The 144,179-nt window shown below is 44.6% G+C and overlaps 1 long non-coding RNA gene and 1 pseudogene across 2 annotated transcripts; one reads left to right on the top strand and one right to left on the bottom strand.

The window, feature by feature from the left end:
- Positions 1 to 40,096: 40,096 nt before the first annotated feature.
- LOC309518564 lies at positions 40,097 to 129,720 on the top strand. The gene is made up of 3 exons (XR_014213498.1): positions 40,097 to 41,512; positions 85,531 to 85,794; positions 128,212 to 129,720. It is a non-coding gene; the product is annotated as an uncharacterized lncRNA (long non-coding RNA).
- On the bottom strand, positions 99,652 to 105,714 carry LOC309519212 (mitochondrial import inner membrane translocase subunit Tim9 pseudogene; annotated as a pseudogene). The gene is made up of 3 exons: positions 105,596 to 105,714; positions 105,197 to 105,246; positions 99,652 to 99,719 (listed from the first exon to the last, which is right to left on the bottom strand). The product of its transcript is annotated as a mitochondrial import inner membrane translocase subunit Tim9 pseudogene (transcript).
- Positions 129,721 to 144,179: the final 14,459 nt, after the last annotated feature.

The following is a 144,179-nucleotide window of genomic DNA, read 5'->3' as shown; positions in this document are numbered from 1 at the left end:
TTAATGAATCCGCTAGCTTCACAGGACTCAATGCAGCGTCTGTCAAATGAAGTCTGAAGGCAGGTGTGCAGTTAATTAATTTATTTAGAATTTCGTTTCACATTCAAAAAAGAAATGTAATGATGCAAAACAATGAAACAAGGTTTGATAAGCATATATGCTTTTGCCCGCATTTATATAACTAAATACCAAATAATACACTCAGGCTGCAATCGTAGATGCACTTACCTTGGTAGTACGTCTCACAGAGCTCAGTTGGACTTACTTCTGAATAGGCATGCATAGGATGGCACTGTAATATAAATATGTAACATCCATAGAGGTATGTACCTTGTTTTGCCAAAGCTCAATAAAAGGTTTTCATCCCAACAACAACAACGACAAATCTGTCATTTTGTATGAGTTCCTTTTCTTGTTCTGATATAATTACTTACCTTAAACATAACTGTGTAATTATACCTTTTATTTCACCATTCCTCAAAAGTAGGAAGTGATGTTGTTTCCCATTTAATAGCAGAGTAAATTCTTGGTGTTGCTAACGTATACATAATCATTTCATGATATGTATATTTTTTTAATAACAATACAAATAATAAGAGATCCTTCTTAAGTTTTACATGTGTTATCAGGGCTATCCTCTTTCTTTCTTTCTTTCTTTCTTTCTTTCTTTCTTTCTTTCTTTCTTTCTTTCTTGAAAAATATGCCCTTACCTGTTCACAATCCCACCACACAGACAAGCATTTATTTACATATTCTTTCAGAGATTTCAGGAGAGGTAGAAATCTGTCACAGAAAAACAACAACATAGAATCTTGTGGCATCTTAACAACTAACTGATTTATCATGGCATAAGCTTTTGGATACTAGACCACAAAGGCTTATGGCACGATTAATTTGTTAGTCTTTAAAGTGCCACAAGGGTATCACAATTAAAGAGAAAGAGAGCATGCAATGCTTTCAGCACTTGAGTGGAGGACAGCTCCATTGAAAACAGAAACTTTAAACCTGATATTAAGCCAAGGTTAATTAGCAGTGATAAATAGGCTCGCACTTGCAGCTCTAGTCTCTGTTTTACAGAATTTTATTTATTTAAGGGATTTGCTTATCCCACTCTTCAGTCAAAAAAGGCTCCCAGAGAAGCTTATCAACCATTAAAAAGAAAAAGGGTGAAGAGAAGGGAAAAAATAATAGACTTACACTCTAAAAAGGCATGACATGAAAGGAAAATGGGTTGGGAGGGAGGAGGAAATAAGCAAACATGTCTAGTTCTCACAGACAACCAAGTCCCCTTCCCATGCTACTCCTCTGAAGGGGAAGCCATACGGTTACTGAGAAATGGTTTTGCTTATGGGTTTCACAACCAGCTTCAGGTCAGGCATATTCCACCCATGTGTTAGTGCAGGGGTCAGCAAACTTTTTCAGCAGGGGGACGGTCCACTATCCCTCAGACCTTGTGGGGGGCCAGACTATATTTTGAAAGGGGGGGGAATGAACGAATTCCTATGCCCCACAAATAACCCAGAGATGCATTTTAAATGAAAGGACACATTCTACTCATGTAAAAACACGCTGATTCCCAGACCATCCATGGGCCGGATTTAGAAGGTGATTGGGCCAGATCCTGCCCCTGGGTCTTAGTTTGCCTACCCATGGGTTAGTGTGATTGCTTTCAACAAAGGAGCCAATGCAGCTGGGAAAACGGGTACCCTGATCCTGGAAGTCAGTGTGTGAGTTGCTGTAAAGGCTTTCCCCCTGCAGATTTATTTTTTTAAAAAAGCTGTAAACAGCTTAGAAGCCATTTTGGCATATAAGAAATATATAAATTAATAAATAATATCAAAGGATTTCTTAAACGATATCAAAGTACAGGGCAATTCACAGAGTAAGATAAATGGGGAGAAATGGGTGGCAGTGGTAAAGTCCCTTTCCCCTCAAGAACTGTAAGGGAGGAGGAGGGATGTGGAGAAGAGGAAGTGAGAAAGCCAAATACAGTGGTACCTCGGGTTACATAAGCTTCGGATTACTTATGCTTCAGGTTACAGACTCCACTAACCCAGAAATATTACCTCGGGTTAAGAACTTTGCTTCAGGATGAGAACAGAAATTGTGCTCCGGCAGCGTGGCAGCAGCAGGAGGCCCCATTAGCTAAAGTGGTGCTTCAGGTTAAGAACAGTTTCAGGTTAAGAACAGACCTCCGGAATGAATTAAGTACTCAACACGAGGTACCACTGTATAACAAAGGATGGATCCAACCTTGGAATTAGTGACCTTTGGCTTCTGTTTAGCCCAGGGCAGGGATGAAAGCATTGAGCCAAGGGCTTTGCGTAAGACGTGGGCTTTGAGGGGGCATTTGAAGCAATCACACTATACAAGTGTTCTAGAATGGAGTCCCAGCTGCTAGGAGGAGGACAGGGCAAGAATGGAGCTAGTTAAGGCCTTGTTCTTCAAACAGTCAGTCATGCCCTGACCAGTGGAGGTTGGTGCATTAAGACAAATGGGGGCACTGCTCTACCAAACCTAGGTTGCCCTTAAGCCGTTCCCACCTACCTTCTTCCTTACATCCAGTCTAGGTGAAGGCAGCACTGTTTGTCAGCTTCCAGCTCCTGCCCCCCCTTTTTTTGCCCCCTATAGAACTCAGCAGGGAGGAAGGTGGGGTCAAAACTAAACTTAGTTGGCTCCAGCTCCACCTGTCATTGGCTTTGGTTTTGACTAGCCTTCCACCCTGCCAGTCCCAACGGTCCTGACATTAAATGAGTTTTGCCAGTAGCCAGAAGTTCACATAGGCATTTTTAGACTCTGGGTTAATGGTGCTAAACACACACACACCTCTGTCAAGCCCCGACAACACCCTCAGATGACCATGCATGCTGCTTAACTTCCTACAAAAAGTGACAAGTCAGCCCTATTGTGTTTGGGCTCCCTCCTGCTCATTCTGCTCAGTGGAGTTCTAGATGGCGACCCCAAAGTCCTACTCTGATAACACTACTTTGTTTTTCTTTATCCTGCGTGAGCCTGCATGTTCCTTAAGATCACCAAGGTTTACTTCTGAGCAGACATGAAGAGAATTGTGCTCTTAGTCTAGAAAATTCCTTTCGAAACCATAAATTCCTCCCCCCCACCCCTTGTTCCTTAACAGAAGCCTCCCCGTAAAAAAAGGTAGCTGCATATGTCTAACACTATATATTCAACCAATTTACTATCTCTCTTTTAATATTATCTACCCAATATCTAACTTATCCCATCTAAATTTATATTTTAATATCTGAGACCGGTGATAAAATCTAATCTAATATCTAACTTTTAATCAGGTCGACCTTCCTAATATCTTTCTCTCATATCTAATCTAGTCTCCATCTAGCACATTGATTTTCTTTTCCTTGGTACCATCTAAGAGCGCAAGTAAGTAGAGCTCTGCTGGGTCAGGCAAGAGGCCTATCGAGTCCATCATCCTGTTGTCACAGTAGCCAGCCAGTTGCCTCTTTTGGGAAACCCTCAAACAGGATTTGAGTGCCCCTTCCCCATTATTTTCACACTTGTGATTTATTTAGTTACAGTGGTACATCGGGTTAAGTACTTAATTCATTTCAGAGGTCCATTCTTAACATGAAACTGTTCTTAACCTGAAGCACCACTTCAGCTAATGGGGCCTCCTGCTGCCGCCGCACCGCCGAAGCACAATTTCTGTTCTCACCCTGAAGCAAAGTTCTTAACCTGAAGCACTATTTCTGGGTTAGCGGAGTCTGTAACCTGAAGCATATGTAACCTGAAGTGTATGTAACCTGAGGTACCACTGTATTGTTTATATATCACTCTTCATCATAAGATTGTAGGGCAATTCACAGAATGAAATACAGGATAAAAACAAGTAAATAAGTAAAACAAAACAGCAAAACAATAACCTCCACCCTTTTCCTCAGACACATTTTAAAGTCTGTAGAATATTAATTAGCCAAAGGCCTGGCTGAAGAGGAATGTTTTTGCCTGGCACCTGAAAATATGTAATGAAGGCACCAGGTGAACCTCCCTAGGGAGAGCATTCCAGAAACAGGGAGCCACCACAGGAAAGGCCATTTCTTGTGTTGCCACCCTCTGGACCGTATGTAGAGGAGGCACATAAAGAAAGGCCTCAGAGGATGAACACAGAGTCTGGTTTAAATGGGGAAAGGCAGTCCTTCAGATATTGGCAGTCCTGAGCCGTTTAAGGCTTTATAGGTCAAAACCAGCACTTTGAATGGGGCATGGAAACTCCTTGGCAGCCAGTGGCAATCAGGCCAGGTTCGGTGTAATATGCTAAAATATACATATGCTTGTGATTCAAAGCAACTGGCATTCAGAAGCATACTGCCTCTGTATAATTTTATACACTTCCATCAAGTCACCTTTTACCTGCTCTTTCTCTAAACCATTGGTTCTCAACGGTATGGCATGTCACACTGGTGTGGCAGGAGAGGGTAGCAAGTGTGGCGGAAAGATTCAAGGACAATCAAAGAAACATTTAAACATTTCAGTGTAGTATAGTATGGCATCAAAATAGTTTCTTTTGTATATACAACCAGAAACAGCATCCACGCCTCTTTTCAAGACCATTGGCCATTCTTCCAGAGCAGGGGTCAGCAAACTTTTTCAGCAGGGGGCCAGTCCACTGTCCCTGAGACCTTGTGGGGGGCCAGACTATATTTTGAAGAAAAAATGAACCAATTCCTATGCCCCACAAATAACCCAGGGATGCATTTTAAATAAAAGGACACATTCTACTCATGTAAAACCACACTGATTCCCGGACTGTCCGTGGGCTGGATTTAGAAGGCTATTGGGCTAGATCCAGCCCCCGGGCCTTTGTTTGCCTACCCATGTTCTAGAGTTCTCCACAACATATTTCAACTCTGACAAATATGAAAGATCAGAAAAGGCAAAGGCTTCTTTGTGTTGATGTTTGCTTGTCTCAAATTAGACCTAGTATAAATGAGATCACCCAGCAAAAGCAAACTCATACCTCCCATTGAGTTTGTATACGTACTTAAGGTACATATGTAAGAGGCTTGTTTATCATTAAATTTTGGGAGTGATTCATGTTCTTCTGTAGTTTATACTTTCTGGATGTCCCATGACTGTATTATAAAGCAGTTGTGTTCTATGTTATAAAACAAGCACTGCTTTTTGCTTTCCAATGTACAGTGTACGCTTCAGGTTACACACTCCGCTAACCTAGAAATAGTGCTTCAGGTCAAGAACTTTGCTTCAGGATAAGAACAGAAATCGGGCTCCGGCCGCGCGGCAGCAGTGGGCCATTAGCTAAAGTGGTGCTTCAGGTTAAGAACAGTTTCAGGTTAAGAACGGACCTCCAGAACGAATTAAGTACTTAACCCAAGGTACCACTGTATTTATTATCAATAAGAAATTCAGTGTGGCGCTCTCAAGTTTTTATTCTGAAAGTGTAGCCCAGAGAAAAAAGTTTGAGAACCACTGCTCTAAACTATAAAGCCCCTTTCCACATAGAAGAGTTCTTCCAATCCCTTGATGATATTGGTTGCTCCTTTCTGAATCTTTTCCAGCTCTACAATATCCATCCTGAGGTGACGGTGACCAGAGCTGTGCACAATATTCCAAATGGAGTTGCACCATAGACTTGTATAGTGGCGTTATTACATCAGCTACTTTTTATTTTCCATTCCTTTCCTAATGATCTGCAAAGTAGCATGGAATTCAGCTTTTTCCACAGCCACCCCACACTGGTTTGACATCTTCATTGAGCTGCTATCCACAATGACTCCAAGCTCTCACTCCTGGTCAGCCACTGACAGTTCAGATCCCATGAGTGTATGGCTGTAGCCAGGATTTATGTTAAGGGAAGCAGGACACCCACCTGTCATCATCCTCTGTCTGGCTCTGTCTAGCAGATTCGGAATGAAATGTCTCGACAATAACTGTTTTAAATTTCTTTTGACCCCAAGTGCTCAGAAAAACCTGTCAAAATCTTTCTATGGTTTCTACTTTTAGTTAAGTATTTTTATGTATTTACTTGATATAGGGGGTAGCTGCCCCTCTCCCCGGCTATGCCCATGCATAAACATATATGTGAAAATAAGATTGTTATCATTTTGATCCTACATGCATCTTTATAAAGAATTGCATTTGCCATTTTACCACCACCACCCATTCACTCAGTTTAGAGAGATTCTTTGGGAGCTCCTCACATCCCCATTTTGTCTTAAGAACTCCAAAAAGTTTGGCATCATCAGCATACCTGGCCACCTCACTGCTCACTCTTAACTCTAGATAATTTACAAAAAAGTTAAAAAGCAAATGTCCCAATACTGATCCTTAATAATAATAATAATTTATTATTTATTCCCTTATTAAAGGTCAGTATAGTAAAAGCTATGGTTTTCCCAGTAGTGATGTATGGAAGTGAGAGCTGGACCATAGAAGTGAGAGCTAGACCATAAAGAAGGCTGATCGCCAAAGAATTGATGCTTTTGAATTGTGGTGCTGGAGGAGACTCTTGAGAGTCCCATGGACTGCAAGAAGATCAAACCTATCCATTCTTAGGGAAATCAATCCTGAGTGCTCACTGGAAGGACAGATCCTGAAGCTGAGGCTCCAATACTTTGGCCACCTCATGAGAAGAGAAGACTCCCTGGAAAAGACCCCGATGTTGGGAAAGATGGAAGGCACAAGGAGTAGGGGACAACAGAGGATGAGATGGTTGGATAGTGTTCTTGAAGCTACAACAACAACAACATTTATCCCCTGCCCATGTGGCTGGGTTTCCTCAGCCACTCTGGACAGCTCCCAACAGAACATTAAAAACACAATCAAACATTTAAAAAAACCAACCCTAAACAGGGCTGCTTTCAGATGTCTTCTAAAAGTCAGATAGTTGTTTATTTCCTTGACATCTGATGGGAGGGCATTCCACAGGGCTGGTGCCACTATTGAGAAGGCCTCCTCTGCCTGGTTCCCTGTAACCTCACTTCACCCAGTTAGGGAACCACCAGAAGGCCCTCAGAGCTGGACCTCAATATCTGACCTGAAGGATGGGGGTAGAGATGCTCCTCGGGAGAATATACTTTCTAAATCCCTCCATCAGAAGAACTATCGCCTTATTCCTGCTCTCTGGTTCCTGTTACTTAACCTCACCTTGCCACAGTATGCCTGCTTATACCACCTAGTGTGGCCAAGGTGTCAAAAGAAAAGACGCTCAACACCTTGAATAGTTGCGCAGAAAGGGGATGTTCTATAGGTATTACCTGTAAAACTGAAGAAAGTTTGTGATCCCATGACTGCAAACAAAAAGAGAGAAATGACAGATTATAAAATACGTAAGTTCATTAAAAAACAGCAGGCTGTGAATAATAATAAAAAAGCAACCCTAAATTGTCTTAAGCGAAATTGCTGTAATTTTGCAACTTGCTCTGTGATTATTATTATTTCTAATAGAAAATGGAGCTCTCCAGTAAAATGATCAACAGAAGCTCTGATGGTTGACCTGGGAAGGACTCTGTGAGGGTTTATGTCATAGTTTCCTTAGCCCCCCGGTAAAAACTGTGATTAAGTGGTGCACGTAAAACTGACTCCACCTGTTCATTATTACAAGGACAGTATCTATTATTTAAAGGAGCTTTATTACATCTGTGCTCTAAAAGCTTTGAGGGCACACCAAGAAAGAAAGCTCGCCTGTACTTAGGAGCAGGTAGCCTGTTTAAATAGAATTAAGACTTGGAAAACCCAGATTTGCGATGTTGGGAGAGGGCATAACAACGCTCCTGTGCTGTGCAGCTCAGTGGTACAGCATTGGCTTTGCATGCACCTGGCACCTTCAGGTAGGTCTGGGAATGTCCCCTGTCCCTGAAGAGACTGCTACCAGTCAGAGCAGAGAACACTGAGCTATGAAGGAAATGTGTCTGACTTGGTCTGCTTCCTGCATCCCAATACAGCTTTTGTAGGTTGGCCTCTGTTAGCCTCTGTTCAGCAATATGCTTGGCTTGCTCACATTTCATAAGTTCATAGATTCATAGAATTTATAGATTCATAGAGCTGGAATGCAATGCAGGATTATGCTGCTGTCCCATACAGGGATCGAACCTGCAACCTTGGTGTTATCACCACCACACTCTAACCAGCTGAGCTATCCAGTATGACTTCTAATGGGCAGTGAATAGGCACCATGGCTGTGTTCTCACTCCACTCTCAGAGGCATTAGGCCTCTGAATGCTAATTGCTGGGAATCGCAGGTGGGCTGTTGAGCTTATGCCCAACTTGTGGACTTTGCATGGGCATCTGGCTGGCCACTATGGAAACAGGATACTGGACTAGATAAGCCATTGGCTTGATCCAGTGCCGGGTTCCTATTAGGTTCTTACATTCTTAGTCTTCTGTCTGATTTTCATGCTTCAGAACTGGTGGTAGTTTGTTTTTTGTCTTGAATGAAGTTTATTAAGTGATCCAGTGAGACTCCCTGGCCATTTTCAAGTGGTGCTGGGACTTTGAAACCCTCTGAGTTCAGGCTCAGGAACTCTCTCCCTTTTCCTTTTTTAATTTATCTTCACTAATTTTACAATCATTTTGGCATTTTAAAACTTGACTTCCTTCCCACTCTTACTGAGGTTCCTTAACTTTATTTTTAATATCTTCTGCATATCCAAATTAACTTAACTTACTCATTTATTTATCTTCTTTATATATATATATATATATACTCTTATGTAGCTGCAGGTTATTACAATAATCCTGCCAGTGTTTGTATCTGTTTACAATTTATCTGTAAATATTCAATAAACCATCCCATTCTTTTATTAAAAGTTTGTTATCTTGATTTCTTATTCTTCTGGTAAGTTTTGCCAGTTCTGCATATTCCATAAGCTTTTGTATCCATTCTTCCTTTGCTGGGACTTTCCTCTCTCTCTTTTCCAGTGCCAGATTAAACCCTGTGTAGGGCCCCTAGGTTAAACCACAGAGCCTAGGACTTGCCGATCAGAAGGTCGCTGGTTCGAATCCCATGACGGGGTGAGCTCCCATTGCTTAGTCCATTACTCCTGCCAACTGAGCAGTTCGAAATAAGTAGGTACTGCTCCGGCAGGAAGGTCCGTGCGCTGCTCTGGTTCGCCAGAAGCAGCTTAGTCATGCTGGCCACATGACCTGGAAGCTGTACGCCGGCTCCCTCGGCCAATAAAGTGAGATGAGTGCCGCAAGCCCAGAGTTGGCCACGACTGGACCTAATGGTCAGGGGTCCATTTACCTTTACTCGGGCCCCTAGGCAGTCATTTCTCAAGGGGGCCTCCTAACAAGGTTTTTATTTTACCAACCAACAATTCAAATAAACCAATTCTATTAAACAAAACAAAACAAAACAATATTATTTTGATTTGTTGTTGAGGGGCCCCCCAAAAAGGTGTGGGGCCCTTAGGCCAATGCCTACTCTGCCTGTTTGGTAACCTGGCCCTGCTCTCTTCGCATATTGGCTCCCTGCACCAAACAAATCCCATTCCTGGAGCCTCAGGGAGTCCTGGCCACCTTTTCCATCACCCCCCTCGAGGTCCATCACACCAACTATTTAGGTCTTTCCCACTATTTATAGCAAAAAAAACCCTCCCCACCTCTTCTTTCAATGGAGCTTCAGACTTGCCCCAGACTGGCCTTCCTCTCTCTCTCTCCCAACCCCAATAATTTCTTCTTCTTTTTCGGGGGGGGGGAGAGAAAAGCAACCTGCCAAGCTCAGGCGTTTGGCTGTGTCTTCCCTGCCTCCCCCCCCCCCTTTCCTCCTTGGTGCAGCTTTCTGGTGAGAGAGAGAGAGACCCATGGAACTTTATTTAAAAGGAAGAAGAAGAAGCAAGCCCATAGAGGGCCGACACAATGGGGGTTTTATTCAAATTTGTTTAGAGTTGAACGGATTTGCATGGAAAATGTGTGAGAAAAGACGGCGCCAATGACCTCATCCCCAGCTGCTATTAACGTTCAATTATACGCTGAATAGAAGGCACTGGGAGAACAGACTTGGACGTGCAGAGAATCCAGGTTGGGACGGGAAAGTGTGAGAAACTGCTCCTGCTAACCCCCCCTACCCACCCCTTTCTCCTCCCTCCCCTTCAGCAGCGCCCCTCTCCCTCCTCTGGAGGAATGCAGAGAGGGGCGCGGAGCCCAGAGCAATCCAGAGCTGGCTGCTCCCCCCACTCAAAAAAAACAACCCCAGTTATGTTGTGCTCAGGGGGTGGGGAGCGGAGGAAGATGCTGTTCTAAGTGCCCTTCTTCTCCCCCCCTCCCATATCTTAAAACCAATCTGAAAAAGTTGGCCAGAAGAGGGTTTCCTGCATCACTGGACTGTCTACTCCCCGCAAGACTTTTAAATAAAGACCCCTTCCCAACATACACACACACACACACACACACACACATATCGATGCCTTGAAAATATGATGATGCCCAAAAAACGCCCCTACTAGGGAGTAAAACTCGCTGACCACAATGAGATCAGCTTCCGAGGAAATGGTTGAGGAGCGCCAACTTGAATAAAATATTTTTTTGGGGGGGCAGTAAGTTCTGCCCTGCATAATCAATCACATGATATGGCGGGCACACACTATTTGAATGACAATGTCTATCAACTTTTTGGGGGGCCCTCAAATATTTTATGTGGGGGGCAAAGGGACTTCGGCCCCTAGGAGTTGGCTCCTAGGAAACGGTTAGTCGTCCATTGTGTAAACACTGTCGTCGGGAGGAAGTCCCAGTGAAATCAGCAGGGTTTACTTCCGTGTAAATGATGCATAATAAGCTTCAGGTTGCACAGGTGCCAAGGCACGCTTACCTGGAAGGAAGACACTCCCCTCCCACTCTTCCACTTGAATGGGCGGGGTCTTCTTTCTTAGTAAGGATGCTTAGGATCCGACTGCAAAACTGGGCTGCTAAGCGCGTCTACTTGGGAGTAAGCTTCACTAGATTGCCTGGCGGGTAAAATGTGCATGGGTCGTAGATTTTGATTCTCTCTCTAGGTCTCTCTCCCCCCCCCCACGCCACCAATCCTCCCCAACTTTGTAACAGGCAGACTTTTAAAAATCTTGCAATCCGGGGAAGAAGAAATATAAGGTGAAGTCAGCTTTCTAAAATAGAATTGTGAAGTAGAGCTGTTGTGGGTGTTAACAGGATGCGACAAGCGCTTGATCCGGACTCTCTGCACCTCTTGTCGATTGCGCCACATTTTATTCGGAGCGGAGTGACGGTTTCTAATGAATCTCCCCACCTTACTCCAAAAATAACATACACGCAGGCACGCATTGATTAAAAAGAAAAAGCCCATTCCTTTTGCAACAGGACATAAATTTAAAATTTCAAAATTTGGGGGACAATCTCTAAGATGAGCATGCAAGTGCGGGGTGTGGGGTGGGGGTCCCCAAGAAAAGTGTGACAAATACGTCGCACTAAGATTTATTTCCCAGGTGCCTTTCCCAACCCACATTTTGTGAGGGGTGGGAAATGTTGTCCTGAGGAGGGCAAGAATAAATTATTAGAGCAACGGCTGGGTGAGAAAAGGCTGGCTTGATTGTATCTGTGAAGTGGGGGGCGAATAAAAGAAGGAGGGGTTTAATTGCATCAAGTCTGGGGTCGCACAATAATTATGCACCCCCTCAATTAACTGTGCTTTAAAGGGGCAGACACGCTCCCTCTCTTTCACACACACAAACCCAAAATGGGTGCAAAGTTTGCGCGCCCCTTCCCTCAATTAACGTTGCTTTGGGAAAACAGACATTGCGCCCCCCCCCCGCAAATCTGATTTTGAATTCCACGCAGGAACTTCGGGGGCTAGCGGGGAAAAACAGCAGCCCCCCTCAAACCCCTCTTCTCAGACCCAGACAGGCCGCCCCGAGGTGCCCCTCTACAAGGTTCTCAGGCTGTCTCAGCCTCAGACAAAGTCCCCGACTCCGAAGTTCAAGTTCAGTCGACGGGACGGGCGCTTGGCCGCGGAGCTCTCCATTCCTTTCCAGGCCCGGGTCTTTTGTTCCTCTTCTGACAATCGCTCTTTATCCAGCCCTAACAACACCCTCCCCCGTTCCCCTCCCCTCCCGTCCCGTCCCCGCTTTCTTTAACTTGGCACCGTTTAGCTGCCTGGTCTGCAAAAAACTTCACAGCTCCGGTTTGTTGGTTCCCTAAGCACTCCAATTACCCCCTTTTCTCTTTCCTCACATATATGTATATCTGTATGTATGCCCCGCGAGCGTCTCTCTCTACACTCGAAGGCTGTTCAGGGTAGAGATAGCCGGGCTTTCTTCTTGCGCAAAATCCTAAGAAGGAAAGGTGGGCCATGTGTGTCTGCGGGGACGGGGGCGGAGTTCCAAAGAGAGTTTCCTTTCCAAGTTTTTTAAAAATATTATTTTTTTAAAGGGCTTTCCGAAGCACGAGTTCAAGTATCTGTCCTTTTAAAAAGCCCCAGAGAGAGAGAGAGACACCAGTTTGGGGGTTCATCAGACAGAGCTCTGGAGAAATTGCATTCAGGTAAGCAGGGGGAAATCCCATTATTCTTCTTATTAATAATAATATTTCACTGTCCATTACCCTTTGAAGGCTTTGCTCTGTTAACAGGCCCTCATCTCCCCAATATGACAGCAGACTGAAGCTGAAATACCAAAGTCACTCTGTTTTGCTGGGTTGAGGCAGTTGTTTTGTTCAAGAGGGTCATGTTTTTTGACCCTGGGCAACATCTCAGGAGAGGCAGGTTGATGCTCTGGTCTGTGAAGGGTGTTTGGGACACAATGAGGACTGCTGCCATTAAAACAACAAACCTACCCCCCATCAGGCTCTCCTGCTTGACGGAGGCCCCCGGTTTCACTGTCCCAGCCCTGGGTGGTGTGGGGAGTGGGTGGGCTCCTGTTGCTTTAAGGGTGAAAGGAAGGTCAAGAGAAGGTCAGGCTGTAATAACTGAAAGCATGCATTTGTGGCATACATTAGGGCACAAGAGGTGTGTGTGTGGAGGGCTCGACTAAATGTACCTGGGTGTACCTGTCTGTATAGGAATGTCTTGTTTCTTTATTTCTTAAAATCTTCTCCTGTTGATAAATACCATTGGGGAAACTTTCAAAACTTTCCCCTCTTTTGGGGATAACTTCACACACACAGCCCTCTTCTCTCACTTAAAAGCAGCAGCCAGTTATAAGATACGATTATCTCTTTTCTATCTCGGAGACAGTAGGCTCCAGAAATATAACGGAACCAGAAAGAGGGGGGGGGGGAACCAACTAGCTATGCCTCCCAAGCATGAAATCAGGAGATATGAATGGCAAGAGGAAGAAGGTTAGAAGTCACCTGGTGGATTTCTCTTACCATCTTCTTCCTTCTGTAGTGATGAGGAAGCTGTGGCTCTCCAGACATTGCTAGACTAGAAATCCCATTATCCTTTATTTTTGGCAAAGCTGGTTGACAGTGACTGGAGTTATAGTCCCAACAAGATCTGCAGGGACACGGCCCAGTCCCCCCCCCCCAGATTTTATTTTTATAATGTGACATAATTGGTTGTGCTGACCAGCTATGGCCGGTGAAATGCAGCTTTCAGGAACTGTAGGAATAAATGCGAGTTATAAGAGGGAGTCTTTCAATAACTATGTTTTCTCCATTCCAAGCAATAAATGTTCTGTATGGGGACAGAACTATATCCAAGCAATATTCTGCTCCCCCTGCAGTGTTCACTGCTTGCTCAATTTATTGGTTCAATTTATGACACAGATATTGTCAGCTGTGTGCATTTAGCTGCAGTTGCACTGCATCTTAGGTTCCATGACCTTAAAACTCTGCATTTTTTAGTCAGAATGAGGCAAAGGTAAATTCAGGTGAATTTATTTAACAAAGGTCCTTTTGGCGCACAGAAATGTAATATTGCAGAATCGGATGATTTGGGGTTGATATGAAAAACTAAAACACTCCCGGGGCCCTATATATTTTAAAAAACAAGCAAAATTTAAAAATGCAATCCTATATTGCACATTTCTCTGGGACAAAGTCCAATTGATTGCAAGAGGACTTTCTTCTGAGTAGACACAAACAGAAGTTACTCTCTGGTAAGTGTCTATAGGATTGCAGTCTAAATGGACTTTGACATCACTCCAAAGATGGTGGATTCAGTGATTCCATATATCTTTTTGTTTTACTTCAAAAATGAAACATAATCCAATGATGTTTTCCTCTATAGCTGAACTGCCCGTTCATCCACCAACCTCCCAGAAGCTGTGGTTGTTACTAGTGTATACCTGGACTCACATGTGCACATGCAGCACTCATGTATGTCCATATGCACACTCCTGAGAGTTTTAGGATCTTTTGCTGGAGTTATAACATGTGCTTGCCTTGTCTATGAGTATGTGTTTTACCTCAACTCTCAGCTCACAGGAAGCTTTCACACATAAAAATAAAGAAAGCTTGGTTTATTACATGAAATAAAAGTAAATTGGCAGCAACTCCTACAACACACACACACACACACACACACACACACACACACACCTAGATCTGAAGAGTGAAAGATTCCCCAGCTATTTAAAAGAACCCTACAGCAGAACTTTCCAAACTGTATGTAGTGTCAGTGTATCAGCTGCAGGGTGTAGGTGTGTGGGACAAACGTTCCTCACACTCCTCCCAGGGCAAGAGAGGGGTTAGTTTAACCTCCAGTTTGCTAGTAAAACTGAATTGCTGTGTTGGGAAATGATGCATGTCTCAAAAGCGGGTCACCAACATGAGAAGTTTGGAAATCTCTGCCCTACAGAAATGTAGGCATGACAATATTGCCATAAACCCACACTAGAAGTGGAGAGGTTGGGGGGGGGGGAGGGGAGAGAAAGGAAAGTATACCTGTTCTTCAAGTGAGGCAGAAAGCTGAGTCCTGGGGAGTGCTGGCTAAGTGTCCTGTTGGAGCTAGACAGGGTAGCTAGGTAGCTAACTACTGGAATGTTTGGGGTTTTAATAATATTCTTAGCAAATGCCTCCTAGTAGGGAAGGAAGGGGCTTTGAAATTAACAATTCCCACCCCCACCCCCAGTTTCTGCCCATTTCTCACCTGGCCATCCTGCTTGCTTCTCACTGTGTGTATGTTTTGCTTAACAAAAGAGTATAAGACTTGTAATAGTGAACCTAGACATCTCTTTGCCTGCTATCTGCCTTCAAATCACCTTACCATTGTGTGGATGGCTGCCATTGAGGAGCTGATTTACCTAGCAATTAAATTTGCATGCGCTAACCTTTAGGGATGTGGGTGCTGCTGTGGGTTAAACCACAGAGCCTAAGACTTGCCAATTAGAAGGTCACCGGTTCGAATCCCCACGACGGGTTGAGCTCCCGTTGCTGGGTCCCTGCTCCTGCCAACCTAGCAGTTCGAAAGCACTTCAAAGTGCAAGTAGATAAATAGGTACCACTCCAGCGGGAAGGTAAACAGCGTTTCCATGCACTGCTCTGGTTCGCCAGAAGCAGCTTAGTCATGCTGGCCACATGACCCGGAAGCTGTACGCTGGCTCCTTCGGCCATAAAGCGAGATGAACGCTGCAACCCCAGAGTCAGTCATGACTGGACCTAATGGTCAGGGGTCCCTTTACCTTTACCCTTTAGGTGAGGTGTGGGTGAACTCAGGATATGCCTTTCAGGAGGCGAGGTTGGAATCAGCATTCTACCAGGGTCACCAAAGTTCACCATGGAGGGTCTCCTGTCATATTAGAGCAGGGTGGTCCTCGAGGGTTATTTTGGTGGCCCCCACAGCCCCCACAGGGCTTTGGAAAGGAGGTCTGAGGGCTCTGACAGGGTCCTAGAGTACTACTGCCTCTTTCTCAAAGCCTAGTTAGCACTTTCTCAACTTTGAGAAGGAAGTAGGAGGACATTGGGATCTTGCCAGAGCCTTGTGTCTCCTTCCCCAAAGCTCAAAGCCTGGGTTTGGGAAGTCAGTGCAAGGGCTGGGGAGCATCAAATTTTGGGCTCACTCCCCCCCCCCCCCGCATGTGACCAGGCATTGCGTGGCCCATGAGTTCCATGCTGAAGTACTCATGCAGCCCACTTGGTATGAAAAGTTGGACCACCCTGTATTAGAGTTATGCCAACCTTATTTTTAATGGTGTGATCTACAGAGATAAAACATGGAGATGAGTTCAGATTCATACACTCCCATTCACAGGGACTCTAATTTACCTTAAAAATATATGTGCCAAGATAAATCTCTTTCTTTTCTTTTTTTAATCATTTTTTTATTAAGACTTTAAACAAAACATATTATCTGAAAACATATCATCCTTAATCCCCCCCCCATTTTCTCCCTCCCATAAAACAACCCCCCACCCCCCCTGACTTCCCTCAGTTCCAATCTCTGGTTTCTCTATGAATGCTATTCTCTGCATGCTACAAATTTGTATAGATCCTCAATTTGTCTAGCTGTTTGTTATCAATAAAAAGTTTGTGATTGTTTATTCAAAACCTGCCATGGAGTCCAGTTCACTTTGTTGTGTCTTTAAGTACTTTGTAAAAGGTTCCAATTCATCTTTAAAGTCACAGTTATCCTTGTCCCATAGTTTATGTGTCAATTTTGCCAATTCTGCATAGTCCATCAGTTTTTCTTGCCATTCTTCTTTTGTCGGAGTTTCCTCAGTCTTCCATCCTTGTGCTATTAAGACTCCCGCCGCCGTTGTCGCATACATGAAGATGTTTTTCATAAAATAAATCTCTTTCAACCCCCAGCACTACCTGACAGCTCTTAGTCAATAGCCAGGGATAATGGTAGTTGCCGTCCAACAGCATCTGGGGACCAAATACTGCTACTAGGCAAAATGGGTGGTTGGGTGCATGTATTGCCAACTTGCCCATCATCTCAGGCAACAAAATGTTTTAGTCCACTGCTTTTTGAAGGTGTTGCATGTAGGGGTGTGTATAGATGATAGATTATATATTTAATAGATATTTTACTTCCTTCCTCCCATTTGTCAGTTCAGCAGAGTGCATCCCTTTGCAGCTTAAAAGGAAGCTTAGGTAGGCTAGTTTTAGCCTTTTTTAAAAAAAGGAATCCAGGATGCTTGAAGGCAGGCTGGATTCTAATGGTACGGTATTCCCCCCTTTTCTGTCCCTTAAAACAATAATCACATGAACACTCTTGTAAAGGGTAAAAGCAAAATTTATTAACTCAGAGTTTCTGTTGCAGAATAACAGATACAGCAGCTTTGTTCAAAATGAGTTAAAAAGGTAATTTAGACATGCTTAAGTCTAGCTCAAGATGGAGCGATGGAGCTCAGACATGCAGGTTGTTCTCACATTTCTGGCTTGGTGATGAGTTGAAGAGTAAGAGTGAAGAGATGCAAAAGAGCATAGGGGAAATGCCTTGCCAGGTGAGATTAAATAAGGCTACACCCTCTCCTTGTCAGGGCAGAGTCTCTCTCAGAGTTGTCTCTAACAAATTTACAGGAAAACTGTAAGCTTCTGCTCCTATCATGTGCCTATCTATCAAACATGCATCCTTGGTATGACTGCATTGTTAATATCCCACATTGTAGACCAAGGTGCAATAGAAGAAACCTGGTTTCTGAATTGTGCAATGTTGGGTAACAATGTGTTTGTTCTGATATCCATTGCAAGTTGACCTACAAACATACAGCAATTGGAATATATATGGCAGCCATTTGGAATTTCGAGGGCAAAATGGTACCATTTAATGGGCACCGGATGACTGATTTACTCATGAAGGATGTCATCATGTGAGGCTGCCCTAGTCAAATAATGTACAGGGTGAGCCTTTCTTTGTGTACCCACCTGAGATGGTAGTGATGGAGGAGGAGGAAATAATCTAGGGGAAATATTAATACCTACAGAAAAATACATCGATTCCCCCCCCCCTCTCTCTCTCTCACACACACACGCACACAATGCAAATTATATTATACTGTCACAGCCCCTGTGTATATGTCTGTAGAAACAAAATGAGACTGCAATCCTAAATCTTTCAAGCAGACACTATACTCTGTGTACCATCTATCTCCTTACCCACTGCCCCAATTAGCTGAGCAAAGGCTTTTGAAGCATCGGGTTGCCAGGAGGCAGAGCTGAAGCTCAGTCAAGCAATGCACCTTGGAAGAATCGAGTTTGCTGATCTACAAACAATAAACTTCTGATCAATGCAAATCCCTTCTCCACTTTCCCAAATCATCTAAATCACTATAATCTATTAAGTCACTAGTTTCAGAGGGTCAACCTGCCCCCTTAAGCAACTTTCTTCCCCCTGCCCCAGTCTTCAAAACTGCTGTGTTAGAATGCAACTCAGCTTGCACTGCAGGCCGATGTGTCTGCATGGGAAAGGAGTAGATAGAGTTAGGAATCTTCCAGGCTTCCTAGACTGTCCTTTACCTGTGCTGACCTTCCTTCAGGCTAAACCAGGGGTCAGCAACCTTTTCCAGCCCTGGGCTGGTCCACCGTCCCTCAGACCATGTGGTGGGCCGGACTATATGGGGGGGGGGAATGAACAAATTCCTATGCCCCACAAATAACCCAGGGATGCATTTTAAATAAAAGGACACATTCTACTCATGTAAAACCACACTGATTCCCGGACTGTCCGTGGGCTGGATTTAGAAGGCTATTGGGCTAGATCCAGCCCCCGGGCCTTAGTTTGCCTACCTCTGGGCTAAACTAATATTATCAAACTACATAGGCCCCATCAATGTTTGTTGCAGTGGCACAAATAACCGGTTTTCCTGAAATAAAGCTTTTTCTTTTCTTTTTAAAAGTGACCTGAAACCAGCAAGAGGAGGTCATCAACCTTGGGTCACCAAATGTTGTTGGACTACATCTCCCATAATCCCTTACCATTGTCTAAACTGGCTAGGCATGATGGAAATTGCAGTCCAACACCATCTGCAGACTCAGTGTGAGGTTCTTGGAATTCCAGTGATACAAGGAGATGGTAGCTGCTGAAACATCTTCAGGATAATGTAGCAATGCCCACATCCAAATCTTTCTCCTGGTTATGGAATAGACATTAGTGTAACTATGATGGAGTGATCAAGGCAGTGGCCCTGGTCATAGCCCAAACAGCCTGAACTTCTGAAATGATGGAAATGGAGAGAGGATTAAATCTGTAAATTAAAATTTAAATCTATCCTATGCGTGTGGAAGAAACATGAAAGTAAACAGGCTTTGAAGGCCTTTTAGCAAAGTAAAAACAGTTAGGCACTTTTGCGGGAATTAGGCAATTCCACCTTTTATCCCCGTTTCCTTGTGGCCTGCTGACCTTTCCCCTCTTTGTCCCCATTGCTAAGAACGAACCACGTGTTTAAGAATGAACCACGTGTTTTAGTTAAAACAAAAAGGTTTACTGACATTTCGATGCAGGCAGCAAATATGTCAAAGTATTCTGCAAGTAAAAATACTTCTTAGCTACAAAATACAAAGTTAGTTTCCAAGACGGAGTATGGGCTCTGAGTAAGCCCAGGCTTACACTGCTGGCTTGAAAGGAAGAGAGAGACTGAGACAAGGAGGAAGAAGAGAAGATCAAGATTCTTTGTCGTATTTCCCGCCACAGGAAGTAGGGAATATGACATCACACAAGCCTGTCTTCTCCAGGAATACAGGAACTCTGTGAGCCCTCATATGCTTATTTAGCAAACATAATTGTCATTTGGACTGCAAATTTTGGCAAGTTCGTCCCCTCCATCTATTTCAATGTTCATACTCTGAGTAGTGGCTACAGCCACAGTCTTCTGTTGCATGGTCTGCTTTTCAAGCTCCTTCTGCTTTGTTTTAACTGCTATTGGGAGTTGCTTGTTCATTTGCCTGTAAGTTGCATCTTGCTTTGTTTGTTTAGGTAGTACTTTTATCTTCCTTTGTCCTGTTTCATTTTTGTGTAGTCTGCCTTCTGTGTTTTTGCTGAAAGGTAGTGTATATTTCAGAAAGGAAATGGTAAGGGTAATATGCTACTTTACTATATGTGAGGTGTTTATTATTATACACTTAATCCATTCCTAGAGTCCGTTCAACTCCTGAAAACATTCGAAAACCAAGGCGTGGCTTCCAATTAGCTGCAGGAGCTTCCTGCACTCAATCAAAAGCCGCGCTGGACATTTGGCTTCCGAAAAACGTTCACAAACTGGTACACTTACTTCTGGGTTTGCGGCGTTCAGGAGCCGATTTGCTCAGGAGCCAAGCCATTTGAATACCAAGGTACCACTGTATATGGGAAGGGCCCTTAATCATCTCATTCTGCTTAAGGCTGATATACATCAGCTTTTAAGGTCTGTTGACATCTATTTGCAACCCAGTAAAAATGCGGCTGGCACTGTGGTCTAAACCACAGAGCCTAGGGCTTGCCAACCGGAAGGTCAGTGGTTCGAATCCCCGCAATGAGGTGAGCTCCCATTGCTCGGTCCCTGCTGCTGCCACCCTAGCAGTTCGAAAGCACGTCAAAGTGCAAGTAGATAAATAGGTACCTGGCAGGAAGGTAAATGGTGTTTCCGTGCGCTGCTCTGGTTCGCCAGAAGTGGCTTAGTCATGCCGGCCACATGACCCGGAAGCTGTCTGCGGACAAGCACCAGCTCCCTTGGCCAGTAAAGCAAGATGAGCGCCGCAACCCCAGAGTTGTTCGTGACTGGACTTAACATTCAGGGGTCCCTTTACCTTTTAAAAACCGTTTGGGGCTGGAATGTAGTTCTGGCTACTTATGGTGCAGTGGCTAGAGTGTTGGAGTCCAGGGTTCAAATCCTCCACACAGTCATGAAGCTCACTGGGTGTCCTTGAGCCAATCATTGCCTCTCAGTTCAACCTACCCTGCAGGACTGTGGAGAGGATAAAATGGGTGGGGGGGGGACTATTTAAGCCACCTTGAGCTCCCTGGAGGAAAGGAGAGATACAAATGTAACAAATAAAATTAAGAAATACCCGTGTCTTTTCAAAGACCACCATTCCTAGAACTTAAGGAAAAGCGAAGTGTTAAATGTTAAATTCCTGCCAACCTAGCAGTTCGAAAGCACGTCAAAGTGCAAGTAGATAAATAGGTTCCACTCCAGTGGGAAGGTAAACGGCGTTTCTGTGCACTGCTCTGGTTCGCCAGAAGCGGCTTAGTCATGCTGGCCACATGACCCAGAAGCTGTACGCCGGCTCCCTTGGCCCGTAAAGCGAGATGAGCACCGCAACCCCAGAGTCGGCCACGACTGGACCTAATGGTCAGGGGTCCCTTTACCTTTACCTTTAAATGTTAAATATTCCCTGCATGCCTCTACTTTCAAAAGTAAAGCAACTCTTTGTGCTGGTACTACTTCCTATAAGGAAGGAATGTGTGCTTATCTACAACCAGTCCCAAAGATTTGAGCATACCGTGATTAGATATGCACACACATATTTAGAGACGTTCTATTATAAACTCATACCGCATGTACACGAATAAATGCGCACCCCCGTTTGCAGTGCAGATGGGAAAGAATGTTCACACCGAATTGATCCAGTAGGGCTGAAATGATAAAGAGAGTATTTCCACCTTCAAGGGTGGGTTCTAATAAACAGCACAGTCATCCTGCACCCGAGAGGTTTGCAGGCAAGGCGGTCTCATGGCATGCAGAAAATGCATATTTTACAATACTTCCGGATCTTCGGGAAGGAGCGAGAGAGGACTTTCTTGTGTAGATTGAGACTTCATTCTAAGACGACCAGTCCCAGTGAGGGAAAAACCAGGATCGTTGCAGCTTCTAGCATGGACGTAGCCAAAGGGCGATGGGCAGCGAGGGGCGCTGTCCCCCTAAATCAATAAAAATACATAGCAAACTGAGGTTCTGCGCCCCACTAACAAAAGGCTGGCCCCGGTAACAAAAATCCTGGCTATTCTCATGGCTTCTAGTCCCTTGTGGTCCTCGCTTCTCTCTGTTATCTTCCTTCGCTTCCTTCTCGTTCCCTTCCCGGCTGTCTTGTGTAACCCAGGGAGAGGTCCGCTCCAAGGGCTTAGCCAAGGGTGAAGACAGCCCCCACCCCAACAAAAATTCTGGCTACGACCATGGTCAGCTCCATTTATTTAAATGGGACCCATGTTAACCGGATCTTTCGCTTTCCCATTGAAATCAGTGGGACGGCTGCTGCGCTAGCTGACGCGTGTTACTTACCAGGAGGTAGGTCTCACGGAATGCAGCGAAAGCACGTGTGTTTAGGATGCACCAAACCTTTTGACGCGTAAACGTGCAGAACTTTGGCTACAGATTGTAAACTCCTAGAGGGCAGGGACCTGCGCAGGTTTGTTTTGCTAATTTAGTGCAATTGAAGTCAAATGGACCTTGTAGCTCTATATCGGTGTAAGTTTACGATTATAATTTAATCATCATCATCTACACCGATATATTTGGAACACCATGATGAAATGCTAAGCGGTGGGATATCCTACTCACAATTTCCCTAGAAAAATGAAACTATTATTTCTCTGTGCGTTACAATCTGGATTTTCTGCGAGCAAGCGGCTAGACTAGAGTGATCATTTAAAGAAGTCCAAATCTCAAAGGGAGATTATATCGTGTAAATGGGTAGCCCAAATCTGCTATCCAGTTAAAACGAAATTCCACGAGATTTTTTAAAAATTTTATTCCGATCCCCATTGACTTTATATGAACCCCTAGAACTCAAATCCCAAATTAATTCCATTTGGGCGCACATTTAATTGATTCCATCCAGAGACTGGAAATACTGAGGCACAGGGAGATCCCCAATTCATTTCAGAAGGAATTATAAATGACTCCCAGTAAATTCGTACCGCTAGATGACCACTTTGCAGGTGGTGGAAGAAAGAGAAAGATTTGTGTGTTGGCAGATCTTCTTGGCGGACTAAAATATTTTTTGCTTTTTAAATTTATAACAGAAAAGCGGGAGGGGATACGGAATGGGGTCTGGAGAGAGCGGAGAGAGGATTTTTCTTCGTCGGTAACCGAGGAGGGGTTGTCAAGCTAATGAAAGGAAGAGTTGGCTCCCTTACCTTTTGTTGCCCGCCCCCCTCTCCAAAGTTACTGTATTTACGATTGCTAAAGGGTAAAAAGTTGGTTTATAGTCAGGAAAGGCTTTTGCATTTCCTTAAGGGGCCCAGCCCCACTATTCCCCGCCCCAATAATTAGGTCACTGCACTCAATGTGCCGACTGCCAACTCACCTATTCCAGGCAGGCCTTTGTGGGAGGCGAATTGGCCTGGCAGGATTTTGATAATTGTTCGTCTTGTTACTGATTTGGCTGTTTTTATTTATTTATTTATTTAAATCGCTTTTATTGCTCTTTGGTTTTAACTGAAATCATTAAAGCCCGCCGTAGTATGTATGTGTGTATGTATGAATAAATGAATGTATAAGCAAGCAAGCAAGTAAGTAAAATGATAGGCAATGGAACTGCCTGCCGCAAGAAGTGGGGATGGTCCCTGACTTGAAGTCCGGCTGTTTATGACGTAGGAGAGGTCTGTCGCCGGTAAGGGATTTCGCGCATGGGCAGAAGGTTGAACTAGAAGACGACCTTTGAGGGAACCCCTTCCAGCTCTGGTTCTGAAAGGACTTCTTGTTTTTGCACCACAGCTAAATGGAGCTTCCATTGTCGGGGGCACTGTATCAGATGCTAGAGACCAACGCGGGGAGCCCTATTGCCTTCATGGCAACGGACTCCTGCTGCGAGCAGGAAGCTAGACTTAGGTGGACTTTGGATCTGATTATTCCGCGGGGCTCTTCTGGCGCGTTTCTTTCCTTAAGAATTTCCCTGACACAGTGATTTTATACTCCTCTTGTAAACGCAGACTGGGACTCCTGTGGGCGCACCATGTTCAAACAACCTAGCCACCACAGTTTGTTTTCTTTTGAAAACAAGTTTTGAAGATGGTAGTGCCTGAAGTCAGAGGATAATAAAGATGGGTAGACATTGATGCGCAGGTGTGCCAACTTTAATAAAATATTGGGGGGGGTGGCAGGTAAGCCCCGCCCCGCACAATCGATCACATGACGTGGTGCACGCACACCATTTGAATGGCAACGCCCTGCCCATCGACTTTTTTTGGGGGGAGGGGACTCAAATATTTTACTGGGGTGCCGGAGCCCCTAGGCGTTGGCTCCTATGCCGATGTGTTTGAAGCCTTTCACTTGATTGGTTACGAAGGTTGGGAAGAAAGGATTTCTTTTAAAATAGATTTTAAAAATTCGAACCCCAACACTGTTCCAATGTTCCACTCTAGCATCTGCGCTGTGATGGACAGTATACCCACGACCGGATCGTTTATCCGCTAGACTCGAGGAGTGAAACTAAAGCACGCACACGTGCGACTCCTAGATCTCCCGCGGTGAAGTTAGATTTAGAACAACCGCGTTGGGTTAGATCAAGACGCGCTTTGCATTCCAAACAGTAGCAAGGACGGACGGAGAATCCTAACGGCGTGTTTCAAGCAAAAGGAACGATGGTTTGTTAAAAGCCAAACTCCGCAGAGCCGCCAATCCGCAGGCTGTCTGTCTGCCACCAGCTGTTCCCCCTAAGTTCACGTTTGTCGTGGGAAAGTTTTGAACTAGGCCTTAGAAGAGACTCGCTTATAGAAGCAAGTGTGTGGCATGATTGCGATTGAATATAAATGTGAAAGTGTGTACGTGCGCCTATGTCTGCGTCGCAGCAGCTGCAGATCTTCAAGGCTGATATCCAGCAAAGTCTTCGTAGACCCTTTGGAATTAATGGACTTGAGCGAGTAGGTGTCTGATCTGAGTGTCTCGTCCCTTTCTGCGTCATTGGTCTGGTGTGGTGACACTCTTCGGCTGCAATCCTATACACGTCTAGGAGTAAGTGTCACTGAAAACAATGACACTTGGGTCTGAGTAGACCTGCAATGGGTTGTTATGGAGAGGAAAATGTGTCTGGGTCAGAGGAAGAGGGATTATCCGACTGGATTCTCAGCAAAGGTACATGGAAGATGGAAATCCACATTGTAACTTGATCGTGTTTTCCATCATCCTAATGATTGGATCCCGTGCAGTTAGAGGTTTTAGAAAAGGTGTAAAAGGTACTGAATATGCCACGTGCTACTGGCAGTTAACGCTTTCATTTAGTTTAATGGCCCACCAAAACCGAATCAAAAAAGGGGAAAAAATATCGGACACTTTGTACGCACAGAGCGAGTTTCTGAAATGTTTTAGAATTTTGCAGCGTTGGCTGCTATGATATGACACCCCCTCCCAATTTGAAAAACAGTTTAGATTCCTTCTTTACACAAAAGTCCACCTCTGGAAATAAAGTTGTGGTGCTTGTCTCAGTGGAGCACAGGGGTCCATATTCTTTCATAGAGGGTTATCACTGATCTAGAGTGACCGTGGACTTGGATAAAAAAAAATACATATGCAGAAGTATTTCTTCATTCAAACCGTGGGTTATGGAAGGGAAAGAGAATGGCTTACCTTGGAAGTTTCTGTTTGATTTTAAGGGATTGGACAAATTCACAAAACATAGAGCTATCCATGGCTATGGGCCATGACTGATTGACTTCATAGAGCCTTGGTATCCAAATGAGATAGAGTATCTGTTTTCATGCTTGTGATTTTCCAAAAGCATTTGACGGGCCAGAATGCTCTTCTCCAGATGGATCGTTAGCCTCTACACCAGGGATCTTTAGTAAACAGAGGAGATTGATCTTTTTGTCTCCCCCTTCCAACCGCTCCAGAGTGAGCATGGCTGAAAAGGCCCACTCCACAGCTGGCATGGGCAGGAATGTAACAGGCAACACCAGGTATGCACATCACATGCACATCACGGAACACACAGATGCATACATACAGAAAGACTGACATGGAGACACTAAACACTCCCAAGGCAGATTCCCTCTGAAGTGTTTGCGGATGTATCTAGTTCAGCAGAGAACAATAGTGATTTGCAATAGGTTGCTCCCAAATAACAGTGAATAGAGCCAGTGTAGGGTAGCAGTTACAGTCTTGAGCTAAGGACCTGGGTTCAAATTCCCATGAAGCCGTGAAGCAGCCTTGGGCCAGTCACTTTTGTTCAGCCTAACCAACCTCACAGGGTTGTTATGAAGATGAAGTATGAGGAGAACTATGTATGCCACCTGGAGTTCTTGTAGGAAAGGCAGAATACTAATACTAATACTAATACTAATACTAATACTAATACTAATACTAATGGTAGACCCTCAGCTGATCACTACCTTAGCCTGACATTCTTCATCTGCAAAATAGGAGTATTAATTGGTTCCCTTTCATCTTTGTTCAGGTTTGTGTTGGAAGATCTGATGCCTTATAACTCAGATGCCAATTTAGAGACACAGTGTATGGCTCTTGGTACAGTATATTATTGAGTATTATGGCTCCCTGCTGTCGCTTTTTGCATCTGGTGGACCTGGGAGTTCCTAGAGGAAAGCAAAAAACAAAGTAGATCCCACAAGACTCGGTCTGCCCAGCCCTGATCTAGTCTGTGACCAGCTGTGTGTGTGTGTCTGCCTACAAAGCAATATGTTTGGTACTCTATGAGTTAGGGTAGCCACAGTGAATCCCTTTGTGCCTGTGTGCGGGTGCGCTATTGATAGAAGGTGTGAGAGGGAGAAAAGGAATTTATTCTGTACACATTGCTCCTTTTACCTTCAAATGGATATGATCTGCCTCATCTAACTTTAAAGGGGGGTAACTGATCAAGACCTACTCTCGCCCCCTGCTGTGCCCAGTAGGGAGATACACCAGGGACCTTCTTCAGGCGGAAGAGATGCTCTGCCGTGGTTTCACCGCCGTGTAGTGAAACAGAAAATCGGTGTTGTCGGGTTTCCAGCAGACTGGGGTGTATATCTTACCTTCTCCTCTCCAGATCTCCCCTCCATTGGTCTGTAACGTATTGTACTGTATTGTAGTGGAGATCAATCTGGCTAGAAGCCCTGGTACTTTGGACGTTTCAGGTTGCGACCTTATCTCTGCTTAAAGGTAAAGGTAAAGGGACCCCTGACCATTAGGTCCAGTCCTGACCGACTCTGGGGTTGTGGCGCTCATCTCGCTTTACTGGCCGAGGGAGCCGGCATACAGCTTCCGGGTCATGTGGCCAGCATGACAAACCTGCTTCTGGTGAACCAGAGCAGTGCATGGAAACGCTGTTTACCTTCCCGCCGGAGCGGTGCATGGAAACGCTGTTTACCTTCCCGCCGGAGCGGTACCTATTTATCTACTTGCACTTTGACATGCTTTCGAACTGCTAGGTTGGCAGGAGCAGGGACCAAGCAACGGGAGCTCACCCCGTCGCGGGGATTCGAACCACCGACCTTCTGATCAGCAAGCCCTAGGCTCTGTGGTTTAACCCACAGCGCCACCCGCGTCCCTATCTCTGCTTACCTGACAATAAACCCCACTGAACTAGAGATGGCTTTTCTTTTGAGGAGGGAAGGCGTCTAGGAACGCGCTGCTGGGTGGGTAAGCGCTGCTTCTGTTTGTTTTGAAACTTTGGGCAACGTTACTCAGAGAAGACCCATTGAAAAGGCGTGTGTGATGTGGCTGTTAGGGTGCCGGACTAGGACCTGGGAGATCAGGGTTCAAATCCCCACTCCGCCATGAAGCTCACGGAGCTAGACATTGCTCCTTAGCCTACCCTACCTCAGAGGGCTGTTGTGGGGATTAAATGAGGAAGGGGAGAACCATGTAGGGCTGCCTTGAGCTCCTTGCAGAAAAAGGTGGGATATAAAAGCAGTGAATAAACGATCAACAAAGAAGCTGTATTATACCGGTCAGACCAAGGTGCATCTCGCTCAATATTGCCCACACTGACTGGCAGCTGCTCTCCATGATTTCAGGCAAGGGTTTCTCCCATCTGGAGATGCCAAGGATGAACCTGGGACCCTTCCGCACACAAAGCAGAGCGAGGCCCTTTCCCCTGCCAGCTCAGGTCCATTCATGCCAGTGGGTTTACTCCGAGTAAAAAGGGACGGCATCTGCGCGCGCGTGTGCGCGTCATGCCAGCTCCCGCACAGTCACCCTAATATTTTCAAAATACGTGGATCTCCCCTCCTTCGCGTCCAGCCTGCACCTTCAGAGATCAGCTCCTGCGATCTACTCTCTAGGGAAGCCACAGGGAGCCCTTCTATTCTCTCAGGTTTGGGGGAGCGAGGAAGCACCTTCGCTAATGGGATCTTACCCATTCCCATCTTCCTCTTGATCACCTGCCAACCAGCAAAGGGGGAGGCTGAGAATAGGGGGGCGGGGGCGGGGAGAAGAAAGCAAGAGCCAGACCAACCCCCCCAAAAAAACGCTCGCGGGCAGCCATTTTGTGGCAGGTGCCTCTTCCAGCAATGCCAGGCGGAGGCTGTGCTGCAGGCCAATTAGACGGCGCGTACGGCAAAGATCTGCCTGCCTTCTCTCCCTGCCCCCCCCCCCATTTCCAAGAAGGAGTTAATTCTTTCCCAGCCGCTTCTAAAGGGGGAGGGGGAAGGGGAGGGAGGCAGGCAGGGAAAGTGGGGGGAGGGGAGCCACCTTCTCCTGACTAGGCGCCCACGTTAGGAAATATATTACCTTCGCCAGCTCCACGCCGTTCTCCGGGCCGGAGAGAAACATGCAAATGAGGCAATTTGCATGCTATTAGCATGAGGCCGATAGGGGAGGGGGGTGGTCGCCGGCGCAGCAGCGGGTGGAAAGGGGAAGGGAGGGAGGAAAGAAAGAAAGAAAGAAAGAAAGAAAGAAAGAAAGAAAGAAAGAAAGAAAGAAAGAAAGGAGGAAGAGGAAGCGAAAACACACAAACACCGGTCATTAGAAACGGAGATGCAAACAGGGAATACAAAGCCCGTGTGAATGTGCGGGTCACGTATCCTCTGTAGATTCTGAATGTTTATTATTATTATTATTATTATTATTATTATTATTATTATTATTAGCAAGGTAGTAGAGGCTTATGCCCAGCAATCAAGGCAGAAAGCGGTGGAAGAAACCGGATAAGAGCTCCCAGTCCCCCCTCCTCTCAAGTAATCCATCTCCAGGAAAAAATAAAACAGGAGCAAATCAAGCTGGCTCTGCAGGTGAAGAAAAAGCCTTGCGAGTCAGCTGAGAGAGAGGAGCCTTGCTGAGGGAGTTGCTTGCTGAGCCAGCCTTCTTTTCCTTACCTCCTTCGACCTTCGCCGCATTTGTAACCCGGGGAGGCGCCCCATGGGATCTTAGAATTGTAGAGTTGGAAGGGACCCCGAGGGTCGTGTAGTCCAGCCCCCTGCAATTCAAGGATCTCAACCCGTTGCTCCAGTCCTCCGAGGTAGATCGGGAGGATAATGGTTTGGCACAAGGAGGGCGGGGAGCCCTGGTGGCTAGGGCTGGTTTCTGCTACTTTCTTCCTGGTAGGAACACGGGAAACGGCCTTACACGGAATCGGAGCCATGGGCCCATCAAGCTCCGTATTGGTTACACTAACTGGTAGCCGCTTCAGGCAGGGGAGCCTCACCCCCAGCCCTAACTGGAGATATCGGGGTTCGAACCTGGGGTCTTCTGCGTGGGAGGCAGATGCTCTACGTCTGACCTACAGCCCTTCCCACATCTCGTTGTTCAGAACCATCGTTGAAGGAGACCAGCTCTCAGGCTTATTTAATAATTATGGAGGAGGGGGAGTTTTTGACATGTTGTTGTTTAGTCGTTTAGTCGTGTCCGACTCTCCGTGACCCCATGGACCAGAGCACGCCAGGCACTCCTGTCTTCCACTGCCTCCCGCAGTTTGGTCAAACTCATGCTGGTAGCTTTGAGAACACTATCCAACCATCTTGTCCTCTGTTGTCCCCTTGTTTCCTCCATCTTTCCCAACATCAGGGTCTTTTCCAGGGAGTCTTCTCTTCTCATGAGGTGGCCAAAGTGTTGGAGTCTCAGCTTTAGGATCTGTCCTTCCAGTGATCACTCAGGGCTGATTTCCTTAAGAATGGAGAGGTTTGATCTTCTTGCAGTCCACGGGACTCTCAAGAGTCTCCTCCAGCACCATAATTCAAAAGCATCAATTCTTCGGTGATCAGCCTTCTTTACGGTCCAGCTCTCACTTCCATACATCACTACTGGGAAAACCATAGCTTTAACTATATGGACCTTTGTTGGCAAGGTGATGTCTCTGCTTTTTAAGATGCTGTCTAGGTTTTTGACATAGGCCCATTTTATTCCGCACCAGGGGTGCCAACGCGAATATAATATTGGAGGGACCCAAGTAAGTAAGACCCACCCCTATAATTAATCACACGACACAGTGCACACACACTATTTGAATGGCAATGCCCATCAAATTTGGGGGAGCGACGACACCCTCAAATATTTTATTGTGGGGGGCGAAGACCCCTCGACTCCTAGGAGTTGGCTCCTATGTTCCACACCCATCTCCAGCGCCTACTAAACACTCCATCTTCAATACAGCTATTAAAGAGGCAGTGCCCCTCGTGCAGTGGTAACTCGAACCCAGCCCCCAATTCAATTTTGAACCTTTGGTGCGGGGTAGAGGTATCCTTCAAATGCCTCTGCACGTACGTATACACAGGCACAAAACGGGATGGGGTGTCGTTCATTTGCGTTCCGGCATCTCCTTTCATAGTTACATAGAAAGAGATTTGTGGGTCTTGCGCGCAGTAAAGTCAGCTTGTCACGAAGGGAAGAGAAAACACTACCTGATACAGGCAGCAAATGTATTGTGGTGGTTAGAGCATCGGCCTAGGAATGGGGTGCCCCGAGTTCAAATTTCTGCTCCGGCGTGAAGCTCACTGGGTGAACTTTGGATAATCCTTACCGCTGAAACTAACCCTACTTTCAAGGTTGCTGTAAGGAGGACGCTGTCTTGAGCCCTTTGGAAGTAAATATAATAATAGGAGGCATTTTCTGACGTCTTCTTTGCGTGTGTGTATGTTTTACTAACCTGGATTGTCCTTTTAGATTTGTTGTTTTGATAAGTTTCCCCCCGTTGTTGCTTTATTGGGTTTGTAAACCTTTTTGATGACCATTATGATCAAAAAGCGAAATAAGTCATGTAAACAGTCCTACTATTTACTGCTAAATAACATTCTCTCTGATTCCCAGAATTTTAAAGATGGAAGGGTCTCTTTCACAATTCCGTCTCTGAGGCTGCAAGCCTAACCTTCCATACCCGAGAGTAAGGCCCACTGAGTTCAACAGGACTTCTGAGTAGGCATGGTTAGGCTCGCGCTGTTCGCCATTGCTTTTCTCGACATTCCTTGGTGGTACATAGCGTGCAAGCTTGCGAATTAACACAGAGTTCTTGGCCTGGAATGTTTTACCGAACTAGCGCTAAAGTAAAAGAAACTCATTTGGAGTTTTGTTAATGGTCAAGGTGCGGGCAGAGATCTTTGGAAGCGCCAAAGGGGTCTCCTAATCTGTCCAAGCATTCCCTCGAAGGAGTTTCGTGCTTGCAGGTGGATTAGAAACGGGTGCCAGCCTCGTCTGGGTCTACTCCTTCAGAGGAGAAAAACACAGACATCAATTCTACATTTGTTCCAATGTGTACCGCTTAGAACTGATAAAAGCGACCGCCCCTTTCACCCAACACACACCACATCATCACCACGATGCCCCGTAATCTCCACAAAAAAATCATGTGCACCTGAATAAGTTTCTAGATCTCATGTTTACGGGACATTAGGTTCCCTTATAGCTAAATAGTGTAGTTTTGAAATATGGAGCATACGGTAGCAAACAACCTTCCGCTCAACCATTTGATAAAGAGCATCTCTGAGCACAAACAGAATGCAGGTCATTTACTACTAAGTAACCACAGCCAATCTCTACACACCTGTTTCCAGATGGAAGTTTTCCGCCAAAGCTTCGGTAAAAAGCTGTTCAAGAGCGAGCTTTTGATGTTCAGGCATCGCTATCTGTCTAATCTAGCCTACCGAATCCCTAACCTAAAACCCAAGTTTGCAGGTGTAAAGTTGCCCACGACCATCTCTAATATAGCCTTCGTCTCGGACTTCCGGTTTGGATCGCCAACAGTACGGGAGCGCGGAGAAGTTGCTGTGCGACTTCCCCGAACTGCGCGGGGGTTTTGAGGGGCAACGCAAAGGCACTGCGACCCCAAAACTTCCCTTAGAATTCAATCTCCCGGGAGGCAGGGATCTGATTGATTTTGCTTTTATCCTTAAAATGCAATGGTGATCTAATAACGGTGATGATGGTAAAAAACAACCCGTTTCCTCCGAGGCGCTCAGGGTTCTTCCCCTCCACATTTTATCCTCGCAAAAAAAAAAAAAAGGTGAAATAATTTGGGCTGAGAGGCAGGGACTGGTCCAAGGCGAACCTCGTGACCGAGTGGGGATTTTTAATCCATGTCTCTCTAATCTGACACTCTAACCTTGTGGTTCCCCAGGCGGTTACCTGTCTAGAACCTAACCTGCTTAGTTTAAGCACTGCCTCCCCGGAACCTTGCTTCTAAAGACACACAGGCATGCTGTAGATCAGCGTTTCCCAAACTTGTGTCTCCAGCTGGTTTTTTTAAGACTACAATTCCCATCATCCCTGACCACAAGTCCTGCTAGCAAGCGATGATGGGAGTTGTAGTCCCAAGTTTGGGAAACTTTGCTGTAGACTTAGATTATACCTGCCTCGCCAGCTCTGCGCCTCCTTCTTATTGCTCTATCTAACATAGCTGAGGTATCTTCTTCCGTCTGACTGTCCATCCATCCTGCCCTGGTCTTTCTATCTGATCGCATCTGTTATCTTATCTGTCACCATCCTGATTACTAATAGGAAGGTCCGCTGCACAGTATACCTGAAAGAGCGTCTCCACCCCCATCGTTCAGCCCGGACACTGAGGTCCAGCTCCGAGGGCTTTCTGGCGGTTCCCTCACTGCGAGAAGTGAGGTTACAGGGAACCAGGCAGAGCTCCTTCTCGGTAGTGGCGCCTGCCCTGTGGAATCACCTCCCATCAGATGTCAAGGAAATAAACAACTATACAACTTTTAGAAGACATTTGAAGGCAGCCCTTTTTAGGGAAGTTTTTAATGTTTGTTGTTTTAATGTGTTTTTAATATTCTGTTGGGAGCTGCCCAGAGTGGTTGGGGAAACCCAGCCAGATGAGTGGGGTATAAATTATTATTATTAGTACTAGTAGTATTAATATTATTAATTAATTTATTTATTATTATTAGCGGCGAAGCGTTTCAGGCAGAAGGTCTCAGGTTCATCCCTGGGGTCTCCACGCAGAATGAAACCATTGCCATGAAAAGCTGGAGAGGTGTTGCCCGTCAGTGTGGAGTGTAGATGAGCGAGGTGGGCCACTGGTCTGATTCAGTATAAGGCAACTTCCTATGTTTCATTCTGTCTATCCGTGATGTGGACCCGGGGAGGGCAAATGCGGACCTCCGAGCTTCTCTCTCCGGCCCTTCTGACTCTATCCAGGCCATGCGCTTTCCCTCCCCCTTTACCAATCCTGAGCGCACCCTCCTTGTTTGTGTGTTTTGACTGGCTGTGCCCTTGAACTCTGATCACTCTTCTTGTTCGCCTGGATGGAGGCGATGTAAGCGTGTGTAGACAGTAACCTATTGCCCAAAGGTCCAATTCACATGCATTGCTCCACTTGCTTTTGGTTCTGGTTCTGCTCACCCCTGCCACGTGGCCCCCAGAAGGCTTCGTAGGAGGGGAATATGGCGCGTGCGGGGGGGGAGGGGGAATGTTCCCTACATCTGATGTAGCTCAATTAAATGCATCGCTTTATAAATTTCCTTGGAAATCTAGCCAGATAGAAGAGTCTCTTTGGCCCACCAGCTCACTTTGTGGTGTTAAAAACCCCCAAAACCAACATTTACTCCTTTCTTGAAAAGTGAGTTCCAGATAAACAATGCGGGGGTGGGGTGGGGTTGGATAGAGCCGGATTAAGGCATTTAGAGACCCTAAGCATTGAAAATATTGTGGTACCTCCACATATGTACTGTAATTCAAAATAAAAATAACACTAAAATAAAATTTTAATTTTCGAAATGAGAACAGAAAAAAGGGGGGAGGGATGTGTAGTCTAATTCCCCCCATGCTGACTACTTCGATGCTTTTTTAAAAAACACCAAAAGTCAAAATCTTTATTTTATTTTTTAAAACTTTTTTAATGCCTTTGCTTTGCTGTTGTCCTGGCTCGTGTTTCGTCTCTCTATTGGGTATTCCAATATTGGGGTTGGAGGGGTTAGGTTCTTCGTGCGTGTATTCATTTCCCCTCCAGAGCCAGAGAGCTTATCTACTAAGAGCCTCCTGTGCTTGTGAAGAGGTCCAAATTTAGGACTCGGGCTACCCTCGCCCCCTTATTCTTCCTAACGAAGAATGATGCTTTCTTCTTCTCCCCCTTCCCCTGGTCTGAAGAACTTCAGCAAAGGGCCCTTGTCTCTGCCCCCAAGAGAACAAAACTCAGAGGTCCCCCTCGCGTTCTTTGCGCTCACCTCTGCAGGCTGAGATTCACGGTTAAGCGCAATTTGCGCCGGATTCCTCCGAGGGGGGGCTCTTAGCTGCACCTGCTCGGCCTTAAAGTGCATTTGGCGAGCAAAATACACACAGACACGTGGTTTGAATGGCGATTGCCCAAGTACCTGCTTTATGAATCAACACCAGCGCTTCCCCCCCCCCAAAGGTACTTAGAAGCTCTTTGTGCGGTGGAAATTGGCCCTTTGGCTTCAAACCTCTCTCCTGGTTCCATCTTCTCCCCAAGAGGAACGTTCCTAATTGGTCTCCAGAATCAGTCCTCTCCAGGTTCTTGGCGCGGTGTGTGTGTGTGCATATTTATTTTTATTTTTAAAGGAGCGGCTCTCGTGTAAACACTCGCTGGAACCTCTTGTTCGTGAAATAAACGAAGCCTTTCTCCCTGGGCTTGACTTCGCTTTCCTGATTGCCAGAAGGTGGTGGCCGGGCCTGTTTGTGGTTCAGTTTTTGGAGAGCACTTCTTTGACCAGCGAGTGAAGAGCACTTCACAGCTTAACCCTAAAGGCTTACTCGGAAGTAAGCCCTGCTCTACTCGATGGGGTTTACTCACACTGAAGTGTGTGCATAAGGCTCCCCCCAATTTATCTATTCGGCTTCTTCAGTCAAAGCATTTGGGGAAAATTCTAATGAAATAGCTTTCTTCTTCCATTATTATTATTATTATTATTGCTTTTGGCTTTACTTTTTAAATTGCAATTATTATATTATTAAATTTATTATCATTGCAAGTTCACGGATCGAGCCAACGTTAAGCACATCTGAATGGCGGAAGTTAAGCACACCTCTCTCGTAAAGCGATGGGACAAACTTTGGCCTGGTAATCCCAAGACCACTAATAAAAATAAAAATAATAAAGCGCTCGAATCCATGCTGCACAGTAATGAAAATACGATAGAACCTGCCTGGAGGTTTAGAAACTACTGTATAAGGGCAAGATCTGTGTGCGGGAGGCACATGGGTTTAAAACAAATTCATGTTATTTTAATAATCGTGATTTCACTTTTATAGCTGAGTAAAAATACGCATCACAGGTGCTTGTATTTTTAAAATTCTTTGGAGATCTAATTTCGCTCCTGATGGGTCCATATGCTTGTTCCTGAATCGTACCTTCTTCTTCCTCCACCCATATTATTCTTCGCAGCGTTTCTGGGGCCGGGGGGGGGCAAGGATTTCTCCAGGATCCTAATCCTTGACCATTTGCGTCACTCACTTTGGAAGCATCGCTGGGGCTGAAAATCTCAGAGACGTGAAGCTAACCAAACGCACCTCGTCCTTTAGTGGAAAGTAAACCAAAGGGCAGTGCTTTTCCGCAGATGACTGGGAAAGGTCTAAAAAGGAGATTTTTGTTAACTGGGGCGGCAAATTTGGTTCGTCCCCTGTAGAAAAGGATGAATGAAACAAATTCAAACTGAAGATTTGGAGGAGGAGGTCGGAAAGGGCTGTTACTTTCATATACTGTATTGCATTGGCGGTTTCCCATAGGCTATTTGGCTGCCTACCATATTCGTTCTTCATCTAGAACCTTTTGCCGGTTTTCTAGGTATAACTTAAGTATGAATACGCAAAGTTAGGACTATTATATTCGCTCTGTGGTAAGGAATGGGGAATCTGTCCCCTTCTGATGACTTAAGCACTGATCAGACGATTTGTCCATCTGGGATAGGATTATGATCCTTATTAGGAATTATGGAGATACAATATTATTTTTCTTCATAAGACTGGACTCTGTGGTTTTGCACATACCGCAATCCTTACTGCGTTTTGGGTGCATTCCGCAGTCCTCTGGAGCTCGGCCAGGCAATTTTCCTCGACGTGAGAGGCGTTGGATCGCGCGCATTGTTTTACACCAGCCGTCCAAAAACGAATGAGAATCCATACTCCCACAAACGCCATCTCCACATATTCCAGATAAAAGATATTTGCAGCTCAAGCCTGAGTGTGTCTACTCAGAAGTAAGTCGCACTGCGTTCAATTCGACTCATTTCTGGGTACAGGAGCGAGTAAAGGACTGCAGCCTCTCAATGCGATCCTAGCCCTTTGATCTCAATAGCTTATATTTCCCAAATCTCTTTGTATAGGTTCTCACTTTTTGTATCCTTGTATTTGCAATATACGAGGCATTGGGTTGTCGTCATTGCTACTCCTACTTAGCGCAGACCCATTAAAGTGACCGAACATGACTAACATAGATCCATTAATTTCACTTGGTCTACTCTGAGCAGGACTGGGTTGACTACAACTCCAGAGCCAGACATATGTCGCAATCCTCTACATATTTACTCAGAAGTAAGCTCCACTTACTTCAGTGGGACTTACTCCTACGTGTCTACGATTGCAGCCTTAAACATTTTTCGATCTCCTTAATTCCAACTGTATAGATTATTTTTTTAGGAAGTACTTAACGTTATAGATTATGTTGCTAACAAACTTTTTTTAAAATGGAAATTGGAGCACCTTTCCTAATAGGAAACTAAATTATATATATTTCTTGAAGTTCAGAAAAAGTCGAATTTACATAATAAAGAAGAATTTGAGACGATATTTCCTACTCCCTTCTAATAATAATAATAATAATAATAATAATAATAATTTATACCCCGCCCTCCCCAGTTTAACATAACACTGTGACTTAAGATCACCCGGTGAAACCGACTGGCGGTGTACTCAGGACAGACAAAGCTAGTAGTTTTTCCACACAACACATTAATTTAGCCTATGGAATTCCCTGCCACCAGAAGTTGGCCAGTGGCTTCGATGTTTTGAAAGTTCACATGGAATAGCTCTATTGGTGGCTGCTGGCGATCTGAGAATGAGATGGAAGAAAGCAGAAAAAATACAGAAGCAGAAAAACTTTTGAGTAACAGACGCAGGAGACAAACAATGGGCGAGGGCAGTGATTTATTTGTTTATTTGCCATACTTATACTTCCACCTTTCCTCCAAAGAGCTCAAGGCTTTCAGCCTTTCACACAAGGCATCCATCGCTCAAGCTAATCAGCCTCTCATCAAAATCTACATCAATCGCAAGGTTGTTGTGAGAATAAAATGGGAACGGTGTGTTTCTGTGTATTTACTGTGACAGCCATGGACGCTGTCTCTAACTCCTTGGAGGAAATACAGGCAGAATTAATCCATATTTTTAAGTGGGTTTCTCTGTTGCTTTCCGTGCCTTTGTGTGCGTGCTTGCCGATTTCTTTGTAAATTATGATCTTTTAAAAATGGTTTTTAGTTGTATATGCTGTGTCTATGCCATCCAGAGACACTGTTGTGTTGGTTTTGTTTTTCCCTCCCTTTTTAAAGGGCGAAATATGAGGATTGGTTTAGTCCCTGGGCGGCTATCCTGTGACTCTCCATATGTCGATGTACTCCAACTCCCATCATCCCTGCTCGCTGGCCCCTGCAAGCTGGGGCTGATGGGAATTGGAGTCCCAGCGCAGCTAGAGGACCGCAGGCTCTCCCCTGATTTCATTGCAAAAGCTGATAAAAACTTAGGGAGAGCGGGATTCGCTTCTGCCTCCTGTCTTGACAGGACATTCAGGAATCTAGGAAGCTGCCGTATTGTACCGAGTCAGACTCTTGAGGGGTTTAGGCAGGCCTACCAGGAGATGCTGAGGATTGAACCTGGAACCTTCTGCATGCCAGGCAGGTGTTTTGTCACAGAGACACGACCATTCCCCAGTTAGGACCTCCGAAACTTAGCAACCAAACAAGCTGCCTTATATTCTAGCTTCATAATGTCTACACTGACTGGCAGCATCTCCCCCAGGGTTCTAGGGCAGAAGTCTCTCCCGGTCCCAGCCCTACCTGGGAACTCCGGGGATTGGACTTGGGACCTTCATTTCACTTTTAGTTTGTATACCGCCTTTCTATGTTACTATACCCAAGGCGGTTTGCAACAACAAAATATATAACCGAGGTCACACACCTTCTGCCTGCCCAGCAGATCTTCTGCCACTGAGCTACGGCCCTTCCCAGGCTGAAAAGGACCTGCCTCCTGCATGGGCCAAGGGGTGGCAGGGAGGGGCAGCTGCCCCCATAAATCAATAAAAATCAATAAAATACATAGCAAACTGAGGTTCTGCTTCCCAGCAAAAGGCCTGCCCCCCCAAAAAAAATCCTGGCTACGCCCATGGCCTCCTGTCGCTGTCGCTAGGTTTCTCAAAGAGAGGGACAGTTCTGATTTGAAGGAGGGACTGTGACCTGACCCCCTTCAAAGACAAATAGCACCCGTGGGCAAAGAGGCTGATTTGCAACGTGTGCGCCAAAACCTCTTTTCCGGGCAAACGCAACTCAACAAGTTGTTCAGACCCAGGGCTGTCATCTAGCTCTCGTTGCCTTTAAAGGCGTCGGACCTAGATCCAGGCTGTAAAACTAAAGCCACTTACCTGGGAGTAAGCCCCGTTGAATTCAACAGGGCTTACGTCGGAGTAGACGTGGTTGGAATTGCCTCGTCGGTCGCGCTTGGAGTAGAGCCATGGGAATCAAGTGACTCGCCAATAACGTGTCCCATCGATTTCCGTGGGTCTGTTTCTAAAAGTATGATCTAGACTGGGGCTCTGACCCCCGATCTTTTAAAACCCGGCACCTTTCTTGAAAAGGGGGGACGGGACAGGAAACACCATCTGACGCCCCCCTTTAATTCAAGCATATAGCCCACCTTTCTATCCTGTAGGGATTTAGGAATGAAAATATCAAAGAAGCACAACGTCGATCCTAGCGTAAGAGGAACGCTGCCCAAAAGCAAATACAGATATGAATACTAGGAAAGCACACATATATAATCCGGACCCAGATTATTCAACCTAAACCTTGGAGAAGCTGGGCCCTTTTGCAGCAGAATCTTCAAATCAAAGTCTCCGAAACTCCCGTCAGATTTGGCTCTCTTTCAGTCTTTGATAGGTTTCTGATCACTAATTGATTGACCCCAGGTCTATAAGCGGTGACACGGCAGGGAAACTGGCCAGGGGACCAGGGTTGAGGAGCCTCACCTTTTCAGACTTTTTTTTAAATAGAAAAAGAGACATTTGAAAATACTAGGTGGGGTCCGAGTGGGCTCTCTCATTATATACTATAATATGTTAATAACACACACACACACATTATTATAAAAGCTAGTTTCACTCAGAAGCCTTTAAACAAAATTTACTTCTAAAAAGAGACAGCGATCTATCGATATGATTCTTCGCTCTTTAAAATCTTATTTGCCTCGCAGACAATTTTTTTTTTTAGTGGAGACTTTTAAAAGCAACCGGACACAGTTCAACCACATTTTGAACCACTATATATCACGTGCGTGTGCATGTATATCTGAGACAGAGGGAGCTAAATACGCGGTTAATTTCCTCAGTGCCAGTGGGATTTAGAGTGGACTTACTTTTTGGCTAGCTCGTTCTCTAAAGTAATGCGTATACTGTACATATTCTAATACAGAAGCGAAACCGAAACGGGCAGAGCGGGGGAATCAAGGGAGGAAAAGAAACCTTTCGCTTTTACAAAGAAAAGGGAATGATTTGTGTGTGAGCGATACAACCCAATCCCATCCTAATTTACCGCTGCCAAACAACCCCTATAGATATGGTTTAGGTAGCCTCGGTTCCTGATTAAAATATGCCCGTAAATTTATTTATTTTTTCAGGGTATGATAGGAATAAAGTAAAACTGAAAGGGGGGGGGGGAATCTCACGAAAAGTGAGTATGGTGTCTGTACGTTTTGCCCCACATCTGAGGTTCTATGTTTTTGGTTTTTTTTTAAAGAAATGAATCTGGGAATTGTGGCTCATTGGAAGCCCCTTTCATTCTCAGTCATTTTCGTCCTGGTTTTACGGAGCAAAGAGTTCATCCGTTTTCTCTGCCCATTCATAAGAAACAAACAAAAAATGTCTTAAAGAACTAGCTGGGAGGGCGGGAGGGAGTCAGGATCCCATCCTGCAGAATTCTGGTGTCCACCCGACGAAACTTCCAGAGGAGTAGAAAGAGAGAGAAAAGAGAGTGAGAAAACGTTTTCTGCCTCGGGCAGGCCGAGCAGAGCTGAAGGAAAACGCACCTCGCTTCTCCTCCTCACGGCATCTAAATTATCTCCATCTCAGAGGATCCTATCCGAGGCATCTACGTTCCAAGGGAGAGGAAGTGAACTCCCTTGGAGTTCGCGCGAGATGCGCCTCGTGAATTTCTTACCTGCAACAGGTAACCTGCCTTCCCAGGTGTCATTGTTTCTAGGACGCTTTCAGCGTGGAGAGCAGAGGGCTGGTTTTGATTTTCATTTTGACTTGCGCTTCGCTGTTCCCTTACTTGGCAAGAGGAGAGAAGTGCGAAAGCTCTATACATTGCCCTCGCTAAGTGGTGTTGCCAACTGCTTCTAGGTTTAAGAATATAGATATTGCCTTGTTGGATCAAAATCCTCTGAGAGCTCACATGAAGGACCAGAAGAATAGACTGGCATTCGTATGTTGTTTGTCCTCAGCACCTGGTATTCACTGGTATACTGCCTCCGAAACTGGATGCTCCATTAGTCATCATGACTCGTTCTGACTTGTGCTTAGAAGGAGAGAGGAGGAAGACACCAAATGGAATTGTTAACTAGCTATTTGGCTTCCCGGAAGCAGGTAGCAGGTTTTCTGAATCATCTCAGGGCCAGCGTGCCCTGTTATGTAGCAGAAGACCTGAGTTCAAATTTTAATTCAGTTCTGCCTGGACTGGGTTGAAGTGATGGTCTAGTCTGATTTATATACTTAGTTTAGTTTTTAGAAACCTTGACACCCACTTTCCTGAAGCTCAAGGCGGTTTGTAAACACAACAACGTCGCAATAAAGCAACTCCTCCTTGGTCTCAGCTTTCGCATCTGTAAAATGGCTATAAGACACTTCCTGTTTAGCGACTGGAATGGGAGATGTCAGTGTTCAAGCTTGCTTTGCTACAGTGTATAACTTTCCTCCAGAAAAGGGGTGTGAGGCAATCTACCTCTCCCACTAAAAATTTTTGACAGAGCATTCTAATAAAACATCTATGAAGACAAACTGCTGCCTCCGGTCTTGTGAGACGCGACGGTCTTGATCCCGCAGGCAATTTTAACCTGGAGATTGATGCAGAGTTAAGCCAACATAAATGGGCGAGAACTTCAGAGCGGGCGCCAGACAGGACTTTCCAAAAGTGAGTGAAAATGAAATCACTAATCTAAATAGGTGGTTGTAATTTTCAGCCACACATTTTCAACGGGTGTGGTTGTAAGATGTACCTGGTACCTTCCTCTTACACTGGATCCACTCTCTGTATACTTCCTGGAGGGGTAGTGTGGTAGAGTGGCTAGAGTGTTAGACTAGCGCCAAAAAGACCTGGCTGACCACGAATACCGTGGCCAGTCACACTCTCTCAGCCTCAACTACCTCAAAGGGTTGTTGTGAGGATATAATGGGGAGTGGGGAATAGGGACGGGACGTGTGCGCCGCCTTGAGCTCCTTAGAGAATAGGTGGGGTGTAGTAATATAAAAATAAAATATTATTTGCCCTACCAAGAGCGGCGGAGGAGTTTAGGCGAACGATCAGCCTTCTAGTATTCTTTGACTGCCTTGATGGTGTGAACAGAAGGGTAGTTAAAGTGATAATTAATGTGCCGATCATTTGAATGTCCCATTATTAATAAGATAATTGGTTCTGTAAAAGGGCTGTTGGGGAACGCACCGGGCTACACCTCGCCTTGCAAAACGCATCGTCTCCTGGCTGGACAGTCTTTCTGCGAACTGCCCACAAAGCCAAAAGCGAATTAAGACCCCTCGGTGCGGACACAAGGTATTGTTTCCGGAAGCAGGGGTGACGGGAATGGAGGATTCCGGTTCCCCTACCACGCCACCCCTACTTCCACATCTCGAATAGCAAATTCCGCTGCAAGCCAAGGGCGGAAGTTGAAGCCGCAGATGGAATGCGTTTTAGGGCTTGTTACCTGTCCAAGGTGCTGAATCGGGATTCCGGTTGATGGACGTGAACAAAGTTTAAATGGTGCATGCTGACAACTTTGAGCCTAGGGAAGCAGCCGCGGGACAGCACTTCGTGCAGCTCTGTCCAAGTGGATTCCCTAGGCAAGGAAAGTGTGTATCACAATCTTTTAACACGTCACATGACTCCTTGTTGTTTGATCCAGTATTTTGTTGTTGTGGGTAAAGATTTTTATTCCTTCAGCTTTACAGTGTTTTAACCCAAGCTGTAACATGGTGAAGCTGGTTAGAATGTAGCCACTGCAATGTTTAATAAATGTTTTCAGCAAAAATAGGAGGATTTGTGTATTAAATGTGAACTTCCTTCAATGTGTTAAAAAGGCAGCTTGGCAATATCCAAAATTTTGTGTGAATTTAGTCATTGATTAGCCAATCAAAGCTCCAATCCTGTACCAAATTACCTGGGAGTAAGCCCCATTGAAATCACATAAAAACTCTGTCTATTTCCCCCTCCTCTCACACGTACTCCATATATCATACACAGAAACAGACAAATAGAAATGGAACATCTTATTTCATATAAACCTGCCTGAAATCTAGGATCTTCTTCAAAGCTTTACTTTCAGAGATTAGATAGCTGATGATTGAGGAGAAAGTTTCTTCAGTGGCAAGGCCTTATTTAGTTAGGTTCAACAGTAGTACCATTCTGGTTAAGTTTTTAATTTGGTTAACTTTTTAATTCTCACAGACTTTTAGTGTTTGATGGTGAAGCTTGCTTTCATTGGTTGATGCTGACAAATTTTTCCTGGTTTTAGATGGTTTCCCTGTTGGTTCTGTTGTTTTAAATTACATCTTCCTGGGGTTTTTTAAAAAAAATGCTTTTATGATTATTTTTTTAAAAAGCAAACTGTTTTGAATATTTTGAACACTGAATTCTGAAACAGAATCCCCACACCAACACACACAACTATAGTTCTTTTATAAGAATATTCTTCCTTTCTCTCAATACCTGCTTTGTTGCCTAGGTTTTGTTCTGGATACTTGATTTGCCAGAGTCTTAACATTTTTATTAATGTTAACAACAGGACATGAGAAGGCAATATAGGATTCTGGGCTCATCTCAGTAAGCAAATATTCCCCAGATTATTTTAAAATAAATGCATGTTTTTAATTGGCTGCTGTTCTACCATTTCATTAATTGCTTTAACTACTGTGGATTTATAATGATTATTATGGCAGTGTATTTGTATTGATTTTACTCTTAGTAGCTACCTAAGGCGTGCTCTCATGAAAAGCACAGTTATAACTTGGGACAGCTAGATTCAAACTCAAGTTTCATTCTGAATGTGCCTCCAGCTTTAGATTTTTCAGTGCCCTGGAAAGGGTATTTGGGGGTCCTATTCTCTGGCTGTTAGTAAGGATCAAAATGGCAGGTACTCGGAAATCACCTTTTCAGAGGTTTTCCTCTGATCTTAAATGGTGTTTGAAGAAATTTCTTTCCTAACTTATCCTGGCTCTTGTCTACATTATTATGCTGGTGTGATTTTCATTGTCTTGAGGGTTTTTATTATGTAGGGCACCTTCTGAAGAACTTTATTTCTAAAAGCGGGGTCCATAAAACTAGCAATAACAATATTTTTTTTTTAAAATATGCTACTGTTTGAAAAGACGGTGTACAAAATTAAAAGCACCAGAGTGAACAATACAATGACAGCCATCTAAACAACAACAACAACCCACAGATGGCAGCAAAAGGATCTAATAACATTTCAGAAATTCAAAGCAGAATCGTATCTCAGTGTTTTGTTTTTTTAGACACTTCCCACAGACTGCCTCAGAGGAGTCTGGGGCATTGTTTCAGGCAGCAAAGCAGTGGCCAGATGGGTTTTTCCGTGCTGTTATCCTTCATCCACTGAGAGGAGCACTGGGGTTCTCACGTTCTGCACCCTCAGGGCCCACTTTAAGAGGCATAAAAATTACTGAGGTGCACCAGTCACAAAATAGCAGTGCAAAGACAGAGTCAGACTCAGCAACAAAATGAAGATGAAGATTGGCACAATCAGCTGGCAATTACTGATACCGTTTTCTGTTGTTATCTAATCCTTCTTTGGAAATTTTGTGATTTCCTTATGACAGTGAGTTCCATAGTTCTTCTTTTCTCAAGCTAAGTACATGCATGTTGGTTCTGGAGGTATTATGATTCAGACTTCTAATTTCAGACAGAATTTGCTTATTCAGGGGCTGTAAGTGGAGGTTTTATTTTTCTCTTCTCCTCCCATGCCTCTCAAATCATTTTTACTCATCTCTTGCATTTCTTCTTCCCCTCCCCTTTCACGCTTAACCTGTACCGTTATCCCCACCCACAAACAACCAGTTTCTTTCATCCCTCCTCCCTGCCATCTCTTTCCCCTCTTAAATAGCATCCCTCTCTTACCCTCTTCCTCCCTGTTCCAAGTCAATTATTACTGCTTTTGGAACTGCTAGTATCTGTCTAATCTAAAGGTTACTGCTTGGCTAGGTGGTTGGGCTACAGGGCTGAGGTGCACCTGAAGGTGAGCTGGAGCTCACTACTCTCCACAATGTGGGGAATGCTGGCCTACAAGTTACCCAACACTCCCTTGCAACTCCATATTGCAAGGGAATACAGCAGTGGAGAGCAAGCTGTCTTGCAGGGAAACCTGCCATTTTTGACCCTTTTCTTGAGGAACTCTTGATAAACTTCCAGAGAAGTCCAGGGCTACCAATTTTAATTTTTGTAACACTGGTTGTTGTTGTTTTTTTACTACAGAAACTATATTTATTACAAGTACTTATGCAAATACCAGACATGAACTTAAAAGAGGCATTCCCTCCTGTGTCTGACACAGATTATGCCTCTTATAAGATTCCTCTTCTAAGAGATTATGTTTCTTATAAGATGATGCCTGTTGTACAACATAGCTGCATCATCAAAAAAACAAGTCCCTTTAGAACTTTTTCCTCACCTGCAAACTCATATTTAATTAATTGATGACTTGATTAACGTTTGCACTTTAGTTGACTAAATTCATTAATTGTGTGACAGCCCTGTTAACTATGTCCTATAGTATATCATGGACTGATTCTCTTAGTGTTGATTCTGATGTGGTTAAAACACACCAGCTGCAGAGGAGGCAGCTATCGGATGGCTTGAGGGAACTCTCAAGATTTTCAGAACTACGTTTTAACAAAACCCCTGAAGGAGTACCCCCTCAAGCAGCTCAATAAGGACTGAGCATGCTCAGTGGGCATAGAATGTTGGCTGACTGGTGGAGGTGGCAGGGAAACTGGACAGGACAACTGGTGGAATGGAATGGAGTATTCTGGTAGGGGACATGACTGGCTAGCTGGAACCCTGGACAGGAGTACTGCTCCACATGTCGATCCACTTCTGTCTTTCTAGTGGGGAGAAACCACAGCTCAATGACAGAGTGTGTTTTTCATGGGCAGGAAACTCCAAATTTAATCCTTGGAATGCCCAGTGGGGGGGGGAATATGGGAGGCAGGAGGTGAGTGGGGGGAAAGTTTGCTTGAGAACCTGGAGAGCTGTTGCCAGTCAGAGTAGAGAAGACTAGGTTCCATGGACAAATAGCTTGACCCAGTATATGGCAACTTCCCATGTTCCTGTGAGTTGAACTGAATCATGGGTCTCTTTGTTTCTCCAGTATTTTGTCCAACTCCTTACTTTGAGAGAAGGGTACCCATGTTGACTTGTCTGCAAGGAACCCTCAACATCATGGAGTGATCGGATGCAGAGGAATGATGGGTGGAACTAGTCAAGGGAAGGAGGCTCAGATCCTGGGAAGTGGTGGTGGGACACCAATGACTGGTCAGAGGGAGAAGAGGGAGATTCCTGGGAAGAGGAGGACTCAGAAGCTGAAGAGGTAACAGGGTTTAGTGAGAAGGGAGAATCTGTGGCAGAGAGAAGTCCAGAATCAGATGCAGAAGTTGAAGCAGGGGAGGAGGGAGGCCAAGAGGCAGAGTTGAGTCAGGCTGGTGAAGAGTCATGCATGCCTCCCTCCCCCTGTTGTGACAAGCTCCCCTCCCACCGGTCTCCTAGAATCAGAAGGGGCATGAAAAGCGTGGAGGAAAGGTTGGCTTTATGCAGGCACAGTCTCCAATTGCTTTGGGGAAAACCCTGGAGAGGAGGGGATTTAGATGGCTGTGGGGAAGAGGGGATTTTCAGTCTTGGCAACTGATCCATGGGGCAAGACCTACCAGGGAAGAGCTGCTGTGTTCATTAGGCCTGACGCTACACCAAGACGGTGCAGATTGTGTTCTTGTTAATAAACAGCTAACTTCAACTTGTATGGTGTGATTTACTGCCAGCTCACTCCTGACACTTGGCCACCGCAGAGTGATTGATGCTATGAGGGTAGGATTTTGAGGCTGAGGTCCAGGGCCCCACTGAGCAGAAGGGCACCTAAGCACAGCAGGTTTGGCTAGCTCTATTTTGAAGGAAGTGAGGTATATGCATTAGCATCTAATGTAGTTCAAGGTCTCCGTCAACAAGACAGGGGAGAAAGGCAATTTGTATTTAAAGATGAATCTATCAAATCCATACTTTCTGAAACTATATGAGAACCGAAACAAAGGCATCATTTGTAATTTGCATTTATCCAGATTTTGCAGTGTAGTTCTCCCAGCAAGCAATGCATTACATTAGGGAAGAGCGCTTGCAAAAATGTGCACATTTGTCAAAAATGCATACAAAAGTGTGTTCATTAGGAGAAATTGGCACTAAAATGCTGATGAATTTCCATGAGGGTAAAAATAAACAAATCACAGAAGTGCAGCTAACTGAATTGGAAGAGTGAGAAATTGAGAGGACTGGAATTGATAGACCCTTTAATCCCTACACTGGAATCACTGCTGGGTCTTAATGTAAACCCATGTAAACTGACAGCATCATCTCAATCAGAAATGAGGAGCTGTGGCCCTCCAGATGTTTTTGGGCTACAGCTCCCATCAGCACCAGCCAGGATGGTGACCCTTCTCTGTCGCTGGCCTAAAACATTCCCAACACCCTATCTTTCAAAGGAAGATTGGCAGAGGAATGAGCAAGCTGTTTTTCAGTGACAGTCGCCCACCATAACTGATCTTTCCATTAAGGAATCACTGCTATGTTTCCAAGGAACCCCATGGGTTTCCTGGGGCACAGTTTGGTGCATCTAGACAGCACCCCAACCTACTGTAAATGGGGGCCTTGTTGTTGCAGCCCGCCTCTGATTGCAGGTGTGGGTTCATGTGGGCCCAGTTGATGACTTGTTTTCCTTCGGGCTTTCTTCCCCGATTTTCTGCTTGTCACCGAGCGATGAATAGGGCTCTGCCTTGTCTACAAAGAGCCAGACAATGTCTTGTTCTAACCTTGCCGACAACCAGCATAAATAAATAATAAAAAGGGGGGGAGGAGGGAAAGAGGGAGAAGAGTGCCATTATGCATGCTTTGTAGCCTTTCACTGAACATTCCTGAAGGAGAAGCTGCCCACCAGTGGTGAAGGTGGAGGATTGTCTTACAACGGTGCCTCTTGTTAACTCTTTCCGTGTCTGCCTGGTGTGGAGGAACTTAAATACACATACAGAAATGAGGTGGTGTCAATACACAGTTTGGAGGATCTGAGTTTTGGACTATTATTCACAACTCTTTCCACAACTGGAAAAGAGGAGACTTGTGGGGTGTGAAACACAGAGCAGTCAAATACAACATTCCTAGAGTGGACATAAAAAGGGGATGTCTGGACCAGCCAGTCGGAACTTCCTGTTTCCTCCTGGGCTGGGACAAACTTCCTCTACATGTGACCAGAGGTGGGCGTGACCTCACCTGTACAGGTAACAAAATAGGACAGGGGAGGCAGCAATCTCTCTCTCTGACTCCATTCCTTGAAGAAGCAACATCTTCTTCCTGAGATGCGCTCTTGGCCCTTATGGGATAGATTCCATGTGTATATATTTTGTAACTTAAGTCTGCCTTCTGGGATCCGTCTGTGAACAGGATGTGTGAGTAAACTATTTTCTACTTTTATACAAGACTGCTGTGTCTAATCTTTTTATGAGGGAGTAAAGGGGAATTACCAGGAAACTTATTTTAGAGGCTTATACAAGCCTGGCAAACATATCCGCTATGAAAGTTTAAAAGGGGAATGTTACTCTGCTAAATTGTAGAGCTCGTTAACACAAGTTGGGAAGGATATAATTAAACAATATATCCTCTCCTGCCTCCCTGAACATTCCCACAAGACTGAGAGGAGATAGGATAGCCATCTCAAGAGCTGTCATGTGGAGGATGGAGCAAAGTTGCTTTTTCCTGCTCTGGAGGGTAGAACTCACACCAATGGCTTCAAGTTACAAGAAAGGAGATTCCAATGAAACACCAGCAAAAGCTTCCTGACAGTAAGAGCTGTTCCAATAGTGGAACGGTCTCCTGGTCTCCCTCGGGAGGTTGGGAACTTGCCTTCCTTTGAGGTCTTTAAGCAGAGGCTGGATGGCCATTTTTCATGAATGCTTTAGCTCAGATTCCTGCACTGCAGAGGGTTGGACTAGATGACAACAACAACAACAACAACAATAACCACAACAATTTATTAGTTATACCCTGCCTATCTGGCTGGGTTTCCCCAGCCACTCTGGGCAACTCCCAATGGAATACTAAAAACATGATAAAAGATCAAACATTAAAAACCTCCCTAAACAGGGCTGCCTTCAGATGTCTTCTAAAAGTCAGATAGTTGTTTATTTCCTTGACATCTGATCGGAGGGCATTCTACAGGGTGGGCACCACTATGGAGAAGGCCCTCTGCATGGTTCCCTGTAACCTCACTTCTCACAGTGAGGGAACCACCAGAAGGCCCTCGGAGCTGGACCTCAGTGTCCGGGCTGAACGATGGGAGTGGAGATGCTCCTTCAGGTATACTGGGCAGATGACCCTTGAGATCCCTTCCAAGTCTACAATTGTATGATTCAGAGGAGTTTGTCTTAATGGGAAGTGCAGTATGCAGCTGTGGTTAGGGTTAAAAATGGGACCTACAACAGAGTATTGCAGCACGGGGACTGGCAGCCATGCCCCTTTTCAGGATATTCCATTCCCTTAAGTTTCCCATTTTCTTCCTTGTAGTAGATATTCCATATTTGCCTGTTGAACTTGGTCAGTCCTCATTGGACTGGCCTGGATAATGTTTTTTCTCCCACCACCACCACCACCAAAAAAACCCCTCTTCTACCTCAAATTTGGTAGTTCTCTCAATCTCTTTTTTTCTCAGTCGCCTCACATTGGCTACAAAGTATCATCACATCAGATGCTGAATTTGATTATTCTTATATTTATTTATTTGAATCCTATTTATTTAAAGATGGAAAAGCTCCCAGAGAAGCTTATATGAAATCAATTACGTACAAGACAGCCCCTCCTAGAGGCTTAAAAGGTAAAATACACCACATAAAAGGAAAAGGGGATTGGGAGGGAAGAGGTGGGAAAGCAAACTCAGGCACCAGTTCTTAAATAGCCCATTAATTCATACTACTAAAGAGCTTGAGGAAATTACCATAAAGTCAAGATACAAGTCCCTGCCCCGAGGAGCTTACTATCTACAGTTTCAACCAGAAGACGTGGGAGCAGAAGAGAGGGAAAGGAAAGAGTTATGGGTGACCAGAATTGAACACCAGCAGATGCAGAAACATAAACTCTGGATTTCCCCCCAGTTGGTGATTGGGATAAAGCAATATTCCAGTGGCTTCAGGGAAGAGGTGAGTTTGGAGGTGGGTTTTCCAGGCATCAAGATTAGCAAGAAAAAGTGGGTGAAAAGCTGGATCTGCAACACTAAAAGCCCAGTCACATCCCATGTAAGTAAGCAGTAGCAACATCAATACTTGTCAGGGACTGGGCAGAGGAGGAATGGTGGAGACCAGCCTGACCCTTCCAGAGAAGAGGAAGACAGTTCAGAATTACAACAGGGGTTTGAGGGAGGTCACAGCTCAGAGGAAGATGAGGGGGATAGTTGGGAAATAATGGGAGAGGAAGAGGAGGCAGAGGCAGAGCAGCTGGCTGACACGTTATCACTAGAAAACGTTCCAGACCCACCATCTCCCAGGAGCCGGCGAGCCTTAAAAGTAGGAGAGCAAAGGGCTTAGAAGCAAAGGGCCCTCAGTGCCACCCATAGAAGGGATGACGAGTGAGGAAGTGGAAGAGAAGGGGAGTGGAGACGACTCAGGCAACGCCATTATTCAAAGAAGCTGCATTCTCAAGCCTCTCTCTGTAAATATTGAATAAAAAGTAGATGGTTAGGACTTTTCCTTGTCTTATCTGTTCCTGGCAACCTGCCGTGGGGGTTGGTTCCTCTGCAGCCTGACAGTACTGGAAGGGAGGCGCTCCATGCTGTACGCCTCCACATGCCCCTCTTTCAGGTTGATGGGCCACATAGCTCAGTGGCAGAGCAACTGCGATGGAAGCAAAAGGCTCCAGCTTCAATCCCTAGCATCTCCAGACAGGGCTGGGAGTGTTCCCTGCCTGAAACCCTGGAGAGTTGCTGCCAGTCAGTGTTAACAATGTGGAGCTAGGTGGACCTATGGTCTGACTTGGTATAAGGCAGCTTCCTGCATCCCTGTGTTTTGCTGCATATGGGTAAAAACATTATTTCTGAAACTAATATATATATATATATATATACAGTACTTCTTTTGCTTTTTAGATGATAAACGCATGTGTCATAGGAAGTGTTGTCATAGAAGAGGCATTCCCTCTTGGAAGAATGCCTCTTTTAAGAAAGTGATTGCCAGCTGCAGTAACTATAAGCATCTAGAATTATAAGCATTTTTTTAAAAAAACATATATATATTTTTAAAAAACCCACACCCTGTTGCCTCATTAATTTATGCTTATTCTGATATTAAATGTACTTTAAAAACAAAACCATTTTGATAATTTATTTGAGTTTGAGTATGCAGTGGTACCTCGGGTTACAGACACTTCAGGTTACAGACTCCGCTAACCCAGAAATAGTACCTTGGGTTAAGAACTTTGCTTCAGGATGAGAACAGAAATTGTGCAATGGTGGCGCGGCAGCAGCGGGAGGCCCCATTAGCTAAAGTGGCGCTTCAGGTTAAGAACAGTTTCAGGTTAAGAACGGACCTCCGGAACAAATTAAGTACTTAATTCGAGGTACCACTGTAATATATATATATATGTATTTGACAGATAGGGTGTCAATAAGGGAAACAAACATTTTAAAGAAAAATGAAAAATGTGTTCAAATGTTCACAGGTCATCCAAAAAATATATTTTTAATGTTAAAGGGCCAGTTTGTATATAGATTTCCAAAGCAAGCAAGCCCTAAATAATGCAACCCTTACCCATTGAACTCTCAGTGGGGCTCACTCCTGAGTGGACATGTAAAAGATTGCACTGGACATGAAGCGGGGGGAGGAATAAAAAAAACCAAGGAAGGTATGAGAGAATCGAGCCAGGAATGAGCTAGCCCATGTATATAGGTAGGGTATAAATCCCTCCCCCTAAAAGAATTGAAAAATGCACCATTCTTAATAGTAGATGTGCTTGCCTCTGATTCCAGACCAGAGAGTCCTGTCCAGTTTGCCTGCCCCTGGGAAAGTCTTGGAACTTGGCTGTCCTGAAAGCTGCCTCTGCCAAACCCCTTCTCTCCAAGTCTCTACCTTTGGGGTCTGATCTCCCAAAGGCTTATTAGAACTGCCCTCCTTGAGGCACTGGGAAGAGGCCGCTTGGCAATTAGCTAGAGTGCTTCTCTCGCCTTGCAAACAGAGAGCCCAAAATGATTGCCAAGGGTTTTTCTCTTCTCTTTCCCTGGGCCCGGACTTGTTCCACTCCCTCTCTTAACATAAGAATGGAGGCAGCTCCTGTGAACTCCTGCGACCTCCTGACCCCCGCTCCCCGGCAATGAATGGCGTCCCCTGGCTTGTCCCCCCCCCTTTGCCTCTCCAGCAGCCTCGAGCCTTGCCTAAATTCCTAATCAGGGTAATTTAATATATCTTAAGCTCCTGGCTGCTTTATTTGCTCTCCTTTTGGAGTTTGTTTTAGGCCTTCCCTGCCTCTCACCCCCATCATTAGAGCACCTTCTTTGAGGGCTGCGAGGCGCTGCTATGAGACCCCAAGCCTCTTTTCATCTTCTAAATAAGCTGTGCTTCCCTGTCATTAGAATGGTATTCCCAGCCATTGAGGCCTTTCAAGGCCGCCTCTCCCCACCACCACACAGAAAAGAAAGAAAGAAATAAAAAAGAAAGAAAGAAAGAAAGCAGGGGAGGAAGCCCGCTCAGGAGGTGAATAATCCACAATGATAAACTCCATGGCCAAAGCAAATAGCTCCTTCTTCTTCCCGAAGAACGGCTGGACTTGGCACGGCCCAGTCCAGGCAGGAAGCGGTACTGGCACAGCGCCTGGGCCAAAGAAGGGAGCATTTACTTCTGCCACTCTGTCCCCCTCCCACCACCTCCATTCTTGTGGGGTTTTTTCATAGTACCAAACCCGACTCCATTCAGTTTCTCATTCCTGTGTACAGAGTTGTTGTTGGTTTTTTGGCCAGGGTTAGCCAGGGCTGACCATGAGTCAGAAGGATGTGAGTAGCTCAGGCTGTAGATTTGGGTCACCATTTAGAAAGGTAGCAAGTTATTATGATTAAATACAGGGCTTTTATTCACCCAGAAGTCGCAGGAACTCAGTTCCGGCACCTCTCAGGTGGACACCGTTCTAAGAGAACAAGGGATGTTCTCATGGTGAGTTCCAGCATCTCTTTTTCTAGAAAAATAACACTGGTGAAATATTATATCTGCTGTTTGGATTTCCAGCAGGGCTGCAATGTTTAACTGGCTGAAAATATTTTAAATCGATTCAGCACTTTACAAGGTGTCCGCTATTAAGCAGGCAACAGACATGTGTGTGTGTGTGTGTGTGTGTGTGTAGAAAAACTTACAAAAACTGCACTTGGTGAGTATTAACTTAAAGGAGGCATTCTCTTCTGTGTGAGAGAAGAGGCAGAATGCCTCTTCTGGAAAGGAAGCTACTGTGATGGGCATCAGAGAAAGTGATGCTTTTCATTGCAGATCTTTGAAATTACACAGTCCTAAGCAAACTCACTTAGGGTGTGAAATCCATTCTGGTCCACGGGTCTTCTTTCTGATGCTTAAGGGACAACCTAACTTAAGCCTTAGGTGCCAAAATATTGTGGGCTAACTCAGTTTTCTGCAAGATACATATTCTGTCTAACCCACATTTGCACCTCCACATTCCCACCTCGCACTGCAACTGAGTACATTAAAATGCCCATAACATTTTTCCCCCATTCAACTACATCACAAACGTTCCCCCGCCCCTTCTGCATACAGTCACACTGTTTAAATCCACAGGATCCATGCTTAATTTTAAAACTGATTTTAATATTGTATTTTTACAATGTAACCCAACCTGGGACCTAATGGTAAAGGGCAGGTAAGGAATCTCAAAAATAGCAACATTATCTGTGGGCTAAAAGCGGCCTGGTTTTTGTGCAGTGTGGCAGATACACACACACCTACACCTGGTGCTTATTGAAAAACAGCTAGTTGCAAACAGTTCTAGAACTGAATCAGGCCCAACAAGCAAAATGCAGCTGAAACACACAAGATCTGCCACATTCCTATACATTCCCACTTCTTTGCACACTGAGATGATGTGAGATCTTATCCCCTCTCTCAGAGACAACTATATAATTCATGAATCAGCACAGACAGGAAACAAATTTCCACACATTCCAAATCTGGCAACATTTCAGAGTTCAAAATCTGAATTTTTAAATTAAAAAATAAATCAATAGGTCAGATTTGGTTTTTGAACACCAGTTGTGAAAGATATTTTTTTCATTCATTCATTCAATAAGTTTATTGTGCTAGCCAAAGGCTATGACATGTCATTCCATTGAAATGTACCTAACTACAAACAAAGTAACAATATAACAAACATCAGTAATATAAAATAAGAAAAATCAGAAGTACCATAAACTAGCTTAACTTCAGATTAAACCTCAGAGTCTCCAAAACAATTTACAGCAATTGTTATCTAGCACTCTCTCTCCCTCCCTCTCTCTCTCTCTCTCTCTCTCTCTCTCTCTCTCTCGCCAGATAATTTTATAAGATACAATTTGTCAATAAGACATACAATTTCAAGGCAGCAATGTTAAAAGTCACAGCTTGGTAACATTCAGTATATTTGCTGTAAGGGTGCACCTGTATCCATCAGTGGTCCCTTGTTTTGTAAACAACCCCCCGCAATCCAACAGCAACGACAAGAGGCATGAAAATGCAAAAAAGCTGGAGGATGATAAAATTCGGATATTATTCCCGTGTATGGAAACCATCGTGTAATTGCTTTACAGGGGAAACATACACACAGAATATTCAGACAATTCTTTTTTAAAAAAATGATTTTCATTGATTTTTTTATAGTCAACAAACAGCATAAATCAACAAAAGAAATGCAAGAGAACTCAGGAGGGACTCAAAGTGGACGAAGAATACAAACAGAAACTATTCGTCAGATTGGAGTCTGCTAATATAATATGATGGAGACTACAGAATGCAATGTAAAGTGACTCAATGGAGGTTGCAGCAAATGCTCATCTTTGAGACTTGAGAAAATTGTGTACCTTGAGGGACATCTAAGAAAGAGAAGTTTGATGTAATAGGATAGCTCTTTCACACCTTGCAAACTATGCAGGGCAGACTCTGGAATTTACCTGCATGCAACACACCGTCCCTCCATGCACACCGCAGCTTACTAATGTGCAGGACTCAGCTTTACTTGAAAATCCACCTTTAATCCACTCAACTAGCGATGTTTCCACGTGATGAGATTAAAAATTAAAACAATATCCTCAAGAAATTATTAATATCTCCTCCCATCGTGCTCCACTGTTTGCAAAACACTGGAGGGAATGAATGGGCTTTGTTCCTTTCTTTTATCATTTTAGTTGCCACACCAAACCATGATCTGGAGGGAATGATGCAGGAGTGTTGCTGAAGCAACAGAGGCTGGTCCATTGGGGCAAATGCCCCACCAACCTCATTCTTGATTCCTCCAAGCTCACCTGCTTGTCTTCCAGCACATAACTGCCCATCAGCTGCCAATGTGGTGTAGTGGTTAAGAGCAGTTGACTCGTAATCTGGTGAACCGGGTTCGCATCTCCGCTCCTCCACATGCAGCTGCTGGGTGACCTTGGGCTAGTCACACTTCTCTGAAGTCTCTCAGCCCCACTCACCTCACAGAGTGTTTGTTGTGGGGGAGGAAGGGAAAGGAGAATGTTAGCCGCTTTGAGACTCCTTAGGGTAGTGATAAAGCGGGATATCAAATCCAAACTCTTCTTCTTCTTCTTCCTTCGTAAGTCTCAGTTTTGCCCTTGTAGTTCTCAGAGGGGAGAAGAATGGGGACACAAGTAGAATTTATTGGCTCCACCTGCCATTGGCTCAGGCTTCACCTACAGTTGACCTCCCTGCCTTCTAACCTAATAAGCACCAGCCACCATTGCCCAGGAACCCAGGAGAGCCCGTGAGGTGTAGTGGTTAAGAGCAGTAGACTCGTAATCTGGTGAACCAGGTTCGCTTCCCTGCTCCTCCACATGCAGCTGCTGGGTGACCTTGGGCTAGTCACACTTCTCTGAAGTCTCTCAGCCTCACTCACCTCACAGAGTGTTTGTTATGGGGAGGAAGGGAAAGGAGAATGTTAGCCGCTTTGAGACTCCTTCGGGTAGTGATAAAGCGGGATATCAAATCCAGACTCCTCCTCCTCCTCCTCCTCCTCCTCCTCCTCTTCTTCTTCTTCTATGGAGAAGCTCACTGGCATTGCCACGTTCCACAGACCCCTGTCTCTATCCCTGGCACCTCTGGTTAGAGCTGGGAGAATGCCCTCTCTGAAATCCCTGTGTTCTGTGGCCATCCTATTGCTAAGCATGTCATTGTATGGCCACCCCATCATATGGAAAGGCCAAGTTCAGTGTTTTGCATGCAGAAGGTTGCAGGTTCAATCCCTCAACATCTTCCAGGTAGGGTTGGGAAAGGTTCTTCTCTGAAATTCTGGAGAGTCGCTGCCATCCAGTGTAGGCAATACTGAGCCAAGCTAAATGGGCCATTGATCTGACTGCGTATAAGGTAGGTTCTGACATTCCTATCTCACCTTCATTGTTTCAGCATGGAGGAAAGGTGGAATATGAATAAAATAATCGTGAAGTCAATAGTAGAATTCCCATTGATTTTAAGGGGTCAGAATTGCAGCCTTTGTCCTTTCCAAAAAAGACTCGTTTTTGACCCGTTGAAATTAATGGGCATTAATGTGGCTACTGTAGGTGGAATTTAGTTGGATACGACTGTCCAGTTCTAGCCCACTTTACAGTGAACATTTTTTTTAATAAAGAAAAACCAACAACGGTGCAGATTCCCCTCCAGCCCACCTCCCAGTCCATGTTTCGAAATGATCTCCCCACACATATCTGTTAATGAGTATTTGTGATGTTAGTCAGGAAGGTGAACTTCTGAGAAGGAGCCAGCAGGGGGAGCAAAACACACTTTCCTACATTTTCCTTGCAAGATGTCTTCGAAATCGAATCAAGTCACTTTGAATTCAAATGTTCAGAGCACTTGAGGTCTTTCATTGATGAGGTTGCAATATTTTTAAGGAAGATGAACTTCAAGAAAAACAACTTGAGGGTGTTAATTTATATCTTAACTATTCTGCCCCCACCCCAGCATCTTATTATTAATGGAAAAGGTTTGTTATTATTTGCAAAGGGTTGTTGTTGGCTAGGAATAAAAGAAGTACAGTAGCTCAGGACCTAGTGGTAGATTACTGGATCCTTAGTAGTAGTAGATCTGCAAAAGTTTCAAGCTCCCTGCTGTAATTAAGTTGTTAGAATCTCTGATCTATCCTAATTCAGGGCCAAACTAGATGCAATGTTAACATTGCAATCCTATACATATCCATTTAGAATTAAGCTCCATTCACTTTAAAGGAACTTAAGCATAAATAAGCATATATAGGATTGCAGCCTAAATGTGTATTTGCACTTAGCATACACATTTAAAAATAATGAAATAGCTCCCATGCGGTCAAGGGGCTGATAATTATTGCGTCAGGCATGGAGAGAGAATTTAATCATTGCAGTCTTGAGGGAAAGCTTTCCTCTGAAGCTGGTATTTGCATTGGGAGGAACCCCCTTCATTGGTGATGCAGATAATTATCAGCCTCTGCCCATAACAAACCTATCTGTATTTTAAAAATCAGAGATGTTAAATGCAAAGACATCCGATGTCCCCTTTTAGTCTGGCCCTCAAATGCAAAGTTGTACTTGTATACCAGGTAAGCCAAGCGTAGGGCTTGTGGGTGCAATAGGTAATTGCAATAATCACCTGAGTCCCTTCTCTGTGTCCCTTCTCTCTGAGAGGTTCAGAAGGTGACAACACGAGAACGGGCCTTTTTGTGGTGGTTCCCCCATCTGTGGAATGCTTTCCCCAGAGAGGCTCACCTAGTGCCATCTTTACAGGTCTTTACCTATGCCTTTGGCCCATAAAACATCTATGGCCTTTTTGTGGGAATGTTGAGGAAGGTCGGAGAGGATATATTGATCAAATAGTATCCCTCCTCACTCATGCTAGTGAACAAGCAGCAGGGCACATTACCTTGCAGATTGCTGGAAGAAAGTTGATGGATTCATTAGAATCATTCAAGTTGAGCAATCCAGTCTGGCTTGTCCTGTCTAGATTGTTCCTGGTAGGTTTCCTCTTTTCTTTCCCTCTTAAAAGTAATAACACGACAATCTTCTTTAAAAGTAAGAGTACAGTTTACTTACATTCAGTTCACAGTTAGTATTCTGAAGGCAGGCTTTTTTTCTTGTGGTTACAGTTACATTTGTAGAGAAAAGAAGTCTGAGCTAGGCCTCAGACTTTCTGCCTTGTGCCTTCCATCTTCTATAAGGGGTGAGCCATGTGCTCCTGGCTAACAGCCAGAAAAGAGGAAGATGGCAAAAGAGTCCAAAAGAGGAAGATGGCTGCTTGGCTAGCCCTTTTGTAGGGTCTGCTAGGGTCACACCCATCTACCTGGTCACACACAGGGGGGAGGATGTTCCAGGGCAGGTATGACAGGAAGTCCTCCGTGTCTGGAGCTACATTCCCCTGTGTGTCCACTCTAGGCAACAGGAAATGTTGTGTTTTACTGCTTCAGTGATGATACACCCACATTTTTAAATGTGTGTGGGCAATTATTAGGATTCTTTTTCTGTGGTTGTTTTATTATGCTATGTAAATTAAGTTTTCAATGTTGTACACCACCCTGGGATCTTTGGATAAAGGCCAGTATATAAACTGAAATAATAATAATAATAATAATAATAATAATAATAATAACAACAACAACAACAACAACAACAACAACAACAACAACAACAACCATTTCAATGGCTTTCACTCAAGCTGTCTCTGAACAGCAGTTACCGCAGAACATCAGTTGATGCCCTTTGGGAGGAATGTAGGGATATAAGTTGAATATTTAAGATAAAGAAACAGTGGTAAAGGGGTTTTGCCCTCGCTTCATGCTTGTTTGTGCTCCAGGGCTGTTCAAGGCTTTTCGGCACCCAAGGCAAACCACAACATGGTGTCTTCCTCTCCATCAGGGAAGAACGGCTGAATGAAGATCTACGTCAAGATCAGGGCATGTGGGAAATAAAGATCTATATGGGGAATCTGCTGCCCCTGTGGATTTGGCTGCCTGAGGCAGTCGTCTCACTTTGTCTCAAGGGTGGGCCAGTCCTGAGATCTGGATGTAACACATTGTGCTGCCTAAGAAATCTCCTTGTCCTCCCTTCTCCTTTTGTTGCCTTCTCACTCCTCCATAACTTGTTGGGGACATCCCTGCCAGCAAAAAAAATTTCAGTTCCGTTGGACTTGCTCCCAGAAAAGCGACATAGAGATACTTTCACTTTTAGAAAAATGAACTGGATTCTATGTATACCAAGTCAAGCGCTGTGAAGACATTTATTGGTGTTTGTGTGCCATTTGCAAATTCTATTCCCACGGACAATTTTACCCAATATCCATTATACTGCTAACCTATCATTATTATTTTTTTAAAAAAACTGCACTGACCATGTAAAACATATTTAGCTAACTGCTGAGCTAAGTGTTTTGCTTAATTCAAGAGGTCTGATTTGTCTAGTGAGTTCAAGCACTCTGTCGGATATTGCCGCTCTTATTCCTACCTCTTTCTATTTGCTTATGCTACTGGAACATAAAGAAGCTGCATTGTACTGACTCACTCCCCTGGTCCATCTGGATCAGTATGGCCTACTCTGACTGGCAGTGACTCTCCAGGATTTCAGGCAGTGTTCTCTCTTGGCCCTACCTAGGGAGGCAGGGGTTCGAATCCAGAGCCTGAGGTGGTTTTAGGGTGGCACGACTGGTGCAATGGCACTGGGTGCTGTGCTGCAGGGGTACACCATCAATGCTGTAGAATGGAGTGCGAGAGGTGGGAAGCACCAAATTTTAGCATCACACAGGTGCTGCTGAAATTTGCGAAGCCAAAATCTACCACTGCTGGAGCTTTCTGCATACATGGTGCTCTACCTCTAAGCTATTTGTGGGAATGTTGTGGATAGTAAAGGTAAAGGGACCCCTGACCATTAGGTCCAGTCATGGCTGACTCTGGGGTTGCAGTGCTCATCTTGCTTTATTGGCCGAGGGAGCCGGCATACAGCTTCTGGGTCATGTGGCCAGCATAACTAAGGCGCTTCTGGTGAACCAGAGCAGCGCACGGAAACACCGTTTACCTTCCTACCAGAGAGGTACCTATTTATCTACTTGCACTTTGATGTGCTTTCAAACTGCTAGGTTGGCAGGAGCAGGGACCGAGCAACGGGAGCTCACCCCGTCACGGGGATTCGAACCGCCGACCTTCTGATCGGCAAGTCCTAGGCTCTGTGGTTTAACCCACAGCGCCATCCGCATCCTGTTGTGGATAGTAGGTGAGGATATATTGTTTAAATATTATCCTTCCTTACTCACGCTAGTGAGCCAATTGCAGAGTACATTCCCCAGTATATTGCGGGAAGCCAGTTGGTAGATTCGTTTGAATCTCTTGACTTAAGAAATCCAATCTGGCTTTGTCCAGATTGGGCTTGTTCCTGGTAAATTCCCCTTTTTTTATCCCTCTTAAAAATAATAAAGACACAACAGTCTTCTTTAAAAGTAATGATAAGAAGTTTACTCACATTCAGTTCACAGTAGGTTCCCTGGAGGCAGGCTTTAGCTTGTAGTTACAAACTAGAGTTTGAGTTCATCCCATATGGGAATGAGCTCATGTGTTGCTGGCTGAGAGCCAGCAGACAGCAAAATACATCAGTATCAGAAGAGAGCAGCAAAAGAGGAGGATGGCTGAGTGACTGGCCCTTTTACAGGGTCTCCCAGGGTCACGCTCATCTACCTGGTCACACACAGGGGGAGGATGCTCCAGACCAGGTGGGACAGGAAGTCCTCCCGGCTAGAGTAACATCCCCCTGTGTGTCCACTCTGGGCAAACAGAAAGTGTTGTACTTGACTGCTTATGTTACATCCCACAGTTTTAGGGTGGCATGACTGGTGCAATGCCACTGGGTGCTGTGCTGCAGGGGCGCTCCATGAATACTGTAGAATGGAACGTGAGAGGCAAGGAGCACCAAATTTTAGCATCCCACAGGAGAATATACCGTATTTTTCCATGTATAAGACTAGAGTGGGTGTTTTTTTACCAAAAAATTAGGTTTAAAATTGAGGCTCGTCTTATACACGGAGAGTGCTGAGGGGTGTTCTCTTAATTTGGAGTTCCCCAAAATAGGGGGCGTCTTATACATGGAAAAAGGGACGCGGGTGGCGCTGTGGGTAAAAACTCAGTGCCTAGGACTTGCCGATCACATGGTCAGCGGTTCGAATCCTCGCGGCGGGGTGAGCTCCCATATTTCGGTCCCAGCTCCTGCCCACCTAGCAGTTCAAAAGCACCCCTAAGTGCAAGTAGATAAATAGGTACCACTTTCTAGTGGGAAGGTAAATGGTGTTTCCGTGTGCTGCCTGGTGCTGGCTCACCAGAGCAGCTTCGTCACGCTGGCCACGTGACCCGGAAGTGTCTCCGGACAGCGCTGGCCCCTGGCCTCCTAAGTGAGATGGGCGCACAACCCTAGAGTCGGACATGACTGGCCCGTACGGGCAGGGGTACCTTTACCTTTACCTTTTATACATGGAAAATTTTATTAGATATTATCCTTCTTTTCTCACGTGTGTCAGTTCAGCAGAGTGCCTTCCTTTGCGTAGCAGTGTGTATGATTTTTTATTAAAATTTCTGTTTTACAATTTAAAATACTGATTTAAACATCCTTAAAATATCAATGACTTCCCTTCTTCTCTTTCCATGGTTCATTTTGCATTTCATAAATCCCTGCATATTTTACAAAAACTATAACATTCGGTATTCCGTTATTACATCCATCAAAACTTATTTACACTGTTGAATTTATCTTAATGCTGCCAGCGTTTTCAAGTGTACACAATTTCCCCCATGTATTCAATAAACGTTTTCCACTCTTTTCTAAACATATGTTCTTCTTGTTCTCTTAGTCTATATGCTAAGTCTGCAAACTGCACACTTTGAAAGGGAAGCTTAGATTAGCTAGTGTTAGGTTTTAGTTTAAGTAATCCAGGATGCTTTAAGGCAGACTAGATCCCCCCCCTGGTATTTCCCCCTTTTCTCCTGCTTAAAACAATAACCACACAAACAGGTTTTAAAAAGATCAAAATAACATACACTCCCTCTGAATACTCATTGAAGAGTAACAGATACAGTAGCTTTGTTGAGGCAGGTTTAAAATGGTAATTGAGTTACTAAAACATAATAAGCCAGGCTTAAAAATGGAGTCTGAGCTTGGGGCATTGTTGTTCTTTTACAGCATTGTTGTGCGGGCCCCTGATGCATGATGCCCAGTGCAGTCGAACTGGTCACACCTACCCTAAAACTGCCTCTGAAGGGAAGATTTGAGTCTGAATTTCTAACATTCATAATGCACATGACTCTTCCAAAGACCCATGCAGATTTGCCTTCTTTGCATGGTAAGTCAAGCAGGGAGGCATCCTTGTGTTAATTATTCACAGATAAAGCTATCACCACCTAAGAACATAAGAAAAAAAGGTAAAGGTAAAGGACCCCTGGACGGTTAAGTCCAGCCAAAGGTGACTACGGGGTTGCAGCGCTCATCTTGCTTTCAGGCCAAGGGAACCAGCATTTGTCCACAGACAGTTTTCCAGGTCATGTGGCCAGCATGACTAAACCACTTCTGGTGCAACAGGACACTGTGACAGAAACCAGAGCACATGGAAATGCCGTTTACCTTCCCGCCCGAGTGGTACCTATTTATCTCTTGCACTGGTGTGCTTTCAAACTGCTAGGTTGGCAGGAGCTGGGACAGAGCAATGGGAGCTCATCCCGTTGCGGGGATTTGAACCGCCAACCTTCTGATTGGGAAGCCCAAGAAGCTCAGTGGTTTAGACCACAGTGCCACCCGCATCCCATAAGAACATAAGAAGAGCCTGTTGGATCAGACTAATGGCCCATTTAGCCCAGCATCTTGTTCTCACAGTGGCCAATCATCATCATCATCAAACCTTTTATTGGCATCACATGCAAACATCCAAAACAAATCAATACAGAATTACCACTTCCCCAGTGGCACAAAACACTTGCTAAAAGAAAGGAGGCAGAGCAGTCTATCATCACATCTCTTGGTCTCCAGGGAGATCAGACGTCTGCAGAGTATTTCGACGACAAAAAACCAAATAGAGATATTTAGCCACTAACCTGGTGAGCTCCTGATCATTCCCCAGTAATAGAAAATGTATGTCCTCCAACTCTGGTTTCCATTTGGGGATACAGAGTTGATCTAGAAATTGCTGATGGAGATCAGCATATAGTTTACAATTAGGAACCATATGTGTAAGGGTTTCCACCAGGTGGTCTTCACATGGGCAAGTTCTTTCCCCTTCCACCCTGGCTGAGAACCTTCCCCAAAGTAGGTCTGATATGTGAATTACCGTATTTTTTGCTCTATAAGACTCACTTTTCCCCTCCTAAAAAGTAAGGGGAAATGTGTGTGCGTCTTATGGAGCGAATGCAGGCTGTGCAGCTATCCCAGAAGCCAGAAAAGAGGGATTGCTGAAAACAGAGGGATTGCTGTTTTCACTGTGCAGCGATCCCTCTTGCTGTTCTGGCTTCTGAGATTCAGAATATTTTTTTCTTGTTTTCCTCTTCCAAAAACTAGGTGCGTGTTATAGTCTGGTGTGTCTTACAGAGCAAAAAATACAGTACCTCTTGTTACGAAAAAATGCATTATGGCCTGCATAGACATCTTACTGGCATTCACCGCCATCGCATGGTGCGTGGACCAGAGAAGCCTATGATGGAATGTAATTCCCAGATAGTTGAATTCGAATACCTGCTGGATGGGTTTTCCACCAAATACCCAGCTATAGTTCTTGCTCAGTGGCCAATCAGATGCCTGTGGGAAGTCCCAAAGCAAGACCTTGGCACAAGAGCTCTTCCTCCCCTTCTGTGGTTTCCAGCAACTAGTATTTCAAAGCATTACTGGCTCCAGCAGTGGAGATAGACCACTGATAGCCTTGGAATGGGATGACTTGGAAGTTGGGACGGGACGATATGGGATTGAGGGGGCAACTCCCATCTCTTGCGGGGGTGCAATTAGTGCCAGCACCGTCCGTCAAGAGTTTGGGTGTAATCTTCGATACCTCCCTCTCTATGGAGGCGCAGATTACAGCTATAACAAAGGCGGCATTTTTTCATCTCCGCCAAGCTAAGCAGTTGGCCCCTTACCTCTCTCGCCCTGACCTAGCCACTGTGATCCATGCGATGGTCACCTCCAGACTGGATTATTGTAACTCGCTCTACGTGGGGCTGCCCTTGAGACTGACCCAGAAACTCCAGCGGGTGCAGAATGCCGCAGCGAGACTCCTTACGGGGTCCTCGCTGCGAGATCACATTCATCCGGTGCTATACCAGCTGCACTGGCTCCCGGTGGAGTACAGGATCAGGTTTAAGGTGCTGGTTTTAACCTTCAAAGCCCTATACGGCCTAGGACCCTCGTATCTACGGGACCGCCTCTCCTGGTATGCCCCACAGAGGAACTTACGGTCCTCAAATAAAAACATCTTGAAGGTCCCAGGCCTCAGAGAGATTAGGCTGGCCTCAACTAGAGCCAGGGCTTTTTCGGCTGCGGCTCCAACCTGGTGGAACGCTCTGTCACAAGAGACAAGGGCCCTGCAGGACTTGACATCTTTCCGCAGGGCCTGCAAGACAGAGCTGTTCCACCAGGCCTTTGGTTAGGGCACAGCCTGACTCCCTCCTTTGGCAATCCTTACAATACTTTAGTTTATGGTTGCCATCAATTCTGATTAATTCTTATGATGTTTTTATAATGTTGCACTATTTTAGTGTTGTTAGCCGCCCTGAGCCCGGCTTCGGCTGGGGAGGGCGGGATATAAATAAAATTTATTATTATTATTATTAATGGCTGTATCCAGCCCTAGTTCTAGACTCATCGAAATTAATGGACACAGCTCTGTTCATTTCAGTGAGTTGACTCTGAGTGTAACTGAGTTGGACGCTGCCCCATAGGATTTCTTGAGATAACACTTACCAGGCGCACTGCTTGCCACCAGCCTGGATCCAAACCTTTTATTTCTGCTTAACCTCTCCTTACAAGTAAGGAGCGCATAATCAGAAACAGATATCTCTTCCTGCCTTCCTAGGAGCCCTGCACAGCACACAGGCCATCACGATTCACTTAGATGAGTTCATTTCCTTTCTTTTGCGTTTGATGAAAGTCAAGTCCCAAGCTCCAGGTAAAGGCAAAATAGTTATACAGCCCCCATAATTGTCTTTGTAGAGACGGCGAGTAAAAGTCTAATTCCCCATTGTTCCCCGCCTATGAATTATGCATAGCCAGCTAGGCCTTTCTGTATTAATCATTTTATTAAGGAAACCTATTCATTTGCTTTGTATGCTTAAAATATTTACCACTAAAAATGGCTGCTTGGGAAAGAATGATTGGTTGTCAGTAATTTGGGGAACTCATTGCTAAGTGGATATATTTCCTACTGTGAGAAATCCTGTGAGGTAGATAAGAAAAGGCAGGTACTCATCTAAAGCTGGTCAGTGTTCAACAGAAGCCTTATGTACCCTTCTAGGGCTATTTTATCCCCATGGAAAAGTCATAGCTCAGTGGGTATAGCACCTAGTTTGCAAGCTGAAGGTTCCAAGTTCAATTCCTGGCATCTTCAGTTAAAAGGATGTCAAAGGCAGCCAGTGTGTTTAGTGATTTAATAATAATAATAATAATAATAATAATAATAATAATAATTTATTATTTGTACCCCACCCACTCTGGGTGGCTTCCAACGAAGACAAAAAATACACTAAAATGTCACGCATTAAAAACTTCCCTGAACAGGGCTGCCTTCAGATGTCTTCTTAATGTCAGGTAGTTGTTTATCTCTTTGACATCTGATGGGAGGGTGTTCCACAGGGCGGGTGCCACTACCAAGAAGGCCCTCTGCCTGATTCCCTGTAGCTTTGCTTCTCGCAGTGAGTGAACTGCCAGAAGGCCCTCAGAGCTGGACCTCATTAGAGCACATTAGAGTGCTGGAATAGGACCTGGGAAGTAAAGGTAAAGGTACGCCTGCCTGTACGGGCCAGTCGTGTCCGACTCTAGGGTTGCGCGCTCATCTCGCTCAAGAGGCCGGGAGCCAGCGCTGTCCGGAGACACTTCCGGGTCATGTGGCCAGCATGACTAAGTGGCAGCTGGCGAGCCAGCACCAGCGCCGCACACAGAAACGTCGTTTACCTTCCCGCTATAAAGCGGTACCTATTTATCTACTTGCACTTAGGGGTGCTTACGAACTGCTAGGTGGGCAGGAGCCGGGACCGAACGACGGAAGCTCACCCCGCCATGGGGATTCGAACCACTGACCTTGCGATCAGCAAGTCCTAGGCACTGAGGCTTTACCCACAGCGCCACCCGCGTCCCGCGACCTGGGAGACCGGAGATCAAACCTCCACTTAGCCATGATGCTTATTAGGTGACCTTGGGCCAGCCCCAGTCTCTCAGGCTAACCTACACTATAGAGTTGTTGTGAGAAAGAGCAGGAGGAGGAGGAGGAAGGGGTAGAGGAGGACTATATATGTCACTTTGAGCACCTTGGAGAAAAGGCGAGGTATAACTTCAATAAATAAATAAAAGTAGCATGCAGGGGATGGAGGAGAAATTCAATTCAGATAATGATGATGATTATTATTTACCTACCCTTCACCTAAGGTCCCATTAAAACTGAAGCTATCAAATTTTGCACTTTCTGAAAAAGTATTTGAACCAAAACACTATCCCTTTGAAGTTCATACTTATCTGAATTATGAAATGCAGGTATTCAACATATGTTTGCAAAAATGCATGTTAGGGGATAGTGTGCATAATAATAAATATATTCATTAAAACAATGTACAAACATGCATTATATTAGGGGAAATTGTCTGCCAACTATGTGCACTGGTTGAAACTTCATATACGAATGTGTTTAATTAGGAGAAATCAGCAAGAAATTGTGGATGCATTTTTGTGGGGATTTTTTTTTAAAAAAACCTGCAAATGGCTGCGGAAATGTGGAGAATTAAATTTAAGATTGGAAAAACAGGGAAAACAATATTGGCAAGTCCTTCCTTCTCTAGCAACAAGATATCTGCCTGAGACCTTGCAAGAGCTGCTGCAAGTCAGAAAAAGCAATACTAGGCCAGGTGGACTGGTGGTCTGACTCTGGCCACATTCACACCATACATTTAAAGTGCAATGATAGCTCTTTAAACACTCATGATTTCCTCCAAAGAATTATGGGTATTGTAGTTTGTTAAATGTGCTGTGAGTTGTTGGGAGTCCCCTATTCCCTTCCCAGAGCTGCTGTACCTAGAGTTGTTTGTGGGAATGTTGTGGGTAGTAGGAAAGGATATACTGATTAAATATTATCCTTCCTCTCTCATGCTAGTGAGTTATATACAGTCATACTTCGGGTTACAGCCGCTTAAGGTTGCGTTTTTTTCATGTTACGGACTGCTGAAACCCGGAAGTAGCGGAACGGGTTACTTCCAGGTTTTAGTGGTCGTGCATGTGCAGAAGCACTAAATTGTGCTTTGCGCATGCGCAGAAGCGCCGAATCGCAACCCGCTTGTGTGCAGATGCGGGTTGTGAAGGTGCATCCCGTATGGATCATGTTCGCAACCCGAGTGTTCACTGTATAGCAGAGCTCATTCCCCTTTACACAGCAAGAAGCTAGTTGCAGATTCATTTGAATATCTTTAATTAAGCAATCCAATCTGGCATGCCCAGATTACAGTATATTCCTGGTAGGACCCCTTTGATTCCCTCCAAAAAGAATAAAGACACAAGAGTCTTCCTTATAAGTAATGCAAAGTTTACTCACATTCAGTTCACAGTATGATCCCTGAAGGCAGGCTTTAGCTTGTAGTTATAGATACAGTGTAGCTTACATTGTTGTAAGGATGGGCCCATGTGCTGCTGGCAGAGAGCCAGCAGACAGCATCAGATGCACCAGGATCAGTGGCCAAAATGGAAGAGAGGAGCATCAAGAGAGAGATGGCTGCATGACTGGCCCCTTTGTAGGGTCTGCAAGGGTCACACCCACCTGCCTGGTCACATGCAGGGGGAGGATGCTCCAGACCAGGTGTAAGAGGAAATTCTACATTGGCTGGAGTAACACCCCCTGTCTGTGTCCACTTTAGGGAAACAAAGAATGTTGTATTTGACTGCTCCAATGGATTACATCCCACATTGTTTAACCATCAATACTTCTTCACAGGAAACTCTGGGAATTGTAGCTCTGGGAGGGGAAATGGGGAGTCTTCAGTCCAAACAACTCTCAGCACCCTTAACAAACTACAGTCCGCTCATAGCATCATGAAATTGTAGTGTTGGAAGGGACCAGAACTGTCTAGTCCAATCCCCTGCAATTCAGGAACCCTTTTGCCCAATGTGGGGCTTAAACCCACAACCCTGAGATCACAAGCTCTACTGAGCTATCCCAGCTGATGATGGACGGGAGGCATTCTTTGTGGGAAGCTGTGTAAGATGCTGCTTTAGCTGTATAGTGCAGATGGAGCCTGAGGGAAACTGAAACGGAGAGATCCACTCATCCCTGTTCTCAACACGCCACCAAACCTGCTTAAAGAGCACCCCTTTCTTAGAGCACTCTCACCAGTAGTTTTCAGTAATCCTGCGTGCAGAGTGTAACGGAGGGGTTTTTGTGCAAGTGTATAAGTGGTGGTTTGTGTTTATTCATGGCTAGCCTTCTACTCCAACCTGCTGCTGTGCAGAAGCTGCCTGTTCAGGACCGATAGCGAGAAGAGCCAGCAGGATGCTCTGCCCCTGCCAAGTGATTGGCATGTTGCACCATGCGGGTGCCTCTTTTGCTCTCTGGCTCCTTCTAAGAGAGATTGCATTTGATCCTCCTTCCTCCTGGGCTTTGTGGGAGGTCCTGCTTGCCTCCCCCAAGAGATGAAGACAAGCCAATCAAGCAAGGAGATATCTGGGCTCTGCTTGGCATCTTGCCTGTCCTTCTGGGGACCCATCAAAGTAATGTCCCCAGAAGAAAACCCAACTTATAGCAGGCCTACCATCCCCATTGATCAAGGAAAGGGCTCAGATTGCTCCTTCCACCCAGGACCAGTCCAAGCATTATTCTGGTAGATGTGCGCACATCAAGTCTGTATCAGCCTTAGATTCATCCTGGGATTCCGTGAGCCCAGGGGTGGCAGCCTCAGGTCTGGGGGCCAAATGTGCCCCTCCAAGCCTCTCTGTCTGGTCTAAAGTCTCTCTTTCTGAATCTGCTACACCTCCTTCTCAACCATTCTGTGGTCCATACCCATTGCAGGCCCTACTTTGCAACTTCCTTGAGTGTTTTGGATGGGCTGGGATGTGTCCTTGAATTCTCACAACCCTGTTTCCTTGCTTAGATGGAGGACAGGTGTGTGTGTGTGTGTGTGTGTGAGAGAGAGAGAGAGAGAGAGAGAGAGAGAGAGAGAGAGAGAGAGAGAGCCAGCAGTATGTCACACAAAGTAAGTGGAGATAACTCTTTATTAGAAAAAAAGACCGGATTTGGCCCAGGGTGTCAGGTCCAATTAGCACGACAACTCTTCTTCCGTAGGTCTTGCCCCATGAAGCAGTTGTGGAAACTGAAGGTCCCCACCTTCCCACAGCTGCCTTAGTCCCCTCCTCTCCCAGGTTTCCCCCAAGCAATCTGAGACTGCGCCTGTGGGATGCCAATTTCTCCTCCACCCTCTTCATGCCTCTCCTGGGGAGACCAAGAGGAGTGTGGAGATTGTCGCAGCAGAGATAAGAGTAAACAAGCCGTGAAGCCCTTTTAGCAGAGTAGAAACACTTACCTTCTTTTGCAGAATAAAAAAATTCCTTCCAGTAGCACCTTAAAGACCAACTAAGTTAGTTCTTGGTATGAGCTTTTTGGTATGAGCTATATAGAAGGATCTGGCAACTTCTGTTTCAGTGTATCTGAAGAAGTGTGCATGCATATGAAAGCTCATACCAAGAACTAACTTAGTTGGTCTTTAAGGTGCTACTGGAAGGATTTTTTTTATTTTGACTATGGCAGACCAACACGGCTACCTACCTGTAACTTCTTTTGCAGCTTACTGAAAGCTAAGAATTAGACAGTTACACTTTTTATCCCTGATTATTTGTGGTCTGCTGACCTTTCCCCGTTCTGTCTCCATTGCTAAGGATGAACCACCCATTTTAGTAAAAATAAAACTGTTTACGTATATTTCAATCCAGGCAGCAAATACATCAACGTAGTATGCAGGGGGAAATACCTCTTGGTCACAGAAATACAGAATGAGTATCCAAAATGGAGTCTGGGCTCTGAGGAGAGTCCAAGCATATATGTCTCCTCACATCACTGGCTTGAAAGAGAGAGAGAAGGAGCGCTCAGACAGGAAGGAAATACATGGGATTATCTCTTTTGTTAGAAATTCCCAGCAAAACAGTAAAGGTACCTTCAGGGTTGATTCAGAAACTCTATGAGTCTGGCAATCATAGAATCATATAGTAAGAAGGGACCCTTGTGGGGTTTGAACCCATGACCTTGTGTTCAAGAGTCTCCTGCTCTAGTAATTGAGCTGTTCCATGCCTTTTTGATTTGGGCTGGAAATCCCACAAGTAGATATGGACAGGACAAACTGGCAATACAGACCTTAAGAAATGAAAGGGAAGAGCAGTTAAGGGGACTTAAGGGGAACCACAAAGGTCTTTGTTCTTCCCTTCCTGTGTTTTCCTTCGTAGACTCTGGTCTCAGGAAGCTTAACATTGCTCTAGCTTCCAAACTCATACAAAGTTGCAGGGGAAGATGCACCTCATACGGTGCTAGCCTTCACTTGCTCCATCTCAAAACAAGGCAGCAAGTCTTCTGCAATTTTCAGAGGAGAAGCCACCATGTTAGCTCAGTCTTTAGGAAAATGCAAGACACAACAGAACCATTCTAGACATATTATAAAATGAACATAATTCAAGCCACTGTCTTCATTGGAAGATGAATTGCACTTAATATTTTATTTATTATTATTATTATTTACTAACAGAGTGGGAGATGGATTGCACCCAATGTGTAGTATTTTAGCTATACTTATATCCATCAGTGAATCTGCATTATCAGCAGGGGTGAAGGCACTGATAGTATACTTGAAATATGGATTTCAAATTACATTTTATTCAGAACAATCCTCACTGACATTATGGTACACCCAAAGGAACTTACTGATGGGTGTTGTGGCACACTGAATGATGACCTATGGCTGGGAGATAATCATTCTTTCCCTTTGAACATGATAGAACTTATTTATGAGTAAACCTGAATAGGACTACATGTTATGGTTGTAGTCTTCCCCACTATAAAGCTGGCCATTGCAAACTTTAAGCTAAAGACTACAAAACAACAAACAGCAACAAGAACAAGAACGACTGGAGAGTAATATGAAGGGGAAGGAGAAGGAGTGATGATTAGAGGTTTCAGGAGAATGAAATCAAGATGTGCACTTGTGGCAAAAATAGCTTTGGGATAATTGGCTGATTTACTGGGATTGGAGAATTGTCTGGTCTGGAAGTGCCTAAAGGCGTAATTACGGAAACACTCTTCCCAAAACCCCAATTCGTGGCAGCAAAAATATCATAACCGTCATCATTTTATTTGTATACCTTTCCTCAAAAAGAATCATTACAAATCTACTCCGCATTTTTCATGGGCTTTTGTGGGTCTCACTTCTAACCAGGCAGAGGGCCTTCTCGGTAGTGGTGCCTGCCCTGTGGGACGCCCTCCCATCAGGTGTCAAGGAGATAAACAACTATCTGACTTTTAGAAGACATCTGAAGGCAGCCCTGTTTAGGGAAGTTTTTAATGTTTGATGTTTTACCGTGTTTTTTAATATTTTGTTGGGACCCACCCAGAGATGGATGGGGTATAAAATAAAATAATAATAATAATAATAATAATAATAATAATAATAATAATAATAATATGATAGGATCTTTCAGGAAGCCCCTTCCCCACCTCCAAGTGGAAGCAAGAAACAACAACAACAAGGACCTCTGTCTCCTAAACCATTGGTCTGGCTAGCAAGCATCTTTCCAATGAAGCGTTGTGCATTATATTTTCAGACAAAGTGGCAAAGAGGTTTGAAGTAGATGTCCTCTGCTGGGTGCTTCTCAGTCTGTGCTTTAAGATTCTCTAGCAGTCGGACTTCCGGTTCGGCGCCAGCGCTAATGGCTGCTCCCTCTCCGAGCTCCGGAGAGAGGACGGCTCTGCGAGTTCGGGTCTGACCCGCTACGGCAAGCGGGGGACCCCTAAAATCACAGGAACGGAGCCTGTGAACAAGGAGATTCGGTGGGCACCTGAAGCGCCCCCCTTTACCGCAGAAAGAGCCTTTTTAAAGGCTCCGGAACGACAACGGGGAGCGCGGTGCTGAGAATCGCTACCCAGCCCGCAGGGTGAAGCCGCGTCGCCATTAGTGGAGAGCGCCGATTCCCTTCCTGAATAATTTGGATAAAAAAGACCCATGAGTAAGATTGAACCTCTATTCGTGTCAAAACTACTTGAAATTAGGCTGAAAACGGGAAAGGCGAAAATTAAGGAAGTCTGCCTTCCCCCGACTGCATGACAATTAAAGCAACGAAAGTTACTAAGCTGCATCCGTATGGGATATTGTTTTTATCTGCTTGAATCCGACATTTGGACTTTGACTATCCCCTCTAGCTTGCAGGGCAGAGGGGAGGAAAAAGTGACTTTATAAGCTGCATGATCAACTTAAAGGAAAAGGAAACTCTCTGCAGCCTTCAACCTGGCACAAACTGCTTATAAAACAAAGGAACACTGAACTGACTTTAGACTCCTGTGAAAAGTAACAAAGTGGAAGTCTTATTGTTTACTTGTTACAAAGTTTTGGGACTCTGTGGACACAATATATCAGGGAAGGCTGGGACTCTATCTATTGGGAAAGTGTTGCAATATACATATAGAAGCCTCCTGATAAATTTGCTTTTTAAATACTCTTTGCCTTTGTTTGCGGACATTTTGATTTGCTCCCTCTAGAGGGTAAATTAAAAGTTGCTACGCTTTGGGACAGTGGAATTTTCCTTTAGGAGAAGGCTCTCGTGGGAAACGACCTTGGGATATGAGTGGCCCAGCAGACGAGATAAGCACGAGAGCCAAGACAAGGCAATATCAACAACAGCTACAGCAACACAAGAAAAGAGGCTCGATCTCAGGTATAACCCCTACAGTGACAACAGGACAAGAAAAAGGTACAGCAGTCTCCATGGATGCAGTGTCGCAAGCCCTTCTTAAGATAAACCAATCTCTGGAGAATCTAACAAAGCAGACGGCAGAAAATACCAAGAAATTGACAGAGAATTCACAGAAATTGACAGATTTAACAACAAGACTTGACCTGAATACAGAATCTATAAATAGGCTTACGCAAGAAAATTCTGCCACACGCCAAATTGCGGAGGAAGCCAGAACTATTGCTGGAGAGACCCAGGAAAAATTAGAACCGATTGCCAGGAAGGTCTATGACCACGACGCAACTCTGGCATTGTGGGAACTACAAAGAAAAGAAAGGAATTTGAAATTACGATCAATTCCAGAGGACGAAGGAGACAATCTTACGGACTTTTTAACGAAAGAGTTTGCTGATGCCTGGGAAGATCTAGAGGAAGACGAATTTAAAATCACAACAGCATTTAGACTGGGCAGAAGACAGAACAGAAAGGCACCGAGAGACTGTCTGATTACCTTGAGATCGAAGGAGGAAAGAGACAAAATTTTAAGACTGCATTTTGAAAAGGCCTTACAAATTGGGAACTCACCGATACAGATCTTTAAAGATATTCCTAAACATATTTTGGACTTGAGAGCTTCTTATAAGGATTTGGTTTACCTGTTGAAGAAGAACACCATTCTCTTCAGGTGGGAATTTCCACAGGGACTGTCCTTTGACTACAGGGGGAAGAAGGTGAAAATAAAGACGATACAGGATAAAGACAGGTTCCTGCAAAGAAATCAAGAAGACTTACAGAAAGGAACTGTAGACCCAATTGCTGAGCAAAAGAGTGTAATAGACATCTTGAACCTTTCGTTTGGACAGAACCTTCCACCACCAACAGAGGAGGAACAACAATTGGGAGCTGTTGGAGGAATACCAGAAAAATAACAAGATGGCCCTGCAATTCCTTAGCTGGAATTGTAATGGGATGAACATGCCTTTGAAGAGACGACAAGTATTCCATATTTTGTACAGAGAACAACTGGACTTAATTTGCTTACAGGAAACTCATATAACTAGAGCCCACAGGAGACTGCTTATGAATAAAAAATTGGGACAAGAATTTATTTCGTCGGACAAAGTGAAAAAAAGAGGAGTTGTGATCTATGTAAAAGAGAAGTGGGCTCCAAAAATGATATTTAAAGATGAACAAGGAAGATATTTAGCGGTGGAGATACAGGTACAAGGAGAAAAGTTTTTGATAATTGGGATCTATGCACCAAATGAAGGCAAAGCAGAATTCTTCAAAAAACTTCATGAAACTTTGACGGACTATTTGGAATATAATATGATAATCATGGGAGATATGAATGGTGTAGTTTCTACAAACATGGACAAGACACAAAGACTGACACTTACTAAAGAAGGGAGACTCCCGAAGACTTTCTTCGAAATGACTGAAAATATGGACTTAATAGACATTTGGAGAACAAGGAACCCTCTTGAAAGAGAGGGAACCTTTTTCTCCCAAGCAAAGATGACCTGGACCAGAATCGACCAAATATGGGTTACTAGTGGAATGGCTCCGAGGATTAAGAAGGTAGAAATCTGCCCAAAAACCTGTTCCGACCATAACGCCGTGAAGATGGAAATGAAATTTACAACAACTGGTCAGTTCAGATGGAGAATGAATGACACCCTGTTTCGAGATAGAGAGATCCACATGAAGGCCCAAAAAGCTCTAAAGGACTATTTTGAAATCAATCTAAAGGGCGATGTGGAAAAAAGAGTGATCTGGGACGCAAGTAAAGCTGTGATGCGAGGGTTTTTGATTCAACAAAATTCAATAAAGAAGAGAAAGCAGAATGAGAAAAAGGAAAAAAATTTTGAAAAGATAAAAGAAGGAGAGAAAAAATTAAGATCAAAACCAAAGTCCCAGGAGATTTTGAGGGAGATTAAGTTGTATCAAACACAATATATGGAATTGATGAACCAAGAGATAGAGTGGAAAATAAAGCAAATGAGACAAAAGACATTTGAGTCGGCAGACAAATGTGGTAAACTTCTGGCATGGCAACTCAAGAAAAGACAGAAATTAAATACAGTTACAAGTTTAGAAGTGGATGGAAAGATTATATCTAAACCAAATGAGATAAGAAATTGTTTTGTGAGCTATTTTAAAAAACTTTATTCCCAAGGATTACAAAACGAAGAGGACATAGATAAATTCCTTAATAAATATGGATTACAAAAAATCTCTCATCAAAGCAAGGTGGATCTAAACCAGAGAATAACAGAACAAGAGATAGAGGGTGCCATTCAGGACATGCAACTGGGCAAATCTCCAGGGCCAGACGGACTGACCTCCAGATACTACAAATCTTTAAAGGAATGGTTGATACAACCGTTAAAGGACATCTGTAATGAGATCTTAGAGGGAAAAAAGGCACCCGAATCGTGGAAAGAAGCATATATTTCACTCATACCAAAGACAGAGACTGAAAAGACTCAACTGAAGAACTACCGCCCAATTTCGTTACTCAATGTGGATTACAAAATTTTTGCAGACATTTTAGCAAAAAGATTTAAAAGAGCACTGATGGAGAAGATTCACAGAGACCAAGCAGGCTTTCTCCCAAAGAGACACCTCTCAGACAATGTTAGGAATATAATAGACATTTTGGAAAAGTTAGAGGTGAACATAAATACTAAAGCAGTTTTGATATTTGTGGATGCGGAGAAAGCCTTTGACAATATTTCGTGGAGTTTTATGAAAAAGAATCTTCATGGGATGGGGGTAGGACAAGGATTTGAGAATGGTGTGGGTGCAATATATTCCGAACAAAAAGCTAAGTTGATTGTAAACAATGTAATAACTGAGGAACTTAAGATAGAAAAAGGAACACGACAGGGGTGCCCAATTTCTCCATTGCTTTTTATTTCGGTCCTGGAGGTGTTGCTGAACATGATTAGAGAGGACCAGCAAGTTAAAGGTGTAAAGGTCGGAACTAAACATTATAAGTTAAGAGCGTTCGCAGATGACCTTGTATTGACCTTGCAAGAGCCAAACACTAGTACAAAAAGAGTGTTGGAAATAATTCAACAATTTGGACAGGTAGCTGGATTTAAATTGAATAAACAAAAAACTAAAGTCTTAGGGAAAAATCTAACAGATATGGAGAAGAATAAGTTTCAAGAAGAGACAGGTCTGATGGTGGTTAAGAAGGTGAAATATCTAGGGGTTAATTTAACATCTAAAAACTTGAATTTGTATAAGGACAACTATGAAAAATGTTGGTCAGAAATTAAAAAAGATTTAGAAATATGGTCAAATTTGAGATTATCAATGTTAGGCCGAATTGCAGTGATTAAGATGAATGTATTGCCTAGAATGTTATTTTTATTTCAAACTTTGCAGATTATTGACAAGATGGACTGTTTCAAGAGGTGGCAGAAAGACATTGCGAAATTTGTCTGGCAGGGCAAAAAGCCCAGAATAAAATATAAAATATTAACAGATGCAAAAGAAAGAGGGGGATTTGCCCTGCCGGACTTAAAATTGTACTATGAAGCAGCAGCGTTCTGCTGGCTGAAAGAGTGGATGCTCCTCGAGAATACAGATATCTTGGATTTAGAAGGTTTCAATAACGCATTTGGCTGGCATGCATATCTATGGTATGACAAAATCAAAGTGCATAGTGCCTTTAAAAATCATATTGTAAGGAAAGCGTTGTTTAATGTTTGGATGAGATATAAAGATCTGTTGGAAAACAAAACCCCTAGATGGTTGTCACCCTTAGAGGCTAAGGCCCACAAGAAAGTCAATATGGAGGTTGGATGGCCAAAGTATTGTGAGATTTTAGAACAGGATGGAGAGAAACTGAAATTAAAGAGCCATGAAAAACTAAAACCCAAAGTACAAGATTGGCTCCACTATTATCAAATAATGGAGGTTTTTAAACAAGACAGGAAAATTGGCTTCCAGGTGGAAAAATCAAAACTTGAGACAGAATTGTTAGAACCCAATACTAAGAATTTGTCAAGAATGTATAACTTGCTGTTGAAATGGAATACACAAGACGAAACAGTTAAATCAGTTATGATTAAGTGGGCACAGGACATTGGTCATAATATTATGTCTGCTGACTGGGAAAGGTTGTGGAACACCGGTATTAAATTTACGGCATGTAGTGCTTTAAAGGAAAATGTGATGAAAATGGTCTATAGGTGGTACATGACCCCAGTTAAGCTAGCAAAAATTTACCATTTGCCTGATAACAAATGTTGGAAATGTAAGGAAACTGAAGGTACTTTTTATCATCTTTGGTGGACATGCCCGAAGATTAAGGTTTTCTGGGAGATGATATATAATGAAATGAAAAAGGTATTTAAATATACCTTCCTTAAGAAACCAGAGGCCTTTCTCTTGGGCATTGTCGGCCAATTGGTGTCAAAAAAGGATAGAACTTTTTTTATGTATGCAACAACAGCAGCAAGAATACTGATCGCAAAGTATTGGAAGACACAAGATTTACCCACCTTGGAGGAATGGCAGATGAAAGTGATTGACTATATGACATTGGCGGAGATGACGAGCAGAATTCGTGACCAGGGAAAGGAGACTGCGGAAGAAGACTGGAAGAAATTTAAGATTTATCTTAAGGACTATTATAAACTCGATGAAGTTTAGAATGTCGAGATTTTATAGAGAGAAAGGGTTGCAGTAATATAAGATTAGATTAAGAAAGGACTATGATGAATTAGGATGGGAAAAAACATTTATAAGTTGCTATAAAATTCGGACATGAGGATGCAGAAAGGGGAGGTATGGGGAAGTCCGAGGAAAGAAGTCTATGAAAGGACATTATGAAATTATACTTGTTTGTTTGTCTGTTTTATTTATGTTTGTTTGTTATAAAAACTTTTGTAAAACCAATAAAAATTTTATAAAAAAAAAAAAAGATTCTCTAGCAGTCCATGCACAAGGGCAGACTTTGCTCATCTGTCATAATATGACAATACCAAAACTTGGTGCCCCCAAATGGATCTTCTCAATGATGGATCTCCTCAGTTTTGTACCCCTTGGCTTGGCACCCTGTGGGGGAGGGCTGCCCGTACTGCCCTAAATCTTGCACTGCCATGCAACAGACAAGTTAAAAGGTGGCACCTGACTTCGGTATGGTGGCAATGAAGGATCTTCTACTCATAACAGACAGGATAATGACAGGAGCACTGCCTCTGTTCCACCTCCTCTTCCACCACCATCAAGGTTTTGCTTAAAGCTTTTTTGCTCTGCTGTCGTCCAGGTCTCCACTGTTTCCAGTGCCAGATTTATGTATAAGCTAAATAAACTATAGCTTAGGGCCCCACTGTCTTGGGGCCCCCAAAAAAATTTAAAGGAAAAAAAATTGGATGTGCATTTCCAAAATATAAGATAAAAAACAAATAAAATAAAATCTACATACACCAAAAGTGTTTTGTGTTGTGTAGGCTCCTATGATGTAAGTAATGGGTTCCGCCTGCTAGCCGGCTCCCTAAAATATCACTCTGCATGGACTGGTTACATGGCAACATGTGCAAATGGCTTTAGATACCCATTAGGTCCATAAATTACCATATAGCATATAGGACCTATTCAACACAAAAAACAGCAACAATTTGTTTTTGACAAAGGAGAGCTGGACATATAAAGGGCCGCATTACCTTCAGTGGCTTAGGGTCTCATCAAACCTAAATCCAGCCCTGACTGTTTCCATTGGCCAGGGAGCCCATGGATGTGCTCAGTGACATGTTTCCAAATACCTCTGCAAACAAATGAACAAACCCAGTCTGGAGGAGACCACAATCTAAACCCCAAGACTGGTGGTAGAATGGGGGTCAAGATGGACCTCTTCACCCAGGCCAAAATTTGCGTGGTTTTTGTGAATCCACCTCTATTGCCTAGTAAACGATCTGTGGTCCATTTTAAATTGCTTAAATATTGCATGCTTTAAATACGTAGTAGTAACCTGCCGTGCTACTTTGTGGTGAATTTGTCTCATTTGTAAATAAATACGTAAGTGGATTGTTGCATCCTTCGCATTAAGGGCTTAACTGGGCGTTTTGCAGTCCAATCTCTATACCTTCTTATTTGGAAGCCTTGCATTGGATTACAGGTCAGTGCTAGCATTTTTTTGAATACGGAATACAGGCGTGGCAGCTGCTCCGGATTAGCTAAAACAGCACAGAAAAATGCAGCTCCATCGTGCGCAATTGGCAATGGGTATATTTGACTTCCTTCTCCCCGCTCCTCGCCTTTGTCTACACCGGCCACAGTGGTTTGTCGGCCGGGAGTGGGGCGCAATCAAGGCCACTCTCACGCACCACCCGCACCCCGCAATGCCCAGAGCCTCGAAATCGCCCTTCCGGTATGCAAGTTACGCTAGGCCTCGCTTCCTCCAGGGCGGTCCATCTACTGTAAAGAAATTGCCTCTCCCCTCGGCAAAAACGAGCCAGTCTATACAAAGTGCAATGACATATATAAACAAAATGTTAATTCCTATAAAGGCATAGCGAGCCAGTCGGGCGGAAAATTAAAGCTGACATTGAGTTTAATTAAACAAAACAACCAGCTTTGGATATCTGGGGAGCAGAGAGACGAGAGCGGTTGGAGAGGGTGGAAGAATCGGCAAAGCTTGCTAGAAACTGCTCAGGAGAAAAGACGAGTGTAATTATATGTTAAAAAGAGACCCTTTCCATCCGCCTTGCGGTCTTCTTCCCTCGCTCCTTGGTGGTAGAGTAGCCACCGCCACAGAAACGAGGCCACAACAAAGATTTCCAGTGAGACCTACCAAAAATGACACCAAACCCTGCCAGAGCAAATCTGCACCGTTTGAAACCTTAGCGAGAGCTGCGGGCCTTTTCTTGCTGTTTTTCAACTTAGGCGATTCCCTTCCTGCTTTAAGGCAAACCGTCTGTTGCGATGTGGTGTGAATTCGACCCCCAGCCCGAGAAAACCCCATGGCTGGCTCTCACCTGGTCAGGTGTGTTCCCGAGCTTTCTTGTGTCTGCCTTCAAGCACCGTCGCAGAGTCCCAGAGGGCTCTGCAGAGAGATTTCAAAAAGAAAATGACATTTCCAGAGTGAAACGGAAGAAATGAAATGGACAAAGGCTCTTTGACATTGGCTTCCTCCCTGAGAGACGCGTGTCTGGCGAGATCCAAGGATCGGCCAGGCTATTAATTCAAGGAGAGCCCAATACACAACATAAAGTGTGCGTGTTTTGTCAATTAAGGGCAGGATTCATACTGTACATGCGCCTCTTAGCTATCCCTGCTTGCTATTCCTGCCGTAAATGAAAGGCATTCCAGCGATCATCCTCTGAGGATCTGAAATTACTACAGTTTATGGGGTGGGGTCGCGGGGAGATCTTGTATAATGCAGGAGGACCATCTAAAGCTGCGCACTGGTCAGTTCCATTGATTTGAGTGGGAAGTAATCAAGCACGTGTCTATTAAAATCAATTGGATTTCCGGGGGTCGGAATGGATCATGTCCCATTGCACCTCGGCTTGCAAGCATAGGACCACAAATCCAAGATTGTGTGTTTCAGGCTGGATACAGACGTGCGTGTATGATTGTAAGAACCTGTGCGTCTGAATGGGACACAGGCGGTCGAACTTGCATATCCCTCCCCTCAAACGCAGTGTCCCCCCCCCAGTGTTAGTACACTGTCAAGGGGATATAACTCAATCGATGTCCACGCACGTGTGAACTAACACTTTGCGTGCAAGAGCTTGGCAAACCCAGGAGCATATACAAGTTCGTTTTTAAGTAGACGGGTCATTCGTGACCAAAACCAATAGAAAAGGCAACAGACCCACACACCGTTTTCTCAATGTTTGTGATGCGGCATTTTTGAAGCCTATTTTGCAAATTAATACCAATGTGCAAATTTGCACATGCTTAGATATTTATAATGATAAAAATGCCCCATGCATAAATTAAAGAGGGGTAAATGGGATGCTGTATATTTAATTATTCGTTTTTCGGATATGATTGTAAAATGCAATGCGTGAAAATGGCCCTAACTGGAATAGAACAAATGGCTATTTAGTCGGCCATCCTTGCTCCTCCAGAAGTCTGAAGGATGGATGTGGAAGTTTATAGGCAGCAACATTCTGCTTTTGTCTTTCCCCAGGATCTGCTACTCAATTTCCCTATAGGTCTGGATCTGCCTTCAGCAATTTGATATATATATATCCACATATGTTGATAGTCATCCTGTGGCAAGCAGTTCCATGGGCAACTTACCTTGTGTTTGCCTTTTAGCGAGGAACCATATCCCGCCCCCCAAAAAATCAGGGCCCTCCCCCTCTCCAAAAGATTCCTGCACTGCAGGGGGTTGGACTAGATGACCCTCGTGGTCTCTCCCACCTCTACAATTCTATGATTTTAGGATACTTCTTACTTCTGTAAAGCTCCTGTGTTGGTCAATGCTCTTTAACTGAACCTCTTAAGGGCGCACGCAGGGACGCCTGCTCTTTCCCTCAATAAGTGCTCCTCTTGGTAGAACAGATGAATTGCTACTTGCTCTTTATCTTGATAGGGCTGATGCCAATGCTGCCTTTATATGGTATATATGTGCTTTTTTGACAGGTCCTTTTGGTGTGTATTATGGTCAGTTGACTAATAAATCCTGATGGATTGATCACATACGGACGTGCCTTCTGCAGTGCTGCAGAGTACTGGAGTGTAGCGTTGAGCTTGCCTTACATAGGAAACTGCCTTGTACTGAATCCATCGAGTCCATCGGTTCACCGAACTCAGTATTGTATACGTTTGTTTACACTGGCTGGCAGTGGCTCTCCAAGTTTCAGACCAGGAACCCAGCCCTACGTGGAGACGCCAGGGATTGAACCCGGGAAATTTTGCATGCAAAGCAGATGCTCTACCACTGAGCTATGGTGCTTCCCCGGATATTATCTGTCGCCCACAAGAAGTCCCCGCCCCCACAGTGAAAAACTTTGCATGGTTTTATATGTATTAGAAAAACGCATATACATACTTCCTACCCAAAGGATTACACTTCAGACATAAACAGCAATGTTCGAAGCAGAACCTTACATTGCAAATTATAAATAACTAGCCCTACACATTTCTATATATTTTGGTTGCAGCCAACGTTAGTCCTACTCGGAGTAGACCCACTGAAATTAATGGACATGGCTGACTGAAATCCATCAATTTCTATGGTTCTACTATGAGCAGGACTCACACTGGATAGAAACCTTCGGGATGTCCTGAAAAATCCTTACTTCCAATCATATGAGCATATTATTCCTCTTTGGGTTCACAAATCATACTTTAAAACAGTGTCAGGAAATCATTTCTAAAAATTTACATGACTAAGGTAAAGCATCTCTTGAAGGCAATGGAACCTTCCCAGAAGAATGAGATTACCTGCAAGACCCATTGAAACGAATAAGTGCCCGTTAACTTGAATGGGTCTGCATTGAATACCACCCATGGATTTTGATGGTCTGTGGCATGGGCGTGGCCAGGATTTTTGTTAGGGGGCAGGCTTTTGGATTTGTATTGATTCTTGTTGATTTTTAATGATTTTGGGGGGCAGCTGCTCCTGCCCCCCTCCATGGCTACGCCCATGGTCTGTGGTTGTATTCGAAAATGAGGTGTCCTGGTCGACACCAGTTACTCAAAACGTGTATTGGGAATGCCTGCCTCACCAATAGATACAGGTAGCATGGCGAATACGTGTGCAAAAACTGTCTATGCGCCAACACGTACATTTGTGCGGAAATGTCTTGAGACCTGCACTGAAGGGGAAAGTGGTGCTCACCATTGACTTGCAGTCCGGTAGAAGTCTTCTTCTTCTTCTTCTTCTTCTTCTTCTTCTTCTTCTTCTTCTTCTTCTTCTTCTTCTTCCCCCCAACTAAAGTTATATTCTTGAGTAAGAAGAGGGGTGCACAGGTTTGTGCTTCGTCATTTCAACAGAGGTAGCCTGGACGAAACGCTCGTACAGCCTCCGAAAGATCCCCTCTGTCCTGGGTGGTGCAATGATCCCTTCCCATCCGCCAGAAAAAAACACAAAAACAAAAAACAGACAAACAGAAGGTACCCCCATTCAGCAGGAATGCCAGGTGACAAGCTGAATGGTGATGACATTAATTCGGTTTGTTATTAAGTACTTGAAAACAGTTACTTCCCTGCAACTGGAGGAAAGTAACACAGAAACTGTTCAGAAGCGTTATTAGTTTAGCAAAGGAGAAGGAAGGAGCGCGGATTTTCGGATGAGCTATTTCCCTTCGACAATTACTTAACTGTAGGGCTTGAAGGTTTAATGGGTAGATTAATCAACTCAGTTTTTTAGTTGATTAATGATGTGGGTCCAATTTTAATTGGAGATGGCAAATTTTCATAGAGGGGGTTGAGATTGAAGGGATCACTTTTAAGTTCGACGTCCTGATATACTGAAGCGTACATGTCTTCTATTGAAATATTACTCTCTTGCAGCAGAGAATTGGCGTGGAGGGGGCACCAAAATATAAATATGGCATTTCCTGGGGGGCGGGGAGAACCCACGTCTCTTTATGCTTCGGCCAATATCTCAAAACTTTGTCTAGATTTGAATATTTGGCTATATGAAAAATGCATTTCACTTCAATCAGTCATTAAATGGTGGAAAGGCAGGTGCTTAATCAAGTATAAATTCGTTAATTGGTGGACAGCCGTGAAGGAATTTATTCTAAATCACATTCCAACCAGTAATGTCCTCCTCCAGTAATGTAAGCTGAGAGCATAATTCTATGCATGTCTACCAGTGTATCCTGTACCCCACTTACCTGGGAGTAAGCCCCATTGAACATAACATAGTGGGACTTACTTCAGGATTGCACTGCTCTAATGTAGAATACTGGCAGGTAAGGGCGCGCGAGAGAAATTGGAATGTGCTAAAAGTAAAACACCACCCCCCCACTAATACTTAGACTGATTGAATTTCATCCGCCTATTTCTAAATTCCCCTTTCCTTCCGTTTCTGCATTATTTATAATTACATAATCAATTTTACGTGGCGCTTTCATAGAGTAACATGCCCCGATGATCTTGCAATTAATTACACACGCTAAATTTAGGTCAGGGTGTGGATTATTACGCAGTTATACCGCCTAGTTATACGTAGTTGATTGAGCGGTGTATAAATCAATTCATACATCTACCAATATATCATATATAAATTTGTATGTAGCAATACATTCCCGAATTCTGGAGAAATAGTATAATTAATATTGCGATTGTTACCAGAACTCTCGCAATTTTCGTTAGCATAGAACTGAGAAATTAGAGAAACAGATCCCCCCCCCCCCATGTTCCCAGAACAATCTGGTTCTAAGGCAGGTTCTGTACTCACATCCTGGACTATTCAGTCTATCGCCTCTTTTTAAAAAAGCAAAGTATGTTTCCTTGGTTACCTCGATATATTACAAAAATCGCTTCTCGGTAGAGTCAGCCGCCTCCCGCTACACACCCACCCCATCCTATGTAATCTCATAGCAGCAAAGGAATAACTCTCACTTCCCTAAAAGTACGGAAACAAAACGAATTCCCATAGTAAAAATAAACACGGCATTCACATTATGAAAAATCTGAACATCGTCTATAGCGAAAGAAAAGATACTTCATTTAACAAGGATGAAAGACACCGACTCTTATGAATAAGAACATAATGGTCTTTTTTATTAATAAACAAAGAATAAGATCTCTTTAGAACGGTTGAATGACTCAATCAGAAGCTTAAAAAACTAGTATAAACTGTAAATAATTTTGACAGAGTTCTCTTTTTAAAAAAATGCAGTGTAGGGTCAAGAAAGCGGATCTGATTTTTAATTATTATAATATATATATATATATATATATATATATATATATATATATATATATATATATATTAAAAAAGAGATAAATCTATCAGAAATGAAAAGGAAATGTGTCTGGATTTTTTGCGAAAACGTGAATCTTGTTTATATACTGTACAAGTTAGCGTAAGGGCAACGGACAGGCACGATCTAGCCAGAACTTTAAGATTCCATGGGTGCATATACTGCAGCTTACTTCCGAGTAGGCAGGTCCGGGAGAAGTAAGCACATGCCAAATATATTCCATAGTGGATATTACTGGACATTTTTTAAGGGCTTAAGATATGCTTAAACTGACATCTTTCTTTCTTTCTTTCTTTCTTTCTTTCTTTCTTTCTTTCTTTCTTTCTTTCTTTCTTTCTTTCTTTCTTTCTTTCTTTCTTTTTTGACATTTTCCTTTCTGTCCCCAAAAGTTTTTATTCTCTGCATATCTTTAAGCAGACACACCTGGTTTTCAAAATATAATCTTTACATAGTCCACCCCCTTCCATCCGTCATATGGCGCTTGAAGAAATGCGCTCCGCTCCCTTCACCACCAATTCAACAGGACAACGGAACTACCTTGGCTTGTTTCCCTTTGAAGGTGAAAAGGTCGCTGTCCAGAACAGATGGTGCTGAATGCCGAAATCGCCCAGGACCAGAGTTAGGAAGACAGAGCCCTCCCTTCGGCTACAAAGGTAGAATAACAAGATGTTGTCCTGATTTGGGGAACAGAGTTTAATTAATGGCACTGTGGACAACTAACCTGCTACATATTTGGGGTGGGGAGGTGGGTGGGTAAAAGAGAGAGGGTCAGTGAAAGCAATGCCTAGCAGGATCCCATGCAAGTTTACTGGGAAACAAATCCCACAGAGTTCAATGATGCTCTCATCCAGTTTAATGCACATGGAATTGCAGCTCAATCCTATTCATGCTTACTTGGAAGTAAGTTCCACTGTGTGGAGGTCCCAGGTCACTGTTCTTAGGGACAGTGGTAGATAGGACTGAAAGGCAGTAAACCGCTGGGAACAACTATTATTAGTATCCCATGATATTATAAGTATCCCACTCTATACTTGGTAACTACTACACTGTATATTTTAAAGCAGTTGCAGTTCTATTCTAGTAATTAAAGATGAGTGTTATTGTGGTTTTACTGTATTTAGTATCCCCTTTTCCAGTATTGGTTGATCTAGATCATTTAAACAACTTTGGGAGTAAAAACCTGCCACACTGCAATAATATTCTGAATCCTTAGAAGTCAATGGTCAGACTAATTTTTTAATCTGACCCCATCAGTTGGGACAGAACCACAGCTCAGTGATTATATCTGCTTTGCATGTAGACGGTACCAGATTCAATCCTAATTTTTTTCCAGGCAAAGTTGGGAAAGACTGAAACGCCAGTCAGTGTCATGACACCCCCGTGTCAACAAGAAGTACCTACACCTATAAGGAAAAGTTAGAGTCTGCTTTTTTATTGCAACGGAAATAACAGGAAACGCGCCACCAAGCCCTAGAATGAGTTAAAAGGACACCTTAAACATTAACATCGCAACCCTCATCAGAAGTAAGGGCTATTGAATTCCATTGATCTTATTGCCAGTTAAACAGAGTTCGGATTGCAGCCTAAATTTAACTGGAAAATAGGAACTGGAATGGCATCTCTGCAGAGAATTTCTTGTGTCCGTGTTGCATTCGAGCTGGAAGCTGATGGATTTTACTGAATTCACTTCTGTTGAGGAAAAAAATGATGAAAAGGGAATGGTGAGGAATGGAAACCACATGCAAACCTTTGTGGAGATTTGGCTGGCAATCCTACACACGGGTTGCTTTGGTTCTATTGAAGTCAATGGGATTTAAGCCGCGTAACCTGCGTGCAGAATTGCACGATTTTTATGGATCAGCCGGAGGTTTTTTTAAAATCTTTAGTAGCTGAATACCCTCTGCAAAGTGACAGCGCGGTCCATCCACACATTTCAGCGAATCTAAAAATGTTTGGGCTCCCCCCCCCCTCCGCTCCTCGTGGGGGGATTCAGTCGCTCTGTTGGTGGGGGTGGCGGGGAATCAGTGGACCCAGTGCAAATATTTTTGCTTAACTTGGAGAGAGCGATGGTCTCTTGGCAGGAATGGGCAAAATCGTTCCGGGTGGAACCGGAGAAAGTTCTCTAGGCTAGGAGAATGCGTTATACTTAAACTGGGGCAACCAGTGAACCCCTTGCAGTCCTAACCGCCCGGTCGGAAGGCCACTCACTTCCTGTTGTATTCAATGCCTTAATATCCTAGGCGTTGTTCGTGGCAACCACCCTAACTAAGCAATTGGAAGGGAAGAAAAAAAAACCCGTCTTTTTCTAAGGAGATCAGAATGGGGAGGGCTGGAGCAAGCAAGACACAAACAGCAGGCGTCTTGATCGTGAGGGAAACCTGCTCAGAGGAACACAGGGATTTGTCTTATGTCAGACCATTGACACATCTACCTCAGTAATGCCCACACTGGCTGGCAGCAGCAGCAGCTCCCCGGGATTTCAGGCAAAGAAGGGTCTCTCTGAGCCCTACCTAAAGATGACAAGGAACAAACCTGTGACCTTCTGTAGACAAAGCAGATGCAAATAAGTGGTATTTATTTCCCACCTTTTTCTCCAAGAAGGTCAAGGTGGTGTACATGGCTCTACCCCTCCCCATTTAATCCCCCAAACAACCCTGTGAGGTAGGCTACCTGAGAGGCAGTGACTGGCCCAAGGTCATGGCTGAGCTTCATGGCTGAGTGGGGATTTGAACCCTGGACTCCCAGATCCCATTCTGACGCTCTAACCATATTGGTTCAGTTAAAAGGAGCAGGTCTAAGAAAGGATACAGTATTAGGCTTTGCCTGAGAACCTGGATTCACATACTTTTGAGGTACATTCTTTCCCTCAAAGAATTCTGGGCACTGTAGTTTATCCCTCACAGAGTTAAAATTCCCAGCAGCCCTTAACAAACTACAGTGCCCAGAATTCTTTGAGGTGGGAAATGTGCTCTGAATGTGCATGTGTGCGCGCAGCTATTGCTGGACAAAAAGCAGGCTCTTTTCTCCTTTCCTTACTCCCGCCTTGCTAACTCCCCGCTATGTTTTTCTCGTTGCTTGTTCTTATGGTGGGTTTATGTAAATGAGCTGCTGGTACATCTTTTCCATTGAGAAAGCTCTACTCAGAGTAAAACAGCAGGCTAAAGTAATCCAGCTCTGGGCTGTTCCACTTCAGGGACTCCAGTTGGGGTGTGTGGGTGCCTTTTGAAGGTTCATTAAATAAAACTCCCTACAAACAAGCATGTTAGAAAGAGGAATGAAGTTAACGCTTTCTCTCCCATCTTCTAGCAGTTTTCTTTTTGCATGCTTGGGATTGTGTGTGTGTGTGTGTGTGTGCACGTGCGCACGCGCACACATTTTAAAAGGTGAAGGAGTGCTGAAGAAATGCAGGATTGTTGCTGTTGTTGTTAAAATGCCCGGAATGGTACAGTCCAGAATTCCATCACTACATTTGGCATAATTCCGGAGCCACTATTTAGAAGGTGTTTCCGTGGCTGCTTTTGGGTTCTCTCGTAGAGAAGTACACTGGATGTTTCATGCAAAATAAAGGCCTGGTCTACTCAGGGCTGGCCCATCCACCCATGAGGCAAGCTGACATAACTGCCTTGGGTGTCAGGGTCCACCGGGGCAGCAGATCTGATCTCTAAGGAATTCATTGCCTGTGGCTGCTGCGGGACCCTCCCTGGAGGCGAGATCTTTTGCCTCCTCTGCAGCCCCGTCTCAGGGACTAAGAGGCACTACCGGTCTCCTTCTATCCTTAGGGAGGAAATGGTGGGGGCTGCCCTGTGGGATCTCCTGGGCTCTGCACCCACCTCACATAAGACGGAGGGTGGGATGCTACCCTCTTCCAGGGTTCTGAAATGCTTCTTTACAGACCTTTGTACAGATCTGAGATGAACATCAGCACCCTACTTCAGCAGTGGCTAAACTTGTCGTTTGCAAAAAAAAAGGGGGGAGCTGAGAAAAGAAAGATTCAGAGCATTTGCAGTCTCGCTCTGTGAGCAGCAAAAACAAAGAGAGAAAGTGGCAGAGGTGGGGGGAGAGAGGGGGAAATTTTGGATGCTGCCCAACACCTATTAAGGAATTTGCAATCCATTGTAAGGGAAGGAGGACTGAATTCACTGTAGGCTTTTGTGAAGGCAGGAAGGAAAGAGGATGTACCAGTATGGAGGATAAGTACTGTGGAGGAATGAAAGTGTGTTTGTGTGTGGTATTGAAGAGTGTGCTCTATGAATGAAGAGAGGAGAGTAAGCGCAGATGTAGGTCCTTTATTGCACTTCAGATTTCACAAATTTCATGAGCTGACGTGTTGGAAGTAAAAAGAAGAAGAAAAACAGTGCCTTTGCTCCTCTAAATCCTCCTCTGTATATTTTGATGATGACTATACATTGATCCACTAATATCCCCATGAATATACACTGGGCTGTTGATGTTGTTGATGATAGGTATACGTCCTACTAATCCTTCCAGAAACTCAGTGTAGCATGCTGAGTTCGTCCTTCATCCCCACCCAATTTTCGCAACAACTCAGTGGGATAAATTGGACTCAACCGTAGTGTCTGGTTTAATGTCACCTGGTGAGTACCAGGACTGAATGTGAATTCAAACCTCGGTTTGAGTCTAGGAATGATAAGCCTGAGCCCCTTCAGATATTGTTGGACCCCATCAACTGCAGCCAGCGGGGCCAAGGATTATGAGATGGGTAGTCGAACTACACCTGGAGGCCCACAGATTCCCCATTCCTGCCTCAGGTCCTCACAAGCATTCAGCCTTCTACATCTCAAAGGGAAAATGGCTGAATAGCCTATGTTGACTTTAGTAAGGCATCACTGCAAAGTACACCACACTTCACAGATGTCTGGTTCTTGATATCTTCCTTCTTCTGTGGAAGGAGAGACCCTCCCTCAGGCCTCGGGGGTCAAATGTGTCCCCCAGACCTCTCTGTATGCCCCTTGGGATTCTCCCAAGGCCACACACCCTCTTTCCAGGCCACACCCCTTTCCTGTCCTACTTCATACCCTCCTTGAGTGTTTTTGCCAGTCTTTGAACTTTGATAATGCCTATTGGCTGCCTGGATGGTGAGTGGAGATGGGTGTGTGGCTATATGTAGAAACTAGCCTATTGAACAAAGGTATGATTTACATTCATAGTTCTGACCACTTTTGCCTCTTGTCCCACCCACCACTGGCATGTGACCCCCCCCCGAAGGTTGCCCAAATGGGAATGTGGCCCTCAATCTGAGAAAGGTTCTTTGTTGTGTAGGATCACCAAAACTGAGTGGGGAGGGGAGATGGAAGTAATAATAGAGGATCAACATCTATTCCCCCAACTGTATCCAGAAAAAAATTATATTCTTATGAATTGGGGGGTGGAATTGGGACCCTTCTAACCCCTGTTTAAAATAAAAGCCAGGCTAGCTTCCTGATGGGGTGATTACTTGGGTGATGGCCCATTAGGAGAACAAAGCAAAAGGGGCTCTGCGTGAGATGACAAATGGGTGGGGAGAGTTAGTAGAGTTCAAACATTTCTCTCTGTTCAGTCCAAAAACTGTGCATGTGTAGCAATATTCTTCAGAGTGTCTGTGCTGGTCCCGGAGGGAAGGTTACCATTGGGGTAGTCAAAGTCCGGTCCTGGGTCACTGGGCTGGAAACAGTTCACAAGGAGCGAGGTGAGGTCCGAAGCAGGAAGCCGGACGGGGACAGGAACACTGGGGGAAACAGGACTGGATGCTGGCCGAAACAGCTCATCAACGACGTTGCTCCCACAACCTGGGACCGGGCTGGCTGGCCTTTATCTTCTCTGAGGCCAGGGGTGGTCCTGGCCCCCAGGAGACCTGTCTCTCCTGGCCTTAAGGCGAGCACTCCTCCTGGGAGAAACCAGTTCCCTTCGCCTCTCTGCCCTGAGCCTCTGCAGTTCAGGAGAGGCTGAAGGGTTATTGGACCCAGGGGGAGACTCACCTGTAGGCACTGAGTCCTCAACCACCTCCTGAGGATCCGGTACAGGTGCAGGCACATCAAAATCAAGGCCCTGCCCCAGTTCAGCCGGCCCTGAAGGCGGGGACTTCTGTGCAGGCTGGGATTCCTCCGGTTCAGCCTCTGAATCAGTTTCCCAGGCCATCACACCATCCCCCCTCCCAGGCCCCCCCTTCAATCGAGGGTCTGGACCTGGCTTGCTGGGGTATGCCGCATGGAAATCTCGGAGGCAGGCAGGCGCATGGATGCTGGCTGCTGGTTTCCAGGAACAGTCCTCCGGTCCATACCCCTTCCAGTCTATGAGATACTGCAGCTTTCCATTGCGGTATCGGGAGTCCAGAATGCATTCCACCTCGTACTCAGGCTCCCCCTGGACCAAAACTGGCTGTGGACGGGGACGGTTCGGGTGGAACTTGTCGGGTGGGGCCACCGGACTCCGAAGGGACCTGTGGAACACCGGGTGAACCTTCAGGGTTGCTGGCAACCGGAGACGGAATGCCACCGGCGAGACCTGGTGCACGATGGGGAACGGGCCGGTGAAACGGGCGTCCAGCTTCCGCGAAGGTCGAGAAGGGTGGAGGTGGTGAGTGGAGAGCCATACCAGGTCACCGACGTGGAGTTCCGGCCCCACCTGGCGGTGGCGGTCGGCCTGGGCCTTGTACGCCTCCTTGGCCTGGCGCAGTTGCTCCATCAAGAGCTGTTGCTGGGACTGGAGCTCCTGAAGCCACTCCGTCACCGCAGGGACCGTGGATGCCGGCAGCACATCCGGAAACAGCCGTGGATGATAACCGTAACTGGCCTGGAATGGGGTCTGCTGGGTGGACGCATTCACCGCGTTGTTGTAGGCGAATTCCGCCAAAGCTAGGTGGTCGACCCAGTCATCCTGCTGGTAGCTGCAGTAACACCGAAGGTACTGGATTCACCTGGTGCCTGCTCCTGAGGATCCGGCACAGGTGCAGGCGCTTCAGAATCAAGGCCCTGCCCCAGTTCAGCCGGCCCTGAGGCGGGGACTCCTGTGCAAGCTGGGATTCCTCCGGTTCAGCCTCTGAATTGGTTTCCCAGGCCATCACAGTGTCTTTGTAAAGAAACCAGCTTCTCACTGCTTCTGGAAACTTCACATAGTTTAATACACACAGAATGTTCTTTCTGGGAATTCCAACAATGTGAACTAGACTAGAGGAAAGGCAGCAAGCTGGAGAGAGAGTCAAGAGCACGATATTTGATTTCAGTTTGAATCCAAGGCTGAGGCCTCTTGCGGGTGTTGATGCTGTGAACCCCTCCATCGTAGCCCCAGGTTGTATATATGTGCAAATAAACCATATATAATAAAGACACCACAGTCTCTGACATTCCTCATTCCCAAAACACAAACTCTGAGTAAGCGCCTGGAACACCCGGAATCTCACACTGCTTAGAGATTGGGTTGGTGTGCAACAATATGTTAGGGAGGGTAGGCTTTGCAGACACTGCTTCGTGCCTGAGAGGTATGGCAAGCAATTTGCCAGAGAAACTCATTTCGGGAGATGTGTTCAAAGTTAATTAAAGATGGCTAGCTCAGGGTCATTGCCTTGGTAACAATTAACAATTGTAAGGATGCCTCATTAGGGACAGTTTTAACAAAAAAATATTATTTTTGCATCAAGAAAGTTTCTTGTGCATGGAGAAAATATATTTCTCCTTACCCCCCCTTTCTTTCTCTCCCTCCCTTCTTAATCATCCCAGAATACTTCATTGTGATAAAGGAATATTAAGAGTGGAAACAGGGGTAAAAAGGGGAGATTGAAATAGTTAATTTTAGTTAACAAAATTTACATACTGCTTGATTGTAAGAAAACCTCTAAACAAGGTACGAAAATATAAAATGAAGCGTTAAAGTTATCAATAAAAACAGTTAAAAATAGCTATTGTTGGAGTGTTAATGCTTTGAGACCTTCCATTTTATGCCTAGGTTGCAGATACAGTGGTACCTTGGTTCTCAAACACCTTGGTTCTCAAACAACTTGGAACCCAAACACTGCAAACCGGAAGTAAGTGTTCTGGTTTGCAAACTTTTTTAGGAAGCTGAACATGCTCCGTTTTGAGTGTTACGCTGATGATTTGAGTGTTACACTGAAGATTTGAGTGCCATACTTCTGTTTTGAGTGTTACACTGAGGTCTGTCTGTTTTTGCTATTTATTTTGTATTTTTGTTTTCGTGGCTCTTTTCGTTTTATTTTTGTGACTGTGTGGAACCCAGTTCAGCTATTGATTGATTGATTGATTGATTGATTGATAGTGTGACTGCAGTACATTGTTTATTGCTTTCGTTTTATGGATCAGTGGTCTTGTTAGATAGTAAAATTCATGTTAAATTGCTGTTTTAGGGGTTGTTTTTAAAAGTCTGGAACGGATTAATCCATCTTGCATTACTTTCCATGGGAAAGTGCGCCTGGGTTTTGGAACGCTTTGGTTTTGGAACGGACTTCCGGAACAGATTAAGTTTGAGGACCAAGGTACCACTGTACATGTAAATAAAACCGTATCTCCTAAAAACACCACCATCTCCACAGATCTTCATTCCAAGGAGACCGAACCCTAGGTAAGCATTGGAACCTTTGGAGTTTCTCACCGCTCAGAGACTGAGGTGCATGTAACAATATTTTCTCATTACATGTGGAACTTTCTCACACTCTAAGACAGCCTCGCTGCTCTCAGAAGAATGAAAGGGAATCTGAAGGGTGGCAGGCAGCCAGAGATTCAGCCTGTGAGCTACCACCGATACCAGGCCTCCCCAGTTGGTATACCTGGCTGTATTGGCCAAGCCACATCATGTGGAGTGTAGGTAAAGTCATGGCTTGGCCAAAAGTAGGGTTTTCTGGCACCACTGATCACCATCTCTGACCACTGGCCATGCTGGCTGGGGCTGTGATAGATGAAATTCCCGGTAGAGCGATAAGTGCTCTGCAAGCTAATAGGAGCTCACATATTACAGGCTGCCTGAGGCGCATCCTAGCTTTGATCTGCCTCCAGGCTGCCTCCCTTTCTCTCTCTCCTGCCAACCCTGCACCCCTCTCTCCTTCAAGTCTCTCAAAGAACAGCTCTGTCAGGCTGTAATTCCTCCTCTGACAGCAAAGGACGTCTTGATGGATGGAATATCCCTTCCTCTGATGAGGCTCAGCCGTTTACAGAGGCAACCAGTGTGAGGGAGTTGGCAGTAATAGCAATGTGCCAGGAAGTGTTTCTTTGCATGCACTCAGAGGAGACAAACGCTAGACCAGGCATTCTAATTTTGTTCTACAAAAGCCTACAGTGAACAGAGTCCAAGCGCCATGATCAAGCCTTCCTGGCTTCCTCTAGAAGGCTCTTTTGCCAAGTCTTTGAGAGTAAGAGCATAGGTAGCAACCAAAGAGCTCAAGGGTGTCCAAGTCATTTAGGACTCCATGGTGGCGACAGTGTCGCCATGCTTTCACGCATGGGTTTCCCACAGGCATCTGGGTGGCCACTGAAAGAAGAGGATGCTGGACTTAATGGGGATTGAAGATCCAGCAGGGCTCTTCCTATGTTATTAATCTGCAATTTTTGAGAGCCAGTGTGGTGTAGTGGTTAAGAGCGGTAGTCTCATAATCTGGGGAACCGGGTTCGCGTCCCCACACCTCCACATGCAGCTGCTGGGTGACCTTGGCCTAGTCACACTTCTCTGAAGTCTCTCAGCCCCACTCACCTCACAGAGTGTTTGTTGTGGGGGAGGAAGGGAAAGGAGAATGTTAGCCGCTTTGAGACTCCTTAAAAAAAGGGAGTGAAAGGCGGGATATCAAATCCAAACTCTTCTTTTTAAAAGAAGAAAATCTGCACGAAAAGGTTGCATTAAAATACACATTTTATCATGAACACATTTGACCTCAGTGTATGCATTTCTGAATATATTTTATCCAGAATAGAATAAATAAAAATGATCAGATGTAAGATCTGCTATAACAGATGCATCCCCCCCATTTTTGATCTATAGAAAAAGAACATAAGAGCCCGTCAGTCTGGATAGCTCAGTTGGTTAGAGCACGGTGCTGCTAACGTCAGCGTTGCAGGTTTGATCCCTGTATGGGGCAGCTGCATATTCCTGCTATTGCAGGGGGTTGGACTAGATCAGGGGTCCCCAAAGTAAGGCCCGTGGGCTGGATAAGGCCCACGGTGACCCCGCTGCCCGCTGCCACCCACTCTTACCAGCGCTGTGCGGCTGCCCACTTCTGGGTCGGAGGAGCAACGGAAATAGCTTGTGCGCATGAGCAAGCATTATTTGCACATGCACAAGCGTTATTTCCGGTACACACCTGGGTCGGAGGAAGCCGGTGCACATGTGCACAAGCTATTTCCGGTGCTCCTCCGGCCCAGAAGCGTGCCAGAGATAGCATGTGCACAGGCGAATGGGCATGCGCTCCTCCGCCCTCTGGCCCGCCACGCGATCGGTGCTGGAGACACAGGCCTGAGGCGCGGTACGTTTGCTGACCCCTGGACTAGATGATCCTCAGGATATGTTCCAACTCTCCCATTCTATGATTCTATGCTGGACCAGGCTAATGTCCTGCTTAGTCCAGCATCCTTTCCCTACAGCAGCCAGCCAGTTGCCTGTGGGAAACCAGGAAGTGGGACTTGAACACAAGAGCGCTCTCCCCTCCTGTGGTTTCCAGCGACTGGTGTTCAGAAGCATTGCTGCCTCTGACCATGGAGGCAGAGCACAGCTATTGTGGCCAGCCATTGAGGGCCTTCTCCTCCATGAAGCATAAGAACTGCAAGATCTAGAAGTGAAGCTTATGAGAATGAGCAGTCTAGGCTTAATGGCTCTGCCTTATCTAGAATAAGGTATGTATTCCGCCGCCCCCCTTCCCTCTCATCACAAAGCGACAGGAGCCCTTTCATGCGCTGACCGTGTGGGCAGGGGAAGGAGGGGCTGAGAACAAGGGATAAAGGGCCGGACAGTTTGTTCATCCCACAATGGAGCCCTTGACCGGCCGCAATGTGGTCTCCTTGTAACCCTCAGGAGAGGTGACCTTGGAGGGGCTGTGCTCATTGTGGACACTCCATAAAGATGTTATGAACTGGGAACATGGAGAGGGGTGGGGTGGGGGGTGAGTGCAATTTAAAACCAATTAGGAAGCTGTAAACTGCCCTGGCCCTTGCAGTTCATTAGGCAACCACAAAGCAACTTTAGTTTAGAGGTTGGAGTTCCTTTCAGAAATCGGTGGGGGGGGGGGAGAGAGAAAACTTTTTAAAATATGCAATTGGCTCAGGGAGCCAGGACCCAAAGGGGAAGGCAGAAGCAGCAAAGGAAACAAGTGCCTTAATCAGTACAAATTCCCTAATTTATTTATGTATTTATTTCGATTTCAAAGCGCTGCCGTTCCTCATATACAGCCCTTTAGAAGCACAGCTATTCTCCTGATGCAAGAACCAGCCCATCCTGTGTTTATTTGCCTTTCAGAAAAGAAGCTCTCCCTGCCCCCGCCCCCCAAAATAAGCCAAGGAATTTATACCTCCCAGTCTTCCAAGTTTCTCTTGCAGGGATTTTAACAGTAAGGCTTGTTTTTTTTTAAAAAAAAAATCTCCCCTCCTTTTTTTCTTTAAAAGCAGAGAGAAATAGCCCCCCCCCTTCTAGCTGCATCTGCGAAATAACAAATGGTAGCATTTAGCACATCTCCAGCACCTTCCTTCTTCAAAGGCTGTGCAAATTGTTAACAAAACAGAATGCTCTGCTCTTTCCTTCTCTATGGAGTTTCGCAGGATCCTTGAGAAAGATACAGTATAGGCATAGAACGGGCAGGCGGCAGCAGTTTAGGTTAGCCAGGAAAGTAGTCTGGGCAATTAAGGGGTGGAGCTCCTTTGTTTCAGGGAGACGTTTGGCAACCACAGTTTCTCCTAACAAGGGAAGCAGTGTGATGTAGTGGTTAGAGCAGGGGGTCAGCAACCTTTTTCAGCCATGGGCTGGTCCACCGTCCCTCAGACCTTGTGGTGGGCCGGACTATATTTTGAGGGGGGGAAATGAACGCATTTCTATGCCCCACAAATAAGCCAGAGATACATTTTAAATAAAAGGACACATTCTACTCATGTAAAAATACACACATTCCCGGACTGTCCGTGGAGAGGATGATTGGGCCGCATCCGGCCCCCAGCCCTTAGGTTGCCTACCCCTAGCTTAGAGTGTTGGAGTAGGATCTGGGAAAGGCTAGGGTTCAAATCCCACACTCAGCCACAAAGCTCACTGGCTGACCTTTCGCCAGTCACTGCCTCTCAGCCAAACCTCCCTGGCAGCAGTGGTGTAGCAGGGGTGGTTGCCCCAGGAGCAAAATGGTTAGGGGTGCAAAATTTCAAAACCCAGTACTGCCTCAATACAGCTGTTCGCTTCCGTCTCTGGACTCTGTTGAAAACGGCTTCTCCATTCTAACCAGGAAGTGACCTCTCCAGACAATGGAACAACTCTTCTTTTCTTATCTCTGCAGCTGCGATCTCCTGGGTGGGACACCGTTAGGCAGTTGAATGTGCATGCGTACTCTGTCTGTTTCCCTCTCCCCCCCCCATGGCCCCGGGCACTGGCAACCCATGCTATGTCACTGCCTGCCAGGGTTGTTGTGAGGATAAAATGAAGAGGGGGAAGAACCGTGTTCCTGGAACCTAGTCCAACACTCTAACCACGACACCGCACTGCCTCGCTTGTTAGAAGAAGCTGCACCTGCCAAACGTCTCCCTGTCCAGAAACACACAAGATGCTGCACCCTAACTATGGAGGATGAACACTGTCAAGCAGAAACAGGGAAAGGAAATTAAAAATCAGACAAGAAAGAGAGCGAGAGATGCTCCCTGCTGGAGTATGCTGTTCTTGCTTGGAGAAACAGCTTTCATTCTGTTTTGAATGGCATCAGACCAATCCTGATTAGTGGAGCTGTTGGTTTGTTTAATAGGGTCTGGACTGAGCATCATCCAGCTTTCCATGCCCTGGATTGCTGCCCATGCTCTGCAAAGGGAATATATCCAAGCTCATATTAAATGTACATCAGTGGTGACTCTAACCGTATGCACTCCAGCGATGATGTCTTGGCAGTGCCTTCCATGCTCAATTCATAAGAAATCATCTGGGAGAAGGTTGTCTCTCTGCTAAATATCTTTCTTCCTGGTGTTTAGGTTTAGAACGCTCAAGCCCAGCCACTAATCACACTGGAAACAACAAATAGCATTAGAAACATTACAACGATAGTTTTGATCAGAGGGCTGGAGATCAAGCTTATTTAAATGAGCAAGTGTTTTCAATTTGCATTTAAAGACTATTGGATCAAGCAGGCCCAGAATGAAGTAACAAGAGGCATCATTAAAATATGAGCTAGAACAAATGTAGGGAGGAGAGAATGGTTTTGAACTAAAAAATGTATCTGCAAATTAGACATTGGGGTGGGGGCTAAATGTAAAATATGCACATAAATTAGCACAGTGAACTATTATTTTTTAAAACCAAAATTTAGTGCAAATTTCAAACGCTATCCATATTTTCATAGCCAGTCATTTATATTTGAATTTGACCATCTCAAATACTGAAAACAAACTGAACAGCATCACCAATGGATAAGGAAAGTGTAAGGGAAAAGGAGAGCTTTGAGGAAGGACGAGAAGTTCAACCATCAACTTGGTGGCCATTTTTAGGTGTTCTATCTCAACCTGGGGCCTTCCCTAGGTTTTGGGTTACAACTCTCCTCAGCTCCATCCAGTGGCCATCTTTGCTGGAGTTGATGGGAACTGCAGCCCTGAAAATCTGGGGGGACGGGGACAGCTGGTTGGTCAATGCTGGTATGGAGGAATCTCACACCACAGGGGCAAGTATGCTATCTCTACCACTACCCATTATTGACCACATCGCCCTCCATGAAGTGGAGGGAGACCTCCAGTTTTCCAGGGTCCCAAAATGTGTGTTGGGAGGCTCCATGAGAACAGGAGAAACAGTCATAGCTTCCCTCCAAGGATTCTGGTAGCTGTAGTTTGTTAAGACACCAGAAAGCCCTTAGGAGACCTCTATTTAGGTTGGTGGAGAAGTAGTAGCAGCAGCAGAAGTTTCCGGTGAGATCTTGTGAGAGCTTGCCAGATCTCACTGTTTGCCCCACAGGCAATGCCACGTGACCCTGGTAAGGGAAGCAATGGGTGGTGGTGGCAGGGCCATGGTGGCGGCACCTTCCTGTTTTACCTCAGGCCATGAAACGAGATGCATCACCCCTGCCTCTATTTCCCACCCCTCAAGGAACTACAATTCCCAGAGTTCCCTGTGAAAAAGGATTGATGGCTAAACCAGTCATGGAAGACGATGAGAATGACGGCAATGGGGGTGGGTGGACCTGGCCTGCTCAGCCTCATGCCTTTCCCTTGCATGATTACTCTGCTGAGCATCTGAATGCCTGAATTGGGCTATTGAGTTTGAGACAATGATGAAGCATCCAAGCAAACAACAAAACCAGGGAGGCGGTTAGAGAGGCCAGATTGGAGCGAGAAGAGCAGTTCAAGGGGAGAAGCCTAGAGCTGGGCATCATCTGTGTCCCGGTGGTACTGAAAACCATGGGATTCAATGTCACCCAGCGATACTGGGTAGAGAGAGAAGAGAAGAGAAGAGAAGAGAAGAGAAGAGAAGAGAAGAGAAGAGAAGAGAAGAGAAGAGAAGAGAAGAGGAGGGCTAAGGACAGATTCTTGAGAGACTCAACAGACAGAGGAAAAGCAGAGAGAGAATATCCAGCTATGAAAACACTGAAAGAATGATTAGATGGTTAGAAGGAAAGCCAGCTAAGTACAGAATCATGGAGGCATAGGCAGGGACAAAACTAGGCTTCATTTCACCTGGGTCAAAGGCCTAGTTTGGCTCCCCTCTGGAGGCAAAAACCTGGCTATCTCCCTATAGCTACAGCTCTGCCATAGGGCATGAAGGGAGTCCAAGTAGCATAGAGTGGTCAGCTATATCTGCATTCTAGGGGGCTGATCTAGATAACCCTTTAGGTCCCATCCAACTTTCTGAATGGAATGGACTGAATGGACTGAATGGAAGCCTTTCCATACATAGGAACACACACACACAAAGGTAAAGGATCCTTGGACGGTAAGTCCAGTCAAAGGCAACTGTGAGGTTGTGGCACTCATCTCTCTTCAGGCTGAAGAAGCTGGCATTTGTCCACAGACAGCTTTCTAGGTCATGTGGCCAGCAGAACTACAATGCTTCTGGCGCAACATGACACCATGACAGAAGCCAGAGTGCACAGAAACACCGTTTAGCTTCCTGCCATAGCGGTACCTATTTATCTACTTGCACTAGTGTGCTTTTGAACTGCTAGGTTGGCAGGAGCTGGGACAGAGCAAGGGGAGCTCACTTTGTTGTGGGGATTCAAACCACTGACCTTCTGATCGGCAAGCCCAAGAGGCTCAGTGGTTTAGACCACAGCGCCACCCATGTCCATAGGAACATATGGAGTTGCCCTGTACCAAGTCAGACCATTGGTCCATCTAACTCAGCAGTTGTCTACACTGACTGGGTTGAAACAATTAGCGGAGCATTAAAGGTGGAGATTTCTAAAGGTGGATGAATCAGAGAGGTGTTTGTAAGGATGGGCGCATTTGTCAGTTTTGGTTTCTCTCTCGGTTTCTCGTGTTCCTAGTCTTAAGTTCAGTTTTGCACATTTTCCCATCAGCTTGCTTTTTAAAAAATTTTTAGGGGTCCTCATGAGAATTCATTAGCATTATAGCACAAATTTCTCACAATATACACATTTTTGTATGCCATTTTGCCTGATGTACACATTTTTGCAAAGCGTATTTCCTCTAATATTTAGATTTCTCCTAGTATAATGCATTTTCATATGCTGGTTTCACTGATATATGGATTATCATGCACACTTTTACCCCAGTATATGCATCGTGTACACATTGTTTGGCATTGCAAAATTTGGAGAAGTGTGAATTTGGAAGGATGGCTGCGTCTCGTTTTTTTTGCTTATGGGTTTAATACGTGTGAATGAGGGAGATTTGCCTTTTAATGCAAACAGAATTGTATTTCTCCCCCAACCTTGATGCTTAAAAATAATCTCTTCTTTCATGTTCAACCATAACCTATCTAGATGCCATGAATTGGCCTTTATGATACCTTCGTGCCTTGTAATACAAACCAGCTTCCTTAAAATTGGTAAACAATGGCCCAAACTGAACATTAATCTCAGGTAATTTTTGCATGTAGAAAGCATAATGTTATTTTTACACTCTGCCAGTGAGCAAAGGGTGGCCAGACTGGTTCTTTGGAAACAAGGAGCTTGCTAAAGACAGAGAGCATTTCTCAGCTGCAAAGCAAACACAATGTACTGAACACCCACAATGTGACAATAAATAATTTTAACGTCAATCAAAGTGGGAGCATTGTCGTTGAAATTAAATGGAAAAGGGAGGGAGGGGGAAGAGCTAGAGATAGGGGGTGTAAACCCAAACAACCTGAAAAGATGCTAGGATATTTTAATGTGCTGATTGATAATGTTTTGCTTGGTTGTTTTTAAACAACTAATTTGCCTTAAATAAAAAATAAATAAATCAGGAATTTGATTGACTCTTCTAAAGATCCCCTTTACAAAGGGAAATACATATTTGGGGGGGGAGAGGAGAATCAGAAAAGCAGAGTTTGCAGGATGGCAAGCGTGGAAGCAGTGAGATGCTTCAAGAATAAAAGAAAGTGCATTAAACATGTTCAAATCAGGAACCTCAGTTTTTTGAACACACATACACACACATACACATATAATTGTCAAAATATACACATGCAATAAATAAATAAATACACCTTCTGTAAAAATAAAATAAATCCACCAACTCTCAAACATAAGAAAGAAAAGCAAAATGATATTCCCACACAGGATTGATAACAAATGAATAATCCAAACTAAAGAGAGAGAAATCATCATAATGATGTTCTAAACTTGGATATTATAGCATTCACTGGTGATGGTCAATGGCTACTCATTATTGGAGTACACAGTTGGCCAATCAGTGTAGATAATATTAAGCTAGATGGACCAATGGCCTGACTCAATGTAAGGTCACTTCCTACATTCTTTTTACGATGCTTGGAGTTGGTGGGTGAACAGGTAGTAACAGCTAGGAAAAGGATGAGCGGGGATGATGCGAGGACCCCTACTGCAATGCAGATCCTGACTGCTGCCTGCCAATGCTGACCCCTGATGCCAGCCCTGCCTGGAAATTCTACTACAGTCATACCTCTGGTTACAGATGCTTCGGGTTGCACGATTTCCGATTGCGCACTGCACCGAACCCAGAAGTACTGGAATGGGTTATTTCCAGGTTTCGGCACTTCCACATGCACAGAAACACTAAATCGTGCTTTGTGCATGTGCAGAAGCACTGAATCGCGACCTGCGCATGCACAGACATGGCGCTGCGGGTTGTGGACGCTGCGGGTTGCGAACGTGCCTCCCGCACAGATCAGGTTCACAACCCGAGCGTCCACTGTAATGCCATTTCAACTTGAGTAGACCCATAATTTTCAAACACAGGGACATAGGAAGCTGTCTTATGCTGAACCAGACCATCGGTCCATCTAGTCCAGTACTGTATTGCCCACACTGACTGTAAGCAGCAGCTCTCCTGATAAGGGTTCTTCCCAGCCCTACCTGGAGGTGATGGGGATTGAACCAGGAACCTTCTGCATGGAAAGCACAAGCTCTGCCACTGAGCTACCACCCTTTGCCATGGCTCCCCTTCCTCTTAGCATTTCCTCTCTCTCTCTTTCCATCCTCCAGCCATCAGACTCTTATTTTTTTGCTCAATTGCACAGCTCACAGATGGAATCTCTCTCTCTCTCGTTAACTGTGTGATGCACAGTCAGAGGAGTGGAAGAATTACATTGGGCTGAAAGTGGTGTTTACTTTTACAGGCTGCAAAAAATAGATTTGGAGAGGGGGAACGGGGGTGGGTGGGGGTGGGTAGGGAAAGTGAAAGCAGGAACTGAAACTATAATTAGAATAAACAGCATATAAATGGCCAGGTAACCATTGATTATACAGTGTCATCTCAGCCAGCATCTGTTAGTCAGGAAACAGCGAATGAACTTGTCTTGTCTCTACAAGGACTACCAGATTAAAATTCCTCATACGGTACACATGGCATTCTAAAGCGGTGGGCATTGGCATAAGGGGTATTTGTTGTGTGCTAAACCACAGAGCCTAGGACTTACTGATCAGAAGGTCAGCGGTTCGAATCCCTCTGACGGGGTGAGCTTCCGTTGCTCGGTCCCTGCTCCTGCCTACCTAGCAGTTTGAAAGCACGTCCAAGTGCAAGTAGATAAATAGGTACCGCTCCAGAGGGAAGGTAAACGGTGTTTCCATGCGCTGCTCTGGTTTGGCAGAAGTGGCTTAGTCATGCTGGCCACTTGACCTGGAAGCTGTACGCCGGCTCCCTTGGCCAATAAAGCAAGATGAGCGCCGCAACCCCAGAGTCGGCCACGACTGGACCTAATGGTCAGGGGTCCCTTTACCTTTACCTTTATGGAGTGACAACGGTCTGGAATGCTGGATGAGGTTTTAAGAGGAATATTGTGGGGTCAGGGCTGTGTTTGTGCCCCATGTGCTCCTGTGTGGCGGCCGGTGCCCATTGGGGCTGGGAGGGCAGGAGGCGGGGAGACCAGCAGTTGGTGGATTCAGAGCCAATGACAGGCAGAGCCATCCCCTGATTGGTTGTAAGAAGGCAGGCAGGTGAGGGCAAATTGAGATTAGTGGGGCAGTGCCAGAATTGCCCTAATCGAGTAATCACCATTGATGCCATGGGAACAGTCAAATGCAATGAATTCAGCATTTGGGTTTGGAACTTAGCCTCTGTTATCTATCTGCTTGCCTGTCTTACCACCCATTCTTTCAGGTTCCTAGTCCTTATGCTTTGAAAATATACTTGCATGTGGACAATGCCAGGTGAATCTCTGGAGCGAATGGGGCTTCATTCTTTCCCTCTAATTAACAGAAACACATGCAAAACAGGTTTGGTTTTTTTTACTTCAAGGAAAACAGAATCAACTCCCAAAGAAAAGAAATGGTACAATTATGGCTTATCACACTACTTAGTATTTATAATGGGCTTTGGAGAGTTGAGCATGCTCCATTTGCACAATCTTATTATGCGCCTTTAAAACAGCCCTGCAAGGCTGCTCCGCTTTGTTGCCATATTGCAGATGGGAAGCTGAGGCTGAAAGAGGTTTGCCCAAGGTTTCCTAGTGAATTCATAACCGAGCCAATATTCAAAATGTCACCTTCTTGGTTTGTGGCTCGGTCTCATTTAGAGCTACAGGAGGCGGAATGTCTACATGGATCACAGATTTCACATTTTGCTGGTGCAGACTGTAGGTTACCATGGCGCAGTATTTGTCCCCTCAGCACGAACTTCATCCTACATAGTTTGTTTTTAGTGAGCACTTTCAGAATAGCCGCCTCCCAATTTCCTTATTTGTTCCATCCCAAAGAATCTTATGGGGAAGGTCCAATTCCTTTGGCAGGCATTTACATAAAAAGAAATGGCATTTCAGGGAGAGAAAAATAGATTGGGTGATTATGAGATGTTTCTAATGTTAGTCATATTCAGAATAGACCAATGCAAATTAATGGACATGACTCACTTAGGTCTATTTGTTTCAATACGTCTGCTCTGAGTTGGGTAGAACCAGTGCTTTTTTTTTGAGGGTATGCAGGTGTATGCATACCCCTAAACATTTAGTGAATCTAAGTTTGGCCTCATTGAGGGGCAGACTTTCAATATGAATAGGAAAATGAGAGTACCCCTAAACCTTTTTAAAGAAAAAAAGCACTAAGTAGAATCTTATATTTCTCTGCCTCCTCTTCCAAATACAGTGGAAGCTTGGGTTGCAAACGTGATATGTGCAGGAGGCACGTTCGCAACCCGCAGCGCCGCATCTGTGCACACGTGGGTTGCAATTTGGCGCTTCTGCGCATGTGCAAAGTGTGATTTAGTGGTTTGCACATGCGTGAGCGCTGAAACCCGGAAGAAACCTGTTCCGGTACTTCCGGCCCACCAAGAAGTCCTGCTTTGGCAGCCAGAGCTTCATTCTGCTGAATGTGGTACAGTCATACCTCATGTTACGTTTGCTTCGTGTTACGTTCTTTCAGGTTACGTCCCACAGCAACCCAGAAGTACCAGAAAGGGTTACTTCTGGGTTTCGCCACTTGTGCATGCGCAGATGTGCAAAATGATGTCATGCGCATGTGCAGAAGCAGCGAATTGCAACCCACACGTGCGCAGGCATGCCACTGCGGGTTGCGCTCTTTTCATGTTGTGAACAGGCCTCCAGAATGGATCCCGTTTGCAACCAGAGGTACCACTGTACTCCTGAAACCTCATAGATATCCTCTGGGTCATTTTCAAATACTTCTGTAAGCAGTGCTCTGAGCAAGTCAGTTTATTCTGGATTGACTTCTCGGCGGTGAAATCTTTCACACAATCCAGGAAGCAGGTTTCTGTCCGTTTGTTATATGTCCCAAGAAATTCCTTGAACTGCTTGATCTGATCAGATTCTGATATTTGTCCAGCCATAGTTCTGGGCACCACAGTTCAAGAAGGACACTGACAAACTGGAACGTGTCCAGAGGAGGGCAACCAAAATGGTCAAAGGCCTGGAAATGATGCCTTATGAGGAACGGCTAAGGGAGCTGGGCATGTTTAGCCTGGAGAAGAGGAGGTTAAGGGGTGATATGATAGCCATGTTCAAATATATAAAAGGATGTCACATAGAGAAGAGAGAAAGGTTGTTTTCTGCTGCTCCAGAGAAGCGGACATGGAGCAATGGATCCAAACTACAAGAAAGAAGATTCCACCTAAACATTAGGAAGAACTTCCTGACAGTAAGAGCTGTTCGACAGTGGAATTTGCTGCCAAGGAGTGTGGTGGAGTCTCCTACTTTGGAGGTCTTTAAGCAGAGGCTTGACAACCATATGTCAGGAGTGCTCTGATGGTGCTTCCTGCTTGGCAGGGGGTTGGAATCGATGGCCCTTGTGGTCTCTTCCAACTCTATGATTCTATGATATTTTAGCACTCAGATAACTGCCACATTACCCTCGTGCTGGAGACAAATCAGCGCCGGAGGACTTTAGGATAGCTTTACCTTCCGTCTCCTCACAAAACTTTTTAGGAGTGACGTGGTGGCTTAGACGCCTGCAGGTTCTGTGCTGCCTGAAACGGCAGTGTGGGACTTGCGTCTGCCTACTGCCTCTCCCTCAGCCACCCTACAACTGAGGGGAAGGCAGTGGGAAAGCTCCAAGCATCGCAGAGGTTTGCCCCGTCCCCATGGGCATGGATTACCCTGCCCCCATGGGCAGCACACCCCGCCCCTAGCTGCAGGACACGCCCCCGCACCAGGCACCCAAGCGCCTAGCTACGCCACTGCCTCCATGAATTTGTTCCTGCCATCCAAGTGCAGGCCCCCCAAGTGTCCTTATTTTCCAGGGACAGTCCTGGATTTACAGAAGTTGTCCCAGTTTCTGATTTGTACCCACAACGTCCTGCTTTCCCCTATTTTCATTGGAGAAATGTTGGAGGGTAAGGAGTTATGCAACCCCCGAGCCAAGGAGATAAGTAACTATACAACCTTTAGAAGACATCTGAAGGCAGCCCCGTATAGGGGAGTTTTAAAAAATGTTTAATGTCCCACCCGTAGCATAGGAATGGTGTCTGAGTCTCCACCCTTCTCCCAAAACAGGCCCAAGCAAGTTGGTATGCGTCTAGATTTCTCTCTCTCTTTTTTTAAGGGAGTGCTTTGCCAGACTGCCATCTAGCGGTAGATTGCTGAGGTCAGTTTTTCAAAAGGAAGAAAATGGAGGCCTTAGAAAGGCAGTGCAGCTTGCTCTTAGACTTCACCATCTTTCCTCACCTTGGTGCCTTCCAGATGTTGCTGTGCTGACTGGAGGTGATGGGAGTTTTAGTCCCAAACATCTGGAGTGTACCAAGTTGGGGGAAGGTTGGACTGGACAGTATGTACGTACATTCAAAACAGTGTGTTATTCCTGATGGGCAGAGGAATAACAGAGTCAAATCCAAAAGGAGATGTTGTTGCTGTTGTTGTTGATGATGATAATGGTATCTATTCAATGAAACATGCTAAAAACATATCCTTTGTTTGCTTGCTTTTCTTTAAATTCCCAAACCGCTACAGCTTCCACTTCCTCTTTAAAAACAAATAAACTCTAGTTAATCATCATTAGGGTTGTTGCCAACTGACCCGGGATACAAGTCTTGGAATGCCCTTTCCCCTTTTTAATAGCCCCTCGATCCATAGAAATTAGCCGGCAAACATTTTTACAACATGGAGAGAAGCATTATATAACCTGCTGGTGTTTGCAGATCAAACTGCTGTTAAAGCCACAGAAGCAGATTTGTGGGGTGCAGTGGGGGGTAGGAGAAGTTGGTAGCTTTATCCACCTCACATTCTTATTTAGCAAGAATAGGGTCGACTTTCTGATTCCTGACCCTGGCAAAATGCTGCTCCCATTTTGCACTGTGGGGGGTTCACTACACACCATGACAGTTCCTCCCCTCAGTGCATGCATGGAGAGCTCAGTCCTTCTGTATATTATCTTTTCGGTGCCTGCTAAATACATTCCTCTTTCAACAAGCTTTCTGAATGGAGATCTTCATTACAACTGGTCCCTGTATTGGATTTAAATTGATTTTATGTATGTGCCAATAAATATGTGTGCGTGTGTTTAGCAAGTGTTTTAATTCTTTTTATCAATGTATGCTTTTATTGTGCTGTAAATTGCTTCAAGATCCCTCATGGAAAATAAATAACAACAACAACAACAACAACAACAACAACAACATGGACCTGGTGTGCAGTGGAGCACTGCACTCCCCCACTCCTCACTCTAGGGTCTCAATCCAGATCTCTCTCTCCTGCCCTCCTATCTCCCTTGCAAAACACACACATACACAGTAGCAAACCATGTGCCAGATATAATGTGCAGCTTGGTCCACAAAGACTTTTAAAAATGGTCTTCAGAGACTGGCATATGAGAGCCAGTGTGGTGTAGTGGTTAAGAGCGGTAGTCTCGTAATCTGGGGAACTGGGTTTGCGTCTCCGCTTCTCCACATACAGCTGCTGGGTGACCTTTAGCCAGTCACACTTCTTTGAAGTCTCTCAGCCCCACTCACCTCACAGAGTGTTTGTTGTGGGGGAGGAAGGGAAAGGAGAATGTTAGCCGCTTTGAGACTCCTGAAGGGGAGTGAAAGGCGGGATATCAAATCCAAACTCTTCTTCTTCTTCTTAACCAATTTGCTCCTGACACCAGGTTTCGTGAGGAGTGTTTGTGAGCATAGCATCATTTCAGAGAACGGGGGTAAGGAAAGATTTTCAGCGATGTTTCCAGACCTATTTCGCGATATGTTAAATATTAGATTGCAAAGAAAGGACATCTATTTTAGGAACATAGAAAGCTGCCTCATGTGGAGCCAGATTCATTGGTCTGTCTAGCTCAGTATTGTCTACTCTACACTGGCTGGCAGCAGATCTCCAGGTTTCCAGGCAGAGGACATTCTCTATCCTGCCCGGAGATGCCGAGGGTTTGAACCCAGAACCTTCTGTATGCAAAGCTGGTGATCTGCCACTGAACTATAGTCCTTCCATTGGCTTAAGAGCATTTGCTGCGTTTATACATTAATGCCTCTTAATAGTGATAGGAATGTTATCAACACAGGTCGAACGGCAGTTGTCCTTGCTTTTCAGTACTCGTAGCTCTGGAGGCTAGGCCTGGTTAGGAGGGATGCTAAGTCTTTTGCAGCTCAGATCATGAGGTGTGAGGTGGTGGGGTAGCTGGCGAGTCTTCACGTCAGTTCACTAGTTTGCATTTTAACGCATGTTCCTCTCAACATACACTTTGTTACAAGCAATCTCCCCTAGCCCAATGCGTCGCTGAATTATTTATCTATTCATTTATATACCGCTTTCTGGCAAAAAATTTTTAAAAAATGTTTACAATTCTAAAAACGAGTCGCACAAGCCTTAAAACATACACATCCATCATTACAACGCATAATAAAGCAATCTCATTAAAACATTAAAACAGAAGCATTAATCATTAAAATACGCCGTAAAAACTACCCCATTAAATGAACGCAGTGATAAAAAGGAGGAGGCTTGTATGTTATTTTCCACTAACAAGCATTTTTATGCTCACTCTCTCCCCTCCAATATATGAAAATGTTGGATGTGTTTTCCGGCTGCAGAATCTCATTGCAAAATTCAGAGAGGTGCAAATTTTGAAGGCTAGGTGCATTTCATTTCCCGCATTGTTTTGGGACGTGTGAATGCTCGGAGGCAATATGAGTTGGAGGATGTGACAGTGCTCTTGTGGTCGGGTCCTGTTTGTGGTCGGCCCCTGTGAGAACAGGATACTGGATTAGATGGGCCTTTGGCCTGACCCAACAGGGCTTGTCTTACCTTCTTAAGGTTTGCATCAACATGCGAACCAAACTGAATTCCTTCTCCCATCCGTAGGCAGAGCCTGGGTACTAAGGCGTGGCATTTTGAGGATCACAGAGTGGAACCTGGCGTTTTTCCTTGTTTATTTTTCATTATAGTTATCCCCCAGCCCCCAATCCTTTGTGATTTGAAGGGTGCCTTATTATATTGTACGCTTCCTCGGGCATTTTGTAAATGGAAAGGTGTGTGCGCATGAGAGAGAGAGAGAGACAGAGAATAAAACTGATTTGCATAAATAATCAGGTGGACCAGATGGAGGGTTGTGGCTGTTGATTCCTTCCTTTCTTTCCTCCTTGGTTGGCTAAACACAAAATGCCAGCCTTGCCACTTGCCTTCCACCCCGCCCCTCTCTAATCGCTGATCCAGAAAGTCAATGTTGTTAGAGGTATTCATGGAGGAGGCAGAGAGGAGCCTTCTGCAGCATCTCAGACAGGGTGGGCGCACCCCAGAGAGTAGGAAGCAACCCTTTGGTGTGAGAATAGGAGTGGGTTCCACCGGGGACACATAGAGTGTCCCTGTCTTCAGCCACGATGTGACGGAGGGCACATATCACGGCAGCCGTTGGCTTGTATGCGTTGACTCCCTTTGATACGCACAATTCCATGCCGTATTAGCAACCCGTTTTCTCATGCCGTGACAGGGCAGTGTGTGTGCCCAGACACACACACACATACACCGCCCTAGTATATGCTTGCATTGTTGTGGTTGGTGGTTTTGAAGATTTCCCCTCACCAGAGGAGAGGACAAGGAGGCTGGCTGACACAGTGAGCTCTTTGTCTGGCGGTGTTGCCTGCCTGTCATACAGCTCCAGTCATCCTCGTTTCCTAGCCATCTTTCACAGAACACAGAGACTTTGTGGGGAGCCGCCTCGGAATTTTAATGTGCCTGATTTTTCAAGCCGGAGACTCAAATAATAATATGCACAGCTTGTGTCCCTTTGCTGAGCCGTTCCCTTAATGCAACGGATAAACAAATAAACAGAACAATCTCCTCAACACAGAATGGGGAAAGAATGAAAGGAATGGTATGGAGCGCTATCAACAAACAGAGGGGTTCCATATTCCCAAACTCTGGAACGCTCATTTCTCTTAGGACACATACCCTTCCCCCCTCCACCTCCATGCCAGAAGCTTTCCTTAGTAGGAAATTGGTGTCTGGATCTATCGATTTCTGGTTCTCCCATTTTCCCAATCTTAAATTCAATTCTCCACATTTCTGCAGCAATTTGTGATTTTTGTTTGTTTATTTAATTCCTTATGAAAATTCTTCAGGGTTTGAGTTTAAATTTCTCTTAATGTACACATTTTTCAAAAGCAAGTTTTGACTAGTATTTATAATTTCCCCAACACAATGGATTTTTGTATGTTGTTTTCATTAATATTTATGTATATACACACATTACCCTTCTATATGCATTTTTGTACACACTGATGAGCTGGAGAACTACAATGGAAAAACTGGGGAATGTGTAGATTCGAAGGATGGCTGTGTTTCAGTCTGTGCATTGTTTCAGAAAGGGAGAATTTGGTAAGTTTGCTTTTAAATGAGAACTGAGTTGAATTTCTCCCCTGCCCCTTGGGGTTCCTTTCACAGAGGCAGAGGCAGCAATAAAACTGAGTGCCATGTTTCCTTGGGAGATCCAGGACTTGCTCAGTCTTTTGGTAGAAGGAAATTGAATCAAGGAGCTTCTAGATGGTTGCGATTTTCCAGTGGGATTAAATCTCATATTGGCAAATTCAGGCTGCACAATTAAAGTCAACTTGGCAATCTTGCTCAACAAACACACTCCCCCAAAACAACAGCAACAACAACACCAGATCAGGCCTTTTTGTGATAAGGAAAGGGATGGGAAGTTGCACTAGAAAGTGTGGGATAACAATTGCTTGATGCATCATGTATCCTCCCCGGAAGCAAATCAGCATTAATGTTCAATAAATCATCAGCATCTTCCAACCTTCCCACAAACTTTGTGCAAACCAATCAGGATGAATGCTCAATAACCAGGTCATCTGGAAGCAATCCGAGAGTGGGATATCTGGGATAATTTGTTCACCATGGACCATCCAACTACATCTCCCCTTCTTCTGACTTATGTTCACGTTCTGCACTGTCCATTCTCTGAAAATAGGCTGCAATCCTATTCATGCTTACATGGGAGTAAGCCTGGTTGAGCACAGTGAGGCTGACTTCTGAGTGAAGATTTGTTTATTAACTTGGTAGCCTGACTTTCCACCAAATGGTGCTGAAGCAAGTAGTAGTTGCTTTAAATGTATGGTGTAGATGTGACATCTCTTTACCCTTTGGTTGTCTCTGAGATGGTGTGCAACCTTAGGTGTTTGTAAACACAAGGAAATAGGAATCTGTCTTATACTGAATCAGACCACTGGTCCATCTACTCTATTCCGAACTTAAAAATGGAAAGCGTAATGCTGGTGGTCAATAAAAGAGGTTCAAAGACTCAAGGCAAATCTACAAAAATGTAGTATAAACACCGACAATTGGGAAACACTGGCCTGCGAGCACTCGAACTGGAGAACAACCTTTACCAAAGGTGTCATGGGTTTTGAAGACACTCAAACTCAGGACAAAAGGGAGAAATGTGCTAAGAGCAGCCTTTCTCAACCTGTGGGTCCCCAGATGGGAGTTGTAGTCCAACAACATCTGGGGATCCACAGGTTGAGAACCGCTGGCTAAAAGGAAGGCACATTTGACAAATCCTCACCGTGATCAGCTCCCACCCAGAAACCTATGTCCCCACTGTGAAAGGACGTATGGATCAAGAATTGGCCTCCACAGCTACTTATGGACTCACTGTTAAAACCGTGTTTATGGAAGACAATCTTACCCAGCTACGAGTGATCGCTGACAGTGGCTCTCCAAGATTTCAGTCCCAGTATTACCTAGTGATGCCTGAGAATGAACCTGGGACCTTCTGGCTGCAAAGTAGATGCTCTTCTACCGAACTTCAGCTCTTCCCCATATCATCAATGCATGTGGAACTTTACAGCAGAAGGAGAGACAGACACAAAGACAAAGACAGACAGACAGACAGACAGACAGAGAGTGAGTCCTTGCCTCAAGTAACTTACAGTCTCAGATTTGACAGGGATAACTGAAAGAAGGGGCAACATTGATAATTTACAGCACTGTCTAAGTCACTGCCGGTTTAGCCATCCTACTAGTTACCGCATGTAATTAGTGGCATAATAAAAATACAAAATTAGGAATTATGATAAAGTATGAGTTACAGCTTCACAAATTGCTCATTACAACATCATAAATGAGCAGACTGTGAACTTCAGTTATTACAAGTCAGGAACATTTTTCAACACCAAGCAAAGTTCACTAGGGTTCTCAAACAGTACACATTTTAATTCAAACATTCTTCAAAGAGATGAATGTGCCGAGCCGGTTTCACAGTTTTGCAAGCCCCACTGCAAATCTCTCTGGTTCTTGAAACGTGGTCATGGATCATCTCCTAAAATGGCCTGATGGTTTTTATAATTGTTTTCTGAAACGTGTAAAATCTTGCATTTTGTTCTAATCATTAGCCATTGTTGTTCCCCATGCGGCTAGCTCAGAGTTTGCTGGGAAATGGCATGAACATGGCTTTGAGTCAACCTGACACCTTGTAAACTCACAATCTACAGTTCCGCCTCCCGACCAAAATGATCAAGGGGAGGAAAGGTTGCAGCCTCTGATACTTTTCAGTTTGGAGAAAAGGTAAGAGCGAGGTGACACGGGCTGAATCTAAATATATATTTTTAAAAAACACTGTGAAAATGCTTTTTAAATAAAATGTTCACAAATATATATTGAATTTGCCATTAGCTCACCATCGCCATCTAGTGTCATATTTGTACAATGCACTTAAAACATCATATTTGCGGCTATATAGCTGAGTCCACAATATAAGTTTCTGATATGCAGGTATTCCTGTTATATACCTGCTGGGATTGACAAGGCATATGACCCTCACCTGAATCTTATAGCTCTCCTGACAGGTGATTTGGTCTGCAGCCACAGTGTGGAAATAAAGGAGGAGATTGCCCACCAGATGCCAGGCACTCTATTATTCAAATTAGGTCCCAGTGTTTTTCTTACAATCCCCTTCTCAATGAATTAATCAATTTTAATCTAGCATGTAAATTCTCAAAACTTTCTTATTTGTTAATTCGAGCAACTACTGCTCTCACTTCATTACAAACAGTATTTCTACCTGCAACACACTTGAGCAAACCTGCTCCTCTTCCTTTCACAGATATTTTGTTTCCATTTGCAACTTCAGCTGCCTCTGATGTGTTATTATTTAACTCTTTGAGGGGGAAATTAGTATCAGACGTCATGTGTACGGAAGTTGCCTAATCAATTAACCAACTAGAACGGTTACTGCTAATAGTACCAGTTTTCCTATAACTTGATATTGCTGGATAGTTCTGATGAACTGAAAAAGCATTTTTAGTTTGCTTTCTGTTGCCACCCTGGAGCTTTTCTTTATTAGTGCCGCTATGTTTTGTATGATTCCTTGCAAATGAAGGAAAACAACTTTTCTGCTTGTATATGTTGATAATATAATTTTGGTTACTGAGAACAAACAAGATTGTACAAAAACAAGATTGGGCACAGGCCTGACTATGACAAAGGTGGTCTGTGTGCTTGCTTGCTGAGGCCCCCTAGATTTAGAGGCCCAAGTTGCCCTGCCCTGGCATGAAGTCTTTGCAACCTCCCCTTTTGCATCTAGGTCAGGCAGGGGTGTTAGGATCATCCTACTCATGTGCAGGACCCTGGCAGAGACACATGCCCGACTGGCATGTTCTCTCCCTTCTGGTCGGTCGTTTGGGAGCTTCAAAAGCTTTCTCCAGCCCGAACACCACAGCGGCTGATGCCAAGAGGCATCAGCACACTTAGGGATCCTGCAGAGTATTTGCAGTTTGCGTAACAGAACTCAGTAGCACAGCATTTTGGCTAATCTACTTTTATTTACATATAATACACTCGGAGCATTCTGACTTAGCTCCTTCCTCTTTCTCATCAGACAGCACAGAGAAAAAGAACATAGGACAATAGTCCCACTTCATGTAACACAGTAACACCAAAACACCCTGTCTCTGTCACTTCCCACACTGTGGAATGAAAACATACACCGTCACGTGATAGACAACAGTCCCATGACTGCAAACACGGAGCAAGAATCCTAACAAGGAGCTCCTGAGTATCTGCAAACAGCTTCCATGAATCTAAGTTCACTTTCAGACAACATAACTGCAGTGGGCACCAACCACCATTGCTCTGTTTTAAAAAGCTGGAGGAGGGGGAAATAAAGGAAAAACAAAGTCCCCCCCTCCCACCTGCCACTTTCCACCCAGCCACAAGAAGTAGCAACCCAGCAGGGCTTTGGATTTGGCAGTTTCGCCACCTTGGGTTCTTCCTCACCTTCTTTGGATAGCTCTTTGAGAGCAGTAGTTAGTTCAGATGAGAGTTTGTGCTTTTTCTTTTGGTATGTCTGAAATCATGCTGAAGGTTTCAGGACTTCCAGGTCACCTCCGCTTACATTGCACAGCCTGTCTTTTGCCTGATTCACAGAGAAATCAAGACGTTAATATTGCAGCTGCTTTGCCAGTGTATCTCACATGTACCTCATTTTCAGAGTGTTGGCATTTTGAAATGTGCAGGATGAGAGACCTGAAATTGATGCAAAACTTAGGGAAAGGTGAGAGCCCTGTTCAGGGAGGGAACACCCGGGGAACATACATTTAAAGTGTACCAAGCACACATTTAAATCCCGAGAACTGTATAGTTTGTCAAGGGTGCTGGGAACTGTAGCCCTTGGGAGGCAAACTACAGTTCCTGAGACTCTTTGGGGCAAACCATAAGCTTTCCTTTTTTTCAAAAAAAAATTTATTGGTTTTCCAAATTTAAAACAAACATATCAACAGCCATAAAAAGAAAACATCAAACAAACAAGCAAACAAACAGACATATATCCTAACTGTAAGAATTCCACTTTTGTTAACATTGTTAGCTGACTTCCTCGAATCCTCCTGGCTGAGTTTCCATATAAATCATTGTAGCAGTTTTCCAAAACTAATTTCTCATAAAATTTACATAGTCCAATTAACATCTTTCTTTCTTTTCGTTTTAACTTTTATCCATGGTATTCTACAACATCACATATTTAAATCCTAGGCCATTTTGGTGCTCGCAAGTACCGTATTTTTTGCTCTTTTCCCTCCTAAAAAGTAAGGGGAAATGTGTGTGCGTCTTATGGAGCGAATGCAGGCTGCACAGCTATCCCAGAAGCCAGAACAGCAAGAGGGATTGCTGCTTTCGCTGCGCAGCGATGGCTTCTGAGATTCAGAATTTTCCCCCCCTTGTTTTCCTCCTCCAAAAACTAGTTGCGTCTTATGGTCTGGTGTGTCATATAGAGCGAAAAATATGGTAATTCTATTTAAGTTATCTTAACATATTTAACTAAATAATCTTTAAATTTCTTCCATTCCTCTTGATACTCCTCTTCCTTCTGGTCGCGGACTCTTCCGGTCAGGTCAGCTAGCTCCGAAAAGTCCATCATCTTTATCTGCCATTCCTCCACTGTTGGTACTTCTTGTGTTTTCCAATTTTGGGCCAGCAAAATTCTAGCAGGAAACCATAAGCTTTACATGTGTGCTGGATATGCTTTAAATGTATGGTATGGTTGTGACCTCAGTGTAAAATGCTTTACCCGGATAGGAATGGACCGGGCTTTCTAATAGAGGCTAGTATGGTATAAGAGTAATACTAGAAACAGTTAATATGTCACAAGCATAATAAGGAAGACAGCAGATTTTTCAGGACACACACACAAAAAAATTCTGGTGCACAAGAAAGAAAGAAAAATTGCCTCTTGAACAATAAGAAACAGGAGATCAGCAAGGAAGATAGTACGGTTGCCTAAGAGAACACGAGGGGGAGGTATTGACACAAGGGGCACATTGCTAAAAATTAAATACATCCTTTCTTCACCTTGTGTTTACCAAGGAGGGCAGGGAAGAGATATCAAAACCAGACAGGCATTTCCCTGGAGACGGTCGGAGGCTGAATGAAATCAGCAGAGTGTTGGGGAACGGGAGCAGGAAATTAGAACCTCAGCAGACCTAGGAGGAATGCACTTCCCAGAATCCTCCGCAAAAAAAGGCAGAGGGATAAAGGACTCCTTGGTCAATTTATCCAAAAGCAGGAGGGGGCGTGGCTAGGAGTGTAGAGGTTGGTTCATGGGCTAGATAGCCAACCTGGGAGCTTTCCTACCACTCAATTGCCAACATTCTGGTAAGCTTTGTAAAAGCTTCTTAAATAAATGGAAACAGGGTGGCTTATGTCCCTTAGGGTAGTGGCATGCGAACCAATGACATTAAAAGAATAACACGGCAGTACAAACTCAATATGTACATATGCATGGCGCATGATCAGTGTGCATTTTGAGAGGCGCGGGAGCAAGCATTTGGATGAAAGGAGGTAAAATTCCAAATTACAGTGGTACCTCAGGTTACATACGCTTCAGGTTACAGACTCCCCTAACCCAGAAATAGTGCTTCAGGTTAAGAACTTTGCTTCAGGATGAGAACAGAAATCATGCTCTGGCGGCGCGGCAGCAGCAGGAGGCCCCATTAGCTAAAGTGGTGCTTCAGGTTAAGAACAGTTTCAGGTTAAGTACGGACCTGAGCTACCACTGTACCACTGTATTGGTTGGCCACTGTGAGTGCAGGATACTGGACTAGATGGGCCACTGGCCTGACCCAGCCCATTTTGGGTTGGTGTACAATGTTTGTTCCTGTGTTTTGTTTGTTTATATAGTTTACCAGTACAGTGGTACCTTGGTTTAAGAACAGCTTAGTTTATGAACAACTTGGATTAAGAACGCTGCAAACCCGGAAGTAGGTGTCTTGGTTTGTAAACTTTGCCTTGGAAGCAGAACATGTTCTGCTTCCTGTTGAGTGTGTTCCCTTTGTAAATTGAGTCCCCTGCTGCTATGGGAAAGCACACCTTGGTTTAAGAATGCTTTGGTTTAAGAACGGACTTGCGGAACAGATTAAGTTTGTAAACCAAGGTACCACTGTAAATAGAATGAAATTCAATAAAGATACTTTGGGAGGAAACAGCAACAGACATTGAGGCAGATGTTCAGGATCCCACTTAGCAGAATGTGCCAGAAGTCCCCCTTAAGTGCTACAGTCCTGGCTTACCACATTTTTAAAAAAGTGAGGGAATATACACATTACCATCTGAAGGAGAGAGGGGGTGCTGTAAGATAGGGTTCCCATATTTCAAAACATGAAAATCTGGACAAACGTTGTTTGGGCCAAAGTTGTTGAGCTCTTTGACCCTGTTTGTGATGCCTCAATCCTGGCTTTGTCCTGGAACTTCCAGACGTATGGCAACCCTATGTAAGACCATGAAGTCCGTACTATAAAATGCCCTTACTGTACCACTAGGAAAGCCAGACATTCCCTCATCATGGCTGGAGGATCATGCTGCAGCTGAGAGGCCCCCCGTTGCACCCAGCTAGCCATCACTGAGTCCAATCCCCTTCTGGTTCCTAGTAGAAACAGATAAAAACCTACTCCCTAAGTCCAGGCAGCTGAACTTGGCAGCGAACCCAGTATCCCCTTCCAACGCAAAGCACGATTTTCTATTGCATTTTAATTGTTTCTCTTGGAGTTTGATTCAGTGGGCCTCTTAGGAAGCCTCTCTTCTTCTTCCTCTGAAAAGAAGGACGAAAGTACAACAAATCACGTGAAATCAGTCTAAATCCTTCTTTTCCTCAGCACAATGGGGCTTGGTGGGGTGGGGGAGGGGTTGGTGGTTGGTGGTTGTATGATAATGACGGCTATTCTTTGCAAGCTTTTTTTTTGTCAGCAGTGAGGCGAAAGACAGGCAACTCTCCCTCCAGTGAGACGGCAGGGTTTTGGCAAACAGTCACCACAAAAAGAGAGGGGACGCTCTGTCCTTCCAATATGGCAGGATGCCTTGGGGGTGACCGCAGGCTCCTGAGGAAAGGGTGCCAATAACTCAAGAAAGGGGGTTTTGTTCTGCAGCTCAGAACACTTCCAGTGCCACCCTGGGATACCACTTCTCCCCCAAATCAATGCAGCAAAACATCTTGCCTTTATTTTATTTTATTTCCGTACGTTCATAGCACACCTTTCTTCCATCACGGAAACCTGGGGTGGAATATATCTGGTTCCTGGGACACCTCCCATTTGGTCACCAACCAGAGCACCAACCATCTTAGGACACATTCATAGTGTACCTTTAAGGCACTAGGACACGACTTTAAACGGTTGTGACTTCCCCCAAAGAATCCTGGGAATTGTGGTTAAGGGTGCTGAGTGTTGTTAGGAGACCCCTGTTCCACTCCCAGTGTGGTGTAGTGGTTAAGAGCGGTAGACTCGTAATCTGGGGAACCAGGTTTGCGTCTCCACTCCTCCACATGCAGCTGCTGGGTGACCTTGGGCCAGTCACACTTCTCTGAAGTCTCTCAGCCCCACTCACCTCACAGAGTGTTTGTTGTGGGGGAGGAAGGGAAAGGAGAATGTTAGCCGCTTTGAGACTCCTTCGGGTAGTGATAAAGCGGGATATCAAATCCAAACTACTACTACTACTACTACTACTACTACTCTTCTTCTTCTTCTTCTTCTTCTTCTTCTTCTTCTTCTTCTTCTTCTTCTTCTTCTTCTTCTTCTTCTTCTTCTTCTTCCCAGAGTTACACATTCCCAGAGTGGTTGAGCAGTCAAGTCCTTACCAGGGAATTCCGGCAGTGGTGGGTGGGGCAGGAAGCAAAAGTGGGAAGGACAACAAAAGTTAACTTTGCCTTTCACTTCCTTTCTTCACAGACTCATCCCCCCTTTTTACTCTCTCTGCAAGAAGCATGTTCAAAGTTACCTCACGTGTGCCCACTCAACGGCTTCGATTGGTAGAATTGGCCCTATTACAAGGTGCCACATAATACTTGTTCTGTATCTGTAAGAACTCAATTGTTTAGTGCAGCAGTGCCTACATTTTGAAACTCCCTGCCGACTGAAATCAAGCAATCAGCTTCACTGTAAAAGCCCAACAAGATGCTCAGAAAGCTGAGCTGATTTTAATCTGCTTCAGTATTTCTTTTTAAAAGAATTTTAAAAACATTTATTCAAAAGTTACAATACAATGTATTTTCAATCGATATATCCCCTCCACAGACACCTCTGCGATGATGGCAGCATAACAATACCCTGCTCTTCTTCAATAAAAGATACCTTTGACACAATCTGGTTCCCCTCTTTTCCTCTGTTTTAATATTTTAACTTTTGTATACTTGAAAGTATGGCTGTGATCCCCCCCCCCCAGATTTTCTTGTTTTATCTTTTCTGTAAACTTCTTTGAGGTCTTAAAAAAAACCAAACACACACCTTCAAGAGGTATATGACATTTATGAAATAAATAATAAATAAATAAAAGTTCAAATCTCACCTCGGCTTATAAGGCAGCCATAGGCAGGTGTACTAAGTTGGGCCCAACATTGGGGGGGGGGGCTTTCTCCTGGGCATAGTCGGCCAATTGGTGCCAAAGAAGGACAGAACTATTTTTATGTATGCTACAACAGCAGCAAAGTATTGGAAGACACAAGATTTACCCACTTTGGAAGAATGGCAGATGAAGCTGATGGACTATATGGAATTAGCAGAAATGACTGGCAGAAACTGAGACCAGGGAGAAGGGTCGGTGGAAGAAGATTGGAAGAAATTTAAAGATTACTTACAGAAATATTATAAAATTAATGGATGTTAGAATGATGTTGGATAGAAATTAAGTGGTTTCCAGCTGTAATGCTTTAAGGGAATATGAAAAATGGGTTATAAATAGGTAAAAATTTAATGCTATTATTTTTAAGATTAAGATTAGGATAATTAAAGAGGGTAAGGATTTGCTGAATCAACAGATGGAAGTGGAATACAAAAAAGAGAGGTATGAGGAGGTTCGGGAAACAAGCTAAAGGAAAACAAGTAATGGAAAATCTGTGTGTGTGTTTTTTAACTATTTTTATTTTGTATTTCTGTTATTTTTTATGTTTATATCTTGTTGTTGTTGTTGTTGTTATACTTTAAAAAATCTTAATAAACATCTTATAAAAAAACAACAACATTGGGGGGGGGACCAGTTGTGTTTGCATGACATCACACACATGACTCCCTGCCCCTGTTGAACCACACCTGCTGGGACGTGTGGGCACCTGCCAGGATGCTCTGGTGATCGTGACGGGGGGACACGGAGGGTGAAAATCACCCTCTGTCTCCTGCCCCCATCCTGTGGGCTAGTGCTTTGGCAATCACGGTGAGGGGCATGGAGGGCAAAAATCTCCCCCAAGCCTTCTGCTCCCGCCCCCACCTGGTGTGCTAGTGCTCACCCAGGGGCAGTGGGGGGTGGCAGCCCCCTCAATATTGCGGCGACTCAGCCTCCTGCCTCAAAATATTGAGGAGGTTGAAGTCCCTTCTGCCCCCTATATCTGCCGCCCCTGCTCATAGGCAAACCACTGTCTCCCAAACTATTCTTCTGCCTTTCAGACTCATTGTAGGGCTACTGAGGTAATGCAAAGTGCTTTGATCCCTGAATAAGAGCTGTATCGAAATGTAAAGTATGTGTATTAGTTGTAGCATTAAATATTGAACAGACATGTCCAGTCTGAGTAAAAAAACCAAATCACAGTCAAGTTTCTCTCTGTACAATTAAAATTAGCTTAACCAAGATATTGTAATATTCTGTTTTGCGGTGGTGGTGGTTACATTTACAGTTGTACCTCGGGTTAAGTACTTAATTCGTTCCGGAGGTCCGTTTTTAACCTGAAACTGTTCTTAACCTGAAAAACCACTTTAGCTAATGGGGCCTCCCGCTGCCGCCACGCTGCCACTGTGCGATTTCTGTTCTCACCCTGAAGCAAAGTTCTTAACCCAAGGTACCATTTCTGGGTTAGAGGGGTCTGTAACCTGAAGCGTATGTAACCCGAGGTACTACTGCATATCCCACCTTTTTCTCGAAAGAGCTCAAGGTGGGGCACATAGTTCTTTTCCTCCCGCCTTATTTAATCCTCACAACAGCCCTGTGAGGTAGGTGGGGCTGAGAGGCAGTGATTGTCCCAAGGTCACACTCTGAGCTTCATGGTCGAACAGGGGTTTGAACCCTGGTCTCCCAGATTCTAGTCTGACACTCTACCATACTGGCACAATATGGGTAAGAAGGAAACGGCTATATTTAGGCTCTGATATATGAGTGGTTTCTGCTGCGGTTGCTACTAATGCTGCCTGTTTCTGTTGTCAGCCATTGTCTTATGGTTGCTTTTATTGTCATTCATGATCCAAACTGTCTTGGAACTTTTCAACTGAAGGACAGTATAGAGAAATGATAGGTCAGTGGTTGGGAACCCAGGGTCAAATGCGGCCCTCGAAGCCTCTCTATCCGGCCCTCAGAATTCTCCCCAGAGGCCACACAGGGTGGTTCCAGACATAGGAAAAGACCCCCCCCCCCCACTATAAGTGAGAAATTAAACCGTTATAACAAAAGAAAAAAAAGGCTATGGAAAATCGATTAGAATATTATTATTTTTTACTCTCCAGCATCATATGGTGTTGCAGGTTGCAGTCAACACGCTGTTTTTTTGACTAATGTAACTGAGTCCTCAGTCCATACTAAGGCCACACTCTTCAGCCCTGCTTCACACCCCAAGTATTTGTGCCTGGCTGGAATTTGTCTTCGAACTCTCACAAGGCCTCGATTGTCTGAATGCTGCTCAGTCCAGTTTTAGAGGCTATACTGACCGGTCCTTTCATGTACGGGTCAGGGTTCAGGTCCAAACTGCTGTTGACTGTATGAGGCCACATTTATACACTCACTTCCTGAAGTATAATTAACTGCGAATTGTGAGGGCCACCCAACTTTGATGGAAGAATGTGTTATTATTGCCTGGCATTCATCCTCAAGTGATGGGAGAGGAGAAGAAAAAGGCCCTAATTATCCAAGGGCTCATTTCCTCCCTTAAAAATCTCCAGAATCTGATTGGCTCCTCGATTCTCTTAAGCAAACCTAAGAGCCATGCAACCGACTCTGATACCAAAACACAAGCGACTCAGCAAACAAGCGATCCCTTGATTCCATTCTTGCCCCCATCCTCCCTAATGTCATCGTAAATATCCTGGCTGCCTTCTCAAGCTGGATAAATGTGGACGTTTTACCAGTCTCCTCCATTTTGCTCCTCCAAACCATGTCAGAAATATACTGTACGTGGGAGGAAAAAGAGCTGATCTGACAACCATTTTAAAACACTGCTCCATTTGGCAGATTTAAATGCTGTTTTAAATATAGGCTGCAATAGAACATACAAAAATAGCACTGAAAAATATCCTGTCATGTTCCATATTGTGAGGAGCAAAAGAACCGGCCAGCAAAGCGAAATATTCAATTTTAAAGCGCTCTCTCTCTCTCTCTCTCACACACACACACACACACACACACACACACCGCCTTCCTCAGTGCACATTGAAGAGCCTTGTAGAAACCTAAATGCTTTTTCTATGCGATGCCTGAGCCCCCTTCATACAAATGCCATTCCCTGCTAGGGATAAGCGAGTCTGTTCATTTTGGTTTCTCTCAGTTTCTCATTTTTCCAATCTGAAGTTCAGTTCCTGGCATTTCCACATCAGTTTGCATTTTAAAAAAACAACAGAAAACCTCATGAAAATTCACCAGCATTTTAGTGCAAATTTCTCCTGATATTCTTGCCCACAATTCCCCCCTAGACACCTTTTTGCAAAGCAGTTTCCACAGATATAACGCATTTATGTGTTATTTTCACCAGTATATGTATGCACATTTTGCCTTTGTATATTCATTTTTGCACACATTATCTTGCAAAATTCAGAGAAGTGCAAATTTCAAAGGATGGTGGTGTTCAGTCTGCCTATTTATGTATTTAATAAAATAATTTATTTAACAAAACATACCATTTCAAGAAGTGTGAATTAGTTAAGTTCCCCTTTAAATGTGAACTGAAAAGAATTTTTCTCCCATCCTTGCTTGGCTGTTTCTCTGTGTGAAATTCATTGGAGACCATGTATACACTATCATATCCTCTGGTTACCTCCCGCTTGGACTACTGCAATGCTCTCTTTGTGGGGCTACCTTTAAAGGTGACTCCGAAACTACAATTAATCCAGAATGCAGCTACCAGACTGGTGATTGGGAGTGGCCGCCAGGACCATACTGTATAACACCAGTCTTACATTGACTTACATTGGCTACAAGACCTACATTGGCTCCCAGTATGTTTCTAAGCATAATTTAAAATGTTGGGGTTGACCCTTAAAGCCCTAAATTTCCTGTACTTTTATGTATGCTGTTTTGCCGGATTTGCACATTCTTTTGCAAGCAACTTCCCCCTAACATAGCACATACGTTATTTTCACCAAAATATGCATTTTTAATGCACGCTTCCCCTTAATATACATATCTCTGTCCACATGGCTGATTGGCAAACTACATTGTAAAATACAGAGAAGCACAAGTTCGGTTCATCCATTGTTTAAGGAAGAGCAAATCAGCAAAGTTTGCAGTGATATTAATAATATTAATAAAATGCAAATGGAACCATATTTATCCGACATCCCTAATCAGTTCTGTGGCTAAGTAAGGAATTGAACCCAGGTCTTCCCAGTCAAAGTGCACCACTTGATGTATTGCACCACACTGGCACCAACTTTACCCATAATGTGCAGGGTTTTTTCCCCCACCAGCCCAAATGGACGGTACATGTTGATAAGACAATGCCAGAAGAATCAATGCACATATTGGTGTTTTCTTTGGATTGCAGCCTTCTTGGAAAACCATTTGGCTTCCCTTGATGTTCCTCAGAGAGTCACTCAAAGAGGGACGTATGATTGCCTTTCTTTCCTTTCTGCTTTAGGCAAAATATGATGGCAAATCTAATTAAAAAGCCAGCCCCTGGCTCCCTCGTCTCCCATATGCATTGTTTCTACCACCACATGGCCTCAGAAGTCAGCCATTAAACCAGCCCATGCAAAAAAATAAATAAATCAGGGTGCTCCCTTTAAACCAGGCTGTTTGTGGACTTTATATTTAAACTCATGTATGCAGGTTCCTTCTTAAACCAAGCAGACAGCTGAAGGGGCCTTTCCCGAAACAACCAACCTGTGCCAGCCAATCGTGTCGCAGCGTGCATCTGCTCCTTGGCGGTTAATCACCAGATGAGCAGAGAGATTTTGGCTTGAGGGGTGTTGAGGGATTTGCTTGTATGTTTTACACTTGGTTGCATAAATTAGTTGGCACAGACAACGGCCCCTTTTCATTCTGGGCTGTTGCGCATGCCCTGCTGCTACTCTCAATGTCTTGAGTCCCAGGTCGTCTCTTGGCAAGGGGGGGGGGCAGTGCGATGTTGGGGTGAGATAATGAATCAGGAGCTTTAACTAGGGTTGGCCCTGTGACCTACATTACAGAAGAGCAGTCCTCTATTCCAAGCCCAGCATTAAGTTTTTTGGTTTTTTTTAAATGAAATTAAAAACCCCAAAAGGGAGACCCATTGCCTATCAACAGCTAGTGCCTGGGCATCAGCTATAATGCACCACTGGTTACATTCTCCCCACCCCCACCCCCAATGATAATGACCTCATTGCTTATTGACACCAGGCAGTTCCCTTCATATTACAGTGGTACCTCGGGTTACAGATGTTTCAGGTTACATACGCTTCAGGTTACAGACTCCGCTAACCCAGAAATAGTACCTCGGGTTAAGAACTTTGCTTCAGGATGAGAACAGAAATCGTGCTCCAGAGGCGCGGCGGCAGCAGGAGGCCCCATTAGCGAAAGTGGTGCTGTAGGTTAAGAACAGTTTCAGGTTAAGAACGGACCTCTGGAACGAATTAAGTACTTAACCCGAGGTACCACTGTATCCTTTTAAGCTCCCTCTGAAAACATTTCTGTTTAGGCAAGCCATATCCCAACATGTAGCAGCTGACATGTGCTTTCATCTGTTTCTAGCTAACAGTTGGTTTCAATTATATTTTGATATTTTTCCTTAAATACCTTCTTTTAGCTTTGTTTTCTATTGACAATCTTTAAATTAGCTACGTTTTTTCTGCAAACTGCTTAGAGGTTCTATTTACAAGCAAGCGGTGTATAAATGTTGTTAAAACCAAGACTTTTCTGGGGGTACTCAGTGGTACTCAACTGCCAGCACCTTCCCCAACAAAAAAGAAAAGAAAAGCACTGGTTAAAATGCATTTTAAAATGTATTTCTATTTAAATCACAGCAATTGTTGTTATTTATTGTGCATCTATACATGTAAATCAGCATATGCAAATCTTCTGCAACTATGTGACTTCTTTTGTCCTGGGGGGACATTCAGTGAATCTAGGCAACTTGTTGGTCCAATGAAGGAGTAGGAAATCCTATGGATCCATGTGCAGATGGGGGTGTAATTTTCATAAGGAATGCCGCTGGGGAGGGAAAGGGTTAAACCTCATGTATGCTACACACAGTAATCCTGATGAAAATTGGGAGGTCCTGTCCTTAGTACAGTGGTACCTCAGAAGTTAAACAGAATCCGTTCCTGTAGTCCGTCCGACTTCGGAAACATTCAGAAACCAAAGCACGGCTTCCGATTGGCCGCAAGAAGCTCCTGCAGCCAATCGGAAGCCTTGAAAGCCACGTTGGACGTCCATGTTCCAAAGAACGTTTGCAAACCAGGACACTCACTTCCGGGTTTGCAGTGTTTGGGAGCCAAAACGTTCAACTCGCAAGGCGTTCGTCAACCAAGGTACAACTGTATTTAAATTTGAAAAAACACAGAGAGATGAAGCTGCATGCTAAAGCATGGCTGAAGAACCCTTTCCAGGCTGAGGGCCACATTCCTTTCTAAGCAACCCTCTGGGGGCCACCTGACTTTCCAGGTCTCAGCACTTGACTTTGTAAAATAATAGACAAATATACCTAAAATATATGTAGAATGCTTTTATTCACTCCCACCCCCGACACTTGGCATAAGAAAGGCACATTTTCATGGTTAAAGGCTTCATTTGTTCTAAGATCAAGGTGCTGCGATTTCAGGTAATTATTAAAACTGTGGGGAAATGGCCAAATGGTTTTTATTATCCAAAAAGCAGGCCCTCCACACCTCTCTCTCTCTCTTTTAGTTGTTAAGCACTAGGGCTGGCCAGAGTCCAGGGCTGGCTCTCACAATGCGTATACATCACTTGATTCCTAACATGTTATTACTGCTCGCTAGATGACTTGCAGTTGAACGCTTAAACCAGTTCCCGGGCAAAGCATTGCATTTGAGGCAGCACCAGGAGATATGAAAGTTCTAACCTGCGCCGTGCGAGACTTGCAACATCTCATTCACACATGCAAATTATCACTTGATGCTGCAGTCAGGAAGCACGATGAGCCCCGCCTGTGTGAACTGCATGTTATACTTACCCTGGTTATATCCATACTACATTACTACAATGTTCTCTACATGGGGCTGCCATTAAAGACAACCTAGAAATGTCACAATGCAGCTGTTTTCTAATACCAGTTCTGTGCTATTTGCATTGGTAGCCTAATTGTTTATAGGACCAGCTTGCTCAGGTTAACCGTTAAAGCCCTGATTGGTTTGGAATCAAGTTATGTGAAACACCCTAGGGATGGATGGACCTGTCAATTTTGCTTCTCTCTATTTCTCATTCTTTCCCCCACCCCCCGGTCTTAAATTCGCCACATTTCTGTTAATTTCTCCTAATAAACACATTTATGTACGCAGTTTTGACTAATAAACCTATTTTGCAAGTGGTTTTCCCCAATTTAATGTCTTTTTCCCAAGCTATTTTTACTAATATGTTCATTTTTGCAAACATCATTTGGCTGAGTTACTGCATTGCAAAATTCAGATAAGTGTGAATTTTGGAAAATGACTTCAGTTCTTACATTTTCAGGAAATGCAAAACGGGGAGGTTTGCCTTGGAAATGTGAACTGAATCAAATTTCTCCTCCATTCCTACTCTGCATAAATAAACCTGCCAGGCAATACAACCTGGTCTACTGTCAAGACCCATCAGACTGCAGGGGTCCAGAGAGAGGACTTTTCCAGTAGTAGATCCATATCTGTGCTCATATGACCTTGAAGCAGATGTTTTAAAACCTTCATAATTTGCTTGGCTTTCTACTGAATTTCATGGTTTTGTGCTTCTGCAACATTTTGGCTGCTTCTGCTTTTTAGTTATTTCCACTTTATTTGCTCCGTTTACAATTTCAGCATGTGTTCAATATATTGTATTGGTTGGTTTCATGTATGTTGTGTGTTCAATATATTGTATCGGGGTTTTTCAGAACAATCTTGCGAGGGTTTGCCCTTAAAGGCAGGATGTAATAACAAATGCAACCAATGAAAAATAAAATAAAGTGGTCCATCAGCTCAGTTAGAAATCATGCTCCAAATAAATAAATAAATGCAAATAAGATCTGTAACTCTGGGTTTCCTCTTCTTTGATTTCTATAGGCAAATGTGCAGCGTTGGACCCAAGAAATTGCAGCACTGCTTGCACCCCTCTAGCAGAAGTAGGGATGGGGAACTGCCTCCAATGAATGCTGTTGGAAGAGTCTTCAGATGGAGCTTGGAAAGTTCTAGCTCAAGCTCAAGCTCAACATGTCCAAAAGGAATTGCTTCTTCTTCACATTCATCCTTTTACAAAATGGACTTGTTTGGTTCATATTCAGTTTGCTGTTCAATTCAGGTTCATCCAAGTGATCCTCAGCATTTTTTTCCTCCCACCATTCAGAATGCTTCAAGCAGCTGTGCTGAAGTATAGAATATACTTAAGAAGAGAAGGAAAACATCAACACACAGAGAGACACACCAGAATGTGATTTTTAAAAATCATTTATTTCCCCCCAACCATTATGGTCTTTCAGCTTAAAGGCTCAAAGAGAATAAAGAGGGGTTTTTTTTAAAAAAAAAAAAAGTATGCATGAATGTTATGGTTTCAAGGGGTTGCTCGAGAGTAAGCAAGCAAATGCCTCCCTGCTCGGCTGTGAAGCCTTGCTTTTGATGCCAAAATAAACTTTATTTGTCCAGAGCACCACTTTCCCGTGGCTGGCTCATTCACTGGCAGAATCTGTGAGTGGGCGGTCCTTAAACCTTCCCCAGCAGAGGAGTTTCTTGACGCCCAGTCTGCACCTCCCCTCTCGGCGCGGAAGCTTACTGCGCAAGGAGGGCGTGGGTAACGGAGGACCTCTCTCCTCCCTGCCTTGCTCAGGCACGGTGTCCTGGCACCGCCTCGCCTCCTCCGAGCCCTGAAGCTCCTCTCCACTGGAGGCATGGTTACTCTCCTCCGCTGAGGAGGTGCTGCTTCCCACGATCGTTGGGAGCTCTCTGTAATCCATCTGGCTTTGCCCCTCTTGCCCCTGCGCCGATGGCAGTTCCCTGACAATGAACTAGAAAATGAACTATAAATTTCATTAAACCTATTTCATGTTCCATTCACCCAGCAATTATGGAAACTCAGGTGTAAAATAGAGATTTTTTAAACTAATTCAGTGAACTTAGGCCTCATCTGCACTATACATTTAAAGCAGTCACTTCAGGGGTACCAACTTGAATAAAGTATTGTGGGGGCCCAGGTATGCCCTGCTCTACATAATCAATCACATGATGCAGTGCACACACATTATTTGAATGGCCATGCCCATCAACTTTGGGGACCCCCAGCCCTCTCACATATATTATTTGGGGACCTCAACCCCTAGGAGTTGGCTTCTATGAGCCACTTTAGCACTCATGGCTTTCCCCAAAGCATGCTGGGAATTGTAGTTTGTTAAGGGTGCTGAAAGTTGTTAGGAGACCTGTAGTCCCTCACTGAGCTACAATACCCAGATTTCCCTAAGAAGAGAGATTAATTGTTAAAACTATTTCTGCACGGTTTACGTGTTTCATTGTCTTATTCCTATACAGCCATTTATTTATCACCATAGCAATTTATCTCAGCAATAAAACTTGTTTGAATGGTGATGCAAGTCGTACCTTGGTTTTCGAACAGCTTAGTTCTCGAACGTTTTTGGCTCCTGAATGCCACAAACCCGGAAGTGAGTGTTCTGGTTTGCGAACTATTTTTGGAACCTGGACATCTGACGGGGCTTCCGATTGGCTGCAGGAGCTTCCTGAAGCCGATCAGAAGCTGTGCTTTGGTTTCCAAATGTTTTGGAAGTCAGACAGATTTCTGGAACGGATTCCATTCGACTTCCAAGGTACGACTGTATGGGATTTTAGATTCTGGACTTAATAGCCTTATGGGTCTCTATGTGGGTGTTTAGATGGCAATGCACATTACTGTACTTACTTCTTAACAGTTAGACCAGCTCTGCTGCATCTGTGGCCCTCCTTTTCATTCTATGGTGTGGGACCCCGGAGTCTGCCCTTAAGTCCTGACAGCACCACTGGATTCAGGTTGCGATGTATTCGCCTGTGCATGGATTATTCTTCATCCAATTATATCATGATGTTGAAGAAGACCAAACAGATACAAAGTGGAAAATAAACATTAAATAAAAATGCATTATTGGGCCGAATTGACAGCAATTTGTATATAATATTTGGATTAATTCTGTTACACAATTGCATGCACATATTCGGTTATTTTGAACTGCAAAAATTTCAGTGCATGTTTGTTGTTCCAGCATATGGTCCCTGAGTTCACCGACCTCCTATTGTTGCTTTCATTTTCCCATTTGAAAAACATAATCTGGGTGTCAGGACCATGAGACAAAGAAGGGACACTCTGCCCATCCCCGCCCCATTTCTCTACGGGGCAAGTCTTATTTGCCTGGCATGGGAACTATCCGAATGGCCATGCTTCATTGGAAACAGAAAGTGCCGATCAAACCGCATCAGGGCTGATGAATGACCAGTGAAGCTTATGCAAGCATCAATGGCTATGCATTTGGAGCTGTTGGGGCCTGTGCTGCCCCATGTGGCGAGCCAGTGAACTGCAGGTGGCAGCTTCTTGGTGAAGCGCCTTTTCACCCACCCAGGTAAACAGTCCATCAAATCATCCTGCACAGGAAGGAGTATAAGAGGGCTTCCTGTTGCAGTTGAGCCCTGCTTGATCTTCCTGAGCTCTGACTTGTTCCTGTTTCCTTGGTTGTCCTTTGGTCCTGACTTCTGGTTTGCTTTGCAGTTCAGCCTCCTGATTGATTGATTGATTGATTGATTGATTGACTGATTGATTGATTGATTGATATTTTGGCTTCAAGTTCCTTTTGAGTCCTGCCTACTGGCCTTTCCATGGGTTCTGGTTCCTGGATCCTGGCTTACTACAGACTGTGTCCCTCTCTGTCCAGCCCTGACTCTGCATGACAGCAGTTGTGTCATTCTATATACAGTGGTACCTCAGGTTAAGTACTTAATTTGTTCCGGAGGTCCGTACTTAACCCGAAACTGTTCTTAAGCTGAAGCACCACTTTAGCTAATGGGGCCTTCTGCTGCTGCCGCGCCGCCGGAGCCCGATTTCTGTTCTCATCCTGAAGCAAGGTGCTTAACCTGAAGCCCTCTTTCTGGGTTAGCAGAGTCTGTAACCTGAAGCGTATGTAACCTGAAGCGTATGTAACCCGAGGTACTACTGTAGCACCAAAAGGCAAGGTATGAAGAAAGATAAATGCACAGGAGATTTTTCCTCACACATCCTCACAGCTTTTCAGGGGTGCCAACTTAAACAAAAGATTGGGAGGGGGCAATATTCCCACCCACATAATCAATCACATGACATGGTGAACACACACCATTTTAATGGTAATGCCCATCAACTTAGGGGGCGGCCCCCTTAAATAATTTATGGGGGGCAAAGGGACCCCAGTCCCTAGGAGCTGGCTCCTATACAGCTTTGTACTGCTGCAGCTAAGCAAGAAGTGTTTGCGTGCCCCCTTATTTCTCCCATTTCACATCCTTGTTCGCTTCCCAAGAGCAGTGATGAGAAGTTTATTCATTTGAGACTTGAGTTCTGATAGGTTTGCACTTTATTAATTCCAGCTCTGATGGGAAACCCTCGCTTAGTCACTCACATCAGGAGTGGGGAACCTTCTGCAGACCAAGGGCCAAATTCCCTCTTGTGCAACCTTCTGGGGGCCACTTGCCAATGTAGGTAAGGCCAGAGGCGAAAGTGAATGAAGCAATGGATGTCAATTTTACCTTTGAGTTAAGTTTCTACTAGGGCCATACGTTGCATTTGGCCAAGTCCTGAACTGAATCAGACCAATTCAGGGGATCCAGGGCATCAGTTGAGTTAGCCCCCGATTGCCGTGGGTCCGATTTCACGGTCCAGAGTGAGCCGGTGAGATCAGGGGAATGTGGAGCAGGAAGCAGAGGCAGGCATGGCTGATAAGAAGGAAAATCCATAAAAGTAGGGTCTTACCAAGTCTTCACAGACGGGAGATATGGGTGGGTGGATGCTTTCCCTGCCTAACCTGACCTTCTTCCTGCCCACCGAAGCTTCACTGCACAGGATCAAATCCTCCTGTTTATCAGGGGGAAGTCAGAGGATTTGATTCTGTGCTGTGCTGCTTGACACTCTTTTGCAAAGGAGCTTCAATGGGGCTTGCAAACAGGTAGCTGTGCACAAGATTGCAGCCTTTAGTTAATTACCCAAAAATTAAAAACAGGTTCAGGTGGCAACCCTGTGCACATTAGATGTGAGTAGCTCCCTTTTGTTCTGTTTTGATTTAATTTGCATTACTCAATGTATTTTATTTTTACCTTTTCTCTTGCAACGTATTACGCGGCCACCCACAACTACCCTCCTATTTAAAAGGCCTAGTGGGTTCCTTTGTGGATTCTGGGCCCAGCAGATGCCTGGGGGAGCTCTCCATCCTCAGATCCTGCCAGACAACCAAGGACCATCTTTGCATATTCTCAGAGGCACCGGACAGGCAGATCTGGCAGCCCCAGCTCCCACTTCCTGACCTCCTCATCCTCACCAGCTGCAACGGCAGCGAAGCTCCCACCCCCATTATTTGTTAACTGCTGAATTCATCTGACAAGTTGGAGAGAGAGAGAGAGAGAGAGAGAGAGAGAGAGAGAGAGAGAGAGAGAGAGAGAGACCCGCAGACAGACAGACCCAATGGCATGTGTACCCCCCCACCCCCAATCGCCTCCTGCCCTCATTTGCAATGCTTGAGTGGGGATTTCTCTATTTGCCAAGCTAACAATGCACGTTCCCAGGGCCTGGGATGATGATGACATCATGGCAAATTTGGAAGAGAGAGTGGGGAGTGGATGGGTGGGGTGGGCAGCTGGGTGGGAGGGAGGAGAATGGGTCTCAAGGGGGCTGGGTGGTGGAGGGAGCCGCATAATTCAGAGACTGGATGTGGGAAAGAAAAGCATCTAGTGGCAGTGGCCAGTCGCTGTCATTCTCCCCGAAAAAGGAATCGCTGAGAATCTGAGAGCCCTGATGGAGGCGGCATGTCGGTAGGGAAGACACTATGCCACATCTGTTGACACAAGGTGGCTGGGGGCATGTCATTCTCATCATGCCTGCTTCCGAGACAAAAGCTTGAATCTTCTCATATCATGGAAAAGAACCCAGAAGGGATAGGGGGAGTGAGAGATAGAAAGGCTGCCATTTGGGAGGTAGATAAATAGGTACCACTCCGGTGGTAAGGTAAACGGTGTTCCCATGCGCTGCTCTGGTTTTGCCAGAAGCGGCTTAGTCATGCTGGCCACATGACCTGGAAAAACTGTCTGCGGACAAACATCAGCTCCCTCAGCCTGAAAAGCAAGGTGAGCACCGCAACCCCAGAGTCGTTCGCGACTGGACTTAACTGTCAGGGGTCCTCCACCTTTTTTTAGATCAGGCCTGAAATACACCTGCCAGCTTTCCTAGCCAGGTTTAGGTAAGGCCACCAACACCCACCAACAGAGGAGAAGGCCCAGGAGGACACCTTGCTCAGGGTCTCTTGAAACCCGGAGCTGACTTGGCAGATGGACTGATGCTGTATGGATTTTCTCTTCATCCTAGGATTCCTTTTGGGCTGTCTCTAAGTCCTACACTATTCAAGGAAATGGCCCAAGTCCATTCATTTCAACTCTGAGTAGGACTAGTGTTGGGCACAACCCATTATTTATGTTGTCATTAGACATGGACTCCACCTTTTTGACAGCGAGCCCAAGTTGGCTCTCCTCCTCTCCCTTCTTGCCTTGCAAAAACCCTGTGAGGTAGGTTAGCTTGAGAGACAGTAGCTGGCTCAAGGTCACACAGTGAGCTTCATGGCTGAGTTGGGATCTGAACGCTTGCCTGCCAGGTGAGAGTCTACTTCTCTTAACCACAGCACCACACTGGCGCTCAATGAAAGTCAGGTGAGAGGGGGAGCCACCTCTTTGTCATGGGCATGCCCTCGTCCTGCCTTGTGGAGTGCTACTCGGCAGAACAGGAAGATAGCATTGATCGATCGATCAATCAATCAATCAATCAATCACTCAGTTATACAACTACGATTTCTTTTTATGGACCCTGAAGAACACCAGTTCGTGGCAGAATCCACAACTAGAGGAAGATGATTTCCCAACCCCTGAAGGTGGACTTTGCATGTTGAGTATTACATCACTTCCAATCACTAGGTTGGGGTGGGGAACCTTTGGCCCATGGGCCTAATCAAGCCTCCCCATTTGGCTCTAGAGGCTGTTTGGGCCAAGTCATGCCCACCTGCCCCTACACTTGATATCTTACACCAGGCATCGGCAAACTCGGCCCTCCAGATGTTTTGAGACTACAATTCCCATCATCCCTGACCACTGGTCCTGTTAGCTAGGGATGATGGGAGTTGTAGTCCCAAAACATCTGGAGGGCTGAGCTTGCCTATACCTGTCATACATGATGACATCAGGTGTGGGGCAGGTAAAGATGCAGCTGGGCCAAAGGGGGTTTGCAGGATGAGCTGATAACAATTGGATAGGCAACACTGTATAATTTTATTTTATTTTTAAGCAGTTTACATGCCACCTACTTGCAACCGTCTCTAAGTGGTTTACAAGAATACAATACAAAAAGTTTTTTTAAAAAAAAAACCCAGTTAAAACTCTTTTTTAAAAATAATATTTTATTAGGTTTTATCAACAGAAAAGTTCAAAAAAATACAAAAACAGAAAAATGCAAAATTACAAAATTCAAAAATACAAACATTAAACACAAAAAAGAAGAAAAAACACATATACAAGAAAACAAAGCTCCCTCTTTCTTGATTTCTCATCTGTAGTTAACTTATTTTCCTGACTTCCTCACGTCTCCCTTTTTTGTATCCCTTTTAAAAATTGGTTCAGCAAATTCATGTCCTATTAGTTTATCTATTATCAATCCCATCTTACATTTTACCTTATTGCTAGAGACCCTTCAATTCATTTCAATGTCATCAGCATTCAAAAATTTTACAATGTTTCTGTAAATAAGTTTTAAATTTCCTCCAGTCTTCTTCCACCGACTCTTCTCCCTGGTCTCTAAAACCAAATTTCAGATTTTAAAAAATTACAATTTTCAGGATGTGCCAGAAGTTCAAGAGGGAGAGGACGCCAGCCTGAATGCAAGTGGAAGAGGTGAAATTAGGCCCACAATGTTCAACACACAGGTCCTGGTGGATGCAAGCCACACATCTGAGCCATGGGGGAACCACTGACTGCCCCGATGTCATGGACCAAATGGATGCTGAGGGGTAGTGGGAGGCAGAAGCTGGGGCCTTTCTGTCTAAGAAGGGGGCAATCAGACCACTAGCCAGACATTGAAGGGTGCAACCAAAGGGGCCCCCCACCTGGGCTGATGGAGCTGGCCCAGGCCTGAAAACAACATGCTATCAGTTTGGAACAACTAGCAGGGCATCTGATATGAATGCATTTGTCCTGTCTATTCAGTATTTAGACCTGTTTTCACACTGGGTATCAGCTGCTGTTCTGTTCTGAACAGATACACCTCATAGCAGAATGCTCTCTCCAGCATTTTTGGATGGGACAGTACTAACTATCTTAGGGCCAAAGCAGTCTCCATGGTAGTAGACATGGATGGGCTTTTACTGCTGCAAAAACACATCTGTCCGGAGAACGTGGGATAATACCAGTTCACCAAAATTATTTTGGTTTTCAGGGTGGCTATCAGAATTTTTTTAAGATCGGTTTCCAGAAATAATGGCAATGAATTGCGGCATTTAAATAAATAATCTCCCTGATAAGAATTAGGTGCAACGAGGGGGCGAGGGGTGTGCGAGCTGTTTCTGCAACACAGCCTATCTAAGCGGTGGGCAATTTTGCCTTGCTATCGTAGGCACCCCCCAAACTCATACCCCCTCTGTTCTCCATCCAGGCAAGTAAGGGGCATTACCAGGGCTGAAGAACACATTCCAGTCAGGCAAAAATACCCAAGGAGGGTGCAAAGGAGGTCTGATAAGGGGTGTGGCCAGGGAGAGGGAGTGTAGCCTGAGGTGATAGATTAGGGGTGGGGAACCTCAGGCCCAGGGGCCAAAAGTTGCCCTTTGGATCTATTTATCTGACTCTTATGACCCCGCTTCCTGGCCCAGATGGGTCTCCATTGCTGCTCACGATAATTTAAAACAACAGGCCATAAAGTACAAAAGTGCACACAAAGAACAAAATTCAAGCTACTAACTAGAAGATTTCACAAGAGGGCATGAACGCTCAACCCAGACGAAAGAGAAATGTTTCTACAACTTCCTCAAATGGCCATTGAAGAAGCTGCAGCCTCCCAGGGAAGGGAGTGTCCCAATCTGGGCGCCACGACTGAAAAGGCCCTGTCTGCATGCCTCACTGGATGAGACTCTAAAGCAGAGGTGAGGAAGGGCAAGCAGAGGTGTTGAAGTTACCCATCAACAGGCCCTCCATGGACAGTCCCGATTTACAGAAGCCATCCCAGTTTCTGATTTGATCCCAGAATTTCCCACTTTCCCTTAGGATGTCCCTGTTTTCTGCAGAGAAGCGTTGTGCTGATAAAGCCAAGGTGGCAGATTCGATCCCCTTATGGCATTGCAGGAGGTTGGACTAAATGATCCTCAGGATCCCTTCCAACTCCACAATTCTATGATCCCCAAGCCAAGGAGATAAGTAACCATACAACCTTTAGAAGACATCTGAAGGCAGCCCCGTGTAGGGAAGTTTTTAAAGGTCTAATGTTTTGCTAGGGACGCGGGTGGCGCTGTGGGCTAAAGCCTCAGCGCCTAGGGCTTGCCGATCGAAAGGTCGGCGGTTCGAATCCCCGCGGCGGGGTGCGCTCCCGCTGCTCGGTCCCAGCGCCTGCCAACCTAGCAGTTCGAAAGCACCCCCGGGGGCAAGTAGATAAATAGGTACCGCTTACCAGCGGGAAGGTAAACGGCGTTCCGTGTGCGGCTCTGGCTCGCCAGAGCAGCGTTGTCACGCTGGCCACGTGACCCGGAAGTGTCTCCGGACAGCGCTGGCCCCCGGCCAATAGATGTGAGATGGGCGCACAAACCCCAGAGTCTGTCAAGACTGGCCCGTTCGGGCAGGGGTACCTTTACCTTTAATGTTTTGCTATGTTTTTATATATGTTGGGTGAGGTATAAATAAATCAAAATATCATGAATATTGTTATGGAAAAGGATGTCCCTATATAATATAAAATATAAAAAACATTAAAAACATAATAAAAATAAATAAAATTGTCCAGTAGCACCTTAGAGACCAACTAAGTGTGTTCTTGGTATAAGCTTTCATGTGCATGCACACTTCTTCAGATACACTGAAATAGAAGTCACCAGACCCTTACATATAGTGGGAAGGTGGGGTGGGGGTTTTCTAAGGAGGGTAGTAGGAGATGGGTGATTGACTCAATGGGTATGGTAAACCTGTTGACGAAAAAACCAAGGGATAGTATGCAGATATGTAATGAGACAGGAATCCAATACAGTGGACGCTCGGGTTACGAATGTCATCCATGTGGGAGGCACGTTCGCAAACCGCAGTGTCCGCAACCCGCAGCGCCACGTCTGCGCATGCGTGAGTTGCGATTCAGCACTTCTGCGCATGCACCGAAACCCGGAAGTAACCTGTTCCGGTACTTCCGGGTTCGGCACAGTGCGCAACCTGAAAACGCACAACCTGAAGCGTCTGTAACCCGAGGTATGACTGTATCTCTATTAAGACCAGGTCTCTCCATAGTTTTCAGTTTAGTGATAAGTTGTAATGCAGATGCAGAGGGTGACTGATCACAATATTCCTTGCTTTAGTGAGATGATGCAGGAATTTAAGCATGTAGAAAGCTGCCTTATACCATCAAGCCAGTGATCCAAACAGCTTAGTTTTTTCTACACTGACTGGCAGGGTCTCACGAGAGTTTCAGACAGAAGACGTTCTCAGTCCTACCTGGAGATGCTGAGCACTGAACTTGGGTCCTTCTGCATGCAAACAGGTGCTCCACCACTGAACCACAGCCCTTACATTGTATTTTGGCATAAATTGCCGCATACAGGCATCTACAGTTGTACCTTGAAAGTCAAATGGAATCCATTCCGGAAGTCCATTTGACTTCCAAAACCTTTGGAAACCAAAGCGTGGCTTCCGATTGGCTGCAGGAAGCTCCTGCAGCCAATCGGAAGCCGCAGAAGCCCCATCGGACGTTTGGGTTCCAAAGGACGTTCGCAGACCAGAACACTGACTTCCAGGTTTGCGGCATTCAGGAGCCAAAACATCTGAGTACCAAGGTGTTTGGGATCCAAGGTACATGTATAAATTATATAAATTATAAATTATATGGTACATGTATAAATGAGCACATGAAACTTTATGCAAATCTGTGTCTTCTTTGGTCTCTCTTTTGGTGTTGGGTTTTGTCTTTTTTAGTGATGTGTAAGTGGCTTCCCTAGACTGAGAGGATGTAGTGGTGGCAGCTGGGAAGGGTGCAAGGGTGTTAATGAATGAATGAGGCAGGCAGCTGCTAATACAACCTGTTCCTGTTTTTTGGTGATGAGTAAGAGCCACCCTGGCTTCTCATTACATCTGGATTCAGTACGCTGGCCTGTTAAATAACCATCATTACAAAAAACCTGTATCGTAACTATGGTAGGTTAACAACCCTGGATGTCAAATCACAGTTTGATCCAGGTTTGTTTGAACTTACCGGAGTTGCAATAATCCATACATTCCAGTGGTTTGCTCAGAAGAGAAAGCTTTCGGTCACTTCTTCTCACGGACAGAGGAGAAGATTATGAGTCAGAAGTTCTTGAAGGCTCAAGTTTGTGACAACTCGATATGGGAGAGAAATTAAATTCCGTTTGCATTTAAAGGCAAACCTACCTAATCTGTACTCTGCAAAACAATAAGCAAGCGAGGCACAGCCATCCTTCAAAATTCACAGTTCTCTGAATTTTACGATGCAGTTCTCCAGCCTTGGAAACCAAGTAATAGGTCAAAAAATGCATACACTGTGCATAATGATGCATATTTTAGTGAAAGGGACATACAAAAAATTGCATTGTGTTTGGGGAAATTGCTTTGCAACAATATGTGTATGGCAAAATTGCATATTAAGAGTATGCACGTTAGGGAAAAATTCACACAAAAATGTTAATGAATTTTCACGAAAACGTTAAAAAGAAATTGTGAAGTGATCTGGTAACGAAGGGAACTGAACTCAAAAATGGGAGGAAGCAAGAAACTGAGAAAAATTGAAACAGACCAGTTCGCCCATCCCCACAAAACTATGGTTTGCTGCCACATCTGAACTGGACTAGCAGCTGACCTGGGTTTTTATGGGATAGCTCTTTTCCCTATGTGGTGTTTTTAAGCTAGCAGCTGTTTTAACCAATGTTATTTCATTCAAAGAGAATTACTGTATTGTTTTTAATGATTCCACTAGCTGCTCTGGACCTCTTCAAAAGCAAGAGAGAAGCGATATAATAATAATAATAATAATAATAATAATAATAATAATAATAATAATAATAATAACAATAAATTGAATGCCTGCGCTTGCTTGCTTTAGCCCACCAAAAATGGAGGCCTTTTCAGGATGTAAGATCTTCAGGGTTAGGCAGAAGCTGTAAAACGTATACCTTAGCTGTTCATGTGGCCGCTTTCTCTCCCCCTTGCTCCAAGCATTTGAAAAAATACCAACTCTGTTTTTTTCCATCCCCTCCCTCATTGGGGGAGGGAAAAAATGGGGGAGAACAACCCTGATAATAAAGTTCTTATTTCCAGCACATTTGCCATTTCCTGGTCTAAGTAAAGAGTGTCATAAGAGTGACAAGCTAAAAGCCACTGATTACTGTGGATTCATGGCATTTATTCTCCCAGTGAAAAGAGCAAACATCAGAAATAATGTGGTCCAGCCTGCCTTGGAGCCTAACCCTGCAATTAATCAGCATTCATGTGAAGAAGGTGCAAAGCACATCTGATATGTATGGAGAGAGAGAGAGAGTAATTAAAGGCAGATGCTTTGGGGGAGGCGGGGGGGGGACTCAGAGAAGGGGAGAGCATCCTTAAAGCATGCAGAGGGCTGAAATGCTCTAGAGGCAGCTGTTGATGCCAGCGCTGCCTTTGTCCCTAATATTCAGGCACACTATATAGGCATAGCAAGCCCAGATTACTGAGTGAGCATCCTCATTCGGTAAAATGGCACCAGCTACGCACAAGGGAAAAGGTACAGTATCAGCAGGCTTGGGAGGGACATTAAGGTTTCAGGAGCACAGAAAAACTTTAGGTGAATAGCGGTAAGGTAAAGGTAAAGGGACCCCTGACCATTAGGTCCAGTCGTGGCTGACTCTGGGGTTGTGGTGCTCATCTCGCTTTACTGCCCGAGGCAGCCGGCGTACAGCTTCCAGGTCATGTGGCCAGCATGACTAAGCCGCTTCTGGCAAACCAGAGCAGTGCACGGAAACGCCATTTACCTTCCTGCCAGAGCGGTACCTATTTATCTACTTGCACTTTGACGTGCTTTCGAACTGGAGCAGGGACCGAGCAACGGGAGCTCACCCCGTCGCGGGGATTCGAACCACCGACCTTCTGATTGGCAAGTCCTAGACTCTGTGGTTTAACCCACAGCACCAATAGCGGAGGGACCACCAAAACAGCTGAAAGAGCTGAAAAGAGAGAGTCATTGTGGCATAGTGCAGTGTTCCTCAACCGGGGTCCCCAAGGATATTCCAAGGGGGCCACAGGTGAAAATCTCCTAAGTGGAGGGGCATGGCATGAGACTAGCGGACCATAAACCAAAAACTCAGACAAGAATGGCAATGTTTTTAAGAATATATGGATAAACACTGTTCCAAAAAACCCCAAAACACAACATGCCGATATGCTTAGATTAAAGGAGACAAGGAAAATAGAACCTAGTAATAAATCACATTATAAAGAGAACAAAATGCAACAACTCAAAATATTGCAATGTTTGGCATCAAATTTAAAACATACAGAAGACATGGTGGGGTGGAGGGAAGCCATTGTGATGGGTAGTCACGGGGGTGGGTATGATTTTTGTTTGTGTAAATAGCAGTTTACTTTCTGTATGTCTATGCTGTCCCCCCCCCCCGTGCTTTCTGTATTTATAAAACTCAATAAAAATTAAAAAATTAAAGAGACTAGAGGGCCAGAGAGGGAAGTGAGAAGGGGAGGAAACAGAGAAGTAACTGAGAAAAGAAAGCAGAAAAGGGAAAAAAGACACAGGTGTTTCTTTGCAAGAAGCTTTCATGGAGCTACACAGTGACATAGCAGCCAAAGTAACTTTCAGTCAAGGAAAACACCATTTTTGGATAAAGAGTACAATATCAAAAAAGTTTCCCCAGCTTCAGGATAAAGTGAAATAGTTTTTCATGGCATTTCCTACTTCGTATTTGGTAGAATCGGGTTCCAGTTGTGTGAATTATTCACTCAGCCAAACACGAAATTGCCTTAACATAATGGACAGAGGTGGTATTCGGTTATTCCCTCACAGCCATAGAACCGGATATATAAAAAAAGCTTGTTTCTGGTCATCAAGCACAAGGGTCACATGGATCGAGAAAAACTTAAAAGTATAAATTTTTATGTAATTGTATATTGTATAAATTATAAAAACGATAAAGAAAACAAGTTCAATTTACAAAGAAAACATTTAAATAGCTACCTTTCTACCGGTAGGACGGTAGGAAGGAAACAAGGTCAGAAGGGGCCATGGTCAGAAAAGGTTGAGAAACACTGGAATAGTGGTTATGGTGTCAGATTAGGATTTAGGAGACCAGGGTTCGAATCCCCACTGGACCATGAAGCTCATTAGGTGACCTTGGGCCAGTCACTGTCTCTCAGGCTAACTTACCTCACAGGATTGTTGTTAGGATAAAAGGGGGGAGAACTATGTATGCCCCCTTGCACTCCTTGGAGGACAAAAGGTGGGATAATGAATACAATTATTACTACTATCAATAGTCATAATATCAGAGATTAATACAGGAACATGATGGGATAATTTATGGGTAAACATGGGGCTTAGGAACAAAGGAAGCTGCCTGATGCCAAATCAGAGCATTGGTCCATCAAGCTCATTATTCCCCACACGGGCAGGCAGCTTCCCAGGTTTTATGGCAGGGAAATTCCCCACCCCACCTGAAGATGCTGGGGATTGAAGCTGAGACCTTCTGCATGCAAGACAACTGCTCTGCCACGGGTGTAACTTTTTATGCCGGCTTATCTGAACAATGTCGCAGCTGATGCGCAATGGTATTTTGCATTTGGCAATTGGCACGCGGTCAATACTTGACTCTGTTTGAGAGCTTGCAACATTTGCATTTGTTCGGTAGTTGGCATGCAATGGTAATAGTATGTGGCTGTTAGCAGTTTTAGATTTCATAGAGGGTTTTTGTTTTTAAAAAAGCAAATCACATTCAAAATATGAGCTTGAATTTCAAACAGGAATGGAGGAAATGGTGTGTTTTGGCAAATGTGCAAAATTTGCAGAAATTCCATTCGGGTCTAACCCCGAACAAGAAGTCATTTTGGGTTCATATCTGGCATGGGTGCAATTTGACCCAGTTCCTTCACTCTCGTTCCCCACTGATTTATCCCCCCACCCCCCGCAGATTGTTCTCAAATCAGCACCAGGCAACCTTTGCTGAAATTCCCTGCAGCACAGACAGACTTGCAGATCAGCCTATATCGTAAGGAAAGGTGGAGGCAGGAAGGCCACCCTCTCATCTTATAGCTAGTCCTTTCCTCTCGCAAAGGGAAACAGGCTGTTTGTTTTGCTAAGTGAACAAGAAGATTTTCAGAGGAACGCTCTTTAATTCAGCTTTCGAATCGATTATCTGAACCTTGTCACAGCTCAGCGGTGCAGAAAGGAGATGTGAGCGAGGATGTGGTCGGGGATAAATTGCTCTCCTCGTCGTCAGGCTGCCCTGCCCTATCGCTGGCTCACTCTGTCGGGCTTGGGGACAACCCCGTAGAGACCTTTAATCCACAGGGATCAGTAAATTAAGCCACTAAAGCATGAAGAGCCTGAGCTGTGTTTAATCGCCCTCTTTTGTGTACTGCAGTGGCTAAATGACCGTACAAAGAGAAAAACCCACATAGGGGTCAATAAAGGATGCAGTGGGCGATTAACCCTCCTAACCTCTCTGTTGCTAGGGCAAAGGGCCTGACCAGGAGCCAAGATACTGCTGGGGAAACAGGACTAGTGGTTGCCAACAGGTGAAATGGGAAAAACTAAGAAGAGCCTTGCTGGAGGAAGCCAATGGCCAGTCTAGTCCAGTATCCTGTTTTCATAGCAGCCCAATAGGTGTGTGTTGGAAAGCCACTAGCAAGACCCGAACAGAAGAGGAGGGTAATAACAGCATGAGTCAGAGGGTAAGAAGAATGATCCTAAATTTGGTTCCCTTGGTGTGGGTCCCTACGTAGTCCAAGCAGCGCCATTTGTGCTCAAGGAGGAGGAGGGATCAGCAGGCTAGGGAGACCCCCAAGGTTTGCAGAACTACCTGCCAAAAATAATAATAATTGGGGAGGCCGAGACATAAGTGGGAGAAATTCTGCAAAGAAACATCTCAATAAGGACTCCCTCTGTGGTTGTCCTAGACCCATGGAATGACCATAAGGGGAAGCAGGATGGAAAATAATAATAATAATAATAATAATAATAATAATAATAATAATAATAATAATACCACCTTTATTGTCATTGTACAACCTGTGTACAGTGGTACCTCGGGTTACAGACACTTCAGGTTACAGACACTTCAGGTTAGAGACTCTGCTAACCCAGAAATAGTACCTCGGGTTAAGAAGTTTGCTTCAGGATAAGAACAGAAATTGTGCGGCGGCAGCACAGCAGCAGTGGGAGGCCCCATTAGCTAAAGTGGTGCTTCAGGTTAAGAACAGTTTCAGGTTAAGAACTGACCTCCAGAACGAATTACGTTCTTAACCCGAGGTACCACTGTACAATGAAATTAAATGAGCCTCCGTCCGTCCCTCAACACTCAATCTCTTATCAAGCAACACACCACCATGTA

Source organism: Podarcis vaucheri (assembly GCF_965113315.1).
Source record: "Podarcis vaucheri genome assembly, chromosome: 14".
Classification (NCBI taxonomy): domain Eukaryota; kingdom Metazoa; phylum Chordata; class Lepidosauria; order Squamata; family Lacertidae; genus Podarcis; species Podarcis vaucheri.
Note: the sequence above shows the minus strand (reverse complement) of the source record. Positions and strands in the feature narration are given on the sequence as shown.